General features: G+C 40.2%; 2 protein-coding genes across 7 annotated transcripts; one reads left to right on the plus strand and one right to left on the minus strand.

The window, feature by feature from the left end:
• Positions 1–18606: 18606 nt before the first annotated feature.
• On the plus strand, positions 18607–25156 carry PRKAB1 (protein kinase AMP-activated non-catalytic subunit beta 1). The gene is made up of 7 exons (XM_089489595.1): positions 18607–18750; positions 19256–19422; positions 20064–20157; positions 22633–22747; positions 23189–23322; positions 23447–23515; positions 25079–25156. Exons 1-7 carry the CDS (start codon positions 18607–18609, stop codon positions 25154–25156), a joined length of 801 nt encoding a protein of 266 aa, XP_089345721.1.
• A 4765-nt stretch (positions 25157–29921) lies between these two features.
• Positions 29922–106370, minus strand: CIT (citron rho-interacting serine/threonine kinase). 6 transcript variants are annotated; one of them, XM_089489410.1, is made up of 47 exons: positions 106275–106370; positions 103970–104117; positions 97818–97993; positions 92974–93075; positions 91959–92101; positions 90921–91014; positions 90640–90843; positions 90346–90499; positions 85152–85335; positions 81111–81216; positions 80226–80369; positions 67936–68055; positions 67207–67377; positions 66406–66459; positions 65803–65856; positions 65188–65328; positions 64302–64427; positions 63725–63820; positions 63392–63508; positions 63000–63109; positions 62731–62905; positions 62430–62627; positions 62296–62349; positions 56075–56272; positions 52937–53130; positions 52574–52709; positions 52254–52358; positions 51911–52051; positions 51580–51687; positions 50523–50640; positions 50273–50437; positions 49672–49809; positions 49354–49534; positions 49127–49218; positions 48660–48764; positions 48355–48524; positions 47428–47508; positions 46979–47114; positions 46705–46844; positions 44702–44794; positions 33240–33348; positions 32427–32555; positions 32238–32318; positions 31743–31821; positions 31487–31666; positions 30853–31153; positions 29922–29945 (listed from the first exon to the last, which is right to left on the minus strand). In XM_089489410.1, the coding sequence occupies exons 1-47, from the start codon at positions 106368–106370 to the stop codon at positions 29922–29924; spliced, it is 6171 nt and encodes a 2056-aa protein (XP_089345536.1). The 6 variants fall into 6 exon arrangements, with proteins under 6 accessions (XP_089345536.1, XP_089345535.1, XP_089345534.1 ...); XM_089489409.1 differs by having other exon boundaries at positions 47428–47534; positions 48351–48524; XM_089489408.1 differs by having other exon boundaries at positions 50523–50685.
• Positions 106371–111530: the final 5160 nt, after the last annotated feature.

Raw genomic sequence — 111530 nt, forward strand, 5'->3', positions numbered from 1 at the left:
ATTTAATTATTCATATTATTATAATTTTTTCTTCTTTTACAAAAATGTAAAGATTATATAAAATATACAATGTTCTAGTTCCATCCTGTTGGATCACACTTTAAATATAGTCTGAACACGGTGACATCAATCAAAGTTAGAACACAGGGTATGCAGTCGGAAGAATTGCCATTCGTGCTGTTTATTGAGAAGTAACTGTCACTGGTAATTCAGAAAAAATTGTCACTAGTAGGTTTAGAACATTTTAATTGTGCATGTATACAATTATAGGGGTATTAATGGATCCCTTGAAAATAACATGTTATAAAGTAACCTGCTATTTATAATGTATCATCTCAAATTTCTGTGGATGGGAATTAATGCATTTTTAGAAAGACAGTAGGTAGCTAGTTTAAATTTATTACTAGAGTAAATCTTCTAAATTATATTTGCCCGTTAGAACCCAAGCCTCCATAATATAATAAAATCACATTCACATGACTATTTAGAATAATTTCCATTAGTATCGAACCTACTATGAGCTTATAATAGTTCAGAAAATTACACATTAAAAACATATATTCATAACAACAGAAGTGACAATTATATGGGCCCTCATTAGTATTTAAAAGAATATGTTTTCCATGGTCGTTTATCCTCCAGGCTTCCGTTGCTATATAAATCATTACATTTCTCTTGCTTACCGTTGGCAATTACTGTGAATTATGGAGTATAATACAATCTAACAGATTTTAATGTTCATAATTAAATTTATAGCCCAGAGTTAATATATATGGTCAAGCTTTTTTAGCATGTGTACAATACATACCTACTCTTCAAATATCCTAAAAAAATGGTTACAATATGTAGATTTTAGAAGCAAATACATTAGGATAGAGGGCTGTATTATTATTAATATTTATTATTGTTGTAATCCGTAGCTTGTATTAATGTGGCAGGTATAATTTACAGTGCAATGATATTTAGAACACGCTGTGCTCTCTTCTTTCTAGGAAGGATCTATTCTCTATATGCACTTCTCTTTCTTAATAAATGACACAGGTTTGCATATTGAGTAGACCCTTCCCTTAGTGTAAAAGAGATCATCCATATTTGATAAGATTAACAGACAGTTAGTTGACTGAAATGTAAGAATATAAGCAATCTTGTTTACAAGTTAATATGTGAAGATTATAACATATGTCCTCCAATAAAAACCCACCAGAATATGCTCTGATAACATCACATTTGCCCATTGGCTCCCAAAAATGAAGTCCATCCATTACTTTTATACCCCAAAGAAACAAGGATAATTCTCTGTGGCTAAGAATAACTTTTACGTCAGGGATTAGTCATTGTCCTATTCCTACACCTAATTTTATCTAGAAAGAATATCCAGTTATTATATCCTGAGATTTTTAGGGAATATAATGGAATGTTGTGGGTAATTGCATCTTTTAGTGACACTTACAGTCAGTGTTGATAAATTTATATTGCCATAACACCAAATACTACTTCTGCAACAGAAAAAAAAACATGGACAAGCTGAAAAAATCACACATTATCATTATTGTACACAGTAAAGTTTTAACTTAAAAACATCTACTTAAAATGCAGAATAGCTATATTAAAAAAGGAATTAATAATAAATGTTGTTCCAATGTAGTTAACCTGGTGTCATTTTGAGATTTTCCAGTTGGCATCTCATTGAATGCCAGAGTTAATGTGCAATTAGTTTTGTAATCTGTAACACTTTCAGGCTACCACACAAATTGTTAAGTATAGTGGCATAGTAGCTGATTATGCTGATTAGATACATATGTATGTTATGTCACCTTTACAAAATGTAATCTGATCTCTATGTACCATAAGGACATTAACCACAGGATCATTAGGGTATTGTCTGGGTCTAGGAACCCTAAGAATGTGGGGACACTTAAAAGGAAACTGTAGTAACTCAATGTTAATTTCTTTATTAATGTACATTAGAGTCCATTTTACATGGCCTCTGTGTATTTTCACAATATATTGCACAGAAAAGAGGTGCTAAGAGTGTAAAAATTGCTTATTCCTGAAAAGTTGATAAAAAGTTTTATCAAGATCTACAAGTTCTTATAATGTGTGTTTAATACTACAGGCCTTAAACAGCTATAATGATGGGGACATAGAAGGATCTAGGAGACTAGGAAGAAATGCCTTGTACGTTGCAATTGCATCAATCATCATCGGTCTTCTGGTTATCGCAACATATTGTGTTGTCCACTTCACAACGGTATGTTAAAAAAGCAATCTGAATGATAGGGATTGCATGGTTATATAGCACTTTACTGGCGAGGCACACAGCATGCACTTCCAGTACTACCACCATCACTCACACACATTTTAAGTGGGAGAAAGAAGTCCACTCTTCCACGATGGACATTTTCTGCTAATAGTTCAAAAGCAGATTTATAAGACGGGGTTACTTGTTCTATTATGTTATCAAATTGAGTTATCTTTTAACTTTCTGTTTACAGAAATATAAAACCAATACATGTTAGTTGTTGCTGTATGAGCGATATGAATATTTAAGCTTTGAATCATTGTTTTGGCAGTAACTTTAGCAAAGTTTCTACCATCTAGGGTACCTATCTCACTGGTAGGCCCAACACCGGCGTACCACTAAAATTCCTCTATGTGCTGGTCGTTCCCCACATGGAGATCACCATTCAGACGCATTCTCTTATATTTGAGTAATATATAATATATCTAGTTCTTGACTGCTCAACAGTCACACTCTCAGTTCCCCAAACCTCGCCCTCTACCTAAAAATATACATATGGAAACCACATAAAGATGTTCACATCATATATTTGTAGACAGGGCCTTCAAAAGCATACTTATGTAAGATTATGTGGCCATTAATCTTACATAGCTGTATTTCTTCTGTATTTTAATGTAGCTGATTTACATTGCTTTTAATTTAGCCATTTAGCCTGTTTTGTTAAAGCACAGTGCAGGCCTAAACAAAGGTGAACAAGACAACTGTCTAAGAAAGTAGACAAAGGGGGAGTGCACTGAGGCCTGGCTGCATGAAACAGATTAAGACAGTTATGACGATGGACTAGACAAAGATGTGCATGTTTACCAAGAAGGTCCTAGGCCTGAGCAAGGAAGAATCCTGACTAATGAAAAAAAACACGGTGTCTCTAGTTAGGAGTCCCCTCTATGACATCTAGTTGAGGAGATAGTGGCTGCAACTGCTGTGACCCCTGTAGTTACACCCAGGGCCGGCCCAAGGCAAAATGCCGCCTGGGGCGAATTTTAAAATGCCGCCCCCCCCCTTATCTACCCTTCCTCTCCCTCCGTCCCTGCCCCCCCCATATTATCTACCCTTCCCCCCCCCATATTATCTACCCTTCCCCCCCCCATATTATCTACCCTTCCTCCCCCCCCTTGTACTTACCTTTCAGCAGTCCTGCGGCGAGTCTCCCTGTTCAGTCTCGGTGCCGGCTTGTAATGCTGAGCGCCGGAAATCTTCCGGCACTCAGCATTACAAGCCGGCACCGAGACCGAACAGGGAGACTCGCCGAAGAGGAGAGAGAGAGGGGCGCCGAGCGGGTACTGACAGCTTGGTAAGCGAAAACCACTCGGCGCCCCTTTCTCTCTGTTTCGCTTTAGAAAAAAAAAAAAAGGCGCTTGGGGCGGCGAAGTGCTGCCCCTTCAAAAGTGCCGCCTGGAGCGGCTGCCCCACTCGGCTCCATTGTCGGGCCGGCCCTGGTTACACCAGTGGTCTGACCATCACCTATAGTGCAGGATGTATAAGCTCAGCAAAAATTATAGATACTGCTAGAGACAAAATATCTGCACACAGCACACAGAGTTTATTTTAAGACAGAACATACATACTATATATAACACACAAGGCAAACTGTTAAGCAGCACAGCACACAATCATCAACACCATTACCAATTGTATACAGGTATTAACTTTTCAGGGCCATGCTCCTCCGCCAAACCAGACCCCAAGTATGTGATGAACTCTATAGCTACGGTAAAGGCAACAGTTCAGAGAGCAGGTCCCAAAGACAAGAAGCATCGGCTCTGATGTCCCACAGTTGACCCTCCTTTTGAAGCTTTGCCTGAAGTCTTTGTATGTCTGGATGGGTGCTTTATCAGACTAGCAATCTGCAGAGCAGAAGTCACATTGTCCATGAAGTGTAAGGTCTTCAACTGCGCTTTCCTGTGGGCCCTAAGTGTGGTAATGACTCTTATTTCGGGCTTCTGTCTGATACACTCCGTGAAGAGCTCTATCAAGATGATGACAAGCTGAAAGCTAAAAGGATGAAGCTTTGTCGGACCTCAGAACAAACTGGAACTTTGTCAGTTTTTCAGCCATTTACCAACACTAGACGATAAATATCTTGGTATATCAGGTGAATATAAGAACAAGGTATCACAGAACCCTACACATAAACTCTTGGGACAAATCAAAGGCTTTCTTGTGGTGAAGACTGACCAGGGCTACCTGAAATTTGTAGTCACTGATTTAATGGATCATGTCCATGATAAGGTATAGATTGTCTGCTATTACGTGGCCTGGAACACCATGGGCCTCATTTGATGGCTGACTGTAACTTGGTAGCCAGTACCTTATCTAAGATCTAATTGTCTATATTAAGGAGGGAGATTGGATGCCATTCATTTAAATCACAATTCTTATCTTTCTGTTTGTACAAGATCATGATTATACCTTACCTAATCATAGGAAGAATCTTGCCTTCCATCATCAACTCCTCATATAGCTTGAGCAGATCCTGACCAGTCAAATGTCCTGCCCTTCCTGAGGGCTCTGGCAGCAGACAGCAAGATACATGATAAACAGTGTTGATTACCCTGGCTAGGAATCTATTTGCAACTGTGGGGTCTGTTACCTTATGGGATTAAAGGTCCTTATAGTAGCCTAAAACTACCTTTTGGACTTCCTACTCCTGTCTTACTATGCTTAGGCTGCAACTTGGCTGAAGCCTTATGAAGTCCCTCTTCCTATCATGCTTCACCTGAAGAAAGCTAGACCTCCGTGTACTCCTAACACTGCGGTACAGTGGGGAAGTGGTCTTTCTTGGTAAAATGACCTGCATATGCAATGTACAGTTGCTTTATAATATCCTGTCTCTTAGAAAGTGCAATGAGGAAAAACTCCCCTCCCAGGTCAACCTGGAGCCAAATAGCCCTGTGATCAGAGAAATTAACACGTCTGTCCTGGACCACACTGAGCTATCAAGGTGGCTCCATGATGCCCATAGCATCTCTCAGAGACATCTTTGTAAGCATTTCCCTTAGAGAACTGGAAGGCTTATCTAACAAATCTACACTATCACACTATCTACACCTCTGATCGCTAAAGTTCTGTTGGTTCTCACCTATTTCCTCAGGGTCTTGAAATGTTACAGATGTTGTTTTTTATCTCTGGGGAAGCATACATTGAGGTAAACTGCACAGGCTCACCTGCCCATGAGTCATCTACATCTACTGCAGGCGAGCTCCTGGACAGACTAAACCATACAATTACTCCCCTGGATCAGAATGGTGACCGCCTCAAAAAGACATTACCACCTGATGAAAAAGAAGGCCACAAGGCCACTCCCTGCTAAGATGACAATATGACCAAGAATATGTTATGGTAAACTCCTGCAACATATAGACATTGGCCAACTGAGATAAAAGAAAGGGATGCTCTGTCATCGAGATTTATCCCTCACACATCTTCAATTAATGGAAAAAAGAGAGATACTGACTGTAATACAGGGAATAAGTAATAAAGGTTAGGAACCTATCTAACGTAATCTTACAAGCCATCACCTTCATCTATAATCTCACAGAACAGGAACCTTTCCCTCAATAGCCTCTGAGGCTCCAAAGTCCAGTCTGTTATTCAGTTTTCCATCTCAGCTTCTCAGGCCTACTCTGTCTCTGCCAAACCAGATCCTAAGTATCTTGATGAAGTCTGCAGCTAGGGTGAAGGCCAGCAGGTCAGAAGACAAAAAGAATACCCAAAAAGTATGATCTCACACTTTTCATTCAGTTGACCTTTGATTCTGAAGCTTTGTCAAAGTCTTCTCATGTCTGCATAGATACTCTCACAAACTGGCAAGCTACACAGTCAATGCTGCCGCCACCCATGTAGTTCAAGGTCTATCTGTGCCTTGCTTCTACCTCTCGGTATGGTGATCCCTCATATGTCAGGATTCCTTCTGATGCAGAGCTCTGTGCAATAGACAAGAGAAAAGGCAAAAGAGGGCAAGCCTTGTCTGACCCCAGAACAAATTAGTTATAGGTCAGTTTTCCATCAATTTGCCAATAACACACTGCAAATATCTTGGTTAATAGGCCCAATGAACAGAATATCTCCCCTAAGCCAGACCTATGAAAGGCCCTACCCACAAACTCAAGGAGCAAATGTCCAAAGACTTTCTCCTGGCAAGCCTGAACTTTGCAGTCCCAGATCATGTCCCTAATGAATGATATGCCGTCTGCATATCTGCTGCCAGGGATATCTGCAGGTCTAGTCCAACTGTGATGTGGTATGCAATACCTTAGCTAAGATCTTGAAGTCCCATGGAAACATAAGTGCATTGTCAAGTAATTGGCTGCTCAGTAGGGTTATTAAAGTTCCCTTTAATAATTCTGTCAGCATACATACACTGACTGCTATAAGCAAAAGATCAAAATGCCTACCTGTGGCTGCTTGAAAAGTCTTTTCCTCCATAGGCTTTCATTAGTCAGTGTCAGGGCCAGACTGGCCCACCAGGAAACCGGCAAATTTGCTGGGGGCATCACATTAACCACTACAAAAGGGGTAGGGGCATCAATACACAAGGGAGGGGGGTTGGCTGGGGGGCATCACATAAATCAATACTGACCCGACTTACCAATGCTTCCCCAGACTCGTTCCTCGTACTTCAGACTTCCTGGTGTCTAGTTGGGGCAGCCGGTGGACCTCTGCTGCTGCCGCCACTTCCGCCAGGGCTTCTATGATGGAGCACCGGAAGGTCACGCTGGTGCTCCGTCATACAAGCCCCCAGAGAAAGTGCCGGCAGCTGCGGAGGTTACCAGAGAGGAGGATCCAGGTCCCCTGCAGTGCTTCGAGGGAACTGGATCTTAGTCTTGTAGTCAGACCGCTATTCGAGGTCTGACTATAAGATGGCCTTGAATATCAGACAAGGGGCAAAACCTTGTCTTATAATCGAACAAATACAGTATTTAATTTTTTACTTATCCAGAGATAAAACACCCTCCTGAATTTGTAGTTACTTCAGAGGACAAAACATTCTAGGCCCAGAAATCAGTGAGAAGAAAAGTAAAGGTTTTGTGTTATTTATGCTATTTCAATAAGCAGATCTTATCACAAAGGATTAATCGCAGAAACTTGTAATTGTAAGGCCTGATTTAATTCTGCTCTACAGGGGACAAATCCCTTTGGTCTCACATTCCTTCCCCCATGAGGGAGAACCTTTTGTACACACACTGGAAGAACTGGAATTTATTCATCTAAAGTATAAGTAGCAAACGTTTGAATTCCATCATGTTTAATCTCTGTAATTTATTTGATTTATAGTTATTTGGATGGCAAATAGTGTGACTCCGGTATCTATGATGGATGCGTGTGAGTACCATGAGATAAAATATATGGGGCTGGTGTCCAAATGATTCCAGGGCTGCTTTTCATTCCCAGTCCGGCCCTGGTCAGTGTATTGGAGATTAAAACTGAGACATTCTATTGTTTGCCACAAGCCTATCTAGACCCATTCTAAATACTTAGAATTTAATAATTCACTTCTCGAATAATTTCAATCTGCCATGTGGTATACCAGACCTGGATATTATCGATTCTTTGGATTTATAGGATGAACTGTAATGTCGATTGTTGGGACTCATTTCATGAACTTTAATTAATTGATAATTGGATGAACTTGGATTGCTGATGTCTTTTTTTAAGTTATGTCATTTTCGGTTTGTTTATTTCGTTGGAATTGGCTTTGGAACACTGGGCATATAGTAATCATGGAATAAGGGATTTGAATCATGCGTTGAATTACATTGCATTAATGTATTATTATGATAAGTGTTTCCATATTTTTTTTTAACATAATATCTGAAAGTTGAGGCACCTATAGTCTAGATAAATTCATTAGCACATTAAGCATATTAGTATATATTTAAAGTAGAATTTATTTACTCCATCTCTATCCTTGTTTATTTTGTAATCAATACAAATAAAAGGGGAGTGCAGTCAGTGCAACACATTTTTCCATCCTAAATATTTATTTGGGTGATTAATTTATTTTAACATTTATAACAGATGTTAAGATACACTAAAATTATGTTTTAATTGTATTTGTATTTTTTTCAGCATACAATTTGAACATCAGAAAAAGCGCAAAGATAATATTTTAATTAAACATATATCAGACTCTTCAGCTCTTCAAACAGAGAGGCAAACCATTTCCCTATTTTATTTGAAAACAAGAGAACCAATAAATCAACCAATGGATTCCCTACACCTATGTGTGCTCCTACAATTGTATAATTTCATATGTATCATGTACCAGTGTCTTCTGAATAACATACAGAAAATGATGCTCCCTAGTGTAAAGTTTAATATGTAAAGCATGTAGTTTACAAAAACTAAATTTTTCCATATATATATAAATATATATATATATATTTTTATTTTTTTTTAAGCCAACATAGTTGTGTAGATGTATTCCAGTTGAAGTATGTAATATCCTGTGCTTAAAACTGTTCCGAAAGTATTTTTGGGGATGTTTTAACCCTTTTCGGTAAAACGTTATGCAAGTATTGCTTCCAAATGTATAGTGACTCCGCGTGATAGTAAAGGTCACTATAAGATTAAGTCTGAGTAAAATCTCATGTACGTACCTCAAAGTTAAAAGGAATTTATAAGAAGTTTTAAAAATGGCATACTTTGTGACATTATTTTTAACATAGCTATTTTTTAATGGTGTGTCCTGTACCATGTGGGCTGTTTTCATTTTAAATGTGTTACTTGTTTTATAATCAGTTCAGATTTCAGGACATAGAACAGAGGATGGACGTGCCATTACTGTGTCACATTTTAGTTTAATAGATATTCTGAGTTGTTTTAAAAAATATGAACCAAGCATCAGTTGATTTTTATGCCTTAATGGTTGTTGTTATCACATGTGACAGTCCATCTAAATGTAGGTTTTCGGATTTTCTTTACTGAGCACGATCCCAGGATGAAATATGCAGAGTAACATATAGATTTTTATTATACTAAACATTGCGGGAAATATTGTAATAAAATATTGGTGCTCAAAGTGGGCAAAATAAATTATGTGTGAATATTGCTCCACTTCCATAGTATGATTTAGTACATACCCATGTTATAATATGTCACCAAGCAATTGCCAAAGTAAGGCTGGCATTCTGCGGATGCGTTTGTGTAAATTAGCACTGACTATCGAACATTTGCAACAATGTAAACCAGTTCTTCTGTAACAATTATATGCTGGATTTATGTAGCAATCCACTGAAATTAGACTCCAGTATTCTGTTATTGAAAGTGAAATAGCACTTTCCTGAACAGGAATCAGTTTAAAAGCCCATTTAATGCTTTATAACATGCTACCCTTACAAATGGTCTTTTGGTGTAAAAAGGGCTTTGTACATGACAATCCTTTTAAAAAGGTTCTGAAATGCTTTATTGATAATGGGTGAATATATTTGACGACAAGACAACCAAATATCCTTTTCTTTGTAATAAAATGTAGTTGCTGTATTAGAATTTTCCTGGTATAGTGTCCATTATACCTCACATACATGTTTACTAGACATAGTAAATACACTCACTATTATTAGTAATAACTTAACAAACACAGAATAACGGTCAGTGGTTGTTCTGCTGCTATTTTTTAAGGTTTGCTGTTCAAAATAGTACCTAAAAATGTTTCCATTCAATGACGGTAAGAGATATATTTTGGGGAGTCACAAATATGTGATGCACAATGAAGTTTTGTATTAATTACAGCTAAGATTAGTGACAAGTGCTACGATATATCTGCAGCACAACAGTCTGCATTGGTGCTTACATTTTCAGTATACTTCACTTATTACTGTAATTACAGGAGTATGTGCCATATACATGAATATGTTGGAGTGACCTTAGTGTACTCATTGGGATACATTGGGGATCAGGGACAGCCTCACCCCACTAATTTGTAGGTGAATTAGTGAATTGACTATGACACCAAAAGGCAGGGGTCTCCCCCACCCCAGAGCTTCCATAGAACAAGATGAATGATCACCCTTGTGACCTTGCAGCATTTGAAGAAAAGAAAACTTGCGGTAGTAAAGGAATGTTCATGGCAGCACAGCCCATTATATTGGCGATCACTTGCAGTCTTTGCATACTGGAGATACTGAGTGATGGGGTTTGACATCATGTACATTTTGCTTTTCCCCATTTTCAAACCCTGCAGGGCCCTTTTGAAGATTCTGCTTGTTCAAATTTTCAAACGAGGTCTTACCACCATAGCAATCAATTAAATGTTCCATCATTTCATCGGCCACTACAGCTTTTCAAACCACTTTTCAAACTTTGCACCAGAATCTTTTTTTACACATAACCACAACTGAGAGCCTCAGTGACCCTTTAATGTTGTTGGGCCCTAGTGTTATGTATCTGATGCAATAATCACAATCCCCAGCTGTTTAACAAAACATGATTAAAAATATATTGTACCCATAAAAACCAGACTGCAAATCAGCAAACCTTAACACTATTAAATATGAAGAGTGTTGGTTCATGCGCCATTTATCTGTAAAACCTTTGTATATGTGTATCTGAATGTTGTATTTTTTTTTGATAAATATACTATATTTATATTATAAATGTTCAACTTTGTAGATTTTCTTAACTTTGTACTTGACACAAATAAATGTATGCGTATTCTTTGTTCTGACTATTTTTTCTGTATACAGTGCTTCCTCTATATCAAGCAGTCCAACAACATTTTTTTTAAAAATTACTTATATGAGAAAATGAAAAAACTTTGTAGTTTGCTTAAGAAATATTTGTGCTCAGCCCTGTCAGGCTATGACATCATATGCTGGTGTTTCGCTTCGTAAGAATGCATGGTGCTGGCAGCACCGATCAAAGGTCTCCCCAAAAAACAGATGGAGCAGAACACCAGGACTTGGGTTTAGCTTGCTGAATAGCACAGAGAAATTGTTTTCAGATAATATTCTGAAGTATATTCCATTTTACAGTAAAAAAATAAATAAATGCTTCCTGCACTTTTATAGTCTCCTTATGGTCCCAATGTCCTAAAGGAGTGGTAACATGACAATGAAAATAAGGGAATTTCAACATGCATTGGTAGGCATTAGGCTATTCGCATTATAACACAAGGCTAAGGACTGATTTTGGTTTCAGCGGGTAAAAGACAGGAAGACAAGATGAGCTGAAGAGTTCTTATCTGCTGTCAAAATTTTTGCTTCAATGTTCCATGATTATTGCATGATGCTTATCTCCATAGGAATAGCTTTGCATATTTAAAGGTCTAAAATAAAATATTCCTTTATGGTGTCAAGCTTGTGAAAAAGGTAATACATTACTGTCAGGGCCGGCCCAAGGCAAAATGCCGCCTGGGGCGAATTTTAAAATGCCGCCCCCCCCCTTATCTACCCTTCCTCTCCCTCTGTCCCTGCCGCCCCACCCCATTATCTACCCTTCCTCTCCCTCCGTCCCCCCCCCTTGTACTTACCTTTCAGCAGTCCTGCGGCGAGTCTCCCTGTTCGGTCTCGGTGCCGGCTTGTAATGCTGAGCGCCGGAAATCTTCCGGCACTCAGCATTACAAGCCGGCACCGAGACCGAACAGGGAGACTCGCCGCAGAGGAGAGAGAGAGAGGGGCGCCGAGCGGGTACTGACAGCTTGGTAAGCGAAAACCACTCAGCGCCCCTTTCTCTCTTTCGCTTTTTTAAAAAAAAAAAAAGGGCTTGGGGCGGCAAAGTGCCGCCCCTTCAAAAGTGCCGCCTGGAGCGATTGCCCCACTCGGCTCCATTGTCGGGCCGGCCCTGATTACTGTACTGTACTGTATTCGAGTTTTGTGTTAATACTGAAGGCTGAGGTCTCTTAAACACCCACAGACAGAAACTTGTACTCCTGCATGTTATAAACGTGGACAGATGGTCAGGTTAATGTGCTGGCCTCAGCTTCTGTACTCAGATTAGCACCAGCCACTTGGATGGGAACAGCTGCATTTTGCAAGACTGCAATGTATCTGTATTCTGATATGTAACTTTAGAACGGGGCTTTCTAAATATATATATTTTTTTGTAAAAATGTGTTAAATGATTAAACAGGGTCCATTTTATGGCAGAGTAAAATAAGTAAAAAAGTCTACTATTTAAAAACATTTATAAAATCAGTAATGTAGGAATATAGCTAAAAACAGACCAACTATGGTAGTTTAAACCAAGAAGTGGACTATTATTAATAAAGTTGTTGCAGTACATTAACTCTGAGCTATACAGTGATATATACTATAACCTTACTAGACCAAAAAGCCTTGTATTTATCATACCTACAAGCATCTTCCACTATGTATATTACTGTAAGCAATTTGTGAAAGCCTCTGTGTCAGCCCCACATGCAACTTCCCCCCTGAGTGTCAAGGGGCAGATCACTTTTTTTCCAATGGTAGGCCAGGCCAATTTTTACAGTCTCCCAGGGTTACGCAGCCCACACAGGAGACATGATGAAAACCACCTAACCCATTTGGCGCTGAACTCAGTGCTTACTCATAGATACTGTTACTCTGGGTTTTGAATTGGATATATATTGTGACAGGGAGAGGGGCATGGGGGTGGCTGGCATCTATGTTTCATGGAACACATTGCAGTAACCCCAGGGAGAATATTTTGTGGCAGAATATAGGACATTCTGTGGTTTAGTTTGGGTCCCTAGGGTGGAGCATTTTTGAGAGAAGGGAGGGCCAGTGCTCCACTACACAGTTTACTTCCAGCAGGTGGGGAGTCAAGTCCAGGTGTTCTGGATCGCCCAGGTGGGTCATCACCTGTTGACAATGAGCAGCAGGAGGCAGCTACAAAGTTCCCTGTGAGGGATTCAGTGGAAAGGATGCAAGCAATGCGTAAGACTGCATTTCTCTCCACAAGAGACTACAGAAATATTTCTTGGAATAAAAAAAGGTCTGTGCTACATTTTTGTTTTGTTGGTAGCGGGTAAGCCATCCAACTATAGTCAGCCTGTTAGCTAGTGCTCAGAGAGCAAGGCTTTTCTTTTGTTTGTTTTACATTTATGTTTTGTTTGCCAGATTTTTTAATAAAAAGGAATATAATCCCTACAGGAATTCAACCTTGTTTGGTATTTCCATCCCTAAGACTGTGTGGTTATAGAGCCCAGCTCACAATATATACACACACATAGTGACAAGATTAGTCAACTCTTTGGAATAACCAGCATTTATATATGGTATGATCTTTATCTAAGTTACAATAATGAACAAACACAATCTGTTTAAACTGATAACATACAAATGATTGTATTGTTCTTGTCCATATTGAATGCATCATTCAAACACTCACAGTGTGGGTTGGAAAAAGTATGTTAGCCTCTAGGCTAATCACTTCAACAAAAGCTAATGGGAGTCAGCAGGCCCGGACTGGCCATCAGGCACACCGGGCATTTTCCCGGTGGGGCGGGCGGCCCAGGGCCGGATTGACGTAGGGGCTGATGGAGAAAAAAATTTGCTAACATTTAAAAATAATTATCCAGTGATGTCACTAGATGAACCATCCAGTACCAGCAAAATGTGTAAAAAAAATATAAAAAAAAAAGTATTAATAAAATAAAATAATAAAGTTTATTATTTTAAGCAAGTGCTAAAATTTCTCAAAAATCTCAACAAAGAGTTAAAATAAAAGCACTTCAAATACCCAAGGGGTGTCTAATATAAAAAAAAAATGGCTGATGGGGTAATTTGGAGTGGCCGAGTACAGACTGACCAAAATGGAGAAAAAAAGCGCACTTCCCAAATGTGGCATTTTAAATCTCAAACAACATGACAAACCCATGCATGTCGGGTATCACTGCACTCAGGAGATGTTCCTGAACACACATTGGGGGGTTGTTTGACAGTGACATATACCAGAACCTGTATATCTATAACTAAAGTACAATTTGTGTGAAAAAAAAATAAAACAAATTACTATTACAAAGTTTGACAAAGTGTGGTTGTATAACTGTTGCATGGAAAGGGTTAAAATAACAGCATTTGAAATACCCTGGGGTGTCTAGTTTTCAAAAATATATGGTTTGAATGGGTTAAATTGAGTTAACCGGCTTCAAAGATGTTCCAAAGAGGAGATGGAGGCAGACTGACCAGATTTGTTAAAAAAGGTTTGGAAATCATAAAACGCTGCTTGTACTTATTGCCCTATAACTTACAAAAAACAGCAAAAAAACATAAAAACATTGGGTATTTCTAAACTCAGGACAAGTAGTAGAATCTATTTAGCTAGTTTTTTTACTTGCTTTTTTAGGTGAGTAAAAGATTTTCCAAATAAAAGTCATAAAATGTGGGTTTTTTTTCAAATTTTCACCATGTTTTTTTTATTTTTTTTATAGTAAATAAGATGATAAGATCAAAATAATGGTATCTGAAGAAAGCCCATCTTGTCCTGAAAAAAACAATATATAACTTATGTGGGTACACTAAATGGGTGAGGAGAAAATTACAGCTGAACACAAGCACCACAAAAGTATTAAAAAAGCCTCGGTCCCACAGGGTACAAAAAGAAAAAACGAGCCCGGTCCTTAGGGGGTAGACGGGGAGAGGGGGTAGTGTGAATGCATATGAGAATGAATGAATTAATGTGTGGATGAATTGTGTGAATGCGTACAAGAAGTAATTAATGTGTGGATGAATTGCTTGAGTGTTTTGGGGAAATGCAAAGATGGTACATGAAGGGTATGCTGTTTGCCGACAAAGATGTCTTACACTGGGCTGTTAGGGGACAAAGTTGGCTCAGGCTGGGCTGTAATATGTGTGTAATTTGTGTGCTGATCAGGTTCTATGTGGGCGATGTGGACGCCAGGGCTGGCTTTGGGGTGTGCAACCTGTGATCTATGCCTGTCATTTAGGGGGTTATCTATACCTTTTAATGCTGAGTTTATTAGTGAATTCCAATTGATTTATACCTGCAAAGCTGGGTATTATTCTGTTGATCTGTATCTGGTATGCTCTGTTTCCATACATTATTATTGTATACCTACAAACAGAGGGTTTGTATGTCTCATTCTGTATATTTGATCTATACCTTCAACGCTGAGTTAACATGTGATTTTCAATTGATCTATACCTGCAAATATAGGGTTTGTATGTGATCTCTACATGCAAGTGCTGTTTATATGTGTTGGATCTATAGTTCAGAGGGAGGAAAGAAAGGAGAGCTATGGCTTAGTAAATGAGGGACAAAGGGACTGGGAATATTTCAGGGGAGAGGACCTCTCAAAGTCATGGTCAGGGTGAGAAGGGGGGAAGACTGCACTGACTCTCACAGTCTTCCCCTAATCTGCAGTCAGTGTGGCAATTTTTTATTGGTGTGGTAGCAGAGGGAGTGATTACATGGTAGGGAGAGTGGAGCAGGGCCCAAGGAAATGTCAGTGTGGCAGAGCCTGTCCTATTTATGTAATGCTAATTGATTACAGTGACAAAAGCATGCTGAAATATAACTAATATACAACAAGAAATGGTATATTAAATTTGTTAATTTGGTTTAACAAAAAATAAATAAATAAACAAAAATGGGCTGCTCAGTCTTAAATGCCCGGGCCTATTTTTTGTCCCAGTCCAGGCCTGGGAGTCAGGAGTTAGCACACCTGGAGACCAGTCAATGCAACGGGATTGAAGGTATGATTTAGATCAGATAACACCATACCCTGGTACTTTACCTTACCCTGACAAAATATAGGATAGTTCATAAATCATTAGATAAGTTACAAAGAATCATATATTTAACCATGGTTCTCTTTAACAGAAATATTTTATATTATATATATATATGTCATTTAATCCTTTATTTAGAATTTAGTAAAAGAAAAAGTAAATGTGGGTCACAAAAAAACTAGTCGCTCACCATATCATTATTTTGTTCCTCTTCATGTGGCATAATTTATCAACAATAATCTTGCCACTGACATCAAACTACCTTAGATACTGAAGGTCCCAGGAAGAACAAACATCTAAATGTTTTATTAACAAAAGTTCAAATTTTAAAAAAGAATTCAGATTCTGTGCAAATATGCCTTTTTAGCAAATGTTGGGTTTTGCAGGTTTAGTTTACCACTTTCATTCGCATTATGTGACATAAATTGAAAAATGTGCACCCTCAAAATGTGGCCTTTTAGAACCGCAAACAACCAGACAAACCCATGCATGGGTGGTACCACTATACTCAGGAGATGTCCCTGAATAACTACCACAAACTCTGGCAAAGGCTGGTGGTAGAATTAGTGCATGGACAGTGCCAACTAAGGCAATATGGTGGCTCTTGTGTTGACACCTTTTCCTGATCCTTCAATCCGGGCAGAGGACGTCACTGCAAGTGCTGCAATATAGGAAATTGCAGAAAACAAGTGCAACACAGAAAAAATCATGGGGCATTAATAGGAAGTGATTCATCTAAATCTTTACACTAATTCATTGAAACGGATTGTTTCTGACACTTAAGATGTTAAATCTCCCTGTCCTGTAGCTAATATTTTTTTGCTGTACATTACTGACTTTAGGATTATAGTATATTATTTCAATTACTGTGATAGTAAATTTCAACAACTACAATGTGCTAACAAACAAGTAATCTGCAACAACCACTATTAAAGATGAAGAGAATAAATGGCTATGAAATGTAAAAAAAAAGCTTATCCACATATCTATTTGTCCAATATGCACTGAAGCCCAAAATTTAGAATCCATATGCTCATTTAATGGGAAAATATACAAACTATTTGTTGAACCTTTATATGCAAGAGGATTAAATAAAGGTTATAAAACCATAAGATACACTATATGGAAAAATATATTTGGACACAACTCTTAATTATTAAATCCAGGTGTATGAAATCAATCACCATGCCATGCGGTCTACATGTACAAACATTTGTGATAAAAATGGGTCGTTCTTAAGACCTTAGTGAATTCAAGCGTGGTACTTTCATAGGATGCCACATTTGCAATAAGTCAGTTCTAAAAATCTCATCCCTGCTAGATATTCCACGGTCGACTGTGTTATCATTGGAAAAGGAAAGTGTTTAGGAACAGCAACAACTCCAAGAAGCAGAAGACAGAGTGGGGTCACGAGTGCTGAGGCATATGGTGCGTAAAAGTCACCAACGCTCTGCTGATTCCATAGCTGAGGGGTTCCAAACTTCCACTGGCATTAATATCAGCACAAAAACTGTGCGGCGGGACCTTCATAGAATGGGTTTCCATGGCTGAGGAGTTAAAGGCAAGCCTCACATCACGAAATACAATGCTAAGTGTTGGGTTGAGTGGCGTAAAGCACGCGGCTACCGGACTCAGAGGAAACGCTTTCTGTGGAGTTATGAATCTCACTTCTCTGACAGTCTGATGGGCGAGTCTGGGTTTGGTGGATGCCAGGAGAACATTTCCTGCCTGACTGCACTGTGCCAGCTGTAAAGTTTGATAGAGGAGGGATAATGGTATTGGGCTGTTTTTCAGGGGTTGAGCACCTTACTTGCAGTGAAGGGAAATTTTAGTGCATCAACTGTGAGAACAGTGGATAAGACCCTTTTCGATTCCAGCCACAGAGCACAAATCAAGGTCTACAAAGAAACAGTGGGTTTTGTTTGGTGTGGAATAACTGGACTGGTCTGCACAGATACCTGACCTCAACTTCATCGAACACCTTTGGGATAAAGCGGTACGGAGATTGTGAGCCAGGTTTCTCGTGCAAAATCAGGGCCGGACCTCGCAAATGCACTACTGAATGAATGGGCAAAAATACCCACAGAAGCAAAATCTTGTGGAAAATCTTCCCAGAAGAGTGGAAAAGTCCTTGGTGTCCCAATACATTTGTCCATAGAGTGCAAGTTTCTGTACCTTAGCAGAAATATGGTTATCTAGCTTAAACACTTATAATTCATAATTAATAATGTTTCTAATAAAACAACTTCAGACTCTATGCGGAACTGTGTTATGAGATACATTTCTGGAATGTTTCAATGTTCTGCTTTTTCTCATATAAAGATAACATTCAGATTTGTAGAACATTGCGATGCACTCATATCTAACAAACACTCCAACAAAATCTTATCTGTGATGCTCCCAACTACTATTCAAACCCATCAGCTTCTGTAATAACACACAACGGTTAATAACTAGTATATTTCACTACACCGGCCGAAACACCAAGAACAGGCTACCGACATGCACGCTGATTGGTATAGAGGCGTGGAACGCACTGCGCCTTGGTCGGAAGCAGGAACCGGAAATGCGTCTCAGGCATAAACAAAGTCATCTTGGGGCGCAGTGCGCTGGTGAGATCGAAGTCCTATCATGGGGAACACAAGTAGCGAGCGGCCTGCTCCCCATAAGGGGCGAAGAGATAGTAGCGGAGGGACGACGAAAGGGGAAGACAGAGCCAAGATCCTAATGGACAGTCCGGAAGACGCAGTCATGTTCCCGGCCGAGGATAGTAAGGTAGTCGGACGCTGCGTGCATATGTCTGCGTAGTGTGTTCACCTAATGCCTCCACAGGGGATGGGAGGGATGTGCTTGGCGCTGACTCCATGCGATAAGTTGGAGTGTATGTATAAATAACGTGTCGTCAGTAGTGACTACGTGATGTGGCTGCCCTGTTCTTGTGTTGCAAAGGTCAAAGGTCAGCGTGTATTTCTGTACATACATCTGCACGGAGGCATACAGATCTAAATGGGAAAGCATCTGATCAGCCTAGATGTAAACCTAAAATCGATCCACCGTGATACTGAGATGTCTGTGTCTCAAGAGCCATCCTTTGGGTAAAATAGATCTGACAATTTAGAGTAAGGAAAACCTTTATAAAAGGGAATAATTGGGGAAGAACTTCTCTGGGATGTTCCTAGGACTAGTCTGAATAGCTGTAAACTTTGTATTGTTTGGTGATATGCGCCCCTAACCTAATGTTTTCTTCTGATGTTGACTTTTGTTTTCTCTACTTTTTCAGGCTCCGTTGGAGAAAGAGGAGTTCCTGGCGTGGCAGCAAGATTTAGAAGTAAATGATAAAGCGCCCACCCAAGCTCGCCCGACGGTTTTTCGCTGGACTGGCGGAGGGAAAGAAATTTATTTAGCAGGGTCTTTTAATAACTGGGGGAAAATACCCCTCACAAAAAGGTAAAAGGCCAAACGCTAAAGTCTTAAATAAATGTGGTTTTTATTGCCATCTTGTTATGTTAATGTAAATTGTAGAATGAAGATTCTAGTGTATTTCATAAATATAATATTCATTATCTTATGTGCACCGTACCTTTTCTGACAGTAATTCCTGCCCATCATAGAGAGCTGGGTGCTAATGGGGGGGGGGGCATAGTTGCCTAAAATCTTATTGAGGTTGGAATCACATCTCTATGGTTTATCTCTATGGTTTTGTTTGGGGCAAAAAAACAGGACTGTCAGACAAAGTAAGTGCCCATAAGATAACGTTTGATGCCTTAATGGTAGATTCGGGGCGTATAGTAATGAAGAAAAATAAGTGATATATTGCATATTGGAGTGGATATTAAAGGGTCTTTGCATAATAGTTTTCGGTGACCCAACAGGAGCATCCTGTTTCACAACACAATGGAGACCGTACATATCTAGATATGCATGAGCACACACACTGTTTGTGTTTTTCCTTTTATTGATATGTACTGCCTTAAAACACAGACATCAAACTGGATGAACTATTCATGATTCGGAAATATCTGATGTGTTTACGTGTTTTGGTGTTCCATAATATTTTAAATTACCTTTTAATTTATTTTCTATTTTAGCCAAAACAACTTTGTTGCGATATTAGACCTTCCGGAAGGTGAACATCAGTACAAATTTCTTGTGGATGGCCAGTGGACTCATGATTCTTCTGAGGTAGGTTTGTGTTAAGCATATCAGCTAAAGCTTATTTTCTACTTATTTAACCGATGTTATATGAATGACTGTGTATGTATGGTGTGTGTGTGTGTATATCTGCTCCAGTCCAATATAAGTGCTATTATTGTGAAGCATCTGGGAGTAACGGCTCAGTGGTAGACCACGCACACTTACAATGCGGGGCCGCTGTGTGCGCTGAAGATCGTTGTGCGTAAAATAGCATCACTCGCTACAGGATTCCAAACTGCCTTTGGAAGTAACATCAGCGTAAGCACTCTGCTTCGTGAAATTGGTTTCCTTGGCTATGCAGCTACACGCAATGCTAAGCATTGTTATATTAATGCCTGTGGTTTTTGAATGGGGTGTCCAACAAACTCCTATAGGTGTGATGTCTGGTGTGCACATATATTGTGTGTATGTACCGTATTGGCTCGAATATAGGCCGCACTTTTTTCCCCCACTTTAAGTCTTTAAAGTGGGGGTGCGGCCTATATTCGGGGTCTAGCGCCCGACGCCCAGGACATGCAGTCCTGGGCGCCGGGCAGGGTTAGGATACAGATCCCCCGCAGCGGTGCAGGGGACCTGCATCCTACTCCCCGATACGCTCAGACAGCCTCCCCTGCCAGCACTTTCCACGGAGGGGGGGGGTGCCTTTACGGGAGGTTGTCTAAGCGCATCGTGCGGATGGTCCCCACGATGCGTTTTACCTCTGCCCCCAAGGCGGGGGACATCTACGCAATACGCGCACACAACGGAAGTTGTGTACGCGTATTGCGTAGATGTCCCCCGCCAGACACCCGGGAGTCTCCTCTGGTAAGTCGGGGGGGGGCCGGCAGAGTGGCAGCATATCTCGAGGGGGAGGAGGACAGTGGCAGCATATCTCGAGGGGGGAGGAGGACAGTGGCAGCATATCTCGGGGGGGGGGGGGGGGGGACAGAGTGGCAGCATGTTTTTTTTGGTGCTTTTTTAAAGAAAAAAACTTTTTCTTTAAAAAAGCACCAAACTTTTAGGGTGCGGCCTATAGCCTATATACAGGGGCGGCCTATATCCGAGCCAATACGGTATATATAATAGGGATAAACCAAAATGAAAATTCTAAACCGAAACCGAAAATGACCCCCCCCCCCCCCTTTTTAGAGGAAAAAAAGAAAAAAAAAACACTTTTATTAAATATAAGTAAAACTAAAATTGGACAAAAAAAAATAATAAACTAGTAAAAATAAAATGAAAATAAAATAATTTTTTATATATATATATATATATATATATATATATATATATATATATACACACACACACACACACCCAGGCAGTCGGTTTATGCTGGAGTGATGGCTGCCTGAGCATTGTAGGCAGTGTGATTGAATGACACCATGTATATGAAATGTGGGGATAGGCTTGTGGGATAGGATTGTTGGCAGAGGAGCCAACCATGAGGGAGGATGTGCTAGATATAGTATTTATAGTATCTACAAATGGAGAGTAGTTCCCTAAGACTAGAAGCTGGCAATTGCAGTATCACTTCACAAAAAAAGTAGCAGGGAACACTCGGCCATCTACAGCCCATCTGAATGGTTCGCATGATAAAGAAACAGTATGGGTATACCGCCGGGAGATCCTGTCGAACTAACTTATTGGGTACCAAAAATAATAGACCAAGGTGAAAAGGTAGATATAGTCTATCAAGGTTTCAGTAAGGCAATTGACACTGCCCCCCATAGAAAACTTGTAAGTTGCAGTCTTTGGGTTTGGATGTTATTTGAATGGATAATGTAATGGTTGAGTGACAGAAGGTATGGCATGAAAGGTACATATTATTAGGAGGAAGGACTTCTTACTAGTGGCTTCCTCAATGATCAGTATTGCGACCCGTATGTTTTAATATTTTTTTTTATTAGTGATATTACAGAAGGTATTAATGGTAAACTTTGTCTATTTGCAGACGATACAAAGGTCTGCAACAGAGTATAAATAGCGAATGGCCTAAGTAAATTAGAAAAATGGTTGTGAGTGCGACACTTGCAGCTTAGTGTTGATAAATGTAAAATAATTTAATTGCAACACATTACAATTTACACAGCCTTCCCAGAAAAGTGGAATTGGTTATAGCTGCAAAGGGGGGAGCAACTACATATTAATGTCTATGTATTTCAAATGTAATGTCATAAATGTCCATGTCGGTGTAATGGTCCGGTGTCCCAATGCTTTCAAGGAAAGAAAAAGAGGAGACTTTAAACATGCATGAGTAGGCATAAAGTTATCCTCACTCTAGGACCAAGGCCTGGTTATGGTTTGAGTCTTTACATTTGGAAAAATATATATGTATATTGTTGTGAATTCTCTCTTACTTGCCCTTTGTATTTTTGGCATTGTCACACACACACACGTCTTATTAATTAGCTATTAGTACTTTTTTTTTCTTTCATATAACAGAGTTTTAGTGATTTATATTTTTAATTTGTCTTTCTCCAGCCAGTAGTCACCAGCCAGATGGGCACAGTGAACAATGTCATTCAAGTGAAGAAAACGGACTTTGAAGTATTTGATGCCTTAATGGTGGATTCCCAGAAAGGTTCCGATTTATCAGGTATGATTATACAGACTGAAATGTATTTCTCAATTTGAAATCCCGTGAAATTCATCCTGTCTCTCTGTTCAGCTGATATGTTTACGGGTCGGAAATCAACCTTTATTCAAACATGTTCAGCTTCTTCCTTCTCAATAGATATGCTCACAAACCAACCTTTTAATAAGAAGGTGGACATGTGACAGTGTTAGTTGGACACGAAATGTTAAGTCTTGATGCTTCTAGCTCACCATGGAGTGTTGTTCCGAAACTTGCTGTTTCCTGTAATCCCCTAAGAGCTGTAGTTTGGTGCTTTCTACTCCCGACTTGCCAGGCACACTTTTAAATTCACGTTTTCATGTAAAACCAGATTCTGGGACAATGCCAGCGTTAAGTGAACAAGATTATATTTAGGAATTAACTCAGCTAATAAAGTGTCTGTGCTGTCTCTCTTTGATTTAGAGTTATCCAGTTCACCACCTGGGCCATACCAGCAGGAACCATATAGCTGTAAACTAGAAGAACGTTTTAAATCTCCTCCCATCCTCCCACCGCATTTACTCCAAGTCATACTTAACAAAGATACAGGAATTTCGGTAAGTATAACCACTTAGTGTTGTGCTTCTAAACCAATGCTTGCATCTTATATATTTATATGGATTTTGTTTTTTGTAACTTGATTTACTGCCGTTAATCTAAATGGTCGCTGTCCTCTTACAGTGTGATCCAGCTTTGCTCCCGGAACCCAACCACGTTATGCTGAATCATCTTTATGCCCTTTCGATTAAGGTACCTACAAACTTTAACTGTATTGCATTACAAGAAAGTAGAGCTTATTAGGTCAGCTGCCAATTGTTGCAAGTTGAATATTTCTTCTGATCAAATTAGCTATGCATTATGAGGGATTATGATATTTTTTTTGACCCAGCACACTGTATGTTTCATCCATGATTTCCTCAATTTAATTGTGTTTCTTAAAAGAATCACTCCAGCCCTGGATAGAACTCAGGATATTTTGGTCTATTCACAAATAGTCAAGAAAATACGAGTTGGCAGTTCAGGCAAGTTTGGGACATATTCACCATTGCCTTGTCCCAGCAGAATCATAACTTGACTGGAGCACACCAGTACAGACACTGGAGTACAGTCACCAACAGGGTGCAATTTAACACACACAGCAACATCCTTATCTTTATGCAACCTAAGTTTACATGGCAATAAAATAACTAAGTCCTGTGCTAAGAATTTGCCCTAAAAATATACCTTTTGTCAGTGAGATGGGGGAGTAAAATTGAGACGGTATGGTGTCCCACCTCCCTTCGCCATGTTTTGTGGGATTGTGGTAGTAGAGATCTTCATGAAAAATATATCCTTAAGGCCCTTAAGTTCTCTTCAGGCCACGGAAAGGGGGCAATCCATGCCCCACTCCAGAGTTAATTATGAGCTCTTCTTAAAGGCAAAAAATTACCGTTTTTTTATTTTTAATTTGTTTGATCCCTATACTACAGAATCTCACCCACCAATTCCCAAATCTTCATCATCACTATTATTTTTAATGAAGTGTGGTTCTGTAGAAGGCAGAGGGGTGTATTCACTAAAGACAGACTTGGTTTGACAGATTGCAAGAGAATTGTGGTTCCACCTCCTTCACTTCACTATTCTTTATGAAGGGCCAGCTCTGGCAATTTTCTCCAGCAAGAAGGGCTGAGGGGACCCTGTATAATGTATTTTTTGGGGGTTAGGAGACTGAATAAATCTCACTAAATTAACTTCATTATTCAGGGTCAAGTTCTTTTTTCATAGCAGAACCTCTCTGGGTTTGGAGCTTCTTAATATATAGTGAAGTCAAGGAGCTGAAACCAACTTTTGTGCAAATTCTCCCATGAGTGAATAGACCACATAGGTGTACGACCAGCAGAGGAGGGTTCTTCCACTCTTGGACTCTTCTGCTCCAGTATAAACCATCATGATGACCGGTGTAAGACAGGCCCTGAATGTCTGTCACTGCTTTCTCATGGTTACCACCAACCTTAGTTAAAGCTACTCACTAGGATGTACATAACATCAAAAGTATGGATCGTCGAGCAGACAATGTACTTTTTTTAGCCAATTGGCATGAGGTGACCTATTATTGGGTAAACTTTGGAATTAGCCCTCAGTAAAAGTGCTGATGGAATAGCCTGCATGAAAAGTAAAAATTATTTTTAAGTTATGGACAAAGTAATAAGGAACTAAATTGTATTGAAATAATCGGTAATGGCTGGTATATGTAATAAAGGGCCAACAGTGGATAGTGTCTATTGCAAGAATGCAGTTTTGTGGACATCTAATTTTTTTTCTTCTTCTTCATAGGATGGGGTCATGGTGCTCAGCGCTACCCACCGTTACAAGAAGAAATATGTCACCACATTGCTGTACAAACCAATATAAGCTTCTGCCAGAGACTGATATGTTATTTACGCATTTCCACTTTTTTACATGTTAAAATAAATACATATATTATTTACAGAATATTTATATTTGACAGCAGTTTGTTGAGATGTTGAAATCCACCACTGGATCATTTCCAGGTATTTCTTCCTGTAAAGTTTCAGACTGTAGGTGAATTATTCACTAATGTGGTTATAGTTTGCCCATTATATGAACAGAATTTTCATATTCACTGTAATTACTGTGTTTTGTTGCGGAATTTGATATGTGCTAGATACTCTGCATTGCCACGTGTTTCATATACTTCCGTTTTGTTGGCTGTTGCCTTTCTGTGCCTATATACAAATGCATGAAGATGATCGGCCTTGTATTGCTATGCAATATACTGCATGTCTTAAATGACGGTCTACTGCCCGGCCTAATTTTTTTTTTTTTCTTCACATAGCCTACTTCCTTGCAGAACGTATGTTTTCCATAAATTGGGCTATTGCAAATAAAATGCTCTCGCTGAAGAAGAAACAAGTTTAGATAAAACAGAGGCTTGAATTTGAAATCCACCAGTAACTGAGACACGAGTGTTGAAACTAGTGGCATGGTCGTACAGAACAGGTTTATATGGAGACCCATATAGAAAAGTTATTTTTACTCAAAATGAGGATGAATTAAATCTACTTCCTTGATTTTTCATAATAAAGGGTGCTAGGATTTTTTTTTTCTTGTCATGGGGGTTTATTCACTAATGTGACATCACTTTTCTGTATTAAATCCCAGTTCTCCCTGGAAGAAGTGTTGAGTTGGCCCAGTGTAATATACAGTTCCATGGGTGACATGGTTTTCAAGAAAGTGAATGATTAAAAGCTATACAAGCATGGCTGTATTGTCCCTTCTTGCTGAGGCTCTTTGATGGTTATTCATACAGTCAGAGTTGAGCATTCTCACTTTACGTGCAAGATCTCTCAGCTTTCTGAATAAACCCCTATTTCCAGTTTCTACAATAGATAATTCTACAATAAGTAATATGCATTGTGTTCATATTGAGACAAACTCTCGGATTGTTATTTTTCTCCCACCCTACCACCTTTGGGTAAAGAGCTACTAATGTTAAGGCTCTGCCATCGTTGTGGTTGCTTGTGATTTTCTTTGGTTGATTTAGTTCTGGAACCACACTTACAATAAACTATTTATCTAGCTTCTTAAAACAGTCTTGTTTTGTGTTAAAAAAAAAAATGTATATATGCCTTAGAATTCAATCGTTTGCAGAACTGGGGCAACCCAACAACATATTGGAAACAATTCCCTTCCCTCCTATTATTATTGTAAGCATGCTTCCTTTTTGTTCCTAGTAGCCTAGTAGTTGAAAAATACCAAATACGTTTCACTTGCGTCTAAGTAATGAATGGAAGAGACGTGTGCGTGGGTTTGGTTAGTGTATACATCCCCATACCCTACATAGTGAGCTTATTTCCTTGTATGTTACTTGGTACTTTTGAAATATAGATGTGATTAATGCCAAAGAGAAGCTATATTTTGAAGAATGGCTACCAGCAAAAAAAGGCACGCAGACATTCTGCCTTTGCAGGATTACCATGCGATAAGGTTTACACTTCCTCAGATTACCCAATTTCATGTAAACTCACCTAATTTTCATGCATTTCTAAGCCATTTGTGTTTTATATTCTTCACTTGTTTTGCAAGATCAGCATGCACATGAGAAAGTTTCTGTAATATTTTAGTGATCTAATAAACCTGCTGTGCCCATTTTAATATTCCCTTTTATGTGAGGTGTATTCAGACATTTTGGGTTGTTTCTCATTTAAGTGTGGATCTATTGTTTCACTAAAGTAGTGGCCTCTAGGATTAGTATACATACCTGTACGAACTCCACTGGCCGTTTGGGTGATTAAAGGAACACTAGTTATATTTCAATGATAGCTGCCCGAGTCTGCAGAATGCCTCCAAATGCCCCGCAGGAGATGCTTCTCATTGATTTCAATGGGAGCACTTAACTGCCACCAATTGATAGCTTCAAGTAGCCAATCAGTGGCAAGTAATGTTGGATCATGATGGTAGAAGGCATACCTGCAAAATCTTTAGTTTGTGCTTGAATGTCCCTGACACCCTAACTGTAGAAGAATGCATATTACTGTCCCTTTAACTATTCTAATATCAATTGATAACTAGGTCGGAAATGGCAGATCCACGCAGTTAGACATGACCAACACAGGAATATATCCCACATATCGAAATGATTTCTGGATACACTGCATACATTAAAAAGTGTGTGGCGTCCTCTATTGATCAGCCGTTTCACCCGCAACATTGTTTCTATTATAAAGTGGAACCTTGTGTCAGGTTCATTCAACAGACACAACCTTGTGGCCTTCAGACTTTCCTGAAATAGTTCCATGGCCCACAGGACACAAAAATAAACAATCTGAGTAAAGCGAGTGCCTCTTTTTTTTTTTATATAGATAGGCCTCTTGTTCACATGTTCAGTTTATGTACCTGTCCTAACTTTCAGTGGAAGGTGAAGAAAAGGGACCTCAGAAATGAGAAACAAGTAAAGCCGTGTGTGTGTTCACAAAGGAAAAGGTTCTACCTGAACTCTCCAAAGCCAGATGAATCAATGGGATACACCCAAAGAGTAAAGGGGCTTCCAAGGGTCCAGGCAAAACTCTTAACAGATTTATTTAACCTATAGAAAATAGTAGTTCTAGAAGTTGGCAATTTCAGTACCACTTCACAAAAAAGGTAGCAGGGAAGACTCTGCCAACTACAGACCAGCAAGTCTTACAGAAGTAGTTTGGAGATATTAATGGAAACCATGCAAAAAGAAAAGCCTATCTTCAAAACCAACCACCTAGAAAAAAAAGGATTTCTGTAATGTCTCAATTGCTAGCAGCCGACCCCTCAAAATATGTGATTTGTATTCAGCAAAGCATCGGATGAATGTATCTAGATTCTGTCTATACGTGGGATCCCCTGTCTTCAATAAACTTGTAATCACTGGACACGGATTAGAAGGTAGCAGCAAAGCAATTTATCACAGCAAATCTCAGAAAATTCCCTAGATTTGTCTACTGATATCCCCTGCATGGTGCCAATATGTTATTAAGGAATTACAGGCTTGGAAATTGTGTTATTTAAAGTACAAAAGTATATACACTTTTTTTTTTCACCATAACAAGTGTATAGATCTGAAACAAGAGCTGGTAACATTGGGCTAGTGTCATATTTTATTTATTGTCTACATAACGATTCTGCATTCCCTAAAATTGGTTCCTTTAAAGCCAAAATGGATTAGGTAACTTTGAAGTGCATTTATTTTGTTTTCTACAATATTAGCAAAAAAGCAGCAAAGCATAATAGAAATCAAGCATTCCACACCTCCAGTACTCATACATCCCCCCCCTGCGGTCTAGGAGTGGTCTTCTCACCTTGCCCGAGTAACCACTCATTTCACCAAAAAAAGGGGGGGGGGGGCAAAGTTCAAAAATGCACAGTTTACCTTAAAAAAGTAGAAACATATTCAATTTTATGAATATAAACTTTCTCATAAATATGTACAATCCTCGTATATATTTTTAAGGAAGCATTTAAAGGGACACTTAACTGACAGATCACCTATAGAGTTAATAGAACATGGTGGTTTCGCACTGACCCAATTAAATAGATGGAACATTTTACGGAAATCACAAATGTCCTGAGGCTTCAGGTTAAGGGTTGAAAACCTGTCATGCAACAGAAATATATACATATTTAAAGATGTGTCTTACTACACAATACATGTGGGTTTTTTGTTTTGTTTTTTGTTTTTTAAATCAGAATTTGGGGATTACAAACCCTATCACTTAGAAATTGAAAAATCAGAATCCAATATAAGATTGTGTTCATTGTAACACCTATAAAAGATTTTAGCACCTTTTTCAGACATATTACCCCTGGCACATTAATGTATGATGGTTCGTAAAGCAACAGCTTTTCAAGTGAGGTAGCAGAAGCGTTAGGAAGTAAAAGGGCAGAATATGTAGAAACTCCTGTTTGATAAGAATGGAGAGAGAGAAGTTGTTAAGAGTTTACAGACTGAATGTTCACTCAACTAAAATATTTATAACGTCTTAACATACATCCACGGCAAACAAATGGCTTATAGACCAGGGTACGGCGTAAGGATACAGATCGCTCCGACCTTGTCAACAGGGCTAACGTTATCCAAGCAAGACGGTATAAAGTAAACTACACTCCCCAGAATGTTGGACTACATCCCGCATTAAGCTCTCGCAGAGAGTGTCTGAGACTTATGAGAGTTGTAGCCCAAACCAGATTGAAAAGCCGAGAAAATGTAGTCATGGCTTTGTCTTTTTTAGAATATTGCACAATAGGTTCTCAGTTATTAGACATAACCAGGCGCTTGGAATTGGCTATATATATATATATATATATATATATATATTATACGATCGGTGTAACAGAAACCAGTATATTTGAAGAGCCGTCTATATAAATTATGAAAATGGGGAAACAAACCGATAAGTGACCAGAAGAAACCGTTGTGGAAATGCAGCATGAAGCTAGATGCAGGATTTAAGCTTTTTCAAAATCTTAATACACTTTGCTTATTAAACACAATGTTTTTTGAAAGTGGCCTGCTACACAGAATTCCAGATAGTAAAAAAAATCCCATTTGTCTGAATAAATCAGACGCCAATTCATTTCCATTCCGCATTTTCTTCATACATCTTCAAACAGAGCTTGCATTGTTTAGTTATACTGAAGACTGATCCCAAACCTTAAAAGAAAATACACAAAAAAATAAGTACATTTGTTACAATTTGCGCTGCTTGAAATTTAAAGGAAATATTTGAAACATTTTTTATAAACTCCTAGTGAGAACTAGATTGGTTGGTAGCCTTATGCCTTGCTGAGTACACATTGTGTGCTACATAAGGGAAAGAACATGCTTATTTTCCTGCAGAAATGAAGCCATGACACTTACATAAAGAAGCATTTCACTTTAGAAATATTGAGAAATGTAGAAATAATCAACATGGCTTAACTCTTGCTGCTAGTTGCCATCTGAGCTCAGCTAACCACACAGTGAATAAACTACCCAATAGTTACTGTAAGGTTGGTCTTCAGCTGCCACTTGATTCCAGGATAACACATAGTGATGACTTTGAGGTGTGTTCGATTCACAAATCATCTCTACTGAGAACAAAAGCTAGCTCTGTCTATTTATTACACTTTTTCAATTTCTTGGCATCCTCGCACTACAGAGATCTTGAGCAGAAGAGAGAAGCAGAGTGTAGAGGAGTGGGTAACTCGAGGCATTGACGTATATGATGTTTTCAGCCATGATCTATCCTTTTGTTTAAATGTATTTAGAGACTTTCACAGCTCAGATCTTTCTTTTAGAACCATTAAATGATTTGTAGAGTGGATATGTTGGATAGTTCAAGTAGTTTTTCTGCTTTGGGATGATGGCTAAGTAACTACCTATTTCTATTATTTATGATTTATATAACACCATCCTATTCCGTAGCCCTGTACAATGGCTAAACAGGACATAACGTGTAGCGAATAACATAATTTGACTTACAGAAACTATAGGTGTAGAGGGCCCTGCTTAAATGAGCTTACAATCTATATAATTCCAACTTCTTCGTGAAGGGGGAACCAGATACGAGTATGTATACCTTGTTGACTTGTGAAAGTGGGGTTCTCACACCTCCTGCAGGCATACGCCCCCGGCTGCTGTCTTCAAATAGCCTTCCAGGTGATCTCTCCCTTCTTGTGCTTAGCATCCTCCCTGGAGACTTCTCCCTTTCCAAAGGTCTTCCAGGAGACTTGTCCCTACGCAGGTCAGTTCTGGCTTCACGATAGCGATGTGGAGTGCTAGGTTCTCGCACAAGTCCTTGAACCTCAGCTGGCACTGGACTTGAAGCTATCCTCTTAGTGATGTGGTCATTATAGGAAGGGGGCCCTCTTTTATTTGGGCTGTGAATAAGGAGGAAAAATCACACCTTATTGTTTCTTGTTACAATGCAACAAATATAGAACTGAGATAAAAACTTCCACACTTAGCAGCATTAAGTCTTGAAAAGTATTAATCTATGGTTTGTAATGTGCTGCTCACTCTATTTGGTGCTAAAGATGGACATTAGTATTACAAACTATCCACGATGTTCCATAAATACACTTGCTCGTCAAACATCACCACAAACTTCTAAAGGCTTTATCCTTTCAACAATGATTCTCCCAGCAGTAGCTGAATAATGTCAGAACAGCACTTCAAGGGGAAAGATAGTCTGTGTTCGTTCTTTAACCCACCTGCGAGTTGTGGAAGGAGCGCGGTGAAGCTCACTTGCAGAGTCCTTCACTAGATTACCCTTGCAGCAAATGACTCGAAGTTTGTCCTGGTAAACCGATGCCAGATAAATAGCTCCAGATGATATTGCTGGTCCCAGGTACCGTGGGTTTGGAATGTCTAAATGGGCCCGAGCTGGCGCCCTAAGAAAACAAAGTAAGGTCATTTCACAGACCTAGATACCAGTTGGTTTAACTGTACCCACAGATCATCACTCACCCCAGAGCAGCACGTCCCTGAATTTCGATGACTTCCAAGGAATTAAAATGGGTCACAAACAAGTAGGGTTCTCTGTAAGCTGAACCAAATACAGAAAACATATATTAACACATGGTGTTAGAGGTGTTTCCACATAGCACTTTTTGTATCAATTTTAGAATGGGTGACATTTATTAACAAGGCTAAACAACCCACAGAAAAACACTGTGTATACGGCAGGCCTCAACACACTCCTAAAGCCAGGTCAACACGGGTAAAATAATTGTATTCTTCACACAAACCCACAGTAGTAGGGGTGAATTTGTCGATGCCTGGTATACGGTTATAAGAATGGAAAATGTGTATTCTAGACCAGTATTGGGTATATCAGTGAGATGAAATGTTTCATCTAGCCTGCAACTAAATCTAATCCAATCCAGATGCCTTTATGAAGATCTCTCCAAATATAAAGCGATTTGTTGTTAGCTAAAAATATATATTTTTTCAAATACCCACCAAATGCCAGAGGCAAACGGCTCCATTTGAGATCCTCAGTGCGGCTTCGTCTTCCATAAGAATCAACAAAAACTCCAAATTCTGCAAATGAAAATGAAAATAATTACCACCAGGGGGCATTGCAAACACTTTCAATGTGATTACAGAACCAGCATAGCATACATAATGTCCTGCATAAAATCTCCTTACCATGGAAACAAAGAAGATATTCTTCTCTCTGTCCTGTGCTATTAACCTGCATTATGGCAATGGGGAAGCTGTTGGAAGAAGAAGCGAACACTGCAGAGGCCAAGGTGTGGTCATTTTTATCCAGAAATTCTAGAGAAAGTTATAAAGTAAACACAACGTTGTGATTAGGTAATAGACATTGCAGCCTGTGCAAATTAAACATGTTACAAAGTATATTAAACAAACAGAATCATTTTGAATATCTGTGTATGTGTATGTCACTTCAAAACAACACCCCAATATGCATCTATTATGAAACATCTCCTGAGTACAGTGATAAGTGCTAAAAAGCAACATTTGGGGCATGAGCAATTCAATTTCTCAACCTGGAATTATGACATCTGGTCCTTCTGCCCCATGTCCTATTTGGAAAATCTTTGAAGCCAGTCAATACAACTTACCTCAGCAAACCATATATTTTTGAAAACTAGACAGCCCAGGGTTTTCCATGCCAGGGAAACTTGTTTAATTTTTAATGGGTACCATGCCAAACTCTCACAATGGCACTTGCAACAGAGTTGTCTGTGGTGGGTTTTCGGTGTCGCTGAATGCCTCGCTATCGAGGCATTTCGGAAACCTCCACTTAAGCTTATGAGGCGATCAACTAAGCTCTTTTTAACAAGGTTTAAGCGAAGAACGCAACCTTTGATCGCTTTCTAAGCTTATTTAATGCCATGAACATGCCAGGCTCGTCATCGGTCGTCAACTGGTTAACACCAAGGTAATAATCAGTACAGATAAAAATTTAGATTCAGACCCTGATTGGTTTCTTACCTTCCAGAGTGTACTGCTTCATTTCAATTTCATAAAATTTATTTGTGCCAATAATTATGCTATAGCCAGTAAAATAGATGCAGCTGCATGGCTCTGATGTCTCGATTTCCTGCAGGAAAGGAGAGAAACATGACTCAAAGTACAATTAAAACTTATACTTGTTACTTTTACAGGCATCTGCAGACCCTCACTAACGCACTTCGTTAAATGAAGCAAGCAGTGTTTCACCCAGACTGTAACTGGCTTTTATTGACTAGCTGAATTGCAATAGATTGCACGTTTTTTTTAGATTATTTGTTACTAGCACATATTACCGTTATATGCCTGAAGAAGAGACCTAAGTAGTTTTGAAAGCTTGCAATATACTGCTATTCAGTTTGGTAATAAAGGAAAGATCTAATTTGCTCATTCTTTCACCAGCTAACACGGTACAATGCTAATACTTCTGTTTAATATGCCAGTAGCTGCAGCCTGGTTCCAGCACCACTGGTTGTACTGCGTATGTGCACGGCAATGACCCACTAGCATTGCTAAGCAGGTTAAATCATCATTACATATAAAGGGGTGTAGTGAAGTGGCTCTGCAGAGCGTTGTCAGATATTTTATGCTAGAAAACATGTATTCTATATATTCTGTATTTTACATGAGCACAAAACGGAGTCAGAGCCATTTTATTTTATTTAATCATATAACGGTTATTTCTGTGTGTCTTTGTTCCCTCAATAATTGAGAACAAAGAAGTATTCAGTATATATGATCCAATTAATGTTATCTTCCATGAGAAAGTTAAGGAGTAGACACTGCATATCCTTAGGAATGTAAATTGGAATGGGGGATACGTCGTAAGACCACCAAAACCTAATTTACTACCTAGGAGGCAACGTCTGGAGATATGAGTGACTACAAAGACCTGATTTACTATCTAGGAGGTAACATCTAAAGATAAGGTGACCAAGGATAAATTCCTAACACATATGTAATGGTCTTAAGTTATTTCTTAGACCAGAGCGTCTCTCGCAGGTAAATTAAGAAATTACAACGATGTAAATATGAGTAGAAGTCCTAATTATAATGGGTAAAACCCACCGTTATGATTGGAGAATTCCAATCAAGAGGTGGAGGCTATGATAATAAGCTCTGTCTTTAAAAGCTTATGTTTTGAATAATTAGAGGGGGGGACCTTAAAAAAAAAGAGACGGACCTGAAACAGACAGACCCTGACGGACTCATTTAAATTTACCCCAGAGAATTGGAATCTTAAGATCCTGGCACCATAATTTTACTCTTAGAATTACTTTGAGTCCCAATCTATATAACTTTTAGTAAGTTATATTTCTTTCCACTGAACCTGGATTAACTTCTACAAGGACCAGTTGGACAACAGCAACAAGTGGTGGTAAATATAATTGTTTTATTATTCTCACTAGAGGTGAATTTTGTCTTCTTCGTATAGAATTCCCTGTTTCTGGGAAATAGTATATTGCATTATTGTATATGACGGCTTGTGAGACTGCAGCTTATAACCCGTGATACTAACAATAATGAAAAGGTATTTTTACCTGTAGATGAAGTTTGACATTATTTGCATCTATTATCAATGTCACTGAATACTCTTGGACATTATTAAATTATTTTAAATTGTCATATTAGTTAAACTAATATAATAGAGTTAGTGATCTTTTTATTACCGCCCTGATTATCATTTTTGGTTGCTGAGTGGGATGGAAATTAATGCTGTGTTAGACTCAAAGTACTAATTCATATTGATAACTTTCGATAATATACCGTATTTGGATATACTGCAATTTGACATGTTTTAAGAACTTTGTGTTTATATTATGCACTGTTTGACTCATATATAGATTTTATGAATTGTATTCACAATAAATAAATATTTTTGATTGATTATTATTGTGATATATATCTGATTTGAATTATAATTTTCGGCGATCTGAAAGGATTTAGGATCGGAGATAAAATATAGGGTATCTCCTTAAATTAACATTGTGGATGTGGTTCTACAATCTTTGGTAGCGTCGTTATTTTGCGTGTGTGATAAAATATTGGTTTTACCTATTTTGTCTCATTAATATCCCTAACAGCGTCTCACCCAGAAACAGGAAGTTCTACTTACCGAGAGCTTCTTTTCCCTGCCAATCCCTGGTGACACTAAGGGATCCTACTAACTCCAGTGAATACCAAAGACCACACAGGAAAAGCAATCTGATGCAACAAAAATTTTATTGAAAGGAAGGGAGGGAACAAAAACGTGTCACCAGGGATTGGCAGGGAAAAGAAGCTCTCGGTAAGTAGAACTTCCTATTTCCCTGCCATCCCAGGTGACACTAAGGATAGATGTACCAAAGCAGAAAGGTGGGTAGACTTAAGGAGACAAAACAGCTTCAAGGACCTTCCGACCAAAAAGAGTCCTCCTGAGCCATCTGGTCGAGACGGTAATTCTGTACAAAAGCGTGGAGAGTTCGCCAAGTAGCCGCCTTGCAGATCTGGTCAGGCGAAATACAACATCTTTCAGCCCAGGAAGTGGAGACTGCCCTAGTAGAGTGGGCACGGATCCCCACAGGAGCAGGTTGGCCAGCCACAGAATATGCCAAGTTGATGGTCGCAACCATCTACTTAGCGATGGAAGACTTGGAGATGCTGACACCTCTGTTGGGCCCCGAAGAGGCCACAAACAAACGAGAGGACTTACACAGGGGCAGAGTCCGTTCCAAATAGATGGTGAGGCATCTCTTCAGATCGAGAGAGTGAAGAGCTTCTTCTTCAGCTGAGCCAGGAGCAGGAAAAAAGGTAGGCAGCACGATCTCCTGATTCTTGTGGAAAGCCGACTGAACCTTGGGTGCAAATTCCGGCGGTAGAGAGAGAACCACCTTATCCGGGAAAAAACGGAGAAACGGTTCCTTCATAGACAGAGCCTGAAGTTCACAAATCCGACGAGCAGAAGTAATGGCTACTAAAAAGGCCGTCTTCAGCGATAGAAAATACAGAGAAACCGACTGAAGAGGCTCAAAAGGAGGTAACGTGAGTAAAACGTCTAACCGCAGGCAGAGATATAAGCTCAAACCCCAGGAGAGCACTGATGGCAGAAATATGCACCCTGATAGTGGAAGGTTGAAGTCCATTGTCGAATCCCTCTTGTAAGAAATCCAAAATGAAGGCCGAGGAACCTGAAGATGGCAAAATTCCCCTGGAACAACACCAACCGTGAAATCTCTTCCAGATCTTAATGTACCGCAGAGAGGTAACCCTCTTTCTACTCTGCAGAAGAGTTTCAGCCACACGAAAAGCAGTTCACGTTCAACCTCCAGGCCGTCAGGTGGAACACGGCAGGGTTTGGGTGCAGGAATGAACCCTGATGCAGAAGGTCTCTCCAAGCCGGGAGCTTCAGAGGGGGAGAGAGACCTAGAGTGATCAAGTCCGAATACCAGACACGCTTGGGCCAGTCTGGTGCTATTAGGATCACGGAGGCATGATCCTTCTTGATCTTTTGTAGGACCCTGGAGATCAGAGCAAACGGAGGAAAAACGTAGGCGAGACTGGGCCTGGGTGAAGGCATCTATTGCCAAAGGATGATCCTGAGGCTTGAGGGAAAAGAAGACAGGAATCTGAGCATTGTCTCTGGATGCCATCAGGTCGATCTCGGGTAAGCCCCACTGTTGGACGATGAGGTCGAAGGCTGCCAGATGCAGAGCACATTCGCCGCTCAGTACCGGAGTTCTGCTCAGGAAATCCGCTTGAGAGTTCAGAGTCCCTCTGAGGTGGATAGCGGACAGAGTCATGAGACGGGACTCTGCCCAAAAGGAAATCCTGAGTGATATACGGAGAAGTCGAGGACTTCTTGTGCCCCCCTGTCTGTTGACATAGGCTACTACAGCCTGATTGTCGGAGCGAAGCAAAATGTCTTTGCCGGTGAGCAGATGCTCCCAGTGATGCAGAGCCCTTTCTACTGCAATTCCAGACAGTTTGAAGGAAGAAGCTTCGCAGCTGGAGACCAGAGACCCTGCACAAATAGGTCCTGATACGTAGCGCCCCACCCCTTGATGCTGGCGTAGGTGGTGAGAAGAACCTTGGAGACAAGAGACCATCTTCTCCCTGCAGCAAGGATGTTTTGTTGGAGCCACCAGGCGAGGGAGGCTCTGACATGCGGTGGAAGATAGACAAGCCTGTCCAGAGCCAAAGGGTTGTCTTCTAGATGGTTGAGGATAAATCTTTGATGAATTCTCATGTGGGCCAGAGCCCAGGGCACCGCATACCTTGCGGAGACCATCTTGCCCAACAGGGACATGCATAACCTCAAGGAGCTTCGGTGCGCAGAGCGAACCCTGCGTACTAGGAGCCGAATCCCCTTGATCCTGGCAGGAGGAAGGAAAGCTTTCCCGGAGCAGGAATCCAGGCGAAGACCCAGAAACATCAGTTGTTGAGAGGGAATGGTGCAGGATTTGTCCCAGTTCAGAATTCAGCCGAGATCTTGTAACGTGTCGACCACCGTGGCAAGGTGAACCCGAAGAATCTGCGCTGTCCGAGCATGTATAAGCCAATCGTCCAGATAAGGAATGACTGAAATTTCCTGAACCCGGAAATGCGCTGCCACGACTGCCAAAAGTTTTGTGAAGACTCTTGGGGCCGCCGACAATCCGAATGGAAGGGCTTGAAAATGCTGGACAGTCGAACCTCGAGGAATCGCCACTCTCAGGAAACGTTGATGCGATGGATGGATGGGAACGTGGAAATATGCATCCTTCAGATCCAATGAAGCCATGAAATCGTTGAGGCATAAGGTGTCGAGGGTGGATCTCACGGTTTCCATCTTGAACGGGAGATAACCGTTCAAAAAGCGTAAGTCTATGATGAGACGAAGACCTCTCGGCTTCTTGGGGACCAGAAAAACCAGAGAATAAACCCCCTGGCCTTGTTCTGGCCAAGGAACAGGAACCAGGACTCTGAGGTCTGTCAACTGTTGATAACAGGACCGACCGCCTTACCTGGTCTGGAGGAAGGCGGGAGATCAAAAAACGGTCTGAAGGCCTGGTCCTGAATTGAAGACGATAGCCGTGTGATACAATGGCTCTCACCCAAGGGTCTCGGGTGAGTGAGAACCAATTGTCCCTGAAAAATCTGAGCCTTCCTCCCACCGGAATGGAAGAGGCGTCATGCAGAGTTCTTGGGGTCTTGAAACGCTTTGGGAAAGGCGAGTCTGTCAAATCTCCCCCTCCCTCGAGGGAATCTGCCTCGGAAGTTCTGTTCTCTGGACGAGGGGTTGAATCTAGAACTATGGCCCCTAGATTGTCCTGGGAAGAATGGCCGAAAGGACTGCCGTGTTTTAGAAGGATGCTTTTGCTGGGGCATCCAATGCTTGTCCCCTGTGGTTTTCTCCAAAAGGGACTCCAGCTCTTCCCCGAATAAAGTCTTACCCTTAAAAGGGATATTAAGAAGCCTGTTTTTAGAGGCATTATCCACTGCCCTAGCCTTAAGCCACAAGGCCCTTCTGGCTGCAACTGAAAGCGCCGAAGCTCTGGCTGTCATTCTGATGTTTTCAATGGAGGCATCACAGAGAAAATCCACGGCCAATCTCACTGCAGCAACATTCTTGAGAATGGTCTCCCTGGGGGTCTTGGCAGGAATATCCTCCTCGATCTGGGAGAGCCAAATGTTGATTGCTCTGGAGACTGAGGCAGAAGCAATACCTGGTTTAAGGACGGCAGCAGAAGCCTCAAAAGATTTCTTTACTGCAGCCTCGGCTTTCTTTTCCATCTGGTCAGAGAAATGAGAGCCATCCTCCAGCGGTAAAGCAGTCTTTCTGGAGACCCTCATAACAGCAGTGTCTACCAGTGGGGTAGCACAGAACTGAGTAAAGTCTTCATCAAAGGGAAACATGCGCTTAACCCTTCTGGACAGGTTAACCTTCCTTTCCGGGTGGTGCCATTCCTGCTTGATAATGTCAGATAGCGCAGGATGAACAGGAAAAGAGGCGGACTGCTTGGAGAAGCTGGTACCAAAGAACGGGTCACTCTTCTGGGTGGAAGACTCCTCCAAATGCATGGCTGACCTAACAGCGGAAATCAAAGTCTCAATCTCTTCCACCGGGAACAAAAAAGAGCTCTCCTCCCGGATCTCTCCTTCCTCCGAGGAACCTTCCTCAACCTCTGGATAGTCAAATTCAGAGTCAGAAAACAAGGCTGATATCCCAGAAGAGCGGGGTCTTGCGCTGCCGGAAGGTGGTGATAGGCAGGAACAGGAACGGTCTGACGGAAGGCAGAGAAGGTAGACTGCATCTCCTCTTTAAGCCAGGTCAAGAACTCTCTACCCCCAGATGGCTCATAATCCGCTACAGATCTCAGGGGCAAGCGGAGCAGAGCTTCTTCCTTGAAATCCTCAACAGAGGGCGGCTCAGAGTTATCCGGGGCTGATATATCTAAAGATGTAACAGCACCCAGCCAAACAGCAGGAACACACAAAGAAATAAAATCACCTACCTTCATATATACTGAAACCAGGGTGCTGGAATCAGGCAGTAATCCGCAACAGCGGAGGATTGGCGCCAAAAATTCAAATTTTGAATGAAAACGAGGCTTGAAACGCACTACAGGAAGTGCAAGAGCCCGGACCGGAAGTCGGCCGCCGCCATTATGGGCGCTGTCAGCACGCCGCAACAGCAGCATTAAGCCCCTGATCCAGTGACCGGCAAGCCTCCCAGGGAGCAAGAGGTGCACCGGTTCTACCCTGGTGACTGCAACAGCAGACCAGGATGAATGGCAGGACGAGGGAGCCGCAGCCGCCGCCGGGACCACGGCGCCGCAGCCGCGGACACCGCCGGGACCACGGCGCCGCAGCCGCGGACTCTGCAGGGACCACCGATCCCAAGGTACCGGCAGAGAAGCGCTGGGCAGCGCAGCACCAGCCGCCCGGCTTAAGGTGCAGGGTATCCCCCAGGAAGGGGGCTTAGCCCAGGGAACACGGCTCCACCTGGAGCCGGAGAAAATAACAAAAGGGATGACGAGTCCTCCCTACCTGATGTAGGGCAGGAAAAAACACTGGAGTTAGTAGGAGGGGAGGGGCTTTTAAGTTTTTTGAGTCCTGCCCTATCTCAGGTACGGAGGAGGAGTCTATCCTTAGTGTCACCTGGGATGGCAGGGAAAATACTCTACAGACCAGGGAGATATGACACGATTGCTTACTTATTCTACCTTTATACTGATTATACAACAGACGTCTGCATCCTCTCTGCTACAGTTTACAGCTTCATCTCAATGTAACATAGTAACATAGTTCATAAGGTTGAAAAAAGACCAAAGTCCATCAAGTTCAACCTATATACATATTGTGTCCCTACTGTGTTGATCCAGAGGAAGGCAAAAAACCCTTATGAAGCAGATGCCAATTGCCCCATACCAGGGGGAAAATTCCTTCCCGACTCCAAATATGGCAATCAGAATAAATCCCTGGATCAACGTTCTGTCCCTATTAATCTAATATCCATAACTTGTAATATTATTGCTTTCAAGAAACACGTGCAGGCTCCTTTTGAACTCTTTTATTGAGTTTACCATCACCATTTCCTCTGGCAGAGAGTTCCATAATCTCACCGCTCTTACTGTAAAGAACCCCCGTCTGTGCTGATGTAGAAACCTTCTTTCCTCCAGCCGTAGAGGATGTCCCCTTGTTATAGATACAGTCCTGGGTATAAATAGGTCCTGGGAGTGATCTCTGTACTGTCCCCTTATATATTTATACATAGTTATTAAGTCCCCCCTAAGCCGTCTTTTTTCCAAACTAAATAACCCCAATTCTGATAATCTTTCTGGGTACTGTAGTCCTCCCATTCCCCTTATTACTCTGGTTGCTCGTCTTTGAACCCTCTCCAGCTCCACTATATCTTTCTTGTACACTGGTGCCCAGTACTGTACACAGTATTCCATGTGTGGTCTGACTAGTGACTTGTACAGGGGTAGAATTATTTCCTTGTCGTGGGCATCTATGCCCCTTTTGATGCACCCCATGATTTTATTTGCCTTAGCAGCAGCTGCCTGACACTGGTCGCTACAGGTAAATTTACTGTTAACTAAAACTCCTAAGTCCTTTTCCATGTCAGTCGTCCCCAGTGTTTTCCCATTTAATACATATTCCCAGCCTGGATTTTTCTTCCCCATGTGCATAACCTTACATTTATCTGTGTTGAACCTCATCTGCCACATCCCAGCCCAAGCCTCCAACCTATGCAGATCCATTTGTATTCGTGCGCTGTCCTCTATTGTGTTAACCACGTTACAGAGCTTAGTATCGTCTGCAAAGATTGATACTTTACTATGCAATCCCTCTACAAGGTCATTAATAAATATATTAAAAAGAATAGGACCCAAAACTGACCCCTGTGGTACCCCACTAGCAACAGTCACCCACTCAGAGTATGTACCATTAATAACCACCCTCTGTTTCCTATCACTGAGCCAGTTACTTACCCACATACACACATTCTCCCCCAGCCCAAGCATTCTCATTTTATGTACGAGCCTTTTATGTGGCACCGTATCAAATGCTTTGGAAAAATCAAGATATACGACATCCAGCGATTCACCCCGATCCAGTCTTGAGCTCACCTCCTCATAAAAGCTGATCAGGTTAGTTTGACAGGACCGATCCCTTGTAAACCCATGCTGATATGGAGTCATACACTTATTTTCATTGAGATACTCCAAAATAGCATCTCTTAGGAAACCCTCAAACAGTTTACACACAACAGAAGTTAAACTAACAGGCCTATAATTCCCCGGGTCACTTTTTGTCCCCTTTTTGAATATTGGCACAACATTTGCTATGCGCCAGTCCTGGGGAACAGACCCTGTCACTATAGAGTCCTTGAATATTAGAAATAGGGGTCTGTCTATTACATTACTTAACTCCCTTAGAACGCGGGGGTGAATGCCATCTGGACCTGGTGATTTGTCTATTTTGATTTTTTTTAGGCGGCACTGCACTTCTTCCTGGGTTAGACAGGCGACATGTACTGGGGCATTTATCTCATCCTGCTGTATATTACCTGGCATTTCATTTTCCTCTGTGAATACAGCAGAGAAGAATATATTTAATAGATTAGCTTTTTCCTGATCCCCGTCTATAACTTCTCCCTCATTACTTTTTAAGGGGCCAACGCTTTCATTGTTAACCTTTTTACTATTTATATAGTTAAAGAACATTTTGGGGTTTGTTTTACTCTCTTTGGCAATGAGTCTTTCTGTCTCCAATTTTGCTGCTTTTATCTGATTTTTACATATTTTATTTTTTTCCCCGATAGCTTTTTAGTGCTTCCTCACTGCCTTCCTGTTTTAGTAGCTTAAATGCCTTTTTTTTGCCATTTATTGCCCCCTTTACATTTTTATTTATCCACATTGGTTTTCTCTTGTTCCTGACTCTTTTATTCCCATACGGTATGTACCTTTCACAGTGAGAATTTAAGATATTCTTAAAAATCTCCCATTGAGCGTCTGTACTCTTGTTTTTGAGGACATTTTCCCAATTTACAGTGTTAAGGGCTTCTCTTAGTTGATCAAACTTTGCCCTCCTAAAGTGCATAGTTCTTGTGGCTCCTCTAAGAGTTCCCTTATTGAAGGACAAGTTATAATGCATCATATTGTGATCACTATTTCCTAGATGTCCCCTGACCTGCACATTAGTTACTCTGTCAGGTCTGTTGGTTAATATTAAGTCCAGTAGGGCGCCCCCTCTGGTCGGGTCCTGTACCATTTGGGACAGATAATTATCCTTACTTATAGTCAGAAACCGGTTTCCTTTATGAGATTCACAGGTCTCGGTTTCCCAGTTTATGTCGGGATAGTTAAAGTCCCCCATAATAACCACCTCATTGTGATTAGCTGCCTTGTTTATTTGCTTTAATAATTGATCTTCTGCTGCTTCCATTATATTTGGTGGCTTATAGCAAACCCCGTTCAGTATTTTATTATTTTTCTTTCCATATATTTCTACCCATAATGACTCCACATTATCATTTCCCTCACATATATTCTCCCGCAGTGTGGCCTTTAGGCTGGACTTTACATAAAGGCAAACTCCTCCCCCTTTTCGTTTTTTCCGATCCTTCCTGAATAGACTATACCCCTGTATGTTAACCGCCCAGTCATAGCTATCATCCAACCATGTCTCTGTTATACCCACTATGTCATAATTTTCTTCAGACATTATTAACTCCAGTTCGTCAGTTTTATTGGTCAGACTTCTGGCATTAGTAAGCATACAATTTAGAGGTGTATGGTTTTTTTCCCTATGAAGCCTATCCCTATTAACTATTCTAACCCCTCCCTCTGCTCCACCCCCAGGTACATTTATAAGCCCCAGCTCTCTATCTACACTATCTTCCCCGTCTATATTGTAGTTTCCCTCCCCCCCTTTCCCTAGTTTAAACACTCCTCCACCCTTCTGACCATCTTCTCCCCAAGCACAGCTGCACCCTCCCCATTGAGGTGCAGCCCGTCCCTACCGTAGAGCCTGTATCCGACAGAGAAGTCGGCCCAGTTCTCCATGAACCCAAACCCCTCCTTCCTACACCAGCTTCTGAGCCACTTGTTTAGCTCCCTAATCTCCCGCTGCCTCTCTGGTGTGGCACGTGGTACAGGTAATATTTCAGAAAATACTACCTTGGAGGTCCTTGCCTTAAGCTTGCTACCTAAGTCCCTGAAATCATTTTTAAGGACACTCCGCCTCCCTCTCACTTTGTCATTGGTGCCAATGTGCACCATGACTGCTGGGTCTTCTCCAGCCCCTCCCAGTAATCTGTCAACCCGATCCGCGATGTGCCGAACTCGAGCGCCAGGCAGACAACACACTGTTCGGCGATCCCGGTCTTTGTGACAGATCGCCCTGTCTGTCCCCCTAATAATTGAGTCCCCCACTACCAGCACCTGTCTGGCCTGCCCTGCGCTCCTCCTTCCCTCCTTACTGGAGCAGACACCCCTCTGGTGGTCAGAGGCAGTGACTTGCTGCAGTACTGCTAACTCTGAACTAACATCCCCCTCATCTGCCAACCGGGCAAACTTGTTGGGGTGTGCTAGATCAGGACTAGCCTCCCTGGCGCTTTTCCCCCTACCCCGCCTTCTAACTGTAACCCAGCTAGCTGCCTGACTGTCCTGTACCTCCATCCCACTATCCTCCCCCACCTCTACCTGCGAGAGAGCTTGCTCAGTGAGCAGCAGACTCCTCTCCAAGTTGTCAATAGATCTCAGTGTTGCCAGTTGCTCCTCTAGACTCAGGATTTGTGCTTCCAAATGAGCAACCCGCACACATCTCGCACAGCAATATGCACCCTCGAAGCGCTGCTCAAGGATTGCATACATTGAGCAAGATGTACACCTGACCGCATTGTCAAACATGGAGGACATCTTGGCTTGTGTGGCTTAGGTTCTGCATAGACCTTTCATTTAAATACACATGCTTACCTTTCGTATGCAAAACTTGCCAAGGCTTTCATTGTAACGAAGGATCACGACTTTATTTAGCATGGCAGCACAAATGCACAATCCATTCTCAATCTAGAAAAAGGAAATGGATTAAGAATTCAGTGAACTTAATTTATACGCAACTTTCGGCGTCACATACAAGCAATATTTTTAAACAGTCTCACCATAGACCTCTGGGATGCAGTGTGGTTTGCAACCAATCCACAGGTTGTGAAGCATAGTGAAAGTTGTCATCTATATTGTTAAGCTTTTGATATGACCACAGGATGAACCACCATTGGGAAGTGTCCAGTTACTGGAACGTTTTTTGCGCTCTGATTGTTAGATGTCACACATCAATACAATATTACATCAGAACGAGTGGATCCGATGGTTGCATCTGATCGGCATTCCGCAAATTGCACAATGCAATATCTTATTCTTAAGACCGCAAATCAATTTATAAAACATTGTACATGATTCTTTTTATGAAGGTGATATCTTTTATGGGCCATCGTAGTAAAAGGTATACCGACGACGAGACCTCCAAGGTCACAAAGGCTAATGTAATTACAATTTTATTCTATGTTCACCTAATGTTGCTATTTGCATTTAGCTACGGAATTTGACAGCGCTATATAAAACAATAAATAATAATAATAATCTCAGAACTGCAGCAATGCAGTCTGGCATTTGCGGGTCTTATTTTTATCCTTACGCCACTAGATGGCACTATTGACCATGAAGCGTCAGGCTTTCCATATTCCATCTCTATTGGAACGTACTAAAACAGGCAGCAACACTGTTCATTTAACAATTATTATTATTATCTTTTATTTATATAGCGCCAACAATTTACCCAGCGCCTAATACAGTACATATATTCATTGGGTATGGCAAGACAAGAATTGACAGACTAAAACAAACCGATACATTAGGTGGAGAGAGCAAGCTTAAGTGAGGGTTTTCATACCTTACTAGCTAAATTCCCAGTGAGTTTATCTTTGTTTCTTGGACTCAATACAGCATTTTCGGCATGTGTGTTAATTTTAACAATTGTTACTCTGCACTAGATATACCACACCTTGCCTTAGTATTAAGATGATTAATAATTTCATATCCACTAAATTGATACAGTTTATGTTGTTACATTGTAAACCAATGAAAATAGAGAAATGTTCATGCTATGGTTTTTTTTTTTTTTGTTTTTTTTTTTTAAATACACTTTAGAGCTCTGGCCAACATTGTGTGACGTAAACGCTACTCTCATACATAAACTGTTTTTGTTTTGGATAACTTGGAAAGAGGTAACGTCAATTTAAATGAGAAAGAGAAGGTTAGCAAGATATGACTTAATCAAGGACAAATTAATGACATTTGGGTCCTAAAGCAAGTACACAGGAAGGGCCTTCTCTTCTTTTTTCTCTGCATTCTGCCTCTTGTGGTCTTTTTTTCCCTTTGTTACTATTCTTTCTTTTGCACCTCACTTGCCGACATATTTTCTTCACCCTTTTCATATCTTCTTCCCATTTTCCTCTCTTATCTTGCTTGTCTGCCGTGTGCATTTTTCAGCATCTATTCTGCTCCCACTTAGCTCCTGTAAGTTCCGTGTGTCTATAAGGTCCCTCAGTGTGCTGCTCGCCCAGTATTTATACTATTAGTATTATACTTCCCGGCGCGGGATGATCAGCACACAATCGGATTGCCGCTTTGTGAGACAGATCAGCGCAATGAACCTGTAAGACTGCTGCGAAGACCGAACTGAAATTAAATGCACTAAATTGCATTATGATCGTAAGGAAGATGGAAAGACGGTTTCACTGGGACTGCTTGTTAACAGTGAGATACTGTGTTCACAGCAAGAAATAAATGCAAGATTGTACACAGAAGCAAGAAAATACTGTAAGGTGCATAGTGGTTCTATTATCATCACCTTCAGTCATGGATGTCGCCTAAAAATACATTTCCAGATAGTCTACGTCCTACAGAAGTGGTTTACTTACTTTTCCTGCAGCAAAAAGATGACATCCTTTAACAGCTTCAAAAACAGAGAGAGAGATTTCCGGCTGCGCTGGCAGATGAGATTGAGCCAGAGACTGCTTTACCTTCTTCACATCAATCAGACACAGAGCCCTTTCTTCTCCTTAAAAGTCAAATTGGAATATACACAGTTGACCAAAGTAAAGTATGCTTAGGGGTGACTATCTCTTTTTTTACCATACAGTCATTTCTACATAAGGTTGCAAAGAAGTAATGCAATCAGATTAAGATGATTACCTGCTATTAAAAGAAGTTTGTCTAGTTCCTTGACAATATGAACCTGAAATACTGCACCCACCCCAGGGATGTGCGTAAGAGAATTCTTCAGGACATTCAATGCATACAATCCCTCCTCTGCACCGACCAACACGACCTGTAAAACAAATAATAAAAAAAGGAATTAAGTGCATTTGTCTGGATCTAACAATTTTGACTGCTTCTTCAAGGATGCCAATAAACTTGTGACAGAAGCAAGGGGTTTCCTCAGTAGGCGACTTCGAGATGGAGTACAGCAGGGTTACACATCTCCAATCCTTGGGAGACGCAACCAGATTAGGAATTCTGTGTATCCCTGCCTGAAAACAAGCGGCTTCATTGTGTTTTTAATAGAGGTGCCTGTGATCAAGCTGGGGTGATCAAGCTGGGATATTCTGGGATGTTTGCGGCAGGGGGCTGTTTAGATTTACCTGCTCTGTGAGAGGTATAGTGCAGTTTATATCTAAACGGTCTTCCCCTTCCAATTTCAGCAAGGAATTTCCAAGTAGTTTCTGCAATGAGAAATAGATGAGAAAATCTACATTAACCGTTATTATGTAAGCATTAATATGCAGGACATTTTTTTTACATCGATATCGGATCAGTTTTGATATGGTACCGGTACAATCAAAGAGGTATAGGAATGCCCTACAAATTGTGAGCAGCCACCGCTAAGCAAAACCACAGGGTCTTTTTTAAATTAAAAAATTAATTTTATTTATAAAAAAGGTGATAAATCCAAATCTATTACCGAACAAAACTAAATGTACTGTAGGTAAGTGAAAACAAGGTTGATAATAAATGGCTTAAAGGGACAGTTATGCCCTTGTTATATGTCTGTATGATCAGCTCAGTCCTATTGCTCAGGTGTGATCTGATCATTAGCTCTTTGCTGCAGAGTCTAACAGCAGTTGGCCTGGAAGCACCTTCGACTTCTAGGTCATTGTTGTTAAAGGCATTTTATTTTTTACCACTTTAAAGGTTGCGGGGACTAAAGACGCAAACATTAACCTCTAAAATGCTGCGATCGCCATATTCATGGTGTTAATGCTGCCCGTTCACTCTCATGGAGCAATTGGGCAGCAGGAGAGGGTCAGGGATGGTTCCCAGCAAGTTTGTGGGGACTGAAGACACATTAATCCTCAAAATGCCTCCCAAAATTATAAAAATTAGTAGTAAGTGAGCATTTCGGTCCTCCAAAGCATAAGGAAAAAAATGTACTGTACTTTTTTTTTTTGGTCAGTGATACCAAACCTATGGCTATTTCTCATATTTCTCAATTTGTTTCTATTTAAATATATTATACTAAAAGATGGATTATACATATAAATTTTTTTTTTTTCTCATTTCATACTCACTGCATCGGCTTCAGCTTTTTCCCTGGAAACCCTCCCTCCAGCCACCACGGACTCCAGTGTATTCACCCAGCGCTGCTTATCAGGAAAACTGGGCGCCAGCAAATACAGAGTGCGTCCCGGCCAACAAGTGGTGTGTGGATGGGACTCTATTTTCATGACATATGGCACATCTAGGAGAGTAAGAAATACAGAATCTCTGTGCACGTGATATAGTAAGATGACAGAATGCACATTACAGCTGGGGAAATATATTTTTACTAAGGCGTAAATTAAATGAGCATTTTTTTTTCTGTGGGACTTCTCACCAGATTTTGCAGTATTTACAAGTTCTGTGGAACCCACAGCCCCATGGATCGTCACATCACCATCAGGAAGACATAGCTCAAACTCCTCAACTGGTCGTTGTCCACCTTGAAAAAATACATTTAAACAACATGTCTTAAAATAACATAACAAGAATATATATTAAATTGCAATTTTCCATGTCGATTGGTGAGGTTGTATTGCTGATGGCGTGTTTGCAAATGACATAAAGCATGTTAAGGGGTTCCTGAGCAAGACTTTATTGCTTCTGTGTTGATCACTTACAACATTTGAAACAACGCCAGCAAGAAGTCAATGAAGTAGACCTGAAGGCATGTGAAAGGAGTAGTGTTGTGTAGCTAATTAAATTGTGAAAGCAGATTATGTATTGTGAAACCGAAAAGTTGCCGCCTTACACTCTCATAATTACGTTCTGCGAAGGAGAGAGGTATAAGGAGAATGAACACACCTTCTTTTAATTCAGAGTCAAATATTAATATTTTAGATCCTTCTAAGACAACGTACTTCCTGTCCCAGCCCTGCTGTCCACGTTTATTGTTCCTGCAAAGAGACGACAGTTCTGGGATGAGGACACAGAAAATGCAGGATGAAAAAGGAGAAGCAGATTTCAGACAAGGTATCACTATGGTCCAAGATTGGTTTTTGGGACAGGAATGGGTTTTGGGACATTTATACCTGGGAATCTTCATCCAGCCTTCCAGGCGCACTGAACCACTTGGTTCTTTCAGCTGCATCCCTGGTGAATTCATTTTCTCTCTACAAAAGGCTTCGGTGAAATGTGTGGCATATTCTGCAGGGAGGCCACATGTAGCTGGGAGGCAGGAGGAACACTTTGGGTGACACATGACCTGACATTCTTATAGAAAAACAAACAGAGATGGATATTAACAACTTTGCTCAGCAGAAATGTTAGGTGTGTCTACAAACCGAGATGGTGGGCCTTTAAAAAAACAACTACGAAAAACTACTGAAAGAATGAAGGATATTCCTTACCTACGCATTTTGCCCCTTGACGCCCAAAATGCACAGTGTCCAAACACACGGAACATTTGGCTGCTCTCATCGTTAGCCCAACATTAAATCTGTGAGGAATGTTATGATGCATTCTTTCTTTAAGGCGACGACTGAATTCTAAAGCAAAGGAAAAACACGGAAAATACATGTAGAAATTACGAATCTGGCCAGATTTACAATATATATAGAGAGAGAGGCTATACAAGTACATATGAGAGAGGCCACATTTTACTACTTCTGAGATGGACAGTTATGGCTACAAAAAGCCAGATGACTACAAATGGCTACAGATGGCTGTAATGGCTACAAAAAGCCAGATAATATAAAGAATGTATACAGGGAAAAGCAATAGAAAGTCTCATTAAAGTTTGTCAGTTTTACACACAAGCACAAACACAAGAGCTTAATAGGACTGGATAAAAATAAATATATGTTTTGCCAGATCTACGTTAAGCTGGCTTTGTGATATAGACACGTATTTTCATCATGCTTTTCAAGTAGATATAATAAAATAGATGAAGACCACCTATTTGAACGTGGAAAATCATGTGTATATTGTTATTGTACAAGTAATAGTCACCTTCAGGTGCAGAGGACTCCTTTCTCCTGCTAGACTGAGGAGCCAGCAAGCTGACCGCATTGGGCTGATGCTCAGGAGACCGAACCAACGCTGACATGATTATTTGCTGCCTTGCAGTACCGGGCGTAGAAGGAACTGGATGATCTGCCACCTTTAAGTGTGCAGCTGCCAAAAAGAGAGAGAGGATCTTCCTAAATTCTGGCACAATCGGTGAAATGTTTTGCAAAAAGAACGTAAACAGCGACTGTACCTTCCTCTCTGGCAGAGCGCAGTTCTATCCGAGTTTTCTGAAGTACATCCTCTAGTTCTGCTGTCCGTGCTTTCTCCTTTTCCAAGGCTACTTTAAGTTCATTATACTGCAAAGGAATCTGTGAGGCCTGAGAGGGGTCATCTCTGCGCCTGCCAAACAAACTCTGCCAAAATAAAATGGGATAATGTAGCCTTAGATAAATAAAAAAAACCTTTATAGATATATATAGTGACCTATGATCACGGATGCTCTCATAGCCAAAACTGTTAATTTCCCAGTTCCACCACCAGAATAATGCATTACTAACAGCAAGTCGCATATACTAGAAATGATCCATTTAGTGAAGAGGGGCGCTTATTTGCCAATTGTTCGCTAAATGCCAACAAGTGATTTATTATAAACTGAGAACACTATCGGCAAATGGTATCTGACCATTAAGTGTTTTTGTAATTCACAACATGAACGATTGGATGTCTCTATAAGGACTCATTTAGAAAATATATGCGTCCACATTTCAAAAAAGCGCTTACATTTCTTTCTGCAGCCTCGTATGCTATGGAAGCCTGTATCAGCAGGCTGGGGTAGAAACCTTAGGAAAGTGAGAGAATTGTGACACTACATAGTGTTTCCCAAGTAAACACTGCAGTGGACATAACAGAAAGTCACCACAATTTGATTCATTCGCCATTCAAAATTAGCTTAATTAACAAAGGTCTGCAAGTGTCTGATGTGAAAACCACACAGTCAGTCGATTTGTCTACATAATAGCATAGGCTATCAGGAATCCACAGGTGAAATAATCCACGTTCAAATCAATAAGGGGTCTAGTGAAAGAATGTATTCACTGTGTTAAGTGTGATTGAGTCTCTATTGTCTTATTTTTTTTTTATTTTCTACTTCAATAAAGTGTATTTTACCGGTGATGCCCCTTTTATTTATACGCTACAATTTGACAAAAAAAAGCTAAATATTTGCCAAGGTTATCCCATCAGAGCAGACCTTGGTATACGGTGATGCCTCATGTTTGAGAGGATCTCAAAATGTCCAGTTTTTGTACCTTTTTTTTCTTTGATGGTTGATCCATTTTCGCTTGTAAGAAATCAATGAGTTTGGTTTGTTGTGATATTGTTCCTTCCATCTTCACTTTTTCATGAGAATAAAGAGCCTGATATGGAATACAAATTGACTGTGATTAAGGTGAAACGATCTTATGACCTGGTCATACCCGAGTGTAGGGAAGGACAAATCTCAGAAGTCTGGTAGCCATCATTTAAGAATTGTAAGCTGCTACTTAGATTTTTGGGCTACTTTTTTTATTTAAAATTGATCAGCTGATTTCTAAATGTTACATGATGAATGAAGTTTAACATATTAGTACTTTAAAATACCTGCATGTTCTCCAACTGATATTCCAAGTCACTCCTCTCAGTTTTTAGCAGGTCCGCTTGATCTAGTGCCTCTTGAAGCCCTTGGGTCAAACGGAAGATGTGATTCTTCTGCAGGTCCATCTGCTGTTGTAGCTTAGCCTGCTGCTCTTCACAAAAAAACGATTTCAGTAGACTGCAAGCACTTTTTAAATTAGTCCTTTAATGTTTGACCATCATTTTAAAAAATACACTTTAGACACAGAACACTTAAATGTATGGATTTTCCTTCTTGGTGTCATTCAGCAGACCAAGACAATTAACAAACACACTTGACGTCGACTAAGATCACTTCACAACCACCTACCTCTTCTAAAAGGCGTTGTTTTAGCTCTCGTTCGGTCTCCAGTTTTTGCTGCAAGCTGCGTGCGTTCATTTCCAGCATGGTGTGTTTCTTTTCCAAATCATTTAGCTGTGGTAATAGAGTGGAAGACCTCAGGTATTAAGGCAAACGTTACTTCATGCTTACTTCAGCTTTTCTTTTTAACGTTTTGATTTAACGCACGTGACACAGGCAAGTTTTTAACTAGAATTATGATTTACTAAAAAATTACTTAAGTCAACAAATGGGTTATTAGAAATAAAGTTACCAGTCAATTATTTACAGTTTATTATTCTATTACTGACCTTATCAGAAAGACTTTCAGTCTTGAGTTTTTGATCTTTTAGTGCTTGTTGTAGAGCTAAAATCTCAGCTTTGTGCTCTTTAACAGCCAGCTCCACCATCTGGCGAGACTCTGTACTACGTTGATCTGCTCGCACCCTTCAACGAAAATAATATCAGGTGAATTTAACAGAATCCTTACCTCAAAGCCAAGCTCTGTGGAAAACCTAGACAGTTGTGGTTTACATTTTCTGGTTATTCTGACAGTGTGTGAACATTAAATTTACCCACCACCTCTAAGAACAAACACCAGTCTCACTTGAACACTAATCATCAGAACAATTGGTACGCATATGAATTGCAGTCTCCATATTCAGAAAGCTCACCTGCTCTGTTTTTCTGTATCTAATAGCCTCTGTACCTCTCGAAGCCTACATTCAAACTGGGTCTTCTCATCCTCTAATGAGCTTCTCCAACTCTCCCACTGGCGTTCCTTTTCAAGCAGCTCATCGTTTAATGCCTCAAGATCCATCACCTGCTCCTCTAACATTGTGCATGTTGTTTTCAGAGCCTCCATCGTCTACAAAGAGAGAAAGCATTCAAAGTGATATAACCAGAGTACGGTGTTAGATAAAGTACATCATGGCAGCTGTTATTAGGTGACTGTAATAAAAATCACAGTGAATGATGGTATTTAACGCTTCCTGTAATATATATAGCCATATATTGTGAGGGAATACTCAATATTCATGCTTCAGATAGGTGTTTTTAATTAGTATTTGCTGGGTGTGCACTGATTCAATGAGTGATATATATATATATATTTTATATACACACGCACACACAGTACGTTTTAGGCAGGAGTGAAAAAAGGCTGTAAAGAAGGCATGCTTTCAAAAATAACAGTTTTTTAAATAAATTATAAATGTTATAGACATTAACTTTTTTTCATCACTTGTATTTTGTTAAAGTGAGTGAACAGAAGACGAATCTAAACCAAATCAATATTTGGTGTGACCAACCTTCGAAACAGCATCAATTCTTTTAGGTACACTTGCACGCACTTTAAGGAACTTGGCAGGTAGGTTGTTCCAAGCATTTTGGAGGACTAATCACAGCTCTGTGTATTCAGGCAGCCTCAGTTGCTTCTCTCTCTTCATCTAATACCAGACAGACTCAATGAGTTTGAGATCAGGGCTATGTTGGGGACATACCATCACTTTCAGGAATCCTTGTTCTTTATGCTGAAGATAGTTCTTAATGACTTTGGCTGCATGTTCAGGATCGTATGTCATGGTACAAAATAATTCTAGGGCCAATCAGGTGCCTTCTTGATGGTTTTGAATGATACCGTATCTGCCTGTACTTCTTAGCATTAATTCTGACCAATTCAACTCCATTTGCAGAAATGCAGCCCCAAACTTGCACGGTATCTCCACCATGCTTCACCATTTCCTCATTCTTGTACCGCTTTTCAGACCTTTGGCAACAAACTGCCTTCTACTACAGCCAAATATTTTAAATTCTGACTCATCAGTCTATAGCACCTGCAGCCATTTTTCTTCAACTCAGTTCCTGTGTTTTTTCGTGAATATTTGAGTCGCTTGGCCTTGCTTCTATGTAAAAGGTATGGCTTTTTGGATTCAAATCTTCCATGAAGACCACTTCAGACCAGATTTATCCAGGCAGTATATGGGTGTACCAGGGTTCCATATTTTTTTGCCAATACTGAGCTCATGGCACTGCTGGACAGTAAGCATGATGTGTCTTTTAGTTGCTCCGCTAAGTTTCCTTGGCGACCACTGCTAAACCTTGTCTGTTTCTTTGTGCTTCTTCAAAACAGTTTAGACTGAACATCTGGAACTCCTGTCGCCCTTGTAATTTCTGCATGGAAAATACGTTCCTGATGCAGTATAAATACCTTGTGTCTTGTTGCTGTGCTTAGTCTTGCCACGCTGTGTGACTTGACATTTAACCGTCTTCAGCCATCTTGTTTGGTTGTTCCTTACCAAGTTTCACTCCTCGTAAACAGCTGTTCCTGTTTCAGTTAACGATTGTGTTCCAAGCCATGTATCATATTGATGATCATTAGCACCTGTTTGGTAAAATTGTTTAATCATACGCCTAACTTGATGTCTGCAAAATCCCTGACATTGTGCAAATGTACCTAGAAGAATTGATGTTGTTTTGAAGGCAAATGATGGTCACACTAAATACTGATTTGATTTTTCTTCTGTTAACTCGGGGGGGGGGGCAGAAACCTTTTTCATTAAAAAAAAAGCACCTAACTTTTAGGGTGCGGCCTATATCCGAGCCAATACAGTATTATATACATATATACATATATATATATATATACACACATATACATACACACACACACACACACATATACATACACACACACACACACAGTGAAGGAAACATTTACGTTTCTTGTAGTTGGCCACCAGGTTTGCACACATCTCAGGAAGGATTTTGTCCCACTTCTCTTTGCAGATCCTCTCCAAGTCATTAAGGTTTCGAGGCTGACCTTCAGCTCCCTCCACAGATTTTCTATGGGATTAAGGTCTGGAGACTGGCTAGGCCACTCCAGGAATTTAATGTGCTTCTTAATGTGTGTTTTGGGTCATTGTCGTGCTGGAATACCTGTTGTTCTGTCCCCTTAGCAGAAAAACACGCACAAAGCATAATGTTTCCATCTCCATGTTTGAAGGTGGGGATGCTGTTCTTGGGGTCATAGGCAGCATTCCTCCTCCTCCAAACACGGCCAGTTGAGGCCAAAATTTTGGTCTCATCTGAGCGCAACAATTTCAACCAGTTCTCCTCTGAATCACTTCAGACGTGCCTGTACATGTACAGGAAGAGATCTTGCATGGAGCCCCAGACCGAGGGAGATTGGTAGTTATTTTGTGTTTCTTCCATTTGCACCAGCGGTTGTCACCTTCTTACCAAGCTGCTTGGCGATGGTCTTGTAGCCGATTCCAGCCTTGTGTAGGTCTACAATCTTGTCCCTGATATCCTTGGACAGCTCTTTGGTCTTAGCCATGGTGGAGAGTTTTGAATCTGATTGATTGCTTCTGTGGACAGGTGTCTTTTATACAGGTACAAAACTGAGATTAGGAACACTCCTTTTAAGAGAGTGCTCCTAATCTCACCTCGTTACCTGTATGAAAGACACCTGGGAGCCAGACATCTTGCTGAGTAAAATGCAAATCAATTTATAATTTATTTGAAATGCATTATTCTGGATTTTTTGTTGTTATTCTGTCTTTCACTGCTCAAATAAACCTACCACTAAAATTATAGACTGACCATGTCTTTGTTAGTGGGCAAATGTACAAAATCAACAGGGGATCAAATACAATTTCCCTTCACTATATATATATATATATATATATATATATATATATATATATATATATATATATATATATATATATATATATATAGTGTGAAGGAAAATTGTATTTGATCCCCTGTTGATTTTGTATATATATACACATACAGACACACAAACACACCTGTTTCTGGCTTGTTAGCTGCATCTCCCTCTCTGTGATCTCCCGTCTTAGATGATCCACTTCGCTTCGGAACTGCACCATTTCCTCAGTCGCTCCCTGCACATCATTTAGCTGCTTGGTCAAATAGAAATTTTGATTGTTCAGTTCTGCGTTTTCTTCGCTCATGCGATTCAACTGATCTTCCAAGTCAGTAAGAACCTGTAACACAAATATTAAAATAGGAATATGCAGGATTTGCATTAGGAGATGTTACATTTAGCGTATGAACGGTAAATTGTAGGATTCATGAAACACAACAGATCTGTATTAACATTTAAAATAACACAATTTTCAAGCATCCACAATTTCTAAGGTTATTTTTTATTTTTTTTTGGCACATGAACTTTCATCTATTCCTTGTTTTTGCCGAAAAGGACTAATGGCTGAGTTGGTGCGAATTATAATTATGAACTGTGAGCTAACTAATTTCAACTGGTACTCTTCTGAATTCATTTGCACCTGGGATCCAGATCATCAAGGTATTAGGAAGGTGCATTGAATGTACCTACAGGACATAAACTTTGTACAAGTGCATCATCAACTCCTGAAGTACTATGAACTTCTCCGTTGAAAAGGAATTCACCTATGGAATTACAAGTAGCTTAGCAAACAAAGTGAGAATTCTTACCTGGGAATTCCTTTTCCTTGTCCATTTCCAAGGTGGCACATGAGAAGAAGGCTCCGCCTACCAGGTAGGGCAGGAAATACTATAAAAAAAGGAGACCTCCCCCTTCCTCCCCAGTGTGGTTAAAAAGAAGGACAAATAATAGACAAGCAAAAGTAAATTTAATGGGTGGGAGTAAAAGTGTGCCACCTTGGAAATGGACAAGGAAAAGGAATTCCCAGGTAAGAATTCTCACTATCCTTCCCATTCCAGGTGGCACATGAGAATAATTAGCGAGATAGGGAGGGAAGGATTCCAGTCTGCAGGACAAGACGACCAAATTGAGACTCGTCAGAGAGATGAAGATTCAGCCTGTAGTGCCTTACGAACGTATGAATCGACCTCCAGGTCGCTGCCTTGCAAATGAGAGACGGATTCACCCCGGAGAGTTCAGCCCAGGAAGTCGAGACGGATCTGGTCGAGTGTGCCTTCAGGCCGGAGGGAGGTACTCTTCCCGCGGAGATGTAACATAAGGTGATTGCGTCCTTAAGCCAGCGGCTTATGGAAGCCCTGGACACTGCTCTGCCCTTGCGGGTCCCCGCAAAGGACAGGAAGAGAGCGTTGGATGTCTTCCAGGCAGACGTACGCGAGAGATAAGACAGGATACACCTCCGCAGGTCTAGCGAGTGGAGTTCCAGCTCCATGGGATTCTTGGGATCCGGACATAAAGTAGGTAAGACGATCTCCTGATCCGAATGGAAAGGTGAGACTACTTTAGGGAGAAACTCTGGTGGTAAACGGAGGATAATGCAGTCCGGCAGAATCCTGAGAAAAGGTTCCACTCTGGAGAGAGCCTGGAGCTCACTCACCCTCCTAGCGGAAGTGAGGGCTACTAGAAGGACAACTTTGTAGGTGAGCAGCTTTAGAGAGGTATCCTCTAGAGGCTCAAAAGGAGAATGAGTTGGTGCAACACGAGGTTAAGGTCCCAAGGTGGAACCGACAGACGGAGCCTAGGGCAAAGTCTGCACATCCCCTTAGAAAATCTGGAGATCCAGGGATGGGAAGCCAGATTGGAGTCCAAGAAGTTGCTGAGAGCTGAGATCTGGACCTTGATAGTAGCAGGTTGTAACCCCTTATCAAAGCCGTCTTGTAAAAAGCGCAGCACCTCACGGATGGATGGAGGATACTTCGTGCCCATTGCACCAGGTGATGAACGTTTCCCAAACCTTCTGGTATTTAGCAGCCGTAGTTTTCTTGCGGCTGGAGAGAATCGTTTCCACTACTGATGAAGTTAATCCCCTTGAGGTCAGGATCTCCCTTTCAGAAGCCATGCTGAGAGGTTGAGCCGGGAGGGATCTGGGTGGAGAACAGGGCCTTGAACGAGAATATCCTTCACCTGAGGAAGAAGCATGGGTTCGTCTACGGCCAGGTTGGTAAGGTCCGAAAACCAGATTCTTCGAGGCCAGAAAGGAACAACCAGGATGACACTTTGAGGGTTTTCCCGAATCTTCCGGAGCACTCTGGAGATAAGGGGAAGCGGAGGAAAAAAATATGCGAGATCGAAGTCCCAGGTCTGCGAGAGTGCTTCCAGGGCTCGGGGACGGCCGACTGGAGAGAGAGAAAAAAACTCCTTTACCTGTTTGTTTAGGTGCGTGGCCATCAGGTCTATCCGAGGAGTACCCCATTTCTTTGTGATGAAGGCGAAGACCCTTTTGTTTAAGGACCATTCTCCCGGAAGTACTGAGTTCCTGCTGAGGTAATCGGCCTCCTGATTCAGTGAACCCTTGAGATGAACCGCGGAGAGAGTGCAGTGACTGAACTCCGCCCATCGGCAAATCTGAGCGGTCAGGGTCTGCAGGCGCCTGCTTCTGGTGCCACCTTGTTTGGAAAGATAGGCCACAACGGTGACGTTGTCTGAAAGGATCCTGATGGACTTGTGTCGCAGGATTACAGACCAGAACCTTAGAGCCCTCCAGACCGCTAACAGTTCTAGAAAATTGATGTGCAGGCCTGATTCCCGAGGAGACCAAGTTCCCTGGGTAATATTGCTTCCCATAACAGCACCCCAGCCTCTCAAACTGGCGTCGGTGGAAATTACCACCCAGTCTCTCGTCTGCCAAAAGAGCCCCTGTGAAAGATTCTTGGCTGTGAGCCACCATCGGAGTGACTCCCGAACGAAGGGCGAAAGTTGGACCTTCTTGCGAAAGGACATCCTGGAGCGATCCCAGTGATCCAGCAGGAACTGTTGAAGAGGTCTTGCGTGAGCAAGTTCCCAGGGAACCGCTGAGATGGAGGAGGTCATTAGACCGAGCAAAGACATGATGGCTCTGATGGACACTGACTTGTTCGTTAGGACCACGTGTGTGAATTCCCTCAATCTTAGGATCTTGTCCCGAGGGAGAAACGTCTTCTGTACGTGTGAATCGAGGATCATTCCCAGAAAGGTACGACGTCTGTTTGGAAGCAACTGTGACTTGAGTCTGTTTACTAGCCATCCTAGGTCATGGAGGGTCCTAAGAGAAAACTCCAGATGGGACTGGAGCAGAGTTGCTGAGGCCGCTACGAGGAGCCAATCGTTCAGATATGGGACCACCTTTATGCCTCAGAAAGGCCACGACCACCGACATGAGCTTCGTGAAGATCCGAGGTGCTGAAGCAATTCCAAAAGGAAGAGCCCGAAACTGAAAATGTCGAATACCTTGAGGTAATGGAACAGCCAGACGGAGGAATCTTTGGTGGTCTCTTCTGATGGGAACATGTAAATAGGCATCCCGCAGGTCTTTGGTGACCATGAAGTCCCCCGAAGAAATGATCTCTCTGGCGGACTTCAGGGATTCCATCCGGAACCTGTTGTATCTTATACAGGTGTTCACCACCTGTAGGTTGATTATTAGCCTGAATTTCCCGGACGGCTTTGGCACGACAAAGACGTGAGAGTAGGCTCCCTCTCCTATCTCCTGATGAGGAACAGGGACCAGAGCTCTTTCGTGAATTAAGTTGTTGAGCATCGAGAAGAAACCCGATCTTTTCCAAGGATCTGCAGGGGGCATGGACAACAGTAATTTCCGGGCAGGTAGGTGAGTAAGCTCCAGAGCATAGCCTTGTTCGATGATGCGAAGGACCCAGGGGTCTGAGGTGATCTCTTCCCAGGCATGAATGAAACCGGTCAACCTGCCCCCTACCTGAAGCCTGCTGGCGTCAGAACCTTCCTGCTTTACCGTCCCTGCCTCTTCCTCTTCCTCTCTGGAATCTTCCTCTTGCGTAGGGTTTACCCCGAAAGGACTGGTAGTCTTGATTGGAGGTTGAGGGCCTGTAGGACTCTCTGTCTCTTGGAGCTCTGTAATAATTCGACCTGAAACGAGGTGGTCCTTTCCTCTGAGGTAACCAGTGCTTGTCCCCCGTGGTGGATTCTAGGATCGTGTCGAGATCGCTGCCGAAGAGGTGGCTCCCCTGGAACGGAATGCTGCACAGCTTGTGTTTTGAGGCATTATCTGCAGACCACGACTTAAGCCAGAGAGCTCGCCTAGAAACCGCTGAAAGCGCAGTGGCTTTAGCAGACGTACGGACTGATTCAATGGAGGCATCGGAGATGAAATCAACTGCTAAGCAGGTGTCGGACAGGTTTCTTGCGACCTGCTCAGTCCCTGGAATAACTGCAAGGTCTTCCACCGCCTGTTGGAGCCAGATTTTAATGGCTCTAGAAGTTGACGCCATAGCAATAGCTGGATGAAAATTGGCCGCTGCTGCTTCAAAAGACCTTTTGGCGGCATTCTCAGCCCTCCGGTCCATGGGGTCTTTGAAATGGGACGCATCCTCCAACGGAATGGCTGTTTTTTTTCGTGGCCTCGGCTACTGCGGTGTCGACTTTCGGGACTTCCCAGGCCTCAGAATTCTTATTATCGAAAGGAAAAAGCTTCTTGGTTCTGGAGAATGTGAAGAATCTCCTGTCAGGATATTTCCACTGCTCCGTAATAATGGCAGAAAGTGAATCGTGGACTGGAAAGGTCTGCGGTTTCCTAAGTGACCCTGAAAAGGATCTGGTTTTGCAACTGGTATGTCATCCTGTAGATTCAGAGTAGATCTGACTGCAGAGATGAGTTTCCCTGTTTCTTCAACTGGAAAGAAAAAGGTTTCTTCTTTAATCTCCCCTTCCTCATCAGAAGAGTGTGGGTCATTCGACTGGTAGTCATATTCAGAAAAAGGAGCCGAATAATCTTCTGGGTTATCTGGGAGATAATTTGGACCCTGCTGGTAAGGTTGTTGTTGAGGTACAGGTGCCTGAGAGGAGCTTGCCACGGCTCGAAAACAGTCAAAGGTAGACTGAAGTTCCCCCTTCAACCAGTCGTGGAAACTTCTTTAGGCCGAGAGCAGGAGTTGCACGTTTTGGCCGAAGGGTCATGCAGGGTCTTTTTGCAGGATGAGCAGGCTTTGTGTTTCGTCTTTCCCACAGATTTCCTATGTGGGGAGGCTTCAGGAGGGATATCCTGATTTTTATCTGACATGACTGAGGAGAAAAAACACAAGCTGTAACCGCAGAAAACAATGGCATAGGCAACGTAAAACTTCTTCCAAGCCAAGAGGGCAACACCTACTTGAAATGACAGTAAATAATCCTCAGGCACAGGCAGGCACAATAGCAGAGAAGTAGATGCAATACTACAGCACAGAAACGAAGAGCAAGGAAAGATCTTACCCATTCGGCGTTTTATACAGAGGCATTTAGGTGCCCAGGACCGGAAACCTCACATCCGGAAATTCCCAGCCAATTGAACTCTCGTGACTCCGGGTCGCTGCACCGGAAGTGAAGCCGATTGGAGATATGAACGTGTGCCGAGAAACCGGCACAGCCGGTTAGAGATCTCCTCCTGCCGTGCCACACTCCCCGGGACGGAGTGAACCGGAGCCCGAGGATACACATCCCAGTGAGCCCCCTGGGCTGTGGGCAGAGCCGAACGAGGGCTGAGCCTCATGTGCGCTGCCGCGATAAATACGGAGTTGCAGCCTCCGAGGCTGCCGCACGAACCCTGGATCCACACGGGACCTCTGCCGGGTATCAACAAGGACGCCCCCGGGGCTCCGAGAAAATAAAAAAAGGAAGTAGAGGTAAGCTTCAGCCTAACCGCCCGCCACCTGAGTAGGGCAGGAAACAACACTGGGGAGGAAGGGGGAGGTCCTCTTTTTTTTTTTTATAGTATTTCCTGCCCTACCTGAGCTTGTTCAAGGAAAATCATTTAGATTAAGAGCCACTCCATGAGGAAACGCATTTAAAAGGCCTAGTTTTGTGGTTATTTGGAGAGCTACTTCTTGGAGCTTCTCAAATGTTATTTTGAAAAGACCAAAACATGTACACTGTAATCTAAGAAAATACCACCTGTAAACTCCAAATAAAAAAGCAAAATTCTAAGTCATCTAATCTTATTTCACATTAGTCATCGGGTATCACAAAAGGCCACAGCATTTAACTATTATATAAAAAATGTTTTAAAAAAAAAGGCATTGTATGTATTTCAAAAGAACCCTGTCAAAAGAACCTTGTCTTAGAAACAAATATACATTGTGGTGCAAGTAGATTACTTACTGTACAACTGTCACGCAAGGTATCAAATTTACGTTGGATATCATCTCGGTGCGACTGACAAAAACAAAGGAAAAATATGTTAAAGGAGTGACCTATAAAAGATGTTTAAAGCTCAGTTCAGGGATGTCTCATACCCTTAATGCCTGGATCTCTTCCTCAGCCTCTGCTGTAGTTTCCTCGAGTTCGGTCTTTGCTCGGTGCAGTTGACTCTCTAAGGCAGATCGTGCTGACTGAAAGGTGGAGATCTGGGACTCCCTCTCTTGTAATGACAGCTGGAGTTCTGTTACCTGCCTTTTCAGCTCGAGCTTTTGTTCCTCGTGCTCTAGACTAATCTGTGGAGTGAAATCAACAGTAAGCAAGTTTACTACATGGTTACAGAACATAATCCTTCTAAATGCACAGACTGGCAGTAAACCATCCACTCGTGTTTTTCACCTCTCGCAATCTGGTCTCCAGTTCCAGAAGACGGTTCTTGTCGGTGTGCTCCTGGTTAGTGATTCTTTCTAGCTGTTCTTCAAGCTTCTGATTCTGTGCCTCTGTTTTCCCAGCTTGGGTTTCCAAGTAAAATTTTTGTTGCCTGAGTTCTGAAATCATTTCTTCTTGAGCTTTCCTGAAAGAGTCCATGTAAGAAAAAGTAAATACTGCATTAGAAAGTCTGTCACATGTTATATAGATCCACTGGACACGTGTAAATCAAAACTTACATGTTCCTCTGCGTAAAAAGACTACTATTTGCAGCCAGTTTGTTTGCCTCTGACAGTTCTGCTAATCTTTGTTCCAGAGACTTGATCTTTGATTCCAAGGCATTAATCATCTGAAAGGCAGAGTGTTACAATTTATTTCTATATGTATTTATTCATATAGCCCTAGCAAATGTACCTTGTGTTTTAGAGTATAATAAAGGGACAGGTACAAAAGGAATAGGAGGTCCCAATCCTGCAGAGTTAAAGGTTTAAGTAATTATCCTACCCAGTAGCATGTTATAAAACTGCTTATTATTATGCAGCAATGATAAAATCATCACAACCTTTACAATATATATTTTTTTGCTTGAAATGGTAATGAATAAAATGGCTGCTCTCATGGATGTACTTACTGCTTTCTGTTCACTTAATATTCTGTTTTTTTCACAAATGTCTTCTTCATTTTTCAAACGGAGGGATTCAAGTGATTCCTTGTCAAACAGATCATTTTTCATCTGTGCTTCAAGACACTATTGGAATAAGGTGAGATAAATTAGGTGATGTGAATAGTAAATAGATATAAACTAAGGATGGTATCATACAAGATATAACTATAAACACAGGTAAGGTGTGGAAGAGAGTAAAGAGTTTGGGGGTTCATTAAGGTGGAAAAATAATAAAGTGGACACAGAAATAAAATAAAGGTCAAGGATAATATTCAGTGAGTATTCAGGGGTGATACTTACTCTGACTTTCTCTTCATAGACTTGCTCATTCTGTTTTAGGTGAGCATCTAAGTGTTGCGCTCCAATCTGGGCCTCTCTGTATTTTTCTTCAAGTTCCTATACATATAAATTATTGCCAGTTATGCATGTGTCAAACATGTGAAGATGACTTATGCTGAAGAAAGCCTCTAATCACGGTTAGAGATGCACATGTGCATTATACTGTCACATGCAGAATAGAGCTTATGGTTATTACCTGGGAAATATTTAGAAGTGCAGAGAATTATGTATGTCCAACATACTTCAAAAATGGTCAGTCCAAACCGGACCTGCCCAATCTCAGAAGCACAGCAGGTTCACATAACACAATGTTATGTGATCGCATGTTATTAGTGTTGTTACTCACAATGTGTTTCAAGCAAGGTAAGGGTGCAAGATCGAAAATGCTATCGTGTGTGTGTGTGTATGTAAGCGGGCCTGTGCTACCGTGGCTATGCCACACTGGTGAGCCAACAGAAATGTTACCCAGTGGTACATTTGCTAATTTCTATAGGCAGCATTTCAGAAGGTATTCATTTAAATAGACGCTTGAACTTACCATGATTTTGTCAGCCATCTGCTGAATTTGCTGAGATTTGATCTGAATTTCTTCCTTTAGTTTGTTTTCTCTGCGCTCTACGTTCTCCAGCCTCCTCACTTGGTTTTCTAACGAATGCCGCCTTTCCTGATGATTAAGTACAAATCATTGTGCTTCAGTCATTCCATTTTATTACAAATAGTGGCCATTAATCTATGTCAGTGCCGGCTATACTTAGTGGTATTATTACATAGGGCATCAGGAGAAAGGAATTCTTATATACATGGTCCTTGTCCCCAATTCACTGCTGACATGTCTTTCATATACATCGATGCTATAAACTGTGATCTATAGTGGTTGTGGAGGGACCACAGTGTCATATCATGTGACAGCATTAAGTATTTTAGTAATACTTGCAGATCTCATGCATGGATAAATAGAGATCTAACAAAGGGAGACAAGAGGGTGGGGGGGCAAGTGCTATCACACAAGGATAAATCTCTTTCCGAGAAAACACCTATTCTTATGGTTTGGTTGATTCTACAGTCATTTTCAGGCTGTCCTGAATGTGACACTACAATTTTCAGTGGAGTTCCGTCACTAGAAATGTTTACCAACTAACTATACCTTCAACTAATCTCCTGTGTATTTGGCCCCTTCATCATGGGTTAAAAAATTACATTACAAAAAGTGGAGATGAGTAGAGATACTGGAGATGATGAGGGCAAGAATATATAAAAAAAGCTAGAAATACTACAGAGATTTATGTGATTGGATAATTAATAGAAATGATGGTTAAGAGGCAAAGAGAGGCACGTAGAACAATGAGAATGAGGAAAACGGACGAGTGACTATCAATCAGAAGGGGAAGTAATACTTTTGAGGGGCTTGCAGTTTGTGGACGTACTTCAGCCTCAAACAGTTTTTTCTTCATTCCATCATTCGAGTCTTCCCGGTTCTTTAGTTTCTCCAGTTCTTTTTCGGCTCTCTCTTTTGCTTGGCGAATATTTTGCAGCAGTTCAGTAGCTTCAGAACTGGCTTTCACAGCCTAAAATTACAAGGATTAAAAGTTGTTGAAAAATAACGTGTTCGATATTTTATGCACTTGTATAACAAACGAATGATAGAAATGGAAATCTCCATGAAAATAGCTTAATGCGTAAATTTATGGATCATCCATTTATGCATTGTTGCAATTAAAGAAACGAGCAAAAATGCAAGAGTCTAGCATATTGTACTGCTATAAAACAAAATACAAAAAAATAAGCAGTGTTCCACTTTTTTGGCTCAGTTTCTCCTTATAGGTTTTTTTTTTCCTCTCAACATACAGAAAACAAATTTGCCGTTTATTTTGTTTTATCAAGGATTTTTGGGGGATGATTTTCTGTAAATGCGATACAATCCAAGCAATTAAGTGCCAGATTTTAAGACAAAGAATGAACATGTTACGTGATACAGAACTGATTTAAGTGAACCAGAAAAATACTTATTTCTTAAAAAATAAATGGGATTACATTTATACCTTTGAAAGTTTCTCCTGCAGGTCCAGAATTTTGTTCTGCTGCTCTGCATTGATCTGGTTTACAATGAGAAAACTAATTAGCATAATACATTTTTTCCCCGTTGATTATTACTTTCAAGGTAAACAAACTTTGATTTATAAATACAAAACGGCCATTAGCAAAGGAGCTTGGGCCAATCACACTCTTGGTCTTTTGCGGCATACAATATTTCCGCAAGGTTGCTGAAGTAGTACATATATACTATATCCAGAACTACAACACACCACCTCCTCTCTGGACTGGTTTCTCCTATCATTTTTGGCTGCTGGATTTCTTTTGCATGTGAAACTTCTTGGAACTGACACACAAGCCAGCAGTAGAGTAGGCTGGTGGCAAGTTTCCTAGCTGTGCAAAGTGATAAGCGGAATACACCTCCTGTGAGTCAAGGAGCTAGGTGGCAAGAAAAGAAGCAAATGCATAGGGGTGCTGCTAAATGATTATTTAAAGAGGATTTCAAAACATGAACTAATACAGGAACAGCCCTTAAAACACAAGAAGCAACATACCTTGAAAACCAAAAAATATATATGAAGTTCTAATGAAAAGAATTAAGGAATATTTACCTTCTCAAGTTTTGAATGAAGTTCCCCAACTTCAGCTTTGCCATAGTCTTTAGCCTGAAATATAATTAATACGGAAACAAGTCCTTTCAAATACGGAGACCTGATTGACATGTACCAAGTATTTAATCAGCTATTAATAAATGTCTGTATGCAATAATCAGATTTGTCTTAGAATAGCAGGTCCTTAAAAAGTTGTGAAAGGGTTGTGAAAGGGTTATATTAGTAATGTTTAATTCAGAAATTCATTTTAAGTCATCTACACTGCAACGCACTAAAAGCAATCATTACAGCCTTCAGAAGTATATAATTTACTTTATGAAACAAAATAAATGTATTGTTACTTCATTTGCAAAAGAACAGAGAGTAAATCTTTTTACACATATTTGGGGCTAAGGCTAATTCAAGAAAACATAACACTAGTAAGGATATAGACTGTAGAAAGGATAAAGCATATAAAATGTCACCAGGCGTTGTCCATTTGATGATTAAATTAGAGTCAACCCGGCCTTGAGGCCAAAGCATAGCTCAGCCAGGATCATCAAGAGGCAAAGGCTGTGAGCTAGAGCCAGCTTTACATGCTTGCTCCTTGTTTTGGTCTTTTTGCACAATCAACAAGTGCCGCATAAGCTATGTCTTGGTCCAATATCGGCTCACGTCACGCCAGGGCCGGGTCAAATACCTTCTAGAAGGATCCTGCAACAGCCTCTGGCTTGTCAGTACCATGTGCTTTATAGTTCATTAAACAGCTAGGAGGTACAGCTTGTCTACGTTTGAGAAAATCCTATGCAAGTTCTTTCCTACCTTCTGGAGTCTCTGCTGACACTCTGTTGCTTTCCGTTTGAATTCTTCTGCAGCTAATCGAGACTCCCGCAGCTCAGCTTCATATAGGTCACTTCGTCTGCGAGCAGCTGACAGATCTTCTTCCAGCTGGTGCATCATCAGCTTCATCTCTTCTAGTTGAGCTTGGAATTCCTGAGAAATTAAAATAAAAATCAAGTTCATTGTTGTCCATGGGAGGACCTCAAAAACAGTATTGTGTAATGGTGAGTGGTAGTCTAGTCAACCAGAAGCAATTTGGTTGAGGGTCACAAAAAACCCTGGTAAATCACATTCAACCCAGAGGCTCGAATGCATAAATATCTTAATGTCTTCATTGTTCAAATGGGAGAATCTTATGAGAATAGTGAAAAAGATTAAATGTATGGGGACCATAAGCTAACCCTCATACCAATCATCAGTGTGAAGAAACTGGAGCCCCTGGGTGGGGCGAAAATAATTTAGTAGTCTATTCTTGGCCAGCAGTCCAAAAGTATGAACACCTTTGCGATAAATAAATTGAAGAGGGCAATGAGGACACGAAAAGATATAACGTGAAAGTAAAACACGTTGGTATATTTTCAGTTTGGCTTAGGAAAAGAGAGGGAAAAAGCAGCCATAATTTGGAACATGTAGCATACTAAGTAAAACATTCATCTATATATATAGGATTAGCCATCTGGAAACATGAAGATTGGCGACATGAGTTCATACCTGTTCCTTAATATCCTGAAGCTTCCGGCTCTGCTCTCTGATATCATGAAGTAGCTGCAATGCCTTGTCATCCTCCTGGGAAACTTCCATTCGGGCCTGTTCTAGGCTGCGCTTTAAACTCTGCAAGGCAGATGGTTTTAGATTATATATATATATATATATATATATATATATATATATATATATATATATATATATATATATATATATATATATATATATATGCAGCTCTACTTAGCTATAAGCTAAAGTTCATCAGCATTAACTTAAGTACCATATGGATAATTACTAAAAAATGAGCCTATAAAAAAAGAAATATTATAGGGTATTTTTAAACCACATAAAAAATGTATGTTACAAGAACATCAAAAGTTTCCTGAGGGATATTATTCCTGAGGGATGGGTATTTTGCCGTCGGCAAAGGTAACACATCCATGCTCGCTCTGCAATTGCTGATCAGTGTCTTTCCCTGTAACACCGCTAGAGACGTGTGCTGGGGCTCCTCTGCATGGATCAGACCATACTGTTACAAGAATACCAGTAGTTAAGCAGTGGACTAAAGTATATACAATCCTGAGTGAGGACCCAAAAACAGGTAAACCGTGCTAATAACAAGCATATTTCCCACCGCTTTTATTCTTAATAGCAAATGGTGGATGAGTGGAACAGAATACCAGTGGTGGAGGCTAAAACAGAGAGAGAATTTAAACATACATGGGATAGGCATTTGGCTATACTTAATCTTAGTCGAGACCAATTGATTAAGGCTTGAGTCTTTAGAGCACGTAGAAAAAAAACAAGCTGACTATATACCTGTCAGACTAGATGGGCAAATGGTTATTATCTGCCATCAGAGTCTATGTTAGTGTCTATAAAGCCATTTTATTAATGGGAAAAGCAAAGGCCACCCTTGACTTGCTAAACCCTTCCAATATACCCAAGTCATACAGTGAATTTTTGCAAGAATCTCCGAAGAGAAGACAACCTGTTGTCACTCAGTCCGCACAGACACCAAAAGCTCTGTTCACTTTCCCTGAACTCCCCCTTGAAATTGTTTCAGGGATTTAGTTCAGCGAACATCTGGTTTATAGTGGTGTACAGGACTGTATACAATGTTTGAGTGCCTATACAGGGGGAAGTGAAGAAGCTGAGATCTCACCCAAGATCTGAGAGATAGATAGACCAAACCACTCTAAATGACAGTGTTAGGTTGTTTTTTTAATTTATAAAAATTATATATACCGTACTTGCCCGATTATAGGCCGCACCCCCCCACACACACTCCTTGGCTGCTAAGCCATTTCCCACCCTGGTGCTAAGCTGGTTTTCGGCATTTTGGTGCATCTCACGTTTAAACACGTTTAGAAGTAAATTTCTTGGGAATAAACTATACAAACCATATACTGTTTTTTTCAGCACACCCAGCAGATTCCAAATATACCATTTGTTATATGTGTAGGTCTCATTAGGTTTGCAAAATATAGCCAAAAATGGGAAAAAAGTGTAACTTTTCACTTCCGACTCAATAAAAACTAGTTTGTAATTTTATTTTTCTAAACTCTAATATCAAAAGCTGTGTTGCTAAATATTTGTAGTAGGTAACCGGTCTAAAATAAACAGACATTGAGAACAGTAGACTGTGTTTTTCTAATATTTTATTGCTAAAAGTAAAATTTATTAGACTATCACAAAAGACATTTTTAAATTTAATGCATGGCTGCCGTCAATTAAACAGCTCTAGCTGTCTGGGATGTTAAAATATGCCAACAAAACTATATATTTTTAGAAACTACACCCCCAGCCGCAGCAAATGAGGTCTTAGTTGTATTTGTATCACAAATCTGACGTGCACAACAAATAAATGAATATCACACTTATAAAAATAAAAAAAAAATTAAGTTAAAAGCGCCAAGTTCATTTATGTCTTGCGCACTCCAGTCTTGTGCTACTAATACATGCAGCCCCTCATTTGATACGCCATGGGGTGTAGTTTCTGAAAATGTATACTTTATGTACCATAATTTAACTTTCCAGCTGTCTAGAGCTGTCTAATTGCAGGCTCCACCCCTAAATGTTTTAAGACAATTTTTAACAAGATTCTCCAATCTGCCATATCTGAAGTTAAAGTGGTCTAGACATCTGGGAAGTTAAATTAGGGTACATAAAGTACACATTTCACGAAACTACACCCCTTGGCGCTTCAAATGAGGGGCTACATGTATTTCTAGGACAAAAGTTGAGTGCACAAATAATGATGGAATTTGTCGCTTTGGCTAGAAAATGTTTTTTCTAACCATAGCGACATGTTCATTTGTGTCTTGCACACTCCAGGTTTGTACTAAAAACACATGCAGCCCCTCATTTGATGCGCCAAGGGGTGTAGTTTTTGCGCCATAATTTAACTTCTTACGTGAGCAGTAATGCCACGTCAAGGCTTCAACCCTAATTACTCGCCATTCACTCGCAGAAGCACACACCATACTTTCCATAGATTCACTCACAGAAGCACACACCATGCTTTCCATAGATTCACTCACAGACGCACACACCATTCTTTCCCCTTACAATCCCAAAGAAATGATGGTAAAGGGAGAAAAAAAAAAATCACTTTTACAGCAAAAATAAGTTTTGCAGTAAAAATGCAAGGAGCTCCAGGGATGAGATGGTTACTCACGTACCACACGGGCTAAATGGCTGATTTTAATAATATTTGCAGTTCATCAGGATTTCAAAAATTGCCTCCCTCTACCATTGGCTAAATTTAACCCCATGATCAAAGGGATCATGGGGTTAAAATTTAGTATCGGACATTTTTAAAAAGGGAATGTGACTTTTCATAGCTATATGATCACTGTGGTAACATTGGCTACCACAGTGATCATTTAGCTAGAATACTTAAACTTTTTTTTTTTTTGTTAAAGTTAAACTTGTTTATGTTTAGATAATTTAATTTGGGCAATTTTGATCTTTATTTATCTGCCTTTAGAGACCCCCAAATCATTTTTTTTTACTTTTTTTGTACATTTTTATTTTTTTAACTTAATATTTTTTATTCTTTTTTCACATGCATTATACCATTGGAAAGGTATATGTTGGGGGTCTGTAGCTGCTTAGATGCCTGAGATACAGGCATCTAAGCAGCATGCCCCCATACCGCTTTAACTGACAATTGTCAGTTATTAATAAAGTTGCGCGGCGACGTCATCGCATCAATGCGCGTGCCGTCACCAGCCGGATCGGGTGGCCCCGGTGATGCCCTTTAGTGTGAGGGGCAGATCGACGGGGTAGGTGGTGATGGGGGTCCACAGACCTCCATAAAAGGTAGGAGAGTGCTAGCGACGGCATGGTGCCGTCGTTAGCACCTGACTGGGACTGCTAGCGACGGCACCATGCCGTCGTTAGCAGTCAAGGGGTTAAAGTAGGGGTGTGGCCTATAATTGTTTATTTCAATAGTTATTGAAAGCATTCAAACCATAATAAAAAAAAAAAAAGACCATCCTAAAGATAATGTTAACCTTAAGTCTACCAACCTACAGCCCCGGCCAAAAGTTTTGAGTATTGGTCTTCACAAAGTTTGCTGCTTCAGTGTTCTTAGATATTTTTGTCAGATGTTACTATGGTACACGGAAGTATAATTACAAGCATTTCATAAGTGTGAAAGGCTTTTATTGACAATTACACTTTTGCCTTATGGCAAGGTGCTCCATCATGCTAGAAAAGGCATTGTTAGTCACCAAACTGATCTTGGATGGTTGGGAGAAGTTGCTCTTGAAGGATGTGTAGGTACCATTCTTTATTCATGGCTGTGTTCACAAAACTGTGAGTGAGCCCACTCCCTTGGCTGAGAAGAAACCCTACACATGAATGGTCTTAGAATGCTTTACTGTTGGTATGAGACAGGACTGATGGTAGCGCTAACCTTGTCTTCTCCGAATAAGCTTTTTTCCCAGATGCCCCAAACAATAGGGCAATAGGGCATCCAATTGTTTGGGGCAGAATATCAGCCTGATGTTTTTTTCTAGTGAGAAGTGGCTTCTTTACTGCTCTTCTTGACACCAGGCCATCCTCCAAAAGTCTTCACCTCACTGTGCGTGCAGATGTACTCACACCTGCATGCTGCCATTCCCGAGCAAGTTCTGCACTGGCGGCGGCCCAATCCTGCAGCTGAGTCAACTTTAGGAGACAGTCTTGGTGCTTGCTGGACTTTTTTGGTCAGCCTGAAGCATTTGTCACAACAATTGAACCTCTCTCCTTGAAATTCTTGATGATCCGATAAATGGTTGATTTAGGTGCAATCTTACTAGCAGCAATATCCTTGCCTGTGAAGCCCTTTTTGTGTAAAGCGATGATGACAGCACATGTTTCTTTGCAGGTAACCATGGTTAACAGAGGAAAAACAATGATGTCAATCACCACCCTTCTTTTAAAGCTTCCAGTCTGTTATTCTAACTCAATCAGCATAACAGTCTGACTCTCGCCTGTGTTACTGAGAGAATCACTGACATGATGTCAGCTGGTCCTTTTGGGACAGGGATGAAATGCAGTGGGAATGTTTTTTGGAATTAAGTTCATTTTCATGGCAAAGAGGGACTTTGCAATTGATCGCAATTCATCTGATCGCTCTTCATAACATTCTGGAGTCATCTAAACTGAGGCAGCAGACTTTGTAACAATTGATATTTGTGTCATTCTCAAAACTTTTGGCCACAACTGTAGTCTCCCCCTAGTATTTTAAATATTAAATATTTTTAACATAAAATTAAAATATAAAAACTAATTCTTGGTGTGTCACGCAAACAATAGAAATACTGTAAAACATTGCAAACTATCCACACAGGCATTCAGATCCACAATAGAACAGCGTGCAGAGGGAGCACCAAACACATATTCGGAAAGGTTAAATTGTTTAATGAAATGTTAAAATGGAAACCTTTATCATTTAAAAATGTCTAGCGAAAGGCCATCTTTTCTAAATTTGATGTTAACTACCAATTTTTTTATTGGTTGATTTAAGTCAATGTCTATTGACACTGCAAGGGGTGCTGCTTTCCATTGAGTTAACCTTTGAATGACATCCCTGTCTTTCATTAAGTAAAGTTAATTACGGCGGGTAAAATCCCAGGAGCAAATAGTTTAAAGAAAACTAACATGTTGGAAAACATTGCACATTTTGCTCTCGTACAGAGACAAAGTGTTCGAACAACATCATTGTCAATAAAAAAAAAACAAAAAAACCACAAATCGTGATTACTGCCTATTCAAGTACAGCAAGAGAGTAAAGATCCACAAGATATATACTTTCATACATACCTATTAATCAACAAAAATAAACAAGGAAACTAAAGAAAAATGTGAATATATAAATATATAGCTAGACAGATAGATATACACATACAAACACCATTTCTTTTACTTGCGGGTGAAAAATGTGGAGGCGTCACATATGATTAAAAGAATAGCAATCTAATTAGATGCTATTTCAGATAATACCGTACAGCCTACTTAATTGAAGTGTTAAAATAGGCTACCACAGGCTGTGTACTATATTAGGCTGGAGGAAGCAAAAGGAGACAAACCTAACTGGGCTTGGTGTTAGATTTACATCACATGTCATCGCATGCTTATAGCATGGAACATAGGCAGAGAAGTAATGGGGTGTAAACCTAATTTTGGCATATTTCTTCCAGACACAGAAGTGGATTCATAGACGTAAACTAATAAACACTATTCGAGAAAAAGTAGAGACTGCAGTATTAACTGCCATCAAAGGTTAGTCCCATGCAGCAAAATACTGTGGTCACGGCCAGTGTTCCCTCTAAGCTGTGCGCTTGTGCGTGCCCACATAGCTTTTTAACCCCTTCGCGACCTTTGCCGGTTCAGGACCGTCATAACAAGAAGGTCACTAAATGACCTTTGACGGTCCTGAACCGTCAAAAAATTAAATAAGCTTAGAAAGTGATCAAGGATCACTTTCTTCGCTTAAACGGCCTTGCTGCAATGCCTCGATGTCGAGGCATTCAGCAAGGCCGAGATCGGCATCGGGGGCCATGTCTAGCCCCTCCCCGGGGCGTCAACAGCCGCCATACATTGTATGGCGGCGGACGCCCGTTTTAAAAGCGTTTATCGCCTCCTAAACTTAAATGGTGTCGCTGGAATGCCTCGATCAGGAGGCATCCAGCGACACCAAACACTTACCTCTGGGTGGGCTGTGACCACTCCGGAGAGCGGTCACAGCCGCCGCTGCCGGTGATCTTCGCCATCAAGCAAGATGGCGGCGGCCCGGGAAATAAAACAATAAAGACGAAAAAGTTCGCTAGAGGGTCTCCAGACCCTCTAGAGAACTGGCTCCACTTGCTGGTTGAATACAGGTACTGCATTCAACCATGCAAGTCAATGGAGCCCAGCTTTCTAATCACTATGTGATTAGTAAAATATTCAAAAAAATAAAAATAAATAAAAAATGGAAAAAAAATTTTTTAAAAAATTGTGCTAACATTTAAAAATAATTATGCAGTGATGTCACTAGATGAACCATCCAGTACCAGCAAAATGTGTAAAAAAAAATATTAAAAAAAAGTATTAAAAAAATAAAATAAAATGAAAAAATAAAGTTTATTATTTTGAGCAAGTGCTAAAATTTCTCAAAAATCTCAACAAAGAGTTAAAATAAAAGCACTTCAAATACCCAAGGGGTGTCTAATATATAAAAAAAATGGCTGATGGGGTAAATTGGAGTGGCCTAGCTCAAAGATAGGGCATAGGTACAGACTGACCAAAATGGAGAAAAAAAGCACACTTCCCAAATGTGGCATTTTAAATCTGAAACAACCCGACAAACCCATGCATGTCGGGTATCACTGCACTCAGGAGATGTTCCTGAACACACATTGGCGTGTTGTTTGACAGTGGCATATACCAGGACCTGTATATCTATAACTAAAGTACAATTTGTGTGAAAAAAAAATAAAAAAAATTACTATTACAAAGTTTTACAAAGTGTAGTTCTATAATTGGTGCATGGAAAGGGTTAAAATAACAGCATTTGGAATACCCTGGGGTGTCTAGTTTTCAAAAATATATGGTTTGAATGGGTTAAATTGAGTTAACCGGCTTCAAAGATATTCCAAAGAGGAGAGGGAGGCACAATGACCAAATGACCACCTGAATTACGCATGCCCCAAAAGTAGCCTTTTACCAGCCAAACAATCTGACAAACCCATGCATGTGGGGTATCGCTGTACTCAGGAGATGTTGCTGAACACATATTGGGGTGTTGTTTGACAGTGACATATACCAGCACCTGTATATCTATAACTAAAGTACAATTTGTGTGGGGAAAAAAAATAAATAAAATTACTATTACAAAGTTTGACAAAGTGTAGTTGTATAATTGGTGCATGGAAAGGGTTAAAATAACAGCATTTGGAATACCCTGGGGTGTCTAGTTTCCAAAAATATATGGTTTGAATGGGTTAAATTTAGTTAACCGGCTTCAAAGATGTTCCAAAGAGGAGATGGAGGCAGACTGACCAGATTTGTTTAAAAAGATTTGGAAATCATAAAACGCTGCTTGTACTTATTGCCCTATAACTTACAAAAAACAGCAAAAAACCATAAAAACATTGGGTATTTCTAAACTCAGGACAAGTAGTAGAATCTATTTAGCTAGTTTTTTTACTTGCTTTTTTAGGTGAGTAAAAGATTTTTCAAATAAAAGTCATAAAATGTGTTTTTTTTTCAATTTTGCACCATGTTTTTTTTATAGTAAATAAGATGATACGATCAAAATAATGGTATCTGAAGAAAGCCCATCTTGTCCTGAAAAAACCAATATATAACTTATGTGGGTACACTAAATGGGTGAGGAGAAAATTACAGCTGAACACAAGCACCACAAAAGTGTCAAAACAGCCTCGGTCCCACAGGGTACAAAACGAAAAATAAGCCCGGTCCTTAAGGGGTTAAGAGAGCGCACACGTCCAAAAATTGTGCACACAACAGTTTTTCCCCAAAAAAGAAAAAAAAATTATGAAACTTTCTGCTGCGCGGATATTGTGCGCACAAAATTTTTGCTCTGTGAACATTTTTGCACAAGAGAAATTTTCTGCGTACGCCAAATAAGAAAAATTAGATGGAACATTGGTCACGGCACTTCTTCTGTACCATAAAGCTGTTAAAGTAGATGTTCCACCAAAAGGAACAAGTATCGTAGCATTCAGATATTTAGCTATTCACTTCTCTTCATCTGCCCTTGTGATCATTATAGTACTTGATGGAGAAAACATGATTATTTTTATTTACAGAATCTTTTTGTAGTTTTTTTTTTTTTTCCCCCCAGAACATAGCTGATGAAGTATTTCAGCACCTAGAGAACTGGGGATACCCCCTTCCAGGTATGTGAATTAATAGGAGTAATCTACAAGATGTATTCCCAGCGAAAGGGGGGGGGGTGCAGAAGTACTGTTGCTAGGTAACAGTATCAACTAGGACAGAGGAACTCCATATAAGGAAAATCCTGCTTTATAAACAATGTCACCTCTAAATAATCTAGTACTCTTAACCCCTTCGAGACAAAGGCTGATTTTACTTTTTGTACCCTTTGTGACAATGGCCTTTTTAACATTTCTGCGCTGCTTGTGTTTAGCTGTAATTTTCTTCTTTCCCGTTTACTGAACCCACACACATTAGATATTGTTTTTTTCAGGACAAGAAGGGCTTTCTTTAGATGACATTGTTTTGATTGTATCATATTATTTACTATTAAAAAAATTATAAAATATGGTGAAAAATTTAGAAAAAAATGACTGTTTCTAACTTTTAGTTGAAAAATCTTTTACTCATCTATAAAAGGTAATGAAAAAACCTGCTAAATAGATTCTACTATTTGTCCTGAGTTTAGAAATACCCAATGTTTTTATGTTTTTTTGCTTTTTTCTACCCATTATGGGGCAATAAGTACAGGTAGCGTTTTGCTATTTCAAAGCCATTTTTTCCAAATCTGGTAATTCTTCCCCCCATGTGCCATTTCGGGTATCTTTGAACCCGGCCAATGCAATTTACCCCATCAAGTCATATATTTTTGAAAACTAGACAGCCCAGGGTATTCCAAATGCTAGTATTTTAACTCTTTCCATGCACCATATCTACCACCAGTCTTTGTCAAACTTTATGGTAGTCATTTTTTTGCATTTGTTTTGTCATACACATTTTACTTCAGGTATGAATTAAAATGTTCTAGTTTATGTCACTATCACAAAACACCCCAATATGTGTTCAGCAACATCTCCTGAGCGCAGCGATACCCCACATGAATGATTTTGCCTGGCTGTTTGGGGGCAAAAGGGCCACATTTGGGGCATGCGCATTTTTCAATGTTGAACTTTGGCATTTGGGGATCCACTGCCCATGCCCTATTTGGTACATCTTTGAGCCGGGCCATTTCAGTGTGCCCAATAAACCCATATATTTTTGAAAACTAGACACCCCAGGGTATTTCAAATGCTAGTATTTTAACTCTTTCCATGCACCATATCTACCACCAGTCTTTGTCAAACTTTGTGGTAGTCATTTTTTTGCATTTGGTTTTCCACACACATTTTAATTCAGGTATGAATTAAAATGTTCTCGTATATGTCACTATCACAAAACACCCCAATATGTGTTCAGCAACATCTCCTGAGTACAGCGATACCTCACATGAATGATTTTGCCTGGCTGTTTTGGGGCAAAAGGGCCACATTTGGGGCATGCGCTTTTTTCAATGTTGAACTTTGGCATTTGGGATCCACTGCCCATGCCCTATTTGGTACATCTTTGAGCCAGGCCATTTCAGTGTGCCCAACAAAACCATATATTTTTCAAAACTAGACACCACAGGGTATTTTAAATGCTGGTATTTTAACTCTTTGCATGCACATATTTTACCACCAGCATTTTTTCAAAGTTTGCAGTAATATTTTTGTGTGTGTATTTTTCCCACACACACCTACTTTATGTATGAATTTACAGCTCCTGGTATATGCCGCTGTCACACGACACCCCATAATGTGTTCAGCAACATCTCCTGAGTGCAGTGATACCCCACATGCATGGGTGTGTCATTTTTTGGGGGAACTAAAAGGCCACATTTGGTACGTGTGCATTTTTCTAATTGGAAATTAGATGTGTGGCCATCCTTCCCCCCGTGTTAATTGGGACGTTGTTGAACCTGGCCCATTCAATTTACCCCATCAAATCATACATTTTTTAAAAGTAGACACCCCACGGGCATTTAATATGCCAGTATTTTAACTCTTTCCATGCGAGAATTGTTTTAAGCTAATATGCTAATTTTAGGACTTGCTCACAAAAATATATTTTTTATATATATATTTTTTTTTTTATTATTATTTTTTTTAAAAAAAAATTTAACATTTTTTTTCAACTTGGAGGTTCCCCTGATAGTGACATCAGTGGGAAATGATTTTTACATTTTACTGTTTTTTTACTATTTTTTTCTAATTATTATTAATTTTATTTTATTTTTTAATTTATTTTTACTAATCACACTGTGATTAGAAAGCTGGGCTCCATTGACTTGCATGGTGAATGCAGTACCTGTATTCAACCTGCAAGTGGAGCCAAAGTTCTCTAGATGGTCTGGACCATCTAGCGAACTTTTAAAATTTGTGGTTCCTGTTACAGGACGGCGGCCATCTTCCTTGATGGCGAAGATTGCCGGCAGCTGCGGAGCGGTCACAGCCCATCAAAAGGTTAGTGTTTGGTGTCGCTGGATGCCTCCTGATCGAGGCATTCCAGCGACACCATTTAAGTTTAGGAGGCGATCGTCGATCGCCTCCTAAACGCTTTTAAAACGGGCGTCCGCCGCCATACAAAGTATGGCGGATGTTGACGCCCCGTGGAGGGGCCAGAGATGGCCCCTTCGTGCCGATCGCGGCGTTGCTGAATGCCTCGAGGTCGAGGCATTCAGCAACGCTTTTTGGGTGCAGAAAGCGATAGTAGATCGCTTTCTGCACCCGTTTAAAGACGTGCCGGTCCTGGCACGTCAATTGTCGTAAAGCACATGCTTTTCCGTGCCGTGCCAGGACCGGCAATTGTCATTAAGGGGTTAAAGGAAATGCAGCTAAACCATTCTGCCATCACCCCACCATCAGGTTAAGGTAAAAGGCACAGAGGACAGAATAATGACATTTTCACTGCAAATGGCAGTGTCTGCTGTGTGAATACTAGCAGAATCTATAAATTAAGAACATGGCAGAAGGTCAGAGGTTGACACCTTTGTGTAGTTTTTAGAAGCAAGGGGGGGAATACTGAGGAGAAAGAGATATGCCAATAGATTTAAATGTAAAATATTACAAAAATAAAAAAATAAAGCACTGGCCAGCCATGATATTTTTAAGAGCCACGTACCCTATGAATTGTGAAGGCCTAAATTAGCCATAACAAAATACAAACTGAGGCATCCAGAAGAACAAAAAAAGATTAATATATACATTTTTAATCAACTTAAGCCACTAAATTGGGCCTCCACCAACTACAGGAGCCAGGTCACCATGGTAACCAGAACTGAATGTTGGTGCCTAGGGAATCACCTGCTGGCATGTGCATCCAGCAACTGGCTCTATACAGCGTTTTTTTTATTATTATTATTTCTAGGTCCTGCCAGGAAGTGGAAACTCAGTGGGGGTCACATGACACATCACATGAGCCTGCAGTAGTGGTGCAGCAACTCTTTTGTTGAGTCCTGCACTAAATGAAAAAATGAATACAACTTAAGGTTTGTACCACGATGAGCAGAACTCTAACACCCTACACCAATGAATTTAATAAAATTTCCAGTAGCAAAGTGATTAAACTCTCCAAACTATCAAAATAGCAGTAGCCATCAGGCTTCCTATACTTTTACTTCACCACTGAGTTTTCTAATTTAGGCAATGCAGGTTTTCCTGTGAGTTGGAAATGCGAGAATAGATCCCATAATGTCAATGGGAATTGAACTCATAACTCACCGAGGGAGATAGCTGGAGATTTCCTAAATTATCTCACAGTTTAGCATACGTAAGTCTCATGGATTACCGAATTACCCTTAAAGCAAGCAACATTTGTATGGCGTGAATTTAACACGTCATATTATAGTATTGCCTGCTACAAACCTTTACCTTGTAAAGAGCTAACACTCAATCTAGAGTAACTATTTCTCATTTGCCACAAAGCTTCCCAGTACCATATACACTCTAAACATGAGCACTTATGTTAACAAGGCTCATGAAAGGGTGGTCAGTGATGCTCACGCTGCATTCTGTGATGTAAGTGGCAAGATCCTGCTCCAAGAGAGATCGCTGGGTTTCTGAAGCTTTTAATTCAACTTCTTTTTGACTGAGCACAGCTTCCACCTCAGAAACTCTGCGGTGCAGTCGAGTCATTTCTTGCTCCATCTGTAATATACATAAAATAAACAGGATTAAAACAGCTCGTTAGTGCCAAATGATTCACTAAAAATGTAATATCTGGTCCCAAAGCTAAAGCAGAAAAGGTTCAGGGTGAGCTCACTTCTTCTAAAGATGGGCTTATAAAGTCATCCACAGGCTGGCTGTTCACGTTTAAACACTGGCCGAAGGAAATGCCCAATGTAGAGAGCTTGCCAAAAGGTTAGTCATTTTCACCTGTTATTGTCCCTTCAGTATTATCCCAAATCCAGCTCTGAAGAGAAAACGTTTTGCCCCATTTCCACATAAACTGGGGATAAACAGTTTGACTTCTCAAAGGCTCCAAGAAGTAAGTGTACGTACTCCAGAGAGGGCCCCTGCCCAAGCTCATAAGATTTGCATACACATGAAAAGCAACATGAATGCTATGAACGACTCACACAGGCCAATATGTTTGTATAAGTCAAACAAAGGATATGCATTGATTAATGAAGTCCAACGCCGTGGAAAACGTCCTCTGCTAACCAATTGCGTCCAACACCCGGTTACCGATGAACCTCTAGAGATCCAGAGTGGTTAGTTGAGCATTTTGATGATAAATAACATTGGCAAGGGCTGAAAAGCTTTGCAGAGTGGAAGAGACTCGGCGGGAATGCACACTTGGCGCCAATTTTTTTTTCTTGATTCCCAGGTAAGGATTTGAAGGGTATCTCTGTTGGAAACAGGTAGGCCAAGCGATGATTTAAATACCTTATGACATTTGTCCTGTGTGTCCTGCAGCTCTTTGCTCTTGTGAAATAACTTATTCTCCATGGAGCTCAACTTGGCTGGAGATTCCAAGCCAGAAACAATAGACCTAAAACACAAAAGTAAGATATTAGTAAAAAATATATATATATCTATATATTGACTGCTAACGGACTCAAGTCAAAATGTCTAGTATACCAAAGTCAGGTAAATAATGGTCCCAAGATGAAGCTGGGAGCAAGAAAATATAACTGGTTCAAGTTCACTGGCAAGGGCCTACACTCAAATGCAAATTGTAAATTCATAAGCAGGGCTTCTGGAATTCCTCCATTACTCTTAGCTACAGCCAGTGACCTACACAAGACAAAAAAGGAACTGTAGAGCTTCTAGGTGAATCCACAAAAAACATAAGTAGCTAAAATGTTCATAAAATCTTCTGCTTAGGTCTATGAAGCACTACATGCAAAAAGAGTGTAGCGCTTACATCTTGTTGTCTACATATGTTTTAAAATGACCTAATAAAAAAAGATGCTTTTACGAACACCTTAGTTGTTGGTCCATAGTTTGTTGGTTCAAGAGAAAGCTTTCCAGTTCCTTGTTTCCTGCTAGGCTGGAGCAAGCATACCAACCCAAAATGTTTCCCTTTTACAGAACAGGTGACCAGTTTAGCAATGTGTGAGAGCTACAGCTTCAACTCTCTAATTCATTATGCATTAAGCCCAGTGAGCTCCTACAAAAATGCCTGTGCTAGCAATGCATAATGCATAGTTAAATGGTAGAACTGACTTTAATAATAATACATTATGCAGGATCAGCTGAACCTTTCCCGCAAAAGCAGCTTACTATGGTTGGCCCTTTGTAAAAGCACAGTGAAGTTGGTTAAGTGAAACTGTAACAACCAAGAAAAGAGCCACAGTTCAGAGTTTAAGAAGCAATTATTACAATTCACACTTCACATCAGTCTTGTGTATACACCGTAACACATCATGACAAGCACGTAGATTTAAGATCCGTCAAGATAACACTAAGCACTTACTGTTAGTTACAAGACACAAGGTCTAGAATAAACAATAGATTCCAAGCTTTGCAAGAGGAACCAAATATTTAATAGTTTTATATGATTTTTCAGAATTTAGTAAAAAAATATTCTATTCAAATAATGACATTATAGGTCCATAATGGTTTGCTATAACCAAGGCTCAGCAAAATTTACACTAGATCTAAGAAAAAGGAAGAATCCAAAACAGATCAATCTAAAGCACCACTAAAAGTAAAATGTAAAAGTTATATATACACACGCGTATATGAACAAAAGTATTGGGACACCTGACCATTACACTAACAGGGTTATATATTGATTAAATATATAGACATTAAAATGAAGTTGGTCCCCCTTTGCAGCTATAGCAGCTTCCACTCTTCTGGTAAGGCTTTCTACCAGATTTTGGTTTCTGTGGGAATTTATGCCCATTCATCCGGTACAGCATATGTGATGTCAGGCACTGATGTTGGACAAGACCGTCAAGTTCTTCCACACTAAACTCATCCAACCATTTCTTTATGGACCTTGCTTTGTGCACTGGGACACAGCCATGCTGAAATAGAAAAGGGACTTCTCCAAACTGTTCCCACAAAGTTGGAAGCCTAGCATTGTCCAAAATGTCTTGGTATGCTGAAGCATTAAAATTTCCCTTCACTGGAAGCAACGAGCCTAGCCCAAACACTTATTTCCACAATTAAGAGATGTGTCCCGATACTATGGTCCATATAGTGGTGGACAAAGCAAGGTCCATAAAGACATGGTTGGATGAGTTTGGTGTAGAAGAAGTTGACTGACCCTCATAGAGCTCTGGCCTCAACCTAATTGAACACCTTTGGGATGAACTGTAACAGCGACTTCAAGCCAGGCCTTCTCATCCAACATCAGTGCCTGACCTCACAAAAAATCTATTGGAATGGGCAAAAATTCTCACAGAAACTCCAAAACCTTATAAGAGTAGAAGCTCCTAAAGCTAAAAAGGGTGGACCAACTTCATATTTATGTATATGTATTTAGAATTATTATTATTTTTTGTTTATATAGCGCCATACAATGGGTAGACAGGACATAAGAAGTAGTATGTAACAAGTAGTATGTAATTATTGAAGTATGTGGCAAAGTCAGAGGCATTAAGGTTAGTGGAAGGGGTAGTAGGGATAGGTCCAAGAAGGGAATTAGAATGCAATGTCGTTAAAGTTGGTGTAATGGTCAGGTATCCCAATACTTTTGTCCATATAGTGTGTGTTGTTATGCTTTTAAGAAAACGCATTGGACCAGTTCAATCCCAATATCCTGGGTGATCATTAAGATAATTGCAGTGCAATAACTAAAATGCAACACGTTCACTGTGGCTGCTCTAAATAACACAGCATGCAGTTAAGAAGCTAGGTTATTCATAGTTAGTGAAATGAGTTCCAAATAGAATACTGTAATGCAAATAAATGTGTTATTGTACATTTTGTTGGGCAGTATTTTGAGAGGGCCAAAAGTCTCAGGGCATTTAATGGGTAGTGAATCCAATACAACACTTTTTGTTATTCTGAAAACAAAGCTTTATCATTTTGAAAGTAAATTGAAGTCATAGATCCTTATCATTCAGAGCACAGCACATCCCAAAATACAGCAGACACGTACAGGCAGTGTGATGTGAATGCATCATTGACTGCTGGCTTCACCATAAGAATTCTGGGACCTCCTGAAAGATTTGTACCGGACAATTTGGGATATAACCATATTGGGCAATGTCTTCTAAAAAATAAGCCAGTTACAGTATACTTATAAGAAATTGTCAAGATTCAACTTGCAAAGTACATCTTAATAAATGCAGGGCTATGCAAAGTTAGGTCTGAAATAGCAAATCAAACATTCTGCAACAGTCATTGTGTTCATTAACGTCTGGCATATTCGACAAAGATAATCATTTACATTAGGCAAGTATCCATAAATCAAATTGTTGACTAATGTTTGCTTTCATTATCTTTGTGAAAACAGTGGCAAGATCATACGCACCTCAATTGGGTAATGGCAAATTGCTAAAACGCTCACTACGATGTAGACTTAGCAGTATTAAAATGAACTGAATGGTCGCCACCAAACATGTATGATTTACAACCAAACATTTCCCAGAGGTGCTAGGGGAATTAGTATTTGAATCTACATGGGCCGTGGAGACAATTAAAAATGTAGCTCACAAATACATACTGATGGCATACTGATTACATAACATCAGCAAGGCTAAAGTATGTCGCTGCTATTAATGCAATCTAGACGTGTCACACATGTACTGCAGCAGGAATATGCTTATACATCATTCTGATCACTTTTCAGCAAACCTTCAACTTCTGCATCATGTTTTAACCTGCTTTAAAAACAAAAAAACAAAAATCTGATTTGTCATCTTTTACACGGTTAAGAAAATATATGGGTTTTGATCGCCAAGCATCTTCATAATACGTATACGAGGATCCGCCCTTTTTAACTGAAGTTTGCAGGGAACACGCATGCAGTTGTAAAGAAATAAACAGATTGGCATGATCGATGGCCATAATGTGACCTTTAATCATTATGGTTGCCCCGTTAAAAACTATGTCCTGATAGGACATAAGCAGCTCGATACACATACAGAATACCAGCAGCGTTATTTGCGAGCTCAAGTTGCTGACATCACACACCCTTTTTAAATGAACTTCTTTAATTTGATCTCCAGTCCGCTGCAGCAAATAAAAATCAGATTAGCATTATACCTGCTCCCAAACTACATTTTAAAAAAAATGCATTCTTGCTAACACGGTTTTGTTTCCCTAGTGTTCCTATGTAATAATCACCCCCCTGGTACTGCAGATTTCCTTCATATCTCTACACCAGAAGACCAGAGGATTCAACGTACACATATCAATGTCTGCAGGAGCTATATATGATGCAGATAGCATACAAACAGAATTGCAGGCCACGGAAACCTGCATTCTTCACCCGAACCATACAAATTCCACGTTCGGTGTACTTACTCGGATTTACTGAACACGCTCAAAGCCCTTGTAAACGAAAAGCCCACAAACGGCAAATCTTCGCCGGAGAATCCTGTGGAACTCAACTGGCATGAAGAGGGTAAAACCCGCAAATTCTTCTCCGGTTCATCAAAATTTGAGGTGTCATCTTCAGATTTTAAGGTAGGAACGAACGGAGGAGGAGCTGGTCGGAACGAGAGAAACGAGGATTACAACCTAGGACCTGCTTCATTAGCTGCACCAGCACTGCAGTTTCAGCTCTCTCAGGAGCTGGCAGACTGAGTCACTGCTATGAAATCTATTACAGCAACAAGATATTAACCCTTCCGGCTCCAGAAATTACTTTTTTTTTAAAATATACATTACAGTATAATAAAATAATTCTCGGATTAGTCCACATGTCCAGCACATACACAGTATAGTGAATGTTTCTTACAGATCGGATAAAAAAACAAAAAACAGATGTTATGGATTCCGGTTGGAAGCAAAAAAATAGTGATGCCTGTTGGGGAATTATCAGAAATCAGATATTAAATGATATACTAAAATATTTCTAAATTAGCAAAGTAGACATGCATAAAAAATACATATAAATGGTTTGCAGGAAACAGTCAGAGGACATGTGATCCAGCTATTTTGGGGGCCATGTTATAATCCTACATTCTGCGCTTCTTCACTTAGAAGCTGCTGAGAAAACAGCAGCTTGAAAAAGGCATTGTATATGGAGGATACTCTGGGTACTAATACGGTTACCATGGTTCCAGAATAAATCTCCACTGGGCCAATAGGATCAAGGGGAAAAAATATCCTACTCTGCACACATTGTCAACTAGATTACACAAGTGTAGTTCGATAGGAAGATAAGGTGTCTGATTTAACAATCTATAATGCTGCTAATAAAAAAACAAATAATTTACCCAGGAAAAGAAAGTATTAAAGCATTTTACAGTTGATCTGAGATTTTTGCTGTCCTTTCTCCTTGTTTGCTGTATTTGTACGGTCAGTTAGACTGTGGAATGCAGAGTGAGCTGGAACAATGAATCAAAGCAATCACAGCCGGAGTGAATAGGCCACTTAAAATTTCAATACATGCACAGGTTGCAGAGCTAGAGTTTATTTTATTCCTGTCAGCTGAAAATTAAATATATATATATGTGTGTGCATTTGATCTTTTATGGTTTATTATCTGTTGTATAGATATTGTTTTCTCTCTCTCTTGCACTGAATATGCACTGGGGGAGCGTCCTTTGTTTTTTGTTTTTTTAGCCAACACGTGATGGAGACGATATTACGCAACAGATAGCCCAGTCCCATACATCACACTTTCAATGGTTTTGTCTGTGCATATACCAAAAAATATTTTTAAATGAACATTACCAAGAGGATGTATCAAACACTAAAAAAAGGACAGCATTAAATATATTAGCGGTAATATTAAAAAAAAAAAAATTTGATTAACTTAGTATGAATTGAGTTCTCTCATTATCAATGTATTTAGGATATAGAGTCCACTACCAGTATGTGTCAGTGTCCAGTTCCTGCACTGAGAAAAGAGGTTGTCCGCTAGTGGAAAAACAGAGATCTTTAAACTTGTTTGCTCGTTTCAAGTTGTGTCATGAAGAAACCAATTTCATGCGTCCAGGCAGATTAATGGATGCAAATAAAATTAGAGGATTTGCACTCGCAACACTTTTTGCACAAATTTGTCTAAGACTGATATGTACATATGCATGATCAATACATGTTTAAAGGAAGGAAAGTCTCCTTGAGATCTATTTACAACATAGGTGGGGAAACTATCCACAAGCCAAGCCTATGCAGAAGCTAACACGTCTTTGGAAGCACAGGTCCCCTAGGTACGCACAAGCACCCACAGAGAGGGGGCAGGGTTCTTTTCTGGCTTAAACTAAACTAGTCTCCTAGTGCTGGGTCAAGCAAGTCATTCGGCTTCAGCCCACAGCAGCTTGTCTAAATTTACATAACAATAACAATACACATTCTCATTGTTATGATCTATAGAACAAAGACCAATCCCTAGCTAAATAACTTTACAGTTTCTTAGAGCCAAACCTCAATGTCTGAAAGCCTGATCAATGCTTGATCAAAGCTTGATCAGTCCATGAAGCATTCAGCTTCATGGACTGGTTTCTCTAAAATCTGAAATTGAAAGCGTTTGGGTATTTGCTTGGAATCTGTCCAGGGACGAGCAGTGCAAATTCACATTCTACCAACTAATTTCCCCCTTGTGGCTGAACAAGGTGATGCCCTAACTTGGCCACTAGCATGCTAGCCAGCTACCAGCTAATTTGTCTTAGCACAGCACGGTAAACAGGATGATGACGTGGAATCATAACTTTTCCAACTATATGCATGAAACGCATAATAAAGCCTGCAGTACCGCGCACAGGTTGATAATTCTTACATATCAAAAAACTTTTACAAACAACATTTTTGGCATAAACTGTTGCTTAAGGGTGCCAAAAAAACCCTGAGTGAAAGTATGAAGAATTTTTATCTTGACTGCTTTTTCAGCTGTTGCACTAGGAAGGAAGAAAAAAACGGACATACAGTTGTCCATGACTAAATACAGGTTAGGACAAATAAATTCCCTTAAGGAAAAAAAAATGACTACTGACAGGTAAAATTAAAATAACACCATTTAACTTAACGTAAGGTGTCTAGTTTACAAAAATATACAGTTTGGTGGGGTAAATTGAATTGGTCCATTTCAAAGATGCCCCAAACAGGACAGAGGGGCAGGATGACAAGATTTCACCAGAAATTCCATTTAAAATTTTAATAATTTTATTAAATGTAATGATTTTATACATACATATATATATATATATATTCTAAATTAATTAAATACAAATTGAATTTATTAAAAGATAATTTCATTAAAAAAAAAAATCCCCCCAAAAAGACAGCCAATGCAGTGATCAAGGGAGCAGTTAAAACCCCTTCCTTACCAATGAATATCCCAAGGAACATCATTGATCACCGATGCAGCAACACACCCTGATGACTTTATTGAACTACTCCAGAGTATACAACTCCCTAAGCAGGACATTAGTTTGGCTACCATGGATGTCAGCTGACTCTGCACAGTTATCCTCCATCAGGATGGCATCGCTGCTGTACATGAAGTCTGATCTGCCCTAGATTTTACTCTGCCACTACCAGAAACTCACTATGGTTCTATTTGCCGAAGCTCAGTACCTCTAATGGATGCGGCAATGGCGCCTATGTACGCAATACGCATTCATGTCTGCCTATAAACGTCACCATATTTTGTGTGAATACTCATCCCATCTATTGTTGTATTCCAGGTTTACCGACATTGTTTTCCTAATTTGGTTTAGCAACTCTGATGAGTTAGTTAACATGGCTCCCGGCCAGCATAATATGCCTGGGACCGTCAGACTTACCCTTAACTTTGATAGTGGGCAAATCCAGTTTCTGGATCTGGAGATCAGCAGCTTGGTGAACCTTTGGGATATACTATGTTCCAGAAATCTAAGCACTGGAACGTTATCCTACATGCTGCCAGTTTTCACCCACAACACTTAGGAAGACTCTCTTTAGTATTCCCAGTTCCTAAGAGTGGTATGGAACAACCACATGCAGGGACGAACAATCCATGGAAATGTACAATCATTTTACATCCCGGGAATATTGCCTCTCTGTACTTCAGACAGCATTACACAAGGCTTTGAAAACTTCACAGCAGACTAAGCCCTATGTCACCCAGGTCACTTTCCCTTTGTGTTTTCATAAAACAATTTTCTATTCACCATATTACCTGCACCACCAAGTGTTATTTCCATGTGGTCTTGTCTACATTGAAAACACAAAACTCACTCTCCGTGATCATATTAGAGGGCACCCTTCAGCAATTAGGATGGAATTTTGTGTTGGTAAGACTGCCGACTCTGCGATTTACTGACATTGACCATATACAGCCCACTTCGCTGTGGTGGTGATCATGCTAAATCCTTCTCCACAAAGAAGCTGGATACATACATACCACTGATACAGTGTCACAGAAAGGACTCAATAAACCAATGCTTGTGCATTGTTTTTTATATGTATTATTATTATTTACAATAACCATTGTATCATCACTTATTTTCCGTACATATTTTTTTATTGTAATTCCTGTATCTTATTGCTTATATTGTTTATATTTTGGACATTTTTGCCAAGAATCACATTTCTTATTAATTTGGTTGCCATACAAATGCTTCTAATTTCCTTTTAATACTCTGGTCATTCATTTTTGCTCACTTGCTTGTTCTCTGATTAACTCATTCATACAAGTCTGTTTTCTATATATATTTTGCATCTCAGTTTCTTGTCACACTAATACATTTGAATTTTCATGCCTGCAGTGAGGTCTGCAGTTTCCCCAATGATGTCGATACTTTATCTCTCTCTATCATTTAGATTTATTGTAGCCACCTCTGCTCTGTTTATATTAGGGTTTCCATGGTAACCACCGACACTGTCGGGTGTCACGCCTTCTCTGCCTGTCTTCATCTTTGTTCTTAGAGCTCTTTTTTTCTGTTTGATGTACACTGCTATAGGTAAGTGGGTTTTCGTTATTTTTGTATACATATATATTGCTACTTATTCTATTGTTACATTGTCTTTATAAAAGTCTCCTCTGTGGAACCAAAACATTGATCTATGAAATAAATCCTCGATCTTCTGCATTTTTTTTTTACAAGTCTCTAGAGTGCTTCTTCTCTTAGTTAGTTTGTAAAATACCTGGAAGAAACTGCACATTCTTCCAGTTAAAAATCTTGAGAGACATCCTCTTTGAGGAGTCCGCTCCGAATACGCAAGATGAAAACGTTGTACGTCTTACAGGCAGGCATTTTCCTTGCACAATCCCCACCACCACCACTGGTGCCAAACAAAAGGCTCAAAAAAGATGCAGTCTGCTATGAAAAAAGTATTAGAAAGGACTCCAGGTACCACATCCCTCCCTATGCCTCTCTGCCAGGACTCTGCATCAATGATTGTTTTATAGCATATTTGTATATTTTGGCACAAATCAAATACGTTTTTGCCCTGGTACTGAAGGGGTTAATATAATTTCAAGTGCATGTATGGTATGGCTGTTTGGGGCTGTATACATTCCCTTTATCTTGATTCAATTCACGCGTGTTACATTTTCATATGTACTCACTATTCCGAATATTGCTCCAGTCCGTGTTTGAGAAAAATGGATGGCAGCAGAGATCCTCATATTTCAGTCTCTCCTTTTGGCCACACAGTAAGCTTTGGATCAGATCAAGAAATGTTTTGCTGATCTTTGGCTCATCTGGGAACTTCAGGAACCGCTGTAAGCATATCCATACAAATCATATCAATTCTCAACTATGTAAAGGTAGTAGCAATGCACACATAAAATTATATTATATTATATATATATATATATATTTATACATTTTCAGGTAATAAACATTAAAAGTTCATTCACCTGGAAGTTCATTATGTTATTGAAAGTCTTTGTGGATGTCCCTTCTGTGAATGGAGATTTTCCATACATCATTTCATATGCAATAACACCAATAGACCACCAGTCACATTCTGGTCCATATGTAGCCTTTCCATCTCCATTTATCATCATAAGAACCTCAGGAGCCATATAGTCTGGGGTCCCAACAGGAAGCCGCCCATTGACCTAAAATAAATAATGTTTTAACAAATATGTTTCAAGAGTTTAATACTTAACATAAAAGAAAAAGCCTGGCTTCTTACCGTTTTATTCGAAGTCAGTCTTGCAGCTGATCCAAAATCCACAAGTTTAATATGTCCAGTACGATCGATAAGAATATTTTCTGGCTTTATGTCCCTGTAAAAAATATAAGGCATTGCATACTCTTCTTTAAAAAGCAGTGATATAATAAAGAGCAGTTTTTACAGATTTAAGAATTTAAATAATTCACCACAAGAAATAAATGGGTGAAAAGAACAGAGAAAAAAAAACCAAGAGGTTTGTCATATATATATAGACCACTATTAGAATGCTGTTAAATTAGAACCTGGACATAGTACCCATTAATCCAGTTTCCTAGAACTTCCTAACATACATTATATAAAATTAAAAAGTGGTCATTTGAATGAGGCTATGTATATTAAGATCCTTTATATTGTGATGCCTAATTAAGGCCTCATATTAATTATGCCACTTACAATTCTGATCCATGAATATAAACACATTCCCATCTTTGTATGTCTGCGGGGGAATTATTTGTCAGATCAGGTCCCTCCTCCAAACTACCGAGGTCATGTCTTTTCCACAAAGACTACATGCAATGCTTTACACAAACCATTAGAAACTTATATTTGTCCCCTCAACACAGTGTGGGAAAAGTTTATAGCAATTTATCTCTCTAAAGCCTTTGACACCTTCACCAAATATTTTGCTATGATTTATACATAGATCAAAAATAGCCAAAAGACGGCTCACGAGTTGTTGCAGACCTATAGCTTCTAGAATTCTAGGAACATGTTTCCTGATAAAAATAATATCATGGTCACACAGGTTTATAAAGGTATTTTGCATTAAAACCAAATCTAATTTAATGAGGTTATAAACACATCTGTTGTTATATTACTCACATCAGTGGTAACCATGGAGAAAATCAAAATGATCAAAACAAGGTTTCTAACATATATTCTATTACATGATGCAGTCTGAGAAGAAATAAGGCTATCAACACAGTTTGGAAGTATACAAGAAGTCTTTAATACCAGAATACTTATGTTTCTGTAAATGTCATTTCTTGCACTCACCTGTGTACATAACCCATCTGATGGACATTTTGAACAGCAAGAATGAGCTCTGCCAGGTAAAACTGGGCCATGCTTTCATCAAATTGTTCATCATAACGATTCATTAAGGAAAACAGGTCTCCTCCAGGCAGATACTGCATAACCTGCAAACATTAGAGACTCATTTTTAATTTTAGGATATATTCGGTACATTCTGGAATATGAAATTTTTTTTTTTATTTTTTTTAAGTAAAAGAAAGTCTAATTCTAAAACTGCCAATACAATATAACACAATTCTTTGGTTTTAAAAAAGTTTGGTTTTATGAACCATACGACCCAGAAACAACAACATAAAACAGGCTAAGAACATCCCATCGCACAAGACCTACTATGATTAATCCCGTAATGCGTTTTAAAGATTGGATATTGTGGAGGCATGTTCTTGCAGTGGCAATAACATAGCCTATTGTCTGGTCTTTACTTCAAATTACTCCATGAAGTGCCCAGTTTAAGAAGCCATCAACACCTGGGCAGGACAAATGTCAATTGCTAGGTAGCCACAGCTTCTGGACTTTGTTGGTGGCATATTAAATCTTTTGGCTATCTTATACAGATCCATAGGATGTATCAGATTTTGGCTTCTAAAGAAAAATCAAGCAGGCTTATAAATCCAAAAGCTATATAAATTGGTCCAAACCCAATCATATTTTTAATTATTTTAGTTGGAAACCACTGTATAAAATGTCATTGTTTAACATCTTCTACGAGGTCTGTGCCCAGAGCACATAAAACTGCTGAAGGACATTAGTCTGCTTATGCTAGATAACACCCAACCTAGACTATGACTCATGTATATAAACAATAATAACATTCTCAATCATACAGGATACATTAGTATATAAATACATCTTATTCAATTGACCTCCAAGATTACTAATCTGATGTGGTACGCTTAATATTTATTGTTTCCATACAGTAATATATGTTGTCTTCCCACACCAAACCACCTTTTCCCACTTGGGAGGTCCCACTTACCAGATACAGATTATCTTTGTCTTGAAAGGCATATTGTAATTGAGGGATCCAGGGGCTGACATGGTTACACAGTATGCTTCGCTCTTCCTCAAAAAAGGAAACCTATAGAGAAATAACATGAAAGTCCACAGTATGCCAACTAATTATCACTGTGGTACCGTATACTGGCAGCTAGCATGCAAAATACATGAATGACAAAAAGTGAGTAAACAAAGGAAATGCATTACATTTTCTAGGTGATATATAATGGATGTTTCCAAAGTCTTAAGCATCATTAAATGCATTTATTTAAAAAACAAAACAGCTTGCTCTTTACTGAGAACTGCTGTTTTGAAGATTTTTGATTTAAAGGTAAGGGACTATTTTACCTCACCCAGGTTTAGTGCAGACTATTGCAAATCACTGCTCCCTTCTGCTTAGCGGAAGACTATGGCTCCTACAGACACAAAGAAAGGCTTTTAACCCATATATTGCTACTATATTTTGCATGCAACCCTTCATAGGTTTAAAATATTTTTCGTTTTTGGTCTTAATATGTTGGACGTATTTTTTTTTTTTTTTTTTTTTTTTTTTTTTTTAAGAGAACATGATTTATCTACAGAGGCAATATCTTCTCTGCTCGTCAAATGCGGGTCCACAATGATGCTGCCAATGCCTATTCAAGCTGATCAGCTGTGTCACAAAAAACAGCTCTTTCTTCACACCTAGACAGTGGGGATGATCTACAAAGACCCCCTTCATCAATTTATAATAATAGAAGCTCACTGCAGGGCCAGTGAATGACTTTTGGTGCTAACTACACATTAAGTCAGCTGGTCGTGAAGTACGACCAGCTTTCTAAAAGTGCAATTAAGGTAAAATTGGTTTATTTGGTGTATAGAACTATAAAACATGACAGTCTGGCTCCAAAATCCAAATACCATTGCAGTCACAGCATTTGAAATGCAAGATCAGGATATTTCCCCAAAAGAAGCAGAAAAAAGAACGTCTGTTGAACTTATAAGCTTTGCACTCATAGGAGGTAAAAAAAAAATAAAAAAAAAAATGCTAGTTTATAGTAAGATAAAACGTCTTAGCACATCATTTTCATTCTCAAACATTTTGGAGCATTTTATGGATTGTGAAAATAGTAGTTTTTTAAATTGAATGCCAAGCTGAAACGTGTGTTTGCAAAGTACTGCCTTGCCCATCTCCTTATGAAAACTATTCATTGAGATGATGATGCTGATTTAAAACATTTTTCACTGCAGTGATTCCAATGCTAATCTCATGACTCATTCTAATATTCTTCACCCATGTGTTATCAGGAACAACTTTCCAGTGCTACTAGACTACTTACGTGTTTAAATGCCTGCTCTTCAAAATAAGTACATTAAGTATACCAAATGATATAAGACTATAAGAGAATATGATATCAAGGATAATATAGATAAAGGTAAAACATCATGAAAGTCACCAGGCACTTCAAATAATATAAGGGTTGATAAGTAATGCAACAATCTATAATATGTATAATTAGTAACGGATCAGTTTTCTCAGGAGAGGAAATGTACATTCAGATCTTCTATTGCAAATCGTAAATACCTATAGAACCTCCATATGGTTTGTTCAAAATGTCGAAGCTAGATTTTAGTGGCCTGTTGATGTTGAGCAAGTGCATTTTTCATAAGAGAGAATGAAGCACATCTTATGGTCACAAACTAATACATTACAATAACACACATGCGTTAATGTTCTATTCTCGTGTACACACATGGTAAAACCATACAATAATATCAGACACACTAACACTGCTAACATACACATTCATGCTAATGACATACTGTTACATAGATACCATTAAACACGCTAGCACCACACTCTTATACACATGCCGCACACACTGGCTAACATTATACATATATAAAAATACACACTAATTCGATGGACACACACATACAATCTGGCACTACAATACAATAGATACAATAATACTGACTCTTGCACTAGACATATAGCACACATACACACAGATACTACAGAATACACACACACTCATAGACTGACTCCAGCACTTTACATATTCAGTCCTGGTCTTCACAAAGTTTGCTGCTTCAGTGTTCTTGTCAGTATTTTTGTCAGATGTTACTATGGTATACTGAAGCATAATTACAAGCATTTCATAAGTGTCAAGCTTTTATTGACAATTACATTAAGTTTTAAAGAAGAAGGGTCGACGCTGGCTTGTTGTCAATTAACTTCTGGGCCACATCTCAATGGCAATCTTAATAGTAGCAATATCTTTGCCTGTGAAGCCCTTTTGCAAAGCAATGATGACAGCACGTTTCCTTGCAGGTAACCAAGGCTAACAGATGAAAAACAATGATGTCAAGCTTCCTGCCTTGTTCACGTCAACACTCTCACCTGTGTTAAAGAGAGAATCACTGACATGATGTCAGCTGGTCCTTCTGGGGCAGGACGGAAATACAGTGTGAATGTTTTTGTGGGAGGTTTTTGATTGCAATTCATCTGATCACTCATCATAACATTCTAAAGTATATGTAAATTGCCATCAGCAGACTTGTGAAAATTAATATTTGTGTCATTCTCAAAACTTTTGGCCACAACTGTACACACATACACACTGATTCTGACACTATAATACACACACGCTCACATACCCTACTTCCCCTCTCACCTGCCACTCCGCTGCCTAACTTCTGCCATCACAAATCCAGCACACTATGCTTTTCTGCGGATGCGCAGTGAATCGAGGGAGGCACCTGGTGGGGTCACATGGCATGCATTATGTGACTTAGCTGGGCACCTCGCAGCACCCAACTACACTGGATTCATGATTCAAAACCCTAGGTGTCTGGAAGTGGTTCCTAGTCACCATGGCGACCTGGCGCCCAGGGTTTATAAAGTCCTGCCTTAATGACTTTGGTTGTATGTTTGAGGTCATAGTCATGCTCAAGAACACATTTGGGGCCAATCAGATGCCTTCCTGATGGAATTGCCTGATGGATAAGTATCTGCCAGTACTTCGGCATTGAGGAGATCATTAATTCTGACCAAATCCAACTCCATTTGCAGAAATGCAGCCCCAAGCTTACAAGGAACCTCCACCTGGCTTCACTGTTGACTGCAAACACTAATTCCTGTACCACTCTCCAGTCTTTGGTGAACAAACTGCCTTCTGCTACAGCCAAATATTTCACATTCTGATTAAAAGCACACCTTTTTCCATTCTTCTGCACCCCAGTTAATGCGTTTTCATGAATAGTTGAGTCATTTGGATTTGTTTCCATGTCTAAACATGGCTTTTTGGACTGCAAGTCTTCCAGACTTCTCCAAACAGTAGATGGGTGAACCACTGTGGCAACATTGTTTCTTTGTTGACCACCCTCAATATTGCATGTTACTTTGTGCTTTTTAAAAAAGCTAACAAATGTCTGCTGATGCAGTCTTGCCATGGTGTATGACTTGACATTAAACGGTCTTCAGCCACCTGACCTTGTGAGTCAGGCTGTTCCTTGCCCAGTTATATTCCTCCTACACAGTTGTTTCTCTTTCAGCTAATGATTGTGTACCAACCTACATATTAAATTGGTGACCATTCGCACAGGTCTGGTATAATTGTTTAATCATACATCTTACTAATGCCTACAAAATACTTTTGTGCAAGTACACCTGGAAGAATTGATGCTGTTTTGAAGGCAAAGGGTGATCTCACAGCTGCCTAAAACTTTTGCACAAATATAATCTAAAGTAACCCTGCTCACAGTTTTAAAGTAAAAAATTCATACCTGGGTGCATCTTCGCATCAATGTTCATACACAAGTAAAAGAGCACCCAGGGATTTTTGCTGTAGAAATTCTTGATATGCTCGTTTAGTTTCATATAGAAAAAGAAAAACCTGGGGGTTTTTTTGTGCCTCCTAACCATTTTTTACAAAGCCTTAGAACAACAACATACACAGACACCAATGCGGTTCACAAGAAGGAACAGAATGTTCACTTCTGATTCTGTTTGGGTATCATTTATAGTCAAACCCTTTCCTCACATTCAGTGTTACTGACATGATATGATAATGCAAGTGAGGTTGTTCCCCTATGTAACCAAATTGTGAGGGAAAAAAGCACAAATGATTAATTTACAACAAAAAATGACTCTGGTACAAAAATCAAACAAAAGTGATATGACCAAAACAAACGAATAAATATTCCATTGGTTGCTATGTGTTATGCACAACTTTTTACACATACAAACACAAATTGTGCTTACTTCCAGGAAACCTTTGCATTCTGTTTTAATCACATTGCTTGTAAAAATAAACATCATGCACACACTTAATAATGAATCAAGGAGCAACAGCCACTGTTTCTAAGATGGCAACAGAAGCTCCTTCAGCTCTTACAGTCTATAGACAGCAGCCAATATTAAAAAGGTATTTTGTGCTTTTGTATGCAAAAAGAAACCTTTGCCAGCTGCTGTGGCACATATTGTGGTGTTGTTGAAAGGAATTTGATCTAAAAAGGCAACGTCCCTCCCTTTGAAACATTTTGTTCATCTGATGAGGATGAGACAAGGACAGATGTCTATAGAACAGGGGTGTCCAAATTGTGGCCCTTCAGCTGCTGCAGGACTACATCTCCCATACTCCTCTGCCAGGCCCTTAGCTGAAAGAGCATTATGGGAGATGTAGTCCTGCAGCAGCTGGAGGGCCGCAGGTTGGACACCCCTGCTATAGAACAGGAATGCTTTGCTACTTGCCACAACATGCTGTGCAAAAACAATCAACCTTAATATCTGGAAAGTGGATTTATTTTAATATAGTAAAGGAGCATAAAACAGATGGATACCTGCTCCTGTGCTAGAAGTGATTTCTTCTTCATAACTTTCATAGCAAAGATGTCCCCAGTGAGTTTCTCCTTGACTACATGCACATCTGCGAAATGGCCTCGTCCAATGACATTCTTCAGTTCAAAGTCCTTTACGCTGGGATGCAGCTCCCGTAGCTCAGAAATAGTGTCTGAATCTGGACATACATTTAAGTAAAATGTGATTAATGAAAAGCAAAAGAATACAGCGCTCAATGTGACTAAAAAAAGGGGGGAAAAGAGTTACAGTATCTCACAAAAGTGAGTACAGCCCTCGCATTTTTGTAAATATTTTATTATAACTTTTCATGTGACAGCACTGAAGAAATAACACTCTGCTACAATGTAAAATAGTGAGTGTACAGCCTGTATAACAGTGTACATTTGCTGTTCCCTCAAAATAACTCAACACACAGTCAGTAGCAGAGTGACATTTCTTCAGTGTTGTCACATGAAAAGATATAATAAAATATCTACAAAAATGTGAGGGGTGTATATATAATAGCCCCACACTAGATAGATAGAAAAAGACCAATAAGTGATATATAATAAAATGATATCTTGCTACAGAAATATCCCTTACGATGTTATTGTTACATCAATGGTGTCGGTTTAATTGTTAAGGTATTTTTCATTTTAGTTTTACTTTCATTTTTTTTTTTATTGATTTTCCTGAAGATCCTCTGGGAACCATACTCACTTTGATATTGTGATCAGCCTGTAGTGTGGGGTCATCAGAGGAACCAGCAGGGTTTGGAGAGACCCTCTGGGAAGTCTCTTACTTTGATCATTGTTTTGGGGGGGAAGTCAGCACCGACGCTGCTAGCAGATAATGCCTAAAAGAACTTAACCTGTCAGCCTGGAGCCAGTATAACAGCTAACTGGGGAGGACTAAAGGCTGTCACATAAAAGCCTGATATAGTTAGTACTGGCAGGGAAATGTCTCCTTTGATGCAAAGGCCATATGATGTATTATTACATCCTCACAGTCACCTAACACATGATACTTTAATCACGCATACCTAGATTTACTTTGAATTCAGGAACTCATCAGCAGACATCAATTGAGAAAGCTTTTAGGCATTTGCAAGGTTTCTTGGCTCCTGATTTATCCAGGATTGCTTAATTCTCTAACAAAAACTAAGGCATCAATTTCACGTCTTTCTCCTTTGTGCGATTCAATGCTTAGCTTTAAAAAAAAAAAACACGAGCTTTGTGATAAAAATGCATGTAATGTGTTGTAAGCACCAGGAAGCCATTTATACCAACAACTGGGAGCTGCGAGGTGTCTGCATAGTCTAGCAGTACACAATATTAACTTTTAAATTCACAAGAGTTCTTCTCTGTGCTTCACACAGTTGTTAGTGTAAACATGACAATACAGTGGCTGTGCACAGCAAATGGGAAAAGGTAGGGAAATTGTTTAACATATAAACAACTCAATACGCCATATCATTCAATTTGTTCTTTTGTCAATGCAGACATTGTATCCAGTCTATAGACTTATTTCAGAAGCTGATGTTTTCCATTCCTTGCGGTGGGCCTATCACCTAAACTCCACCATTTAAATCATTTCATGTTTTCATGGGATTTTAAACCAACATATAAGGAATCAGGTACCAGCCAACAAGGAGTTGGATAATATTGGTATTGATTATGCCAGTACCATTGGTCTAAAGTGACTCCCCACACATCAGCTGTTGATTTCCATTTCGTGTGCGGAAAGCGCACCCATTGATTTCAGCGAGAGAGCTTTCTTGATTGGCTTTAACCAGTCAACACCAAGAAATGGACCACAGGGAACAAATGCATTTTACTAAGCACTTTAATATGAATTAATTACTGGTGGGGCTGCATAAGGGTACTGTTGTGTCCCTTTACATTTGACACATGTATAGCAGGCAAATGAAATGGTCATTATAATTAATTATAGGTGTGAAATGTATGAATAGATATTTAGGACCGTCTACATCTAAAATGACAGTGAAGAAAATTCTCACCGGTCACCACTGCCACATAAATTACCGTAAGTGAATAAGAGTATTTTCAACAGCATCTTCAGAGAAAATTAATGGGACCAAGCAAATTGAAACTTTTATGGGTTCTTAAATAACTCTGGCACATTAACAGGACACCTTCGACGTTGTTCTCGTACTGCTAAACACAGTAGGCGGAAGTCTCATTTTACGGCACTATAAAATAATGCTACATTCATACTACGCTAAATGCCTCTTCAGTAGTTTCAATTCCCTGCGTCATGCTATTACAACGCCCCCTTCCAATAACTAACTGCATCTGACTTTGCCACATACTTCAATAATAACACTGAAATTATCAGTATTAACTACCTGGACACTGTCCTGCTGCTGCCCTTGTCCTTTCAACTATGCACCCTTACACTGAGCTCTCCCTCCTCCTCTACATTAAATCGATTCTCTCTTGTCAATGAAGACGAGGTTCCTGCTCTTTTTCCTGTTGTCCAACCACATGCCGCATTGATGCAATCCCTTCTCACCTTACCCAGGCTCTTTCTCATCTACCTTGGTCCCTACACTAGCTCATATCATCAACCTTTCCCTCTCTACTGGATCTCTCTCATCCTCCGTCAAGCATGCTACCATAACTACAATCTTAAAAAAAGTCCTCCCGGGACATGTTTTTCCAACTACCGTCCCATCTCTCTTACCTTCAAGCTTCTAGAAAGAACTGTATATACCAAACTAAGATTATGAACTCCAACTACTTACTTGACCCTCTTCAATCTGGATTTCACTCTCTACATTCTACTGAGATCTCCCTTACTAAAGTTTACAGCAGGGGTTCTCAAACTGCGGCCCTCCAGCTGCTGCAGGACTACATCTCCCATAATGCTCCTTCAGCTAAGGGGCTGGCTGAGGTGTATGGGAGATGTAGTCCTGCAGCAGCTGGAGGGCCGCAGTTTGAGAACCCCTGGTTTACAGCTTACTCACGGCTAAATCCAAGGAGCCACTACTCTATGCTAATCATACTGGATATTTCAGCTGCTTTTGACACAGTGGACCACCCCTTCTCCTTCTAGCTTTTCACAAACTTGGTCTCTATTACACTGCTCGTAGTTCACATCCTACCTGTCTGACGGTACCTTTAGCCTCTCATTCTCAAGTAACACTTCCTTCTCTCCTTTTCCTCTCAGTTGAGGTACCCAAAGGCTCAGTTCTTGGACCCAGTCTGTTCTCAATTTACACAACCTCACTTGGCACACTAATCTCAACCTTTGGTTTCCAATACCACCTGTATGCTGAAGACACTCATATCTTCATTTCCTCCTCTCTCCCTCCCTTTTAACCCCTTAAGGACCGGGCTCATTTTTCGTTTTGTACCCTGTGGGACCGAGGCTGTTTTGACACTTTTGTGGTGCTTGTGTTCAGCTGTAATTTTCTCCTCACCCATTTAGTGTACCCACATAAGTTATATATTGTTTTTTTCAGGACAAGATGGGCTTTCTTCAGATACCATTATTTTGATCGTATCATCTTATTTACTATAAAAAAAAATTAAAAAAACATGGTGAAAAATTGAAAAAAAAAACACATTTTATGACTTTTATTTGAAAAATCTTTTACTCACCTAAAAAAGCAAGTAAAAAAACTAGCTAAATAGATTCTACTACTTGTCCTGAGTTTAGAAATACCCAATGTTTTTATGTTTTTTTGCTGTTTTTTGTAAGTTATAGGGCAATAAGTACAAGCAGCGTTTTATGATTTCCAAATCTTTTTTAACAAATCTGCTCAGTCTGCCTCCATCTCCTCTTTGGAACATCTTTGAAGCCGGTTAACTCAATTTAACCCCCTCAAACCATATATTTTTGAAAACTAGACACCCCAGGGTATTCCAAATGCTGTTATTTTAACCCTTTCCATGCACCAATTATACAACTACACTTTGTCAAACTTTGTAATAGTAAATTTTTTTATTTTTTTTTCCACACAAATTGTATTTTAGTTATAGATATACAGGTTCTGGTATATGTCACTGTCAAACAACACCCCAATGTGTGTTCAGGAACATCTCCTGAGTACAGCGATACCCCACATGCATGGGTTTGTCAGATTGTTTGGCTGGTAAAAGGCTACTTTTGGGGCATGCGTAATTCAGGTGGTCATTTGGTCATTGTGCCTCCCTCTCCTCTTTGGAATATCTTTGAAGCCGGTTAACTCAATTTAACCCATTCAAACCATATATTTTTGAAAACTAGACACCCCAGGGTATTCCAAATGCTGTTATTTTAACCCTTTCCATGCACCAATTATAGAACTACACTTTGTCAAACTTTGTAATAGTAATTTTTTTATTTTTTTTTTCACACAAATTGTACTTTAGGTATAGATATACAGGTTCTGGTATATGCCACTGTCAAACACCCCCCCAATGTGTGTTCAGGAACATCTCCTGAGTGCAGTGATACCCGACATGCATGAGTTTGTCGGGTTGTTTCAGATTTAAAATGCCACATTTGGGAAGTGCGCTTTTTTTCTCCATTTTGGTCAGTCTGTACCTATGCCCTATCTTTGAGCTAGGCCACTCCAATTTACCCCATCAGCCATTTTTTTTATATATTAGACACCCCTTGGGTATTTGAAGTGCTTTTATTTTAACTCTTTGTTGAGATTTTTGAGAAATTTTAGCACTTGCTCAAAATAATAAACTTTATTTTTTAATTTTATTTTATTTTTTTAATACTTTTTTTATATTTTTTTTTTACACATTTTGCTGGTACTGGATGGTTCATCTAGTGACATCACTGCATAATTATTTTTAAATGTTAGCACATTTTTTTTTATTTTTTTTTTCCATTTTTTTTTTTTTTTGAATATTTTACTAATCACATAGTGATTAGAAAGCTGGGCTCCATTGACTTGCATGGTTGAATGCAGTACCTGTATTCAACCAGCAAGTGGAGCCAGTTCTCTAGAGGGTCTGGAGACCCTCTAGCGAACTTTTTCGTCTCTATTGTTTTATTTCCCGGGCCGCCGCCATCTTGCTTGATGGCGAAGATCACCGGCAGCGGCGGCTGTGACCGCTCTCCGGAGCGGTCACAGCCCACCTAGAGGTAAGTGTTTGGTGTCGCTGGATGCCTCCTGATCGAGGCATTCCAGCGACACCATTTAAGTTTAGGAGGCGATCGTTGATCGCCTCCTAAACGCTTTTAAAACGGGCGTCCGCCGCCATACAATGTATGGCGGCTGTTGACGCCCCGGGGAGGGGCCAGACATGGCCCCCGATGCCGATCTCGGCCTTGCTGAATGCCTCGACATCGAGGCATTGCAGCAAGGCCGTTTAAGCGAAGAAAGTGATCCTTGATCACTTTCTAAGCTTATTTAATTTTTTGACGGTTCAGGACCGTCAAAGGTCATTTAGTGACCTTCTTGTTATGACGGTCCTGAACCGGCAAAGGTCGCGAAGGGGTTAAATTCTGTAACTAAGTACCTTGCACCTATCTATAACTGAATGACTGCACATTCCCTAAAACGCATCTCTGCAAAACAAAACTTCCTTTATTCCCTCTTCCAACGATAACATTCTCTCAGTAGTTTCCGTCAATGTCAACGGCGCAATCATCTGCCCATCCACTCACGCTCACTGCCTTGGTGTCACTCTTGACTCTGGCCTCTCATTCAGCTCCGACAGCAAGTCTGTCGCAAAAAAGCTATCTCCATCTAAAAAACACTGCCTGCATTCATCCCTTCCTAACACAAGATGCCACTAAGGCTTGTTTATGACCTTATTATCTCCCGCCTTGAATATTGTAACCCCGTGCTAGGTAGTCTTCTTCAAACCCGTCTCTTCTCTCTACAATCCACCATGGATGCTACTGCCGGACTTATCTTCCTCACCCATCGCTTTACTAATACCTCTGCTATTTGTCCTTCTCTTGGAGGAAAAAAAAGGCATCGAATAACCTGCAGGATGAATTACTGTACATATCAAAGCAACATGGGGTTGACAAAAGGATGAGATCAAGATTGAGGAGTAAAATGGTAAAATCGAATAAAAAAATATTTTCTGACTTAGGGTTCAAATAACACAAGAGGCAAACAATTAAGAACACTAGGAAGATTAATCATTATAACAGACATTAACATTAAAAGACTTACACTTTTTGACAAAGTTAGATACATGTTTAATCCTCATTAATGAAGGATTGTTGCATTCTTCAAACAGGACAAACAAAGCATCTAGAAGTCCTTCTCGGCTTAGAGTGGATAATTGTTGTTGGAAAGGAAACTGGCATGACGATTTTCCCTACAAATAAAAGCAAGCATAAGAAAAAGTGAACAAAACTCCTTTGGAACATGATTAAATTAGAGATGAAGTAGAGCAAAATGATTGAGGACTAGTATTACTTTCTCAGTTGACTTTTAGTTTTATTCACTCCAGAGAGAGTTCAAAGATTTGGGGGTTCAGCTCTCTCACTTAACTACTCATTATGAAGGACAAACACTGGTAAATTTCTCCAGCAAGAAGGGCTTAGTTAACCTTACATATTACCCATAATTCAATGGGCGAAATCTCACTGGTTTAACAATGCATTATAGAGAACCAGCCAATCACTTCATGCAGCAGTAGCTTACTGGGATTGGACCTTCAAAATATCAAGTAGGTAAAAATACAGTTCTGACAACTCTACCTTTAGTGAATACACCCCAATGTACAAGCGAAATCAACAAGAAGTAAGCAGAACACTTGGAATGCACTGGGTGTTATGAATAAGAAAAAAGGAGTTTTGGTACAAATGCTAAAAAGGTTTTGTTATAACTGTAAGCTTTGTGCTCATCGGGTCATTTCAATGATTGCTATGCTCATAAGGACAGGTTTCATATTTGCACCGGAAGCACTATATTAGGTCAATTTTACTTTAAATGAAAATCATGAAAATGTATATAACACAGCTGCATACAAGATCATTTTTAGTTCACTTCAGTTAAATGCAATATCTTATTAAATTCTAATATTTATCTCTGCAAAACTCACCAAAGATCTTGTACATTTACACAGGAATGTATTTTCTGAAAAGACCCCACATTAAAAACCATACATGGGTGAAACATGAACGTAAATTCGGTTTAACCTGCAGCGATGTGTTTCTCACACCTTGGAGCTCGAATAGTTAAATGTCCTAATGTCAACTAATATTTGATACGGATTTTATTATGGATTCTCTATGGCTAAAATCCAATTTGGTTTTATTTCTTTCTGGATCACCTAATATAACTTTTTTTCCTGCAAACAGCATTGGCAGAGTTGTCAGACCGTTACTATAGTAACCACATCAAGGACTTGAATACCTAAAATCACATTGATTGCATAACATTACGGCAATGTCTGCTTAATAACGAGTGAAGAGCTGCAAATAGATGGGGCAGAGTAACACCGCGTGAGCCTGATGCTCATCTGTGTTATTTTTGTCAAAGCAACACTAAAATCATTTTGATGCATATGACATTCAACAGCACAGATCCAGCACACGAGTTACAATAATCAAATAAAGAAAAATAAACAAATTGATAGTTCGACCAAATTTGAAATGCTATAATAATGTGCAACAGCTGTATAAGTCTAAAGATTTTCTGCCAGCCATTGTCAATGGAATTGGAAACAACCTGGCAAATATTTGTTAGCTAGCCCTGTTCAACCAGTTTATTCCTAGTGCGCTATCCTCACTGCTAGCCAGCTTTAGTGCCGGCTCGCGTGAGAGTTCCTAGAGGGTTAATAATACACACATGTACAGAAAGCACCAAAACGCAAGCAGAAATCATCAGCTGTAATCTTTCACTAAGGTTTAATTTCAATTTATATACTGACATCTTAGCTTTTTACTAGCCTGATTTTTTGTATTTGCTCCAAGACTTTAACTAATGCAAATATTTTCAGCCGACGTAATTCTGAGATTATGGTTTAACCTTTGGAGTGCCAGAGGTCTGCACACCCACCCCCCTATAAAGCCAGTCCTATTTTCATAATTATACTTGCGTGAAAATCGTATTAACAGCATACACTCTAACAAGGGAAAAGGAATTCTTTTTTAGGGCATTATATATAGATATATAATGGTGAAATAAAAACAACCACTTATATAGTATATGTATATACCAAACTTAAAAGCACCAAAAACTAAACGGCTTTCAGAATAACCCTGTCCACCCATAGTTAATTAACCCAATATATGTAGTTGTACATACATGTATATTGCACATTAACCCCATGTAACTGACAGGTGCAAATGCATATGGGGTATATTGAAAAAAGCCACCCATAGATTTGCAAAGGGACCACTCAGAGATCAGAGCAAATCATAGCTGAGGTGTTTATATTTTGTTTACAACGCAGCATACAACAGATTGCTAATATTTGCGCCCGTGTATTGGCCCATAATGGCCGTGTAGCCGACGACGGAATTACCTGGAAGAAGTTGTTAAGTCGCGCAGCCCTGTTTGGGATAGGATCTGGAGACAAGAGGTCCGCAGCACTGCGGTTTCCGAACTTAAATTTCAGCATCTCTAAAAAGCAAACATGATAATATCCATTCAGAGAAAAATATTTTGTGTATATTCAAAACGACCTTTGAAACTAATACTAGACGAAAATCCAATCCAATTGATACGCATGTCAGACCTCTGCGAAATATCTCCATCGCTTGCTCGCCCCGCCAGTTTCTCTTTGCCAATAACATTCTGACAGGAAAACAGCTCTCCATTATGTGTCGCTTCTGACAGGAAGCTTCCACAGGCTACATTTGAACCTTTGCTTGCTAAACTGTCTATTCATACAATAAATGTTAAGCGTAAAAAAAAAAAATGTTTGTAGCGATATCAACCCAAATGAGTTACTTCTGCTACAGAAAACACAGGTTAACGGGCCAATAGAAACATTTGTTATTACACTTGAAGTAGAGGCCCCTGGGTACTCAAAGCTTATGTAACTTTATATCTTTTACTATGTTGGCCAAATAAGGTATACATTTATATCTAAAATACAGCAGACGGTACACATTCCCTGTATATACTGCAGACGGTATACATTCCCTGTATATACTGCAAACGGTACACATTCCCTGTATATACTGCAGACGGTATACATTCACTGTATATACTGCAGACGGTATACATTCACTATGACATAGTGTCTGCCTGAGGCACAAAATGTCTGTCTCAGTACACATCAACCCCTTAGACAGAAACCGTCTAAACCGTGTCACTAATCTCTCTCCACACAGTTTAGGGGCCCCTTTTCAACATAACATTCCCTCTTGTTTTGACAGCACTGAGTAATCTCTGCTTCCTCTACACACTGTTCTCTCCTTTCCTGCACTAACACGTTAACGGGGAGAACAGACGACTCGTTACATCCCGTATCTCGTAAATCGTTCGTAACGTCAAAGAAACAAGATATCGTGCTAACAACGTCATTTGATGGATTTATTATTTATTTTTCGCACTCACCTTACGTCTTTCTTTGCCGCCATGAAATTCAAACACAAACCGATTGGTGACTTCACTTCCGGGACAATCCCCGGAAAACTGGCTACCGCAGCTTCATTTGCCAGGTCTCTACACCGTACGGTTGCCTCTGGTTGAATTGGATGTTGTGTGTGGTGAATTAAATGTCGATTATCGTGATATTCGAGGCGAGGATTCGCGCGTTATTTAATTTTAGAGAATCTATAAATATTGTAGCGAAAATAAAAATCCGGTATATTTTCAGACACATATTATTCATTTCCATAGAAGCGCCGGCCGTAGCACAGCGCCCCCGTGTGTAGAATTAGCACCCTCTCTACAGATATATACCATTTGTGTCAACCGAGTGCATCAGGTGGAAATCTCTCGGCTGTACCATGTAGACAAGTTCATGTTGACATAAGTATATGTCATACACGCACACTAGCTTGTTGGTGAGGCTCAGCTATGCGACCACCTCAGTTCTGTAGCCGGAATTAACAGTGAGGGAATTGAAATATGCATGGTACAGGCACATGGCTATCCTCTACAGGTCTGAGTCTTACATCTGGAAAAATGTTTATACTTAGGTCCATTGTCACTGGTTGCAACTGCAGTGAAATCTGTTAATGTACAGGCAGTTACCTTCTTAACCTGTGTATGCCCCTTAGGTACCGGTACGTCCTTAAAAGCTGTGTCCCATTGGGGCATACCAGTATGTCCTGACATTCTGGACTCTACTGTCAGCAGAAGCCAGCCAATCACACAATGGGGCATTTCCTTCTGGCAGGTGTCAGGAGAGACCCAGCAGGCTGATCACACATGGAGCCCTGCTTACTGATCACAGTGTGATCAGCACAGACAGATCAGGGGGAGGAGTTCCCTTCCAAAAAAAGTAGAAAAAAATTAGGGTAGAAATGAAAAAAATTCTAGTCTTTAGGGCCCTTTTTTTCCTTCTTTGAAATAGACGTCTCTCCTGTACTTTGTTAAATGTTTCTTTCTATCACATCTCCTGTCTCTCTTCTTTCCTTTAAGCTATACCCAGGGCCGGCCTTAGGGGTGTGCGACCTGTGCGACCGCACAGGGCGCCATGGCAGCAGGGGCGCCTGCCCGGGACTTAACTTAAAACATCGTTTTTTTGTTTTTTTTCTTTTAAACTTTATTTAACATTATTCATGTTAAATAAAGTTTAAAAAAAACAAAAACCGATGCTTTAATCTAAGTCCCGGGCAGGGGCGCCGAGCGGTTGCTTGTGAAGTTCTCAGCAACCGCTCGGCGCCCCTTACTCTCCGTGACTCCGTCGCGGTGCCAGCATCTCGTGTTGAGCGCCGGACTATTCCAGCGCTCAACATGAAATGCCGGCACCGCAGCAGAGCGAGAAGATGGATGCCTCCGGCAACAAGGTAAGTGGCGGGGTGTAGTTTGAAGGGGCATAGGGGGGGTGTAGTTTGAAGGGGCAGAGGGGGGGGTGTAGTTTGAAGGGGTAGGGGGGGTGTAGTTTGAAGGGGCGAGGGGGGGTGTAGTTTGAAGGGGCGAGGGGGGGTGTAGTTTGAAGGGGCAGGGGGGGTGAAGTTTGAAGGGGCAGGGGGGGTGTAGTTTGAAGGGGCAGAGGGGGGGTGTAGTTTGAAGGGGCGGAGGGGGTAGTTTGAAGGGGCAGAGGGGGAGGTAGTTTGAAGGGGCAGAGGGGAGGGGTAGTTTGAAGGGGCAGAGAGGGGGGCGCCAGAGGAGTTGTCCGCACAGGGCGCCACAACGCCTAAGGCCGGCTCTGGCTATACCGTATTTGCTTGAATATAAGACGTGGGTTTTTTTTCAGAAAAATACCCCTTGTTTAATATTCGAGGTCGTTTTATAATTCGACCTCAAATAGAGGTCGGACTATAAGACTAAGATCCAGATCCCCCGCAGGGGGACCTGGATCCTCCTCTCTGGCAACTGGTGGACGTCTGCGTGATACGCGCAGACAACCTCCGCTGTTGCCTGCCACAGCTGATGGCTGGCCGGGGGAGCCGGCAGACGACCATTCATGGCAGCCGCAAAATTAAAAACTAAGCGGCTGCCACCGGGACTGGCCGCCGTGCCGGTAGCGTACCTGGTGGGGGGGCGGTCCGCCTGGAGTGCCGCTCACTGAGGGGTGCCGGCACTCCTCCGAAAACGATGCGCGCGGCAACTGTTGCTGTGCGTCGGGACTTGATGTCAAATCCCGGCGCACAACACTGAAGCCACGCCCACCGTCTTCCACACACCGGAAGGACAGGACACAGAAGAGGAAGAAGAAGAGGAAGAATGAAGAGGAGGAGGAAAAGTGACAGTGCCAGAGGAAAGGTAGGAAAATATTAGTAAGTGTGTGAGAGTGATGGGTGTTATGCTGTAGTTTATGATGAATGTTTGTGAATGAGGGTTTCAGATTGCATGGAAGTGTGGGGGGATAGCATGGCATAGGGAGGCTGTCTAGGCATGATAGGAGTGTGATTGCTGTTATCAATTTTTTATTTTTTTCGTCCAATAATTCAATAACAGTATTAATAGATATATATGGTTGCAAACAGCAATCACACACCTATCCTTATGCTAAGTCAGCCAGTACATGCTAGAACCTGGGCATGATAGGATTGTGATTGCTGTTAATGATATGTGTATATATATATATATGTATATATATATATATTAATATTGTTATTGATTTTTTTTTTGTCTAATTTTGGTGTGTTACTTTTAATAAAGTATTTTAAACGGGTTTTTTTTCGGTTTTGGCCAAATGAATGCTGAATTTTCAGTTTAGGTCCAGAATTTTAATTTCGGTGCATCCCTACTATATACTAAGCCGGTCACTGAAGTGGTAGGCCTACACCACATCAATGTGTGGCTTAGTATATAGTGATAGGGGTTGTACTGCAGTATTGTCAGTGTCTGGCTCAATGTATAGGCACACATTGACAGTGGTACAGCGTAATCCCTAAGTATATAATGATAACAGTTATGCTGTACCCCTGTCAATGTTTGCCTAACCATACAAACTATGCAGTTTTAAAGTGTGGGGGGGGGTGCCAAATACTCTAGGTACGCCCCTGCATCATGCAGCAGTCAGACCCAATGGCCATTCCTCAGCTCTTCGTCCCACGTCTTAAAAGGGGTGAGATAAAGAGCTGAGGCACGGCTATTGGGCGGCGCGGTGCGTGCACGCCGGCCGCTTTAATTTCATTAGGCGCCGGTGGAGTGACTGCTATCAATGTCGCTCAAAACCGCTTTGGTGGCGCAATGGGCCACTTGACTAGACTTGCCCCCCAGGCCTTAGGCTGCCAGCCCTCCCCTGGCCACTTCCGATGGGCCTTCTATGACGGAGCACCGACGGGGATGCATTGGTAAGTCTGGGGGAACAGAGTGGCATACCAGGGGGGCAGAGTGCCATATAGGGGGTATAAGACATATCAGGGTGGCAGAGTGGCATATAGGGGGTATAAGGCATATCTGGGGGGCAGAGTAGCAAGCCATGGGGCAGATGTACATAACTGGAGGGCAGGTTGGCAAATAAAAGGAAATAGAAACAACTACCCCTATAGGGTAGTCTTATATTTTTCTTTTTTCCTAAATTAATATTCAAATTTGGGGGGGTCGTCTTTTAATCAGGGTCGTCTGATAATCGATCAAATACGGTACATATTGGGGGAAAAAATAAGTAAAATCCGCACTGAGTTTTGTCCCCAATGAGAAAAATATTTTTTTCCATGAGACTTCCAATACTAGCCAGCCTGCACCTTGTATGCAGGTATATATTATAGTAATTATTATAATGATGATTATTATAATGATGATCATAGGATTAATAATATAATAATATTTGAAACCTATTTTATATTAAAACATGTTTTATTAATAGTGTCTCTGAAAATTACATATTATTATTAAGTGATGTATGGTTGGTTTAATAAGCACAAATTGACCCAGTTTATCAGTGCCCATGATTGCATCGCAGACGCCTTGATGCCTCCCCGAGCATTGCAGGGATTCCCGGAAAGTAGCGCAGTCTCGCAGGGAATCGGGAATTGATTTGTTCATTTATTCGTAGCTGGCACAGGAATGAAATGTGATGCTCTTCTCGAGGACATCCTGTCTTTGGTGGCCAGATGGCCAATGAGTGCCCGGTGATCAGTCCCAGGTCTTGCTCTGCCCGGTACCGGCTGGGCTGCTCCTGCTGGAGGTGTGCGTTCGTCTGAGGGTCTCT

This window comes from Sceloporus occidentalis, unplaced genomic scaffold (assembly GCF_023333645.1).
Source record: "Sceloporus occidentalis isolate IW3139 unplaced genomic scaffold, rSceOcc1.0.p SCAF_40, whole genome shotgun sequence".
Taxonomy (NCBI): Eukaryota; Metazoa; Chordata; class Lepidosauria; order Squamata; family Phrynosomatidae; genus Sceloporus; species Sceloporus occidentalis.

What these genes read in the sequence shown, in the direction of transcription:
- PRKAB1 (XM_089489595.1), top strand. Translation starts at nt 18,607, where the DNA reads ATGGGGAACACAAGTAGCGAGCGGCCTGCTCCCCATAAGGGGCGAAGA. An exon ending in GGACTCATGATTCTTCTGAG is followed by an intron (nt 20,158 to 22,632) that starts GTAGGTTTGTGT and finishes GTCTTTCTCCAG; the next exon opens with CCAGTAGTCACCAGCCAGAT. An exon ending in ACAAAGATACAGGAATTTCG is followed by an intron (nt 23,323 to 23,446) that starts GTAAGTATAACC and finishes GTCCTCTTACAG; the next exon opens with TGTGATCCAGCTTTGCTCCC.
- CIT (XM_089489407.1), bottom strand. Translation starts at nt 106,370, where the DNA reads ATGCTGAAATTTAAGTTCGGAAACCGCAGTGCTGCGGACCTCTTGTCT. An exon ending in TTCATTCAAAACTTGAGAAG is followed by an intron (nt 65,857 to 66,405) that starts GTAAATATTCCT and finishes ATTGTAAACCAG; the next exon opens with ATCAATGCAGAGCAGCAGAA. An exon ending in GATACAGAAAAACAGAGCAG is followed by an intron (nt 52,710 to 52,936) that starts GTGAGCTTTCTG and finishes TTTTCGTTGAAG; the next exon opens with GGTGCGAGCAGATCAACGTA.